This window comes from Phaseolus vulgaris, chromosome 3, assembly GCF_051622355.1.
Source record: "Phaseolus vulgaris cultivar YP4 chromosome 3, ASM5162235v1, whole genome shotgun sequence".
NCBI lineage: Eukaryota > Viridiplantae > Streptophyta > Magnoliopsida > Fabales > Fabaceae > Phaseolus > Phaseolus vulgaris.
This window is the reverse complement of record NC_143500.1, coordinates 35,329,306-35,443,818: the sequence shown is the minus strand read 5'-3', so window position 1 is coordinate 35,443,818 and position 114,513 is coordinate 35,329,306. Positions and strand designations below refer to the sequence as shown.

The 114,513-nt window shown below is 31.8% G+C and overlaps 9 protein-coding genes and 1 pseudogene across 23 annotated transcripts; 4 read left to right on the top strand and 6 right to left on the bottom strand.

The window, feature by feature from the left end:
• The first annotated feature begins 3,549 nt into the window (after positions 1-3,549).
• Positions 3,550-9,411, top strand: LOC137807224 (CRS1 / YhbY (CRM) domain-containing protein). Of its 5 annotated transcripts, none has more exons than XR_016519726.1 (10): positions 3,550-4,421; positions 4,907-5,369; positions 5,449-5,579; positions 7,081-7,431; positions 7,513-7,669; positions 7,752-8,066; positions 8,148-8,207; positions 8,299-8,391; positions 8,553-8,690; positions 8,851-9,411. XR_016519726.1 is itself a non-coding variant. In XM_068607730.2 (10 exons), exons 1-10 carry the CDS (start codon positions 3,615-3,617, stop codon positions 8,920-8,922), a joined length of 2,568 nt encoding a protein of 855 aa, XP_068463831.2. In that variant the 5' UTR covers positions 3,550-3,614; the 3' UTR covers positions 8,923-9,411. The 5 variants fall into 5 exon arrangements, 3 of the variants coding, with proteins under 3 accessions (XP_068463831.2, XP_090156850.1, XP_090156851.1); XR_016519725.1 differs by having other exon boundaries at positions 7,749-8,066; XM_068607730.2 differs by having other exon boundaries at positions 7,771-8,066.
• A 382-nt stretch (positions 9,412-9,793) lies between these two features.
• Positions 9,794-33,334, bottom strand: LOC137807225 (uncharacterized). Of its 7 annotated transcripts, none has more exons than XR_016519727.1 (8): positions 33,031-33,334; positions 32,048-32,166; positions 31,804-31,886; positions 31,487-31,608; positions 11,528-11,695; positions 10,964-11,154; positions 10,216-10,417; positions 9,794-10,094 (listed from the first exon to the last, which is right to left on the bottom strand). XR_016519727.1 is itself a non-coding variant. In XM_090300726.1 (8 exons), exons 1-7 carry the CDS (start codon positions 33,044-33,046, stop codon positions 10,216-10,218), a joined length of 804 nt encoding a protein of 267 aa, XP_090156852.1. In that variant the 5' UTR covers positions 33,047-33,334; the 3' UTR covers positions 9,794-10,094. The 7 variants fall into 7 exon arrangements, 6 of the variants coding, with proteins under 6 accessions (XP_090156852.1, XP_068463830.1, XP_090156856.1 ...); XM_090300726.1 differs by having other exon boundaries at positions 11,061-11,154; XM_068607729.2 differs by lacking the exons at positions 9,794-10,094; positions 10,216-10,417; positions 10,964-11,154; positions 11,528-11,695 and adding exons at positions 14,488-15,023; positions 15,845-15,938; positions 30,703-30,867.
• Positions 33,335-34,872: 1,538 nt separating this feature from the next.
• Positions 34,873-40,223, bottom strand: LOC137807222 (putative uncharacterized protein YDL057W). 3 transcript variants are annotated; one of them, XM_068607728.2, is made up of 7 exons: positions 39,835-40,223; positions 38,494-38,609; positions 38,262-38,344; positions 37,440-37,561; positions 37,024-37,185; positions 36,450-36,543; positions 34,873-35,548 (listed from the first exon to the last, which is right to left on the bottom strand). In XM_068607728.2, the coding sequence occupies exons 1-7, from the start codon at positions 39,992-39,994 to the stop codon at positions 35,347-35,349; spliced, it is 939 nt and encodes a 312-aa protein (XP_068463829.1). In that variant the 5' UTR covers positions 39,995-40,223; the 3' UTR covers positions 34,873-35,346. The 3 variants fall into 3 exon arrangements, with proteins under 3 accessions (XP_068463829.1, XP_090156849.1, XP_090156848.1); XM_090300723.1 differs by having other exon boundaries at positions 38,494-38,733; positions 39,761-40,007; XM_090300722.1 differs by having other exon boundaries at positions 39,761-40,007.
• A 1,409-nt stretch (positions 40,224-41,632) lies between these two features.
• On the bottom strand, positions 41,633-47,791 carry LOC137807221 (putative uncharacterized protein YDL057W). 2 transcript variants are annotated; one of them, XM_068607727.2, is made up of 8 exons: positions 47,685-47,791; positions 47,474-47,546; positions 47,258-47,376; positions 47,091-47,173; positions 45,967-46,088; positions 45,186-45,347; positions 42,204-42,297; positions 41,633-41,929 (listed from the first exon to the last, which is right to left on the bottom strand). In XM_068607727.2, exons 2-8 carry the CDS (start codon positions 47,487-47,489, stop codon positions 41,728-41,730), a joined length of 798 nt encoding a protein of 265 aa, XP_068463828.1. In that variant the 5' UTR covers positions 47,490-47,546; positions 47,685-47,791; the 3' UTR covers positions 41,633-41,727. The 2 variants fall into 2 exon arrangements, with proteins under 2 accessions (XP_068463828.1, XP_068463827.1); XM_068607726.2 differs by lacking the exon at positions 47,685-47,791 and having other exon boundaries at positions 47,474-47,671.
• Positions 47,792-54,391: 6,600 nt separating this feature from the next.
• LOC137807220 (putative transcription factor bHLH041) lies at positions 54,392-60,767 on the top strand. Its single transcript, XM_090300139.1, has 8 exons — positions 54,392-54,564; positions 54,665-54,787; positions 54,913-55,018; positions 55,191-55,205; positions 55,297-55,374; positions 55,456-56,124; positions 56,603-56,998; positions 60,640-60,767. The coding sequence occupies exons 1-8, from the start codon at positions 54,449-54,451 to the stop codon at positions 60,733-60,735; spliced, it is 1,599 nt and encodes a 532-aa protein (XP_090156265.1). The 5' UTR covers positions 54,392-54,448; the 3' UTR covers positions 60,736-60,767.
• Positions 60,768-68,146: 7,379 nt separating this feature from the next.
• Positions 68,147-77,956, bottom strand: LOC137807218 (DNA repair protein recA homolog 3, mitochondrial). Of its 2 annotated transcripts, none has more exons than XM_090300720.1 (8): positions 77,774-77,949; positions 77,313-77,361; positions 73,669-73,892; positions 73,450-73,537; positions 72,685-72,857; positions 71,501-71,647; positions 69,993-70,127; positions 68,147-68,875 (listed from the first exon to the last, which is right to left on the bottom strand). In XM_090300720.1, the coding sequence occupies exons 1-8, from the start codon at positions 77,828-77,830 to the stop codon at positions 68,507-68,509; spliced, it is 1,242 nt and encodes a 413-aa protein (XP_090156846.1). In that variant the 5' UTR covers positions 77,831-77,949; the 3' UTR covers positions 68,147-68,506. The 2 variants fall into 2 exon arrangements, with proteins under 2 accessions (XP_090156846.1, XP_090156847.1); XM_090300721.1 differs by lacking the exon at positions 68,147-68,875 and adding an exon at positions 71,119-71,207 and having other exon boundaries at positions 70,006-70,127; positions 77,774-77,956.
• A 3,033-nt stretch (positions 77,957-80,989) lies between these two features.
• LOC137807219 (nucleosome assembly protein 1;3) lies at positions 80,990-84,001 on the top strand. The gene is made up of 12 exons (XM_068607725.2): positions 80,990-81,258; positions 81,360-81,403; positions 81,566-81,661; positions 81,893-81,985; positions 82,181-82,262; positions 82,342-82,403; positions 82,504-82,688; positions 82,837-83,014; positions 83,126-83,169; positions 83,397-83,583; positions 83,697-83,711; positions 83,815-84,001. Exons 1-12 carry the CDS (start codon positions 81,213-81,215, stop codon positions 83,881-83,883), a joined length of 1,101 nt encoding a protein of 366 aa, XP_068463826.2. The 5' UTR covers positions 80,990-81,212; the 3' UTR covers positions 83,884-84,001.
• Positions 84,002-85,264: 1,263 nt separating this feature from the next.
• Positions 85,265-94,369, bottom strand: LOC150028814 (uncharacterized; annotated as a pseudogene).
• A 5,466-nt stretch (positions 94,370-99,835) lies between these two features.
• Positions 99,836-102,110, top strand: LOC137807217 (heat stress transcription factor A-2). The gene is made up of 3 exons (XM_068607719.2): positions 99,836-100,361; positions 100,839-101,694; positions 101,779-102,110. Exons 1-2 carry the CDS (start codon positions 99,969-99,971, stop codon positions 101,658-101,660), a joined length of 1,215 nt encoding a protein of 404 aa, XP_068463820.1. The 5' UTR covers positions 99,836-99,968; the 3' UTR covers positions 101,661-101,694; positions 101,779-102,110.
• A 6,223-nt stretch (positions 102,111-108,333) lies between these two features.
• Positions 108,334-109,962, bottom strand: LOC137805566 (uncharacterized). Its single transcript, XM_090300448.1, has one exon. It carries the CDS (start codon positions 109,944-109,946, stop codon positions 108,522-108,524), a length of 1,425 nt encoding a protein of 474 aa, XP_090156574.1. The 5' UTR covers positions 109,947-109,962; the 3' UTR covers positions 108,334-108,521.
• Between the last annotated feature and the right edge of the window lie 4,551 nt (positions 109,963-114,513).

The window sequence follows — 114,513 nt, the reverse complement described above, 5'->3', positions numbered from 1 at the left end:
TCTAAGATTAGTTTATATTTAATAAAATAATTTTGTATTAACTTAATCTTATTCAATGTCATTCATCTCAAAACATATTTAAATTTCCACATTATCTCTATTATATATGATTAAGGTTAATTTAGAAAATATTTATAAAATTAAGAAAATTTTATAAATAATAAAGTTGTAAGTTAGAAAACATGGTTTCTCCCTTTTAAACCTAAAGCGTGTGTTAGGAAACCTTTATTATTCATTTCATGAGATAAATTATTAAAACATAATCTTTAACAATTTTTTATTTCATTGATTAAAAATTGTTAAAACCAATAAAGTATAGGAGATTTATTAAATGAAAAGTAATATCGATATTGAAGTTGATATACTCTTTTTTTCATAAATTTCAACCAATAATATGACATATTTTTTTTTCTTTATGAAAATTAGCACTTGTTCCACATCTAACCAATCCAATTGAAAGCCAACATTTTTTTAAATTCTATTTTTTTATTCATGAAAAAAAAACTTAAAACTCACCAAATGTTTGATTAAGAATTAAATTAATAAAAATATTTCTAATTTAGTCAATATAATAATTATTTTTTTTTATAAAAAATAATTTTTCTGTAGTGTAATATTTGTTTATTGATAGAAACAATTTATAACATTTGCAAATTAAAGTGCTAGAGACAAAAGGATTACAACTTAATGACAGTATTAATGTTAAGACATTGTTATTAATTAGTTGAAGCCGATATAAAAAAATGGACTTGTAAAATTTTAAAATTAAAATGAAAGTCAACAACAATTAGAGAATTAAACTGAAACAAACAAACAAGTTACAGAAGTAAAGTTATAATTTTCCTTTTCATCTACTTAGCTTCACGCAACGTTGCTACACTCTTCAATACTTTCATTGAAAAAAAAATAGAACTTAAATGATTTTCTAACAGTGATTGAGATGATAAATGTTCTTTGATAGCTTTAACAGTGTACATATATTTCTTTGCAAAAAAAACAATGATAATTAAATATTAAAAAGAATTTATTCAAAAATGATAGTAGCATGACGAAGAAGATAATAATGACGAAAATAATAGCAAATGAATACCTAGTTAAAATAAGTTACTGGCACAAATATTACAAACAATTGTTTTAGGAAAGCTTTAGATTAAGTTTAAAAATTGATTTGTATAACATTTAATCAAACCCAATTTGGGATTGAATTAATTAAATATCACTTTTAAATTTTATATTATTTTTCTTCCATGCAATATAATTAGTTGTTATACCACATTTGAGAGGTAGTCATGGACCATTACTAAATTCTCGTATAAAAGAGTTTTAGAAAATGTCGTCTAAAAATATTAGATTGGCTATGAAAAAATGAAACTGTTGAAGCATAAGACAAGATTTTGAGTGTTGAATCAGTTTCAGGTGTGGTGAATTCTTTTTTAAAACGAAAGTGATTTTACATGTGAAAATTGAAAATGAAGCTTTATATGCTTTGAAAAGTTTCACTGAGTTAACTATGGATATGGATGATAAATAATCAACATTAGAATAAGTTTTAAGAAAAATTCTTAGAAAAACACACAAAATAATCTATCCAGAACAGAATTTTATATAAAAATCACATGAAAATAATGTTTTAATTTATAAAAAAGTTTGATGAGAAATTTTGATTATATGGTATAAATGTTTGCATAAAATAAGAATATGGGAAGTATTTAATAGATATGATTGGGATAAGTGGAGGAAGTTTTATTAGTAGAGAAAATGATTATGGAGAAGCAAGAAGCAAGATTTGGTTTTGGATGATTGAATTGCCGAACAGTGACCTAATAAGTAGGGTTTGGTGCATGGAGCAAATGAATTTGGCAGCATCAAGCATCACACACCTGAAACTGCTCATGTCACAACACAATCTTATTTGGCACCACTCCAATTTTTTGTCCCTTCTTTTTATCTCCTATCATATCATATCATTTCCCACTCAAGATTCCTTTTGCACAAATTTTAAATCAAGCCTTCGAACATTCTGTTACACTACTCAATTTCGCCCATTTCTATGTAACTCCATGTTTTTTTCTTGCATCTCCGGAAAAGAAGTGAACGCATAATTTTACCCTCTTCATCTCTTTCATTGAAATTCGTAATACATTTTTTTTTTAATTATATGTTCTAAAATACAAATTTATATTCTGAATTTTAGAATTCAAAATAAAAATACAAATGATTGTTCGATAAATTTTGTATTTAAACTTCTACAATTTGAAATTTAAATTATTCCAAATTTATTTAGAATATAAAATTTGTATTCTAAATTCTATAATTGAATGGAGAATATTTTGGTATTTAAAAAATATGGAGTGCGAGAATAAACTATGGAGTTATAGAAGAATTTCTCCTCAATTCCTTATAACTCAATAAAAATGTTGTACAACTTAAGGTGCAAAAACAGCAAAATGGAGATACCTACGGGTCACCTTCCAAACAGGCCCAGCCTCAATATCACTCGGCTTCTTCTTCTTGGACCCGTACGTTTTTCTTCCTGCACGTCTAAAATTTTCTAAATCCCGAAACTGACTTTGACCTCTTATTTAAAAGAGGACACCGTGGTTACCGGAAATCGGAATCTGGGAGTGTGCTATGGATTCATCAGTCCAAAACTGAATCATTTTTTTTTTCTGAATGAGGGGTATTCCGGAAGCAAATTTTGCATAAATTATTGATTTTTGAATTGCTGAATCTGAAAGCCTAATTCTATTACGGATTGGTGGATCTGAAATGTTTTTTTTTTGAGTTATGGATTTCTAAATCCAGAATACATATTTCTGTTACGCATTGGTGGATCTAGAATGTTTTTTTTGAATGTGAAATGCATATTTTGAATTACAGATTGGGTGGATCTCAAATTTTACCGGAAGTGTTAATCCAAAATTTTTCTGGATTTCATAATTCAGAATGTAAAAAATATAAATACAGTTCAAATGCATTTTAGAATTTTTAAAAAAATAATAACTACAATTTAGTCTTAGCATAACATTATAAGGTGCTAGAAGAAAAATGTAGGGATGCAGGAAGAAAGTATCATATCACTTTCACGAATGTGGCAAACCAAGTTATTCTTACACCCAACTTTTTTTAACCTGCACCTTATATATTTTTAAATTTTTAAAAATAATATTTATTCTGAAAATAAAAATCCAGAATTAGAAACAATACATTTTGAAAAAGCAGATATGGAAAAAATGATTGTATTTCGAAAATAAAAAATCAGAATAACATTCAAAAAACAAAATCCCATTTTGAAAAAAATTCCGCAATATAAAAATTCGTTCCGGAAAAAAAATTCAAAAATATATTCCAGAAAAAGGGATCAGAATTTATTCTTATCCGTATCCCATTTTATTTAATGGCATTTTCGTGTTTTCACACTGGGTGCAGTGATACGGTGCAGGAAGTAATTACCATGTGACAATCATGGCTACTTGTTGGACTACTTATTGGGCCTTTTCAATAGGCTTGTCGGCCCAAGTGGCTACATTTTTGAGAAGCCAGCACAAAACAAAAATCCTGGGAGTATGTTACAGTTGAAGAGGTTCTATGCTGGGTGATAGAGTAACGGTGCCATGGCGCTTCAACCAATTCCATTGAATTGTGCTTCTTCCACACTGTGTCGCTCTTCTTCTATGCATTCTCTGCTTTTCCAACACCAGGCCCACGTCGCTTTCAAATTCAGAGTTTCTTCTTCGAACCAGATACCGCAGGTTCAGACTCAACAACAAGTGAAGATAGTGAAGAAGCAAAAGAAGAACAGTCACAGACCAAGCTTCTTTCATCAAATTCAAGATAAATGGTCCCATAAATCGGGGTCCCAAAGAGAAAAATTCCCATGGCAAGAATCCCAACACGAGGAGGAACAACGACAACACCACCAACAACAACAACCACAGAAAGAAGAAAGGCGTGAGAAGTTGCAAAATATGGAAAAGCCTCGAGCATCGAATTTTCAGTTTCCGAAGCGTTTTTCGCCGTGGCCACAAGCAGTGAACCCGAGCAATGCACGGTTTGCTTCTGAATCTTATGATTCCGAGGAGGAGGACGCTGAGGGTGTCAAAGGTTCTGGTGGTTCTGTTGGTGAAGGGAGAGAGGGAACGGTGTCTAAGGTTTCAAATGTATCAGAGAGAGTGAATGGGGAGAGGAAAAAGAGAAGAAGCAACACGCTGCTGGCGGAGAGGACGATTCCTGAACATGAGTTGGGGAGGCTGAGAAAGATTGCGCTGAGGACGATGGAGAGGTTCGATGTAGGAGTGAAGGGCATCACGCAGGAGTTGGTGGCTTTAGTTCACCAAAAGTGGAGGGATAGCGAAGTCGTGAAGTTCAAGTTTGGTATTCCTCTTTCTACTCAAATGAAAAAGGCTCATCAACTCCTTGAGGTATTTCTCTCCCTTCATTCCTTTGCTTGTCTTTATCTATACTTCACTTGAACACCTGATCATCATAAGGATGCGAGGGAATGCACTCTTCATTTTCAATCCAGGTGTCATTGTGTAGAATTCTCTTTAAGCATCATATATGCATTTAACTTTTCCTAGAAACTCTTTTGACTTCTTCAAAAGCTAAAAGCGCTTAAGTTCATTTTAACTTCTAGAAGATCAATGTATTTTGTCTTCTTAATTTTTTTTTAATGAATGTTTATGGAGAAATTTATATCAGGACCTTAGTGTAATATGTTTTTTGTCAGATAAACATAGTCTCTAACACACTCTAGTCATAAATTATGAACAAGACAAAAGACTCCTTAAATAGGCTATATCATTCCATTAATAGTAAGAGTGCATTGCATTGCATTCTTTTATCTTATGAATTGTCTTTTATCTTGTATTGGTTTTAACTCAATGCTGCCTTCGTGCTTGATCAGAGTAAAATTGGGGGCATAGTGATATGGCGATCGGGCAGTTCCATAGTATTGTATCGGGGTATGACCTACAAGTTTCCCTGCGTTGAATTGTATAAGAAAGTGAATCATGTGGATAACTCACTACTTGGAAGTGGAAGTGATAGAGAAGCGAGTGTCCAAGAAACAGTTGGAACTACAGAGTCATTTATCCAAGACTCTGAAGAGTATTTGAAGGACATGAGTGAAAACGAATTGATGGAAATGTGTGACCTCAACCATTTGTTAGATGAATTGGGTCCACGTTTCATAGATTGGACAGGCCGTCAACCATTGCCAGTTGATGCGGACTTGTTGCCTGCTGTGGTTCCAGGATATAAAACCCCATTCAGACTTCTTCCCTATGGATTACGGCCTTGTTTAACCAACAAAGAAATGACCAACTTCCGTAGACTTGCAAGAACAACAGCTCCACACTTTGCCCTTGGTATGCAAAAAACTATCTAGTTAAATTCATGTCTTGCAAACCTCTCTTTCCGACCGATACTATCTGTTTACTGCTGCAGGCAGAAACAGAGATTTACAAGGTATAGCTAGTGCTATGGTCAAGCTGTGGGAAACAAGTGCTATTGCAAAAATAGCCATCAAACGAGGTGTTCCCTTTACAAATAATGACAGGATGGCGGAAGAACTCGGGGTACTTCTCGTAAACAGAGCTGGAATTATGGCAACACTACTGTTTGATTTAATTGAAGTGAATTTTTATTGTGCAAAAGAAAGTATATAAATCTACCCATCTGCTTGGCCTTTGAGTCTAATGAAATGATTCCATATCTTATAAATTGAATTGAGGAATGCTAGCTACATTTTCTTTCTGACACTTTGAAACTATCTCTTTATTATTGATTGAAATTTATTGGAAACAACCATTTAATGACTCTCGCTCATGTTTTACAAGTTGGACCGACCAAGACTGGTGCTCTCCAATAAATTTCGACCAATCATGAGGGAGAGTTTCAGAAAGAGAATGTCACTGGCATTCTTCAGAATTTGGATTCTCTACTGGTACTGCCTCCAAGTTACATTGATTTTGATAATTTAAAAGTATTTTTAATATATCAAAATCTGTGTTCTTCAACTGGAAAACATTGGGAATGAGAATATGATTCTAAACCCATTAAAAATGAGGCATGTCCTGGTGTTTTAAAGCAAGTTTGCATTTTATTATTTTCATCCTAAAATAGTAAATGTCATACAACCGTTAAATTTTCTCTTAATGTTTCTTTTGTTTTCTTCTAACCTTTGCTCTACCTACAAATGAGTTTAAAGTTTAGGGAATTGCCTGAGTGACTACTTCACCCAACTAATAATGAGTTAATTGGAAATGACAGGTGCAGGTGAGTTGACTGAATAATTCACCAAGGACCATGACTTCCTTCTGTGATAAAATAACCTTATTGTATCGTAAGACTGATAAGTTTGTTAACATTTCCTCAATTGGGATTTTTAGTTGAATGTCCATAAAACAAGAAAAGTGCTGCATGTCTTCATTTGTAGTTAATCCCTAGACATGCGTTTGCTATTTGTCCTCTTCATTTAACTTCCAAAGTCAGATGGTTGTCATCAATGGAGACTGAATGACTGGATATGTGTGATTTTCATGGCATTTACCTTTGTTTTGGATCATATACATTGAAATTATTGTTTTTTCTATACCATCATTGGGGCTAGATGCACACATATCCTTCCATCTAAATGCAGAAAACTATCCTATGGTTCAAATCCAGCTACTCAACTCCTTAAACCAAACGTTGCACGTTACTGTAAAATTCTTGTGCACCTTCAGAAAATCCCCTTTTGGATTTTGATAAATTCAAGGGGTCAAGTTGTTAAGGTTTGTACCACAAGTCTGCAATTGACCTATAGTTCTTGCCTTTTGGCCCATTCTACTTTTTCTTTAAATAGTTCCGGATTGTAGAAAAAAATTCATGCTCTTGATGGTCTAAAGACTGCCTGTATTTATTGTAATGCTCACGACTTACACTTCTTGTAGGCTTACCACCATATTTGTTTAAATCTTGTAATGTTGTGTGGATTATTAGAATTTGAAACTTACATAACTTGACAGCTGCTCTGGTTCCTAATTTTCCGTCTGGCATATATTCAAGTGAATTAATTATTCCTTATCGTGCATGCAGAAATTGACTGGGGGAACTCTACTTTCCAGAAATAAAGAATATATTGTATTTTACAGGGGCAATGACTTCTTGCCTCCTGTTGTCACAAATACACTGAATGAGAGACAGAAACAAAACCTCCTCCATCAAGAAGAGGAAGAGAAAGCACGACAAATTGCTTTGTCTATTACTGTGTCAAAAACCAAAGCATCTCAAGTGCCATTAATTGCTGGCACCCTTGCTGAGACTAGGGCTGCAACCTCCAATTGGGGACACCAACCAAATAAGCAACAAATTGAGAACATGTTGAGAGATTCTGCCTTGAGTAAACTTTCTGCTTTAATAAAAAACCATGAGAAGAGACTAGCTTTAGTAAGTGTTTTAAGGTATCATGTGAAATAGCTTACCAAAAATGATCTGTTACTAAATCTATGTAACTTTTGATGTTCATAGGCTAAAGCAAAGTTCAGGAAGGCTGAGAAGGCTTTAGCAAAAGTTCTGCGTGATATGGATCCAGCTGACATTCCTACTGATTCGGAAACATTAACTAATGAAGAGAGATTTTTATTTAGGAAGATTGGTATGAGCATGAAACCATATTTACTTTTAGGTAAGACGAATAAATTTATTATAGCTTTGTGATTGGCTGTTTTTGTATTGGGTTTAATGGCTTACACAAGAAAGGTTAGAAGCATGGAATTTTTATTTCAGGGAGGCGAGATGTTTATTCTGGCACCATAGAAAACATGCACCTACACTGGAAATATCGTGAGTTGGTAAAGCTAATTCTGAAAGGAAGAAATCCAGCCCAAGTCAAGCATATCGCTATATCTTTGGAAGCTGAGAGTGGAGGGGTGCTAGTGTCTGTAGATAAGGACAACAGAGGTCACCATATCATTATTGTGTATCGTGGGAAGAACTATTCCAGTCCATATGTTGTGAGACCCAAAAACTTGTTGACACGAAGGCAGGCAATGGCTCGATCTGTTGAGCTTCAAAGACGTGAGGTAATAAAGCAATGACTTGACTTGTGGTAAACTTGGATCTTTACTTGTACTTTTATCTCATAAAGTCTGTAATATTTTCAGGCTCTAAAACATCATATCTTAGACTTACAGGAGAGAATTGGGTTGCTGAAATCTGAGCGGGTATGATTTTGTATCACTTTTATGTGATCCTGCTGTGATTTATTTTCAGTAGTTTATAAGTTCTTTCTGAAGTTTTTGTTGCTGATTTCAGGAGGATATGAAGAATGGGAAGGAGATTGATGGTAGCAAAACTCTGCACTCAACACTGGACAATCCTGTTTCCTCTGACAATGACTTGGAAGAGGTAAATATTTTCTTTATGGAAACAAATACCAAATACTTGTATTTAAAGGGGTAGACCTGCCAATAATATATAATAGCAATTTTAGAAGTACCTATAAGAAGTGACTAACAGTACATTTTTCTTCTTATTTTTGTGCCACGTTACTTTCTTTGGAAAAATAGATCGAATGTAATGAGATTTATTTCGGGGAAGATGACAGTGATGATGAGGATATGAAGAATGGGAAGGAGATTGATGGTAGCAAAACTCTGCACTCAACACTGGACAATCCTGTTTCCTCTGACAATGACTTGGAAGAGGTAAATATTTTCTTTATGGAAAAAAATACCAAATACTTGTATTTAAAGGGGTAGACCTGCCAATAATATATAATAGCAATTTTAGAAGTACCTATAGAAGTGACTAACAGTACATTTTTCTTCTTATTTTTGTGCCACGTTACTTTCTTTGGTAAAATAGATCGAATGTAATGAGATTTATTTCGGGGAAGATGACAGTGATGATGAGGATAAGAAACATCAAAATACTTAAATAGGTATACTGGCACTGCATTGCAATAGGTGACAAAGAAGGTGAAGAAAAATGTGAAGCACCGAAGCTCAAGCTGCTCATCCCTAACAGATTATTATTGTTGTCCCCTTGTGGGCACCATTTGTGCAGGAATTCTATCTTACCTGGAAGTGGTAGGCTACCTATACATCATGTGAAATGGTTAACTCAGTTGTATGAATGCCAATTCCATTACACGAGGTTGATAATGATTAATTCAGTTAGAAAAATAGTTAATGTATGCCTTGCCATTAGGGTAGTATGACCTTTCATTGTACCATCAGAGGATTTGTTTAGAACTGTTATTACACCAAATAATATTTTTTTTGGGGTCAAAAGTATATTATGCTTTATATTTGACCACCATCTTTGACCACTTTGAGTAGTAATCCACATTTTTATTCTTTGGATTATTACCAAACTTGTATATATCATATAAGGCGGGGATTATAAGAATTAGTATTTCATAAATGGCTTATCCTTTATTCTTAACCGTGGCGATTAAGAATATATACGCACTCTACTCTCTCATCCAATACATTCTCCTTACACACACCCACCAAACATCATCAATTGTATTTTTATCCTTTATTCTTTGTCCATTTGTTAAGGAGGATTTTTTACCATGGTTAAAATAAAAAATAGAAAATTGTCTGCTGTTAACCTTTGCATCCGTTTTATTAATTGCTGCTTACCTCTGGTTATTTTTCTTTATCATTCTTACTGTTAAACTTCACATATTCATAAATTAGTAGGATAAATAATACTTAACCAGATATAGTAAAAGTATAATGAATATCCTCAACTTTATTTTCCATATGATATATATATAAAACACAAATAAGGGTAGAGGTTTAGAAATTCAAAAAATATAAAGCTTTTTTATTGTAATTCACATTGAAAATTACATCACATCAAAATTTACAATAGAAATGCATTAATTAATGATAATTTAAAATAAAAACTTTTCATTTTTTTTATTCCTTAACCAAAACTCAAGATACTAGTTAACATTTGTCTATAAATATTACTGCCACATTGTGTAATTGTTCCTTCATTGAATAAAATTAAAGCCTCTCCAACATGAGAAGAGTTCTCAAATGTACCACGCTGCAAATTGCAAGATTGCATCTTGAAGCATGTCCATCAGGGACCTGCAGAAAGCAAGTTTGTTACGGGTTGCACTTTCAAATTTCAAGTGACTAAAAGCAGCAAGATTGACTATAACCGTTATATAAAAAGTTATTATTCAGGTCAAGGTAGGTAGATAGATACCTAACTAGCAGTAAGAAGGTTTATTTGCAAGGTTTCCTTTATAACATCCACCACAAAGGACGCTAACTCAGCTTGATGATCAGTATATACATGATCAGCTCCTTCTATGATGTGTAACTTGTGATTAGGTAGAACCTTAGCAAACTCAAGTGCAGCTACAACCGGGATTGTGGTGTCTGTTCCACCATGAACTGTGAAGACCCTGTCATATTATGAATCCATGCATTATGGAAATTTCATAACCTCCTTGAAAACTGTCCATTTTCATCAAAAAAATTCTAGAATTGAAGTTGAATTTCTTTAAATTTCCTGCCTTAGTAATAACTTCATTTCGAACTTCTAGTCCGTAATCAATACAGACACAAACATGCCATAAGTTTTGGAAGGATTTGCTAAGCATCAGTTACATATAAAGATATTCACCAGAAAAGAAGATACGAGATGATCTCCTACACTAAGTTTCAAGAGTTAACACTTGTAATATTTTTATATATACCTTCAAGGGTCAACAACAAAAAAGAAACTTTTGATGTTGATTTCGAAGTATAATTTTTAAACCTGATAAGTTAATAAGGATTTTCTTTTATTTTAAAACTTAAGAGAAGCATGTTCTGGAGGGAAAAACCTTTAAAACTTAAAACTTCAAGTATCAAATTTTAATAATAGTAACAATAATAATAGTAATAAAGATATTGGATTTTAAATGGAAAATGTCATCTGCTATTTACGGTAACCAAAACATCCTCACCCTTAACGAATTCTGCTGTATAGGTCATTATAATGAAACTCTGTAACGAAGATGAAACGAAGAAAAGAGGGGAACTATTTGGCAGTTTTTTCCTGACCTGCATTCTTTGTCAATATGCAAACATTCTTCAAGCATAATTATGTTTAACCGATCCTTCAAACTTTCTTCAGTTACACGATAATCAATACCTCCTACAAAAGTAGCTATGTGATATCCTCAAGAACAGAAGAAAACACGCACACCCACACATAGGTTCATATGTTATTTGACATTCAAAAGAAGAGTTATGGCAAAGCAAGATGATAAGACTCATGCTGTTGGAGCATTGCATCAAAGATTGGATGAAAAAAAAAAGAAGCTTATCAGAGGAAAACAAATCAAGGAAAGGCTTTGGAGTAGCTAGCTCATTTCAGCAAAAGCAACTAGTAGCAAGTTTAGAGTAGAGAAACAAGTATATGAACCTGGGATTTCCCCAAATCATCTTTGAAAAAACATGCTTCTACACCAATTTGAATTTAAGCATTTGATTGTTTTAACACATGACTGATCAAGCATTTGGATTACCTGCTGACTCTGCCTTCAACTCAATGAAACCTTCCCTCCCGAGTCTTTCCATAAAATCTTTACCAAAACGATTTTCAAGGCCTACCTTCAAATCATGGCTTCCAGACAGGTTGACAATTGTTTTAGTGTCATGATATTTTGATGCATAAAGAAGCGCTGCATTAGCTCCTGCACCAATATACATAAACTATTCAGAACAATTTTAACATACATACAAACTTTCTAATCCATAGTGACTGCATTCTTTGAGTTGTCCTTTATGTGCTTGAATCCATACTTCTCATTTTTTAAAGAAAATGAGGCTAACTAAGTTTTAAATTAGGTAGTTAAAATACTGCATAAGGTGTTGAAGATCCCACATCGACTAGAGATTAGAGCCTTTCATTGTATATAAGTGAGTGCAAACCTTAACCTCATGAGCCGATTTTATGGGATTGAGTTAGGCTTAAAGTCCATTTCGTAACATGGTATCAGAGTCATTTCGAGCTTATCCTAGCGAGTGTTTGTGTTGGATCTATCGTTTTTTTCCACCCCACATAGATAAAAATAGATAAACGGGAATTAATTCTAATTCCCACATGATGAAAAAAAGTAAAATGTCTCGAGAAGAAAATGTTCCTAGTTGACCACTATACATTGCTAACATCAGAAAATAGAATAATTTAGATTCTCGAGTAAAAAGTCAAAAAAATGGATCCATTTATAATTTTCTGTCAATTGGATTAGTGGATCATCCAATTCGAAATGATAACAAAGGATTAGTGGATCATCCAATTCGAAATGATAACAAAATACATAGGCTATTAGAAGCAGATCTATGTGATAAAAATAAGATATACTTAGACGGCAAAAACCCGGGCTCAAAAAAAAAAATATGACATTTTTTCTGGTGCTTTGAAGGAGGAAACACCATGTAGGTGGAAATCCTACTTTTGATGATGCTTGTACTCAAATTTTTAATCTAACATATTTCCATTATTATAAAGAGTTCAGCGTGTGGATCTCAAGTCTAACAAAAACTCAAAAAGCACGCATCCATGGAAGATCTTATCAATTTTTTCTTAGGGATGAAATATTGTTTTAAAACCTAGCACAAATATTTTTATTTTTTATTATTAATTTTCTCCTCGAATCTTAACCATATACTTTAAAAAAATTATTTTCGTCTTAAACTGAAACTATTTTTATTATTATTTAAATTAGAATAATACTTAGATACAAGAGTTACTTGCTAATACCATACCTTAAACAAATTATTAATCTGAGCTCGTATTTGACGGTACTAGTAATTTGAATTCAAGTCCATTGAAATTACTCAAATATGTAATTGAATATGTAACACTCGGTATTTTTTTTTTCTGACAAAAAAATTGTTTTAATAAAATAATGACTTATTATAACTTTAAACATTTGGGTATACTTATTTAAAAAGTAGAAAAAGAAAAAGGTTTTCAGCTTTTTTTATAAGTAATTTGAAGTTATGTTCCATAAAAATATGCACTAAAAAGATAAAACTTTAAAAGTAATTTTTACCATAAATAAATACATATCAATTTTTACTTATATATAAGAATCACTTAAAAATAAATCACCTTTTAATAATATTTTTTAAATAAATCACCATTTAACAATACTCTTTTTTAAATAAATCATCTTTTAGCAATATTTTTTTTAATAGAAACAAACGCACCATTTAATGGAGCAAATTTATCAATCTTGTGACAAATTCTAAAGACCGTTTACTCAACCTAATGAAAAAAAAAACATTTCTTTCAAAAACATTGTGCTCAAAAGTAAATTTGACGCATTCATTTAATATAAATAAAAAATTGATATTTCAACCCACCTTTATTTTATGTTTGAAATTCCTCAATAAATATGGAAAAAATACCTCAATAAACAAGCTTCTAGATAAAAACTTCAAGAAACAAAAAAAACTAATTTATAAAATAAAATTAATCTATACGTAAATCATAAATAATTTTAAAAAAAAATTATATAAAATATTTTTTACAAATTAACTTATATTAGTTATGTATTGCTGAATACCGAATGAACATTAGTCATTTGATTTGTCAATCAATGTATTAAATTTACTAATGATCGTTTTTATTTTTCGACATGGTAAGACAAATTTATAGTGAAGATTAATTATAATCAAATGATTTATCACTTTCTAAACAATGTTAAGAGAGTATTAGGTTTTCATGTGCTTAGGAAAGTTTCTCTAACCAGAAAAAACTAATAAAAAAATTATAAATAGAAAAAGATTACAAAGATAAAGATAAAAAAAGGTAATGATTGTTCAAATAAAACAATGACCTAAACATATTCACTTCAACTAAATGCATTTGCAAGTAAACTCCTAACCTAACTGATAGAAAAAAAACAATAAAAAGACTGAAGAAGGGTGACGAAGGAGATTTTGATAAACTAGATTGATGTTGTAAGAAAATTTCATTTAAAATTTCCTTTTCTGAAAAAGGATTTCTATACATTTTTATTGAGAAAGTTATCTCACAAGTCTTTTTATGCCATCAATCAAAAGCAATTTTACTGTTAATTAATTCAAATCATATTTTCAGTTTTACTTCTATGGCACATGTTTTGTTTGAGAATAATGGTTAGGATTTCTCAAGCTTCCACATCTTCCAAGAAATCAAATTACCTAAATAGTTTCATAGTTTTTTTGAAAGGTATTGCTCACCTGTGTCTCAAAGACACTAATGAAGAAAGTAAAAATAAGAAAACTTTTTATTAAAAATTATATTTATTTTAGCACTTTAGCTAGTGTCCCTCCAAGACTAGTTATCATTACTTCAAAATGTGACAACTAAGAAGTCTTTACCATAAGGTTTTCTTACCTTTTTCTTTTATAATACCATAATTTGTTCCCACATTCTTCAAAATGTGATATTAACTCCCCACCAAAGCTTTTGCACTGTTCACAGTATGCTAACTTGAGATAACTGTTTGCATTGCCATAAATAATTGATAGTGTCAATGATTTCATACATCAGATGAGAGGCAAATATTAGTAGCACTGGCAGATATTGCACTCTCCATTATTTTAACCATGATGAGAGATTCACCAATTCAATAAGCAAAATCTAGAAAAGTTCAACACATGTTGTGGAACATCATAGGCAGGTTCATCCATAGCAGAAAATTTGTTCATCAGTGGCGGATTGAACTGGCTTGACACAACATCTACCACAACTATATCATTAGATAAACGAATGTCACAACATAAAATGTTGAGCTCAAATGCAACCAACAAAGATAGATGGACAACTAGCTAGATGCACCCCTATCCTTGTTCAAGGTTTCCTTTATGAAGTTCACAACAACAGAGGCTAATTCATCTTGGTGATCAGTATATACATGATCAGCTCCCTCTATGATATGAAACTTGTGATTGGTTAGGATCTTGTCAAACTCAAGTGCAGCTGCAGCTGGGACTTGGATGTCTGCACTACCATGAACTGTAAAGATCCTGTCATTTATTATACAACCATTCATTATGGAAATTTCATAACTTCACTGATAAAAACTATCAATTTTCCTCAACAAATTATCATAACTAATGTTTTAGTTCTTTAAATCCATTCCTAATTACTAGTCCATACTCCATACAGACATAAACACATTATCTTGCATATTGGAAGCATGGACCAAACATCAAATTACATGGATAAAGATTATCTCCTCCACTAGTTACATTCTCAACATCACTAATCTTTTTCTCAGTATCCTGATATCCTCTTCCAGGTTCATAGTAATTGAATGATTTACAATGCAAATTTCGAAACTGAAATGTCTGGAAGGTTATTATGCCTTTCACTTTTTACTGAAGCAATAAAAACTGGTACTATTGAAGAAAAGAAAAATGAGAAAACTAAGCATTAAAATAGTGCAACTTATAAATTCCATTTCCTATTTCATTTATCCTTGCAAATATGACAGACTTTGATTTTGTATCCTTAAAATATTTTGTTGTTTTAATCTTTGTAAATGTTTTTTTTAAACTGGTTTCTATTACTAATTGGTGAATCATTACCATCCTCATAAAAACTATTTCGTTATTTCTCATATTTATTCTTCAGTGTTAACTTACAAACAAAAATCTTTCAAATCAAAATTTCTAACATGAAATTTTAAAATTTGGCAGAGGCATGCTCTTGAAGGCAAAAAACTTAAAAAGTTAAAAATGACATGCCTTAAATGTCATCTGCCATATATACCATTATAACCTGCAGTGTGGATGATTAAAATAAAACTCTGTAATGAAGAAGAAAGGGTGAAGAAGAGACTCACCTGCATTCTTTGTCAATATGCAGACATTCTTGAAGCATACTTATGTTTAATCGATCCTTCAAACTTTCCTCAGTTATACGATAATTAATGCCTCCTGCCAAAGTACATGTCATGAGATGTCCTCAAGATCACAAGTGATATTATTTTCTCCAAATTTTTCCCAACAACATTACCCAAAAGAGCACAGTGTTCCAAACAATTACAGAAATAGCTTGGTATTGATTCCAAAGAACCAAATTCTGGGAGTTATTTTTACACTTGTCGCTGGAAAACCAACTAGAAACGAATTCAATACTTTGTATTTTTCACTAATAAATTTATATAATTTACCTAAATTTTCAAGTTCAATTACAAAATAATTAAATTACAAATAGATATTTAGTTCGATGATATCAACCACAAAATTTATTTGTACAAAATTGATTTACAAAAAAAAATTAACCACAGAATTCCATATTTACAAATATACTTAAACACCACAAAAATTAAAAGTATATTTTGGTTATCGTATTTGTAATCACTTAAATTTTAAAAATATTCATATTTTTATTTAAATAACCAAAATACATAACACGTTTGTAAAATGACAATTTCAATTAATACAACCAATATTCCATTAATTTCAATACAATAAAATTATTAAATAAAATTAACTAATTTCAATTTTATTTGCTTGGACATTAATTTCTTAATTTATTTAATTTTTTAAATTTCTTTCATTTTCTGTTTTATTTAATTTTTATATACATTGTCATTATTAATAAAATATTATTAAATACAAAATTATAAACACCACTTAATTTTTAATTTTATTAATTTTAAATTGATTTTTTTGTATTTTCAGGTTTTTAAAATAATTAAAAAAAAAGAAAGTTAGACCATAATTTGGTTTCGGAACCGAACTCTAACCGGCTGTTGCCTAGTAAAGTAAAAACAATTGCCAAAATTTTGTTTTCTGACGACAAAATTCTAAGTACCTACAATAAATCATGTTATTTCCGTAATTATTTAGTTGGGAAAAGATTTGGCATATATTATTTCACACTCACAAGAAGCGTTATATTAAAGCAAGATGATAAGATTGATGCATTTGGAACATTGTATCAAAGATTGGAAACTAAAAGAAGGGCTTTTTTCTTCATTAAAATACTGCAACTTGTTTCGTTTATTGCAAAAAAAGGATAAAAAAAATTATTTATGACTTTGGCGTGCTTGTGTCACGACATTGAAAAGATCGTGTTCATACCACATCACTTCAGTTTTGATCTAGACATATACTAAAGTCATGTCATGATATGATTACTTTAGTTCAAAATATTTAGAAATGAAATTGTGCATGGTTGGCAGAACGAATTTGTATCAATTTCAATATTAAATAAAAATAGTTGAAGTCATATCTAATAATTTTAATTATTTTTATTTAACATTGAAAGTCTTATCACATTGTATCACTTCAACTTTGTAATGGTTATGGAAAAGTTTATGATATCAGCTTTGTATTAATGGTTGTGGAAAAGTTTATGATATGTGAAAATTTTAAAGTATAATGTAGTTTATATTATTTTACTGGAAAAAGGTGTGATTAAATAGAATAAAATAAGAAGATCATTAAGTAAAATAAATTATATTGAAAGTAATAATAATATTGTTTTTATTATATAAAAGAAATAAATTATTTATGTACTATGTGTTACATTATGAGGTTGTTATTGTGACTCATGTTCTATATTAGGAAGTGGTGTGATGTAATCCAAGTTTTTGGTTGATGGAAGGTATGGCGTGGCAGTGAAATGATGTGAAGAGAAAGGTACCGAATGGAGGAAAAGGTGCAAGGAATCGTGAGAGTTGAAGGTGCAATGAAGGGGAAAGAGAAGGTCAACCTTCCCTTTAGAGAGAATGAGTGTTCAAATTCAGAACCACATGAGTGGATTTTAGAATATTTATAGATAAAGGTAGCTTGTTCCTTAAACTACCATTACTCTAGTTAAGAAAATTCGCCCAAGCGAACCCAATCTTGCTCAGGCGAGATCACTCTAATAACGTTAAGCCTTTTTTCGTGCAACTCGCCCAATAACGCCCAGGTGAGAAGTCAATTAAACAAAGCCCAATTAGGTTAAATAAGAGGCTTGAGGCACAACCCTAGACATCATTGAGTGAATTGAAATTCAATTGGGAGAATAAAAGGTGTTAGAAACCCTAGAGAAGAAAGTTGTCAAGGAGAAACATGTTAGATATTCTTTTCTTGCTCTCCATGCTTGTAATAGCCAAAATGAGTGGCTAATTTTACCCTTTGGGATTGAGAGTAATATGTTCAAACTTTTATGTATTGAGGTGATATTTAAATATAATATTTTGTTATTGATTAATGATTGATATTGTAATTTTATTTGTAATGCTTGTTTCTATGATCTAGATCCTTATATTTGACTGAAAAGTACTTACAAGTTTTTGACCCAAATGATAATGCTTAACATATTTGAATGCTAGGAATAAATTTGAAATGTTAATTGCTATCAACGTCTAATTGTAATGATAATAAGTTTTTATAAATATGTGATGAATCGATAGTTAGGAGAGTCACTTAATAATTTTATATGTGAGGAATCGATATAAATGATTTTTATACGAACATCAATATCAATCAAATGGTAAAATATAATGCTAATCAAAATACAAAAGAGTAAGAAGGATGAACCTCAATCTCAATTTTCCCAATTGAAGCGACAAACTCTTTGACTTATTTTCTTTTTAGTTATTACAATCATAACAAACTCCAAACAAACTTTATTATTTTTTTTTCTATTTAGTGAATCTTTTACTTGATTATTCAACAATTCCTTGTGGGTTTGATATCTCTCCTTAGGGACAAATTATTACTTCTAACAATACGGTGCGTTTGTCGTAAAATAAGTCATCAAGTTTTTGGCATCGTTGTCGAAGAACAATTGAATTTTTTAGTACAAATTCTTAAATATTGTGAATATCTTAATTGTTTTTGTTTTATTTATTTATTTATTTTATTTTTGTGTATTGTTTTATTTTTGTTATTTTATTTTAATTGCAATTTTTTCAGATTTAATTTGAATTTATTTTATTTTATTTTGTTTAATTTTCAATTTTAATTTTTTTTAAGAAAAAATTATTCTGTTACTGTGAGTGAATCCTTGTGCTAATCCTTAATTTAGATGTCTTATATGATATTAAGAGGTCAAATTCCCAAAGACTAATTATTATTTGAAGCAGAGATTTAAGGGCAACTAAAGAAACAAAAAGACAAAGAAAAAAGAGAAACAAGGCGACACTAGAAAGGAATCCTCAACCACTTCTTTTTTTCACACTAATATTATTTAGGAGGAAAGCAACATGACAAAAGGGCAAGCACCACCCTTTCGAAGAACACTTGGAGATTATGTCATGTAGTAAGGCCCTAGACATTTTTCTAGTACTTGTAGTACTTGTGTTGAAGATGGGAAGCTTTGATGTATCAAATCCTCATGGAACCTGAAGTTGTGCTGTGTTTTAGGTTTGGGTTTAGAATCTTTGTAAGATCAGTTTTGATTCCTACAGAAAGCTTGTTTCAATATGTTTTAAAGAACTAAGTGTTTTTTCCATGCAAAGGGAAAAACAACCGATTAAAGTTTCGAGACAATCGGTTGTTTGTCACTTAGCTGACAAAGGAGTTTTGAAGCTATTTTTTGAATCAGTTGTGTAACTGTTGAAACCATTCAACCGGTTATATTGTGGTTTCAACCAATTAAAAGTAAATTTTCATAACAGTATTTTGAAAACCTGTTTTAACTTATTCAGTTGTTCAAATCTGCCTTAAACGGTAGTTTTTCAAAGGTTATAAATATAGCCTTTTTTCAAAAGTTTCACGAGAGAGAAATATAGAAGTTTTACACTCTGATTTGAGATCAAAAAGAGAGATTACAATTTGTTTGTGAAAAGGAGTTTTTCAAGTTTAGCAAGATTGCTTTTGAGTTTTGCTGTGATTCAAGAGCTGATCATAGGGCTTCTGGTTTACTTATTCCATGTGTTTTCTACCCTGTCTTAGTTTCTTGTAATTGTTCATATTACATTCTATAAACGTGTTTGTAAAATCCTGTAAAGTCGGTGTGATTTTGGCTTGAGGTGTGTGCTGTGTTCAAAGAGGGTGAGTAGGTCTTGTGGTTTCAGGATCACCTCTTTGTGGGTGTTTGTAATCTGTGTTTGGTTACATAGTGAAACACTCAGTGGTTTGACTGAGAACTGGATGTAGCTCAGGGATTGAGTGAACCAATATAAACATTGTGTGTAAATCTCTCTTTCTCGTCTCTCTAACTGTTTGATATTTTTGTTGCCATAAACAACCGATTAAATCGTGTTTTAACCAATTGAAATTCTGATATTTGTTTCTGTTATACTATTTGATTGACTTGTTGGAATGCTTATCTGAGTTGATTGATAAAGGTTCATTCTAAAGTAAAGTAATTTTGAAAATCTTTTAAAAACAATTCACCCCCCCCCCCCTTTTGTTTAAGCCATCAATTATAACACCTTGGAGATGAAACATGTTTTCCTTAGTCTCATTAGTACCCATCAATTTACAGGGATCATGATGATCCATATACACATTTGTCTACATTTTATGAATTGGTGGGAACAATGGGCTCTCAATCAAGTGATATTAAAATTGTTTATATGCGCTTGTTTCCTTTTTCATTGGTAGGAAAGCTAAAGAATGGCTTAAATCACATCCAAATCAAAGTCTCACTAGCTGGAAGAATGTAGAAGAAAAATTTCTACAATTTTTTTTCCAATATCTTGCTTCATCAAAGCAAAGTCTGATATTTCTATGTTCAGACAAGAAGCAAATGAAGCCCTTTGTGAGACAAGAGAGAGATTCAAAATGATGCTGAGAAAATGCTCAAATAATGGGTTTGAAGACATTGCTCAACTGAGCATATTTCATAATGGTCTAAAATCTAATACTAAGATGCTCCTAAATGTTGCAGCTGGCAACACAATGATGACCGTTGATGTGGAACAAGCGACAAAAAATATTGATGCATTTACATCAACAAATTATTAAGCCTAACATGATAGACAAGGTATTCAAAAGATAAGGTTGTTAGAGTTGAATACTTTAGATGCATTATTGGCTCAGAATAAAATTTTGACACAACAAATTAAGACATTAATTGCACAAATGGCTAAATTGCCCCCAACAATTACAAGTTGTGCAATCATCTCAAAGCCAGAGTCAACTAATCAGGTGTGATTTTTTGTGGAGGTGATCATCCCAGTGGTCATTGTTCTTATCAAAACAATTCATCTGAAGCATAAGTAAATTACATGGGTAATAACGGAAGGCAAGGTGGTTTCTCTAACAATAATAATTACTCTCAAGGTTGGAGAAGCAATCAAAATCAAAATTTTGGGTGGAAACAAGATAATGGTTCATCCAATAAGCAAGGTCCTTTCCAACAACAACAACAACCCAATTATCCTTCGATTCCTGAAAGGATGAATTAACTTGAAGATACCTTGGAGAAATTCATGAAGGCTAATATGGTCAGTCACGAAAATAATATGACGACAATCAGAAATATAGAAACTCATGTGGGACAAATTGTAAAACGGTTAGCAAAGCGACAAAGTGACAAATTTTCAACCAACACCAAGATCAACCCAAAGGAGCATTGCAATACAATTGTCGCGGAACATGGTAAAATAGCAGGAGAGAGGGATGGTGATAATGTAGTAACTGAAAAAGAAGAAAAAAATGAGATTGAGGGAGAGAGATATGAGAAAGAGAGAAAAAAAAGGTGAGGAAGAAAAGATAGAGAAAGATGTTCTTGAAAAAAAGATATATAATATCCTCATGCTCCTTCAAAAAAGGAGAGAATTTTTTGATAACTTGCTCCCTAAAAATTATTTTGCAGCAATGCCGAAGCAAAAGTCAACATGTGAGGGAGTTATAAGGAAGAAGTGTTATTTTGAAGAAAGAAGTGTAGAGTTGGAAGTTGGATGCAATGCCATTATTCATAAAGGCTTGCCTAAAAAATCCAAGGACCCAAGAAGTTTTAAACTTCATGTGTCTATAGCTTTATCTGTGGACAAGGCCTTATTGGATTTGGAGACAAACATAAATTTAATTCCTTTCGCAATGCTGAAAAAAAATAGGTGAAGTGGAGATTAAACCCATCAAGATGCAACTACATTTAGCAGACAAATCAATCAAATACCCTTATGGTGTGGTTGAAGATATTCTTGTTAAGGTGGATAAATTCATATTTCCTATGGATTTTATTGTGATGGACATGAAAGGAGACGAGGAAGTTCCCTTGATACTTGACAGACCTTTTATAAAAACTTCTTATCATTACGATTAAATGTTGATAGCAATTAGCATTTCAAATTTATTTTTTGCATTCAAATATGTTAAGCATTATCATTTGGATAAAAAACTTAGAAGTATTTTCCAGTCAAATCTAATGATTTAGATCATAGAAACAATCATTACAAATAAAATGACAATATCAATCATCAATCAAGAACATAATTTTATATTTAAATATCACCTCAATACATAAGAGTTTGAACAAATTACCCTTAATCCCATAGGGTAGAATTAGTCACTCATGTTGGCTATTACAAACATGGAGAGCAAGAAAAGAAGATTCAACATGTTTCCTTTGACAATGCTGGAAAAAAAAATAGGTGAAGTGGAGATTAAACCCACTAAGATGCAACTACAGTTAGCAAACAAATCAATCAAATACCCTTATGGTGTGGTTGAAGATGTTTTTGTTAAGGTGGATAAATTTATATTTCCTATGGATTTTGTTGTGATGGACATGAAAGAAGATAAGGAGGTTCCCTTATTACTTGGTAGACCTTTTAGGAAGACTGTTAGACTCGTAATTGATGTTGATAAAGGAGTTCAAGTTAAAGCTAAAAATGATGGGGTAACTTTTAATTTTTTTAAATGGTTTAAAAAATTCTAATGCATGGAAGGAATGCTCACAAAGAGATGCAACAAATGAAGTCTTTCCTACTAAAGAGCAATTGACCTGTCAAAGCCAATTGAGGAAGTTATACATCACTAAAGTTCCAAGACAAAAGAGGAAAATAAAGTCTAACAGGAGATTATTGTAGAAAAAGATGAATATAGACCAGGGCAACCCATAATGTGTTAGAATTAGTGACCTAAACAAAAGGGGGTGAATTGTTTTCACAAGATTTTCGCAAAGTTTGGAAGTAGAATAAAAAGTTCTGAAAAATCAACCAATTGATTTTCTGTTCAACTCAATAAAATTTCTGATTCAAGGTTATTTATGAAAAATCAACCTGTTGTTTTCTCAAAACAACCGGTTGCTTATACCAGCAAAATATAAAACCAAGTTAAAACAGTTTATAAGAGAAGAGATAGAGAGAATCACAAAGAGGTTTATACTAGTTCACTCTTAACCAAAAGCTACATCCAGTTCTCAGCTAACCACTGAGAATTCACTATGTAATCTAACCTATATTACAAAACACACACCAAGAGTGATGATCTTGAACCCCTCAAGAACACACACCACTCTTTGGCAACACCACAGTTTCCAAAAACACTTTTCTGAAACTGCCTTACACAAGAACACACATACATTAATTTCACTCATGAGAATATGTATCTAAACCCAACTAATTCAATATAATGTTCAAAGAAGCATTTTATCAGACACCTCATGTGCATTTCCAAAATTGAGTTTAATGAGTGATTTGAACCTTATTAACCATCCAAAATCAGAATCAGGCTACCAAAAACATCCACCAATGTTATGCAATCACAATTATAACATAAATCCAAGATAATCATCACAAACCCTAAAATCCCAAAAATTGAAATAAAAAACATTAATCCATGGGTTGAAAGAGAAATTAAGGCATAAAATAGATGTAGAAATACTTACACAACACAATTTGAGCAAGGGATTGAACTTGGAAGATAAAAAATTGATAATGAGGGCAATTTTAAGCTAGCAAAATCGCAAGGTAATTCTCACCAAGGGTTTCTGAAATTGGGGGCAAATGAACCTTTTCGTGTGTTTTTAAAAAACATTGTAAGTGGGATCTCGCTTGGGCGTGATATATCTCGCCTTGGCGTGACATATTTCACCTGGGCAAGATTTCTTTTGAGAGCCCCCAACTTTTCGTGCTCATCTTGCCTGAGCGCGATGGATCTCGCCTGGGCGAGATTGCTCTAGAGAGCATCCAATTTCTCAAGCTTAACTCGCTTGGGAGTGGAGTATTAGACTTGGGCGAGATTCCCTGAAGGAAATTTTGCAATTATTTTATGAAAAATAAATCTTATCCTAACAACAAAATAAAATAATAAAAATGAAAATAAGAATATTGGATTGTCTCCCAGCAAGCGCTTTATTTAACGTCGTATAGCTTGACGTCTGTTTTTATCAAGGTGGATGACCTTTTTGTTGCTACAATTTCCTGGTTACAACTTTTGTTTGTCTTGAACATGGGTCTCCAAGTTCAATTGTTCCACCAATCTTGAGTTTCTTGATAACCCATAATTTTGACCCCTTCTTTTTCAACCCTCGTTTCGCCTCTCTAAACATTATGGGTTGCCCTGGTCTATATTCATATTTTTCTACAATAATCTCTTGTTGAACTTTATCTTCCACTTCTGTCTTTGAACTTTGATGATGTATAACCTCCTCAATTGACTTTGACATATCCAATTGCTCTTTAGTAGGAAATACTTCCTTTGTTGCATCTATTTGTGAACATTCCTTCCATGCATTAGAATTTTTTAGATCATTAAAAAGATTAAAAAGTTACTACATCATCTTGAGCTCTAACTTGAAGTTCTCCTTTATCAACATCAATTAAGAGTCTAACAATCTTCATAAAAGGTCTGTCAAGTATCAATGGAACCTTCTCATCTTCTTTAATGTCCATCACAACAAAATCCATAAGAAATATGAATTTATCCACCTTAACAATAACATCTTCAACCACACCATAAGGATATTTGATTGATCTCTCTGCTAACTGTAGCTGCATCTTGGTGGGTTTAATCTCCACTTCACCTATTTTTTTCAGCATTTCCAAAGGAAACGTGTTAGATCTTCTTTTCTTGCTCTCCATGCTTGTAATAGCCAACATGAATGACTAGTTCTACCCTTTGTGATTTGGAGTAATTTTTTCAAACTCTTATGTTTGATGTGATATTTAAATATAAAATTATGTTCTTGATTGATGATTGGTATTGCCATTTTATTTGTAATGATTGTTTATATGATCTAGATCCTTAGATTTGCTTGGAAATTTCTTTCTAAGTTTTTGACCTAAATGATAATGTTTAACATATTTGAATGTTAGGAATAGATTTGAAATGTTAATTGTTATCAACGTCTAATCATAATGATAAGAAGTTTTTATAAATATGCGAGGAATCAATATTTAGGAGACTCTCTTAATAATTTTATATGCGAGGAATTGATATAAATGATTTTATATGGGCATCAATATCAATCAAAAGATGGAATATTACCATGTTAATCAAAATACAAAAGAGTAAGAAGGATAAATCTCAATCTCAATTTTCCCAATTGAAGCAACAAACTCTTTGACTTGTTTTCTTTTTAATTATTACAATCATAACAAACTTTGAACAAATTTTATTATTTTATTTTCTATTTAGTGAATCTTTTACTTGTTTATTCAACTGTTTCTTGTGGGTTTGATATCTATTATTATGAACAAATTATTACTTCTAACAACACGGTGCACTTGTTGTAAAATAAGTAATAAGTCATTCCACATTGTTAGCCAACTTGCGTGATATTGTGGTCAATATGGATCAGTTCCTCCTCTCATGTCCTCTTTGTTCAACTAATCTAAGTTTAATGGGTCGGTTGGAATACTTTGGCAAAACCTAAACTGCTGCATAACCTGGTCAACTTAATGTATTTCAACTGTTGCAAAGCATGTAAGAAGAACAATCGTCTGACTTACAAGAGAAATATGAATGGTAATCAAATGAATAAGTTGATTGTGATGATAATAAGTCCACAAGAACATTCAAGAAATTTGTTGTTAGCACGAGTATGTGGTAAATTATGACAAAATGTATAATAGTAACATGGATAGTTAAAGTCGAGAATTTGTTTGGGTTGTAAGTGATCAAACGTATCACATAATTGAGTAAATGTAGTGGTGGACGTGTTGGTCCTTTGCACAATATTTATGTTAGACTTAAACACCACAATGGTTGAAGTGTATGGTAACGTCAAAGTTTATAAAGGACAACAAAAATTAAAATAACCTTTTTGCAATTGAGAAACCAAGACTTGCAACAATATCTTCATCACTTAATGACCAAAGAGGTAGACAAATTCATGTAATGCGGTCCCAAGTCTAACATTGTAGAAGTAACATCCAACCTCTGATATTGTCTTAATTGAAATTTATTTTGTGATCTAGAGCACGATACAAACATGTGAAAACACCTAACCCCAAGTGTAATGATGCAATCCTAGCCTAGGATTATATCATGTAATTTGATATGTTATTAAGATTAGTTAATAATAAAAGATACATAAGATAAACTATGTGCATTAATAAACTTCCAATCAATGTTAATATGTGTGCTCGTACATGTTTGTGTTGGAGACGCAACAGAGACTTATCGACCGAAAGTCTTTGATTATATGTCACTAATGTTTAAACCTATACTTTGAATGTAGTAAACACAAGTTCCATAAAGTAAAAACAAATTACATATAATAAACATAGGTTAGATATAGTAGACAACAATTGCATATAGTAGAAACAAGTTGCATATAGTAGAAATAAGTTGCATATAGTAAACATAGGTTACATACAGCAAAACCAAGTGGCATAAAGTTGACATAGGTTGCATATAGTATAAATATATTATATACAACCTATTTTTACTATATAGAACCTATATTTACTACATTCAAAATATAGGTTAGAGCATCAATTGCCTATAATCAACGAATTTCAGTCGATAAGTCTCGATTGTGTCTCCAACATAAACATGTCACTAAGGCAATATGGAAGGGTAATGAAAGACTACTTCAACCTAGACGACATGCTATTTAGGTTGTCAACCATCATAACAGACTTGACGAACAAGTAAAAAAAATTGTATTCATCATGTCGAATTTGACCAGTTACTGATAAGTGTCATATTTCTGTAATATTTCATATTAAAAGACAAACACTTATGAATATTTATTGATAAAATAACTATAATTTAACCATTTTTTACACATTTTGTGATTATAATATGAATAAGAACGATTTATTCCCAAATTTGTGTTAATTTCAAGATTCTAGGGGAAAATAAAGATGAAAGAGCTAAAGGAGAATAGGCAAGCTGAAAAGGAAAAGCTAGAATGCTTAAAAGCTCTCCCAAACTCGCCTAAGCCATAAGCACTCCAGAGGAACTCACCCAAGCGAGATCACTCCAGCGAAGTTAGGCTTTTTCTCGTCCAACTCGCTTAAGCAAGTTGTAGCTTGCCTAAGCGAGAAGTCACTTAGCCCTAGCATAACTAGGTTAAATATGATACACGAGGCATAACTCTAGACATAATTGGGAGAATAGAAGGTGATAGAAAACCCTAGAGGAGGTAACCGTCAATAAGAAACATCCTGAATCTTCTTTTCTTGTTATCCATGCTTGTAATGACCAACATGAGTGGCTAATTCTACGATTTGAGATTGAAAGTAATATGTTCAAATTCTTATGTATTGAGGTAATATTTAAATATAATATTATGTTCTTGATTGATTATTGGTATTGTCATTTTATTCTTAAAGCTTGTTTTATATGATTTTAATCCTTAGATTTGGCTGAAAAGTACTTCTAAGCATCTAACATAAATGATAATGCTTAACATATTTGAATGTTAGGAATATATTTGAAATGTTAATTACTATCAACATCTGCTTGTAACGATAAGAAGTTTTTCTAAATATGCGAGGAATCGATATTTAGAAGACTATCTTAATAATGTTATATGCGAGTAATCAATATAAATGAATTTTATATGAGCATCAATATCAATCAGAGGTAGAATATTATCATGCTTTTCAAAATACAAAATAGTAAGAAGGATGAACTCAATCTAAATTTTCTCAATTGAATCAACAACTTTTTACTTTGTTTTATTTACATTCTTGCAATCATACACAACAAACTTCCAACAAACTTTATTATATTATTTTCTATTTAGTGAATCTTGTACTTGAAAATTCAACTGTTATTTATGTACACTTACGGTAAAATAGTCATCAGTTATTGACTTTGGCACATATCAAGATCAACCATCACTTGGTCATAACTTAAGTGAAGAGGTGGAAAACAGAAACTCACACCTTTCATCTCCCACTAGGAGAGCCAACAGTGACACTAGAAGACGTGGCAATGCAACTTGGTGTTCAATTAATTGAGAATTAATCACTGGTGTGAGTAATGTTGACCTGGTTTCCCGATGCTAACAATTGTTAGTTTCGGTGTCATCTGCAACTATAGTAAAGGGAAATTCAATAAAATCATTTGGTTCAACAAATTTTTTCAGGAAGTTTCAAATGATGTAGGTTATGTTGTCAAAACACAACATACACGAGCACACATTAATGTTGATTGGAAGTTCATTAATGCTTGATACATCAATCAAAAGACTCCATCTTATGTATATTTTATTATTGATTAACCTCAATAAACGTGTCAAATTATAGTTGGGGCTCAATTGTTTATCGTGCTCTGAACCACAAAATAGATTTCAAGCAAGACAATATCAGAAATTGCATGTTACTTCTGCAATGTTGAATTTGGGACCGCATTACATGCATTTGTCTTCCTCTTGAGCCATTAATTGATGAAGATATAGTTGCAGACCTTGCTTTTCCACTTGTAAAAAAAATATTATTTTAATTTTTGTTTGTTCCCATATAACAAACTTTAATGTAACCATACTTTGACCATTGTTGTGTTTAAGTCTAACATAATTATTGTTGATGTAAGATGGTTTCGGATGATGCAAAGGACCAACACATCCACCACTACAGTTACTCAATTACGTGATAAATTTGATCACCTACAATCCTAATAGGTTATCCGACTTTAACTATTATACATTTTGCCATAATTTACCACGTCCTCATGTTAACGAAAAATTTCTTGACAATTCTTATGGACTCCTTATTACCACAATGAATTTAGTCGTTCAATTACCATTGATATTTCTCCAAATCAGATGATTGTTCCTCTTATATGTTTTGCAAAAATTGAAGTACATCAAGCTGATCAGGTTATGCAACAGTTTAGATTTTGCCAAAGTATTCCAACTGACCCATTAAACCTAAATCAGATGCACAAAGAAAACATGAGAGGAATAATTGATCCACATTGGCCACAATATCACACAAGTTGACTAAAAATGTGGAATGACTAACATAACCGTGTAATTTAAGTAATTTAGTTCACGAAAATGGTCACTTGCGTGGTAATACACTACACATGCAATGGTACATTGGACATACTATCTAGTGCATAATGCATTTACAACTTACGGTTGATGATGATGATGATGTAAGTTCATTTAACAATTCATCCTTGTTATTGTAATTTTATTCAAACTAAACTAACACATTCTTTTCCATCGGCACGACACCTACAGCAACCTGAACTTTAGAGCCCCCACAACTATCATGTTGGGTCTTCTTCAAATGTTCAACAACAACCTTTTGGTCAACCAAGCGAAATGTTAAGATATATGAACTATCAAATTTTTGTACCAACAGATTTCGTCCAATTTCACCAATTTTCCATCGCAACAAAACATGTTTTCTAGTCCATCAAACATTTTTTGTACTTTCACAATGACACCACCATCAACATTCCATCCAGTATCATCAATGCATTGTTAGCATTGTTATCGATCTACAATGCCTTCACACGGGTTTGATAATCCACCCAACGATAACCAACCACAACACAATGATAACGGTCCAGAACCACCACCTCCTATTACTGAACATAAGCCACAATGACAGCCTCAAAGTTAGAGAAGAAGACCCCATGTGGCACATCGTCTCATAAATAGTTTGTTTCTTTTTGTGTAATAAAAACAATGTTATTGTTACTTTCAATATAATTTATTTTACCTAATGTTCTTCTTATTTTATTATATTTAATCATACTCTTTTTTCTCGGAAAAATAATATAAACCACAATATACTTCAAAAATTCCACACATCATAAATTTTTCCACAACCACTAAATTAATACAAAGTTGGAGTTGTACAAGGTTGTGACACTACTTCATTTAATCCTAATCAATTTTTTTATCAAAGTTGCCCCAATCATGCACAATTTCAACCCTAAATTAAACCACAGTCGTCCTACCATGACATGAATTTGCTGTACATTCAAATTGAAACTGAAGTTACTGAAGTTGTATGGCACGAGCACGACTTCTTTCAAACGAAGTCGTGTGCCATCGAGACACAACTTACCCAAAGTCGTAAATAAAAAAATTTCTACCCATCCTCGCAATAAACGGAACAAATTGCACTATTTTGGTACAAAAGACCCTAGAAGAAAGATCTCCAATTGGTTTGAAGAGTAAAGGAAGTTTTGTTTTGAAAAAGAGTGAAGAGGGAAACAAATCAATGAAAGGCTCTGAACCTGCTCACTCTAGAAAATGCAACAAATAGCAAGTTAAAAGTAGAGAAACAAATATATGAAGCCCAGATATTTCAAAATTATCTCTTAAAAGCACATCTCTACATCAATATAAGCATTGGAAGAAATGGCTGATTAAGTAGCCAGTTACCTGGTGCTGCCTTCAACTCAATGAAACCTTCCTTCCTGATTCTTTCCAGAAATTCTTTTCCATGACGACTTACAAGGCCTACCTTCAAATCATGACTACCAGAGAGGTTCACAATTGTTTTAACATCATGATATTTTGATGCATAAAGAATAGCCGCATTAGCTCTTGCACCAATATACATAAACCATTCAGAACAATTTCAACATGCATACAAACTTTCTAATTCAGAGTGACAGAATTTGTTGACTTCTTTATATTGATAGAAGTTGGCAAGGTTTGCTAAGGGATGTGTTTTAAGCCCTATCACAAATATGCAGCAACTTTACTAGTATTATTCCTTTCTGGTGGATACAGATTAACACAGCCATCACAGACATTACTTTACAGTTTAAGGCAAGTAATAAAATTTCTCATAAATCCTCTTTAAACATACCAAGATAAAAACTACTCAAGTTTCATTTTAGTACTTCTGTTGACTAGCTCAGTAGATTAAGAAACAGTTTTTTTATTCAGAGTATGAACTATAAACACATGCAGACGTGCTTTAATTTTCAGTCAGTAACAATCTACAGATAGGCAAAATTATTATTTATGTAAGAAACTGTGCTGTTCTTATCCTATTGTTTCATTCGAGATTTCTGTCCCAGCCAAATCATTGTTGCCCATAAATTACTTATATCATTGGTAATTAGAAAAATACTGACACAAATCAATTGCCTTAGTGTATCTGGTGGCTTCTTTCTACACATCTTGTCATTCGTAGAATTTCATCAATACAACAAACCTTTACTGTGCCCAACAATAGCAATAACTGTCCTGTTTGCTTTGAGAAAATGTTGGGCTACAGCATGTATATCATCAGCTTCCCTCCAGTAACCACCAATCTCAAATGAACCTTCACTTTCCCTGGAAGGAAAACTCAATAGCTAAATCAAAGTAAACAGTTAAACAGAAACACTAGTAGTCAGGATTAGATAGCAGAAGATTAATATAAACATAGCAGAAATGGAGGAAGGAACAAGTGGCTGAATATCTTGAATTGAACACCAAGATTACAGAATAATATGCTCTAGGTTTTTATCTGTAAAACAGGAAATTTACCCATTTCCAGTGAAGTCAAACCGGAAAGAACTGATTCCTGCATTCTCTAGAGCAGCTGCGAGATTTGTCATGATAAAGTTTTCCTGGAGATAGGAAAAATAATTAAACAATGAGAGTAACTGAATCAAGGCATTTATATGTACATCCATGGGTTATGGAATCAGATGTCACATTAATTTCTGACAACATTTGCATCATAATAAAAAAATTGTGGGTTCATAATTTACAAAACAGAAAAAGTAACCTTCGAAGCTTGACCCCCATGGCATAGGATAACAATCTCTTTGGTTCCAGATTCATGTAAGATACCTGCTAGTTTATAGCCATACTTGTTTTGTATTATGACTTTCTGCTGCAGAAATGCTGACAAAATAATTCAACAGTTGTAAGTCAATTTCTCTGATATTGATTGAATATTCAATATGCTACTGTTTTTAACCATTATAATTAATTTCCAATACCACACAAAACGATTATTGGCAGCTCATTCTCTAACACAATCTTTCCAACATCTACTAAAAGTTTAAATTTATTAAAAGTTATAAAATTATTAATGATAGCCAACAATAAAGAATGTGTTCAAATTTTTTTAATTTCAAATATTTTTTTCTAACAACAGAACATGTTAAAAAAATTATTTTGGTATGCCAAAAGTACTAATCATTTAAGTCGAGATCTGTAGTTTATAAAACTTCTCTTGAAACGCCTAGTTGTCTGAAACACAGCATAGACAGAGTGGTTGTGAATATTTCCATTCCATTGCATGTTATTTCTTTTGGCATGTGAAGGCTATTTGGCTTAAAATTAGCTGAAATCCTGGAATGAAACTGCTACAGTGAGGTGAAAAGGGGAGAAGTCCCTTTACTGTGAACATAAAATAAATTTGGTTTGTATGGTATGCAGTGTGATAAAAATTGAGAGACAATCTTCAATAAACTGGAGACTGAACATGCAATCAAGAATATTCAAACTTGGAATTAGAAGGTTCGCTGTGAGAAAGAATTGGCAAGAATGCAATTGATAAGAAAAGAAGACAGGAACAAGATCAGATGCTTAGCAATTTGGGTAAGATGATGCGATGCTTCCACCATCTCACAGGCAATTTGCTTGCATGCACTGTATTTTCTTCGTAAATTAAGAAAAAAAAAGTGTTCGAAAAGTTAAAGAACACCCACAAACTCTTGACATCAAGCTCTTATCAAATCAACTTCAAAACAAATAACTTACATGGGTTTTGTGCCATCTTCAAGTTCTGGGAATGCAAAATTGCTTTCAGGCTGCTTGCGAAAACCTCTCTTGAATTTGAGTTACAGTGCCGCAAAGGCTGTTTTTTTATAACTCAACCTCTGACCCTGTGTGTAATGCCAGAAGGGAAAACATTATTGTCTGATGTAATGGTCCCAATTCATCTAAGAGGACAAATAGTCAAATATTACTCCCTCCTGTGTTAACTTTTGTAAAAATTAATTAAGATTCCCTCTTATTGGTTTAAATTTATGAAGAGTTACAACATAGATATTAAACTCAGAACACCAAAACTAATGATTTTTAATCAATTTGGCATATAAACAGAATCAGTTACATATAATATTGGCAGATTATTTATAACAGGGTTCATGTACTTCACTTAACTATTCTAACGGTTCAATCAGTCACTACTTTGAACATTGATTACTGATCCATTTGTATAACATTAATTTCATCAAATAAAAGAGGATGTTTGAAAAATATTGCTCTAGTATTTTTCATTAACAAAATTAATGCACACAGATAACATAATAAAAAAATCAAAATAGAATTTTTTTTTCCATTGCATAATGGGCTAGTTTGTTTAAATTTAAAATAAATATTTCTGAAAGTATTTTATAAGAATTGCTTATTAAAAAACTAGAAAACTGTTTACTAATAAGACAACTACATAAATAAACATAAGTTTATTTATTTTATTAAAAAATATAAACACAAGAAAACTCTCAATAAATTGTACATAATTAATTTTATAAGTAATTAGTTCTCTAAGTAGACCAATTGACACTAAGAAAATTTTCTTTCTAACTTTTTGCTATCCTTAAATTAGTTATGGAAATTATTGTCTATAAAAAATAAAAAGTAGCTTTAAAAAAGGCTAAGACGACTTTTAAAAAAGTTGAATATGTTAACATAATTTAATTTAATCCCTTACAAGTATAATATACAGGTTGAATGGTCGAAACTTTTTAAAATTAAAGAGCAAACCTGAACTAAAAATTCAGATAAGATGCAACTTTAGCCAAAAAAAAATATAATGAACTTATTATTACTAACAAGTCAGTGAATTCAAATTGGTTCCGTGAACAAGAACTAATCCTACAAATATTTTCAACATTTTTAAGATGTGTAAAACTGATGATGACCAAATAGGATGACAAAACATATCAAATCAATCTATTTTGATCCGACTTATTATTGGTCCATATTTTTGTATTTTTTTTTTAATAATACTTGTTTCATGTGATAACAGATAATTGTTGTTACTTGAAGTGTCAGCCTGAGATGTCAAGTTGTATAGTGATACTAACATGAAAGCATTTTTATAAAAAAAAAAAAGCTAGTCCACCACTTTTCAAAAAATTTAAGTTTTTTTTTTTTGGACCTATATACTTTGTTTTAGTCATTAATATCAAATCAATCAATTTTGATCCGACTTATTATTGGTCCATATTTTTGTATTTTTTTTTTAATAATACTTGTTTCATGTGATAACAGATAATTGTTGTTACTTGAAGTGTCAGCCTGAGATGTCAAGTTGTATAATGATACTAACATGAAAGCATTTTTATAAAAAAAAAGCTAGTCCACCACTTTTCAAAAAAATTTAAGTTTTTTTTTTGGACCTATATACTTTGTTTTAGTCATTAATAAAAATGTAAGAAAGAACAATAAAATTCAATCAAGTTTTAATATTTTAATCAAAGAAAGTTTAATACCTATCAAAATAAAATAAATATTAACAATACTCAAATAAATCAAATGATATATAAAAAAAATTAATATAAATAAAATTCTATTTAAAATATTGACAACCACCGATTTTGATTTCAAAAACATGATATTAAAAGTACCAAAAATTAAGGAGGGTAGACCAGCGGGTTAGACAAGTCGAACTAATACACGCTAGGTTCAAAAAATTCACCCACCCCGAAGTGACTCACTTTGCCACCCGTAATTATGCCATGAGTTGTCTCCAAACCCTTCAAATGTTGGACTAACCCCCACTAAGGCTACAATATGCTACCATGACATAACTGTTTGCATATTGCATTGTCATAATTTATAATGTCAAAATGACTTTTGTACATCTGATCAGAGACAAATAACAGTAGCAGATATTTCTCTCCCATTATTTTCACCATGATGCAATATTCGCTAATTTAATAAGCAAAAACTAGAAGAACTCAAGCATGTTGTAGAACATCATAGGCAGGTTCATCCATAGCAGAAATGTTGTCACCTTAAGCAATTTCAGTTGGCTCAAAACTGCAAGTTCAACCACAATTACACATCCTAGTTAGATGTACCCCTATCCTGGAGCAAGGTTTCCTTTATGCAGTTCACAACAACAGAGGCCAATTCATCTTGATGATTAGTGTATGAATGATCAGCTCCCTCTATGATATGTAGCTTATGGTTTGATACAATCTTGGCAAACTCAGATGCATCTTCAACGGGGATAACTGGGTCCGAAGAACCATGAACTGTGAGGACCCTGTCATCCATTATGTGATTTCAGATTAGCAATTATATGGATGCATGTGATGGTTTTGTAGCTTTATTCAGATTATTGTTCACAAGACCACCCTACTCATCATCTCTCACCAGTAATAAACTCCCTTTGCTCAAAATAACTACTCTAAGCACTTTTAAATAAGAACTCCTAAATTAAATACTAAAGAATTCATAAATTTGTAAACTGCAATGGTTTCCCGTAATTGACTAGGAAGTAAATCAAAACTGAAATTAAACAATTCTATTTAAAATATCAAGAGTATATATTCAATCTTGTAAATTTCCTTCTCTAATTTCATAATTTTCAGCAGTTGTGAAATAATTAGGGACACCTCTCGTAAAATCAAAGTTTAGAGAAGGGAAAACAAGGGACATTTGATGAAATTAATGTGTTAAAACAGCATAATGGAGCCAAGTTATAAAGACAAAAAACAATAAATACAAAGAATCGAAGATCACATGATACGGTTAGTCTTGAAATGAGTCTACACTTTATTACATACTTCCCAACAATTGTAAAGTAGAAAACCTACTCATATAAGTAAAAAACTTGAAGGTACGACTAAGATTTGATCTTCTCAACTTCATATGAAAATGACTTTATACGCCCCTTATATAACCCTTACACAAGATAAGAACTCTTGGTTATTGTGATAAATAAAAGCACATAAATACAACCACTAGGTTAAAAAGAACGGTTCAAATAGTTCTACAAGTTCTACATGATTTTCAATTAAAAAGAGAAAAATCACATTCTTTAAAAAATTATCATTGGTTTTAACTTCTTTTTTACAGAAACTCTGTAAACTCAACACACATTCTTCATAAACAAAAGGATGAAAAGGGTGACGCAAAAGAGATCAGACAAAAATTGTCCTCACCTGCAGTCTTTATCAATCTGAAGGCATGCTTCATGCATGTTTGTATCTAAGCGATCCATCAAACTTTCCAAAGTCACACGGTAATCAAAACTTCCTGCAATGGGAGATGTTCTCAAATGGCAGTAAAATAATGTAAAAAAGTGTGTGCCTGTGTTAGACAAATAGAAACAGAGAATGTCATGTGATGTGCTGATTTCGTATGATGGCAGCCAACAAATTTTCAAGTGTAATTATTGCCTAAATTTTTCAAGTTTCCCTTTTCTTTTGCTTTTTGGGGTTTCTTTTGTTATCAGACATTTAAGAGAATGAACTGTGGCAAAATAAAAGTATTGCAGCAAGAACTAAGTGCTTAAAATGAAAGACAGAATATTCCCCAGTTCCAATTTTGGTATAAAATGTATAGCAAAAGCAAAAAAGCAGTGGTTTTGGGCTTACTGGTTTTAGCAAATACGTTTAATAAATTCAAAGTAGGGAAACAAGTAATTAATGGAAACTGAATTTGTTCAAACTACCTCTTACAATACAACGTGCTGTAAGAGGCATGTAAATTTTGTGTGATTAAATGAAAGGTTACCTGACCGCATCACATCAATGAAACCATCCTTCCTAATTCTTTCCAAATAATCTTTTCCAAGGCGTTCTTCAATTCCAGCCTTCAGATCATAGCGTCCAGAGAGGTTGACAACTGTTTTGATGTCGTGATACTTAGACGCATAAAGAAGCACCACGCCACCTCCTGCATCAGGATACAAGTAATAAAATTTCACATAAACTCTCTTTACATTTATTGAGTTTTATCATTAAGACTGTTCACAGGCTGACAGATGAGATAAAAATTACTACAGTTCCATTTTAGTACTTCCACTGGCTAACTCAGTAGATTAAAAATAAAAGTTTTATATTCAGAGTATGGATTAAACACATGATTGAAATTTAAGTCTTTGATCATCAGTAAAATTATATTTGCGAGTAAGAATGTAAATAACAAACCTTTACTGTGTCCAATAATTGCAGTAACTATACGGTTTGCTCTATGAAAGTGTTGAATGACGTCATGTAGATCATCAACCTCCCTCCAATAGTGACCAAATTCAAATGAACCTTCACTTTCCCTAGAAGGAAAACTCAACAGCTAGATAAAAAATGAAATGGCTAACAATACTAGTGATCAGGAATAGGTAGAGGAAGTTTCATAGAACATGGTGGAGAAGCTAGTGCTGATTCATTACGAAATGGTTTTAACTTTTCTATTGTCTAAGGAAATAATTACTTTGTTGAAAGCTAGAAAAAGTATAAAGTATGTGTCTGCATTCCCTTGTAACGAGAAACTGCTGTTTTTACTCATGTTTTTGCATAAAATGTTAAATATCTATTATCAATGACCTCTAATGTGTTATTTTTTGGTAAAACAGATCATTTAATGTATCTTGATAGTTGAGAAATTTATATTCCAAGAATAAGTAAAATAACTAAGTCACAATTAACATAACGTTAAGTGGCGTTTGCGGCGTTTGCATAATAGACTATACTAATGCATATGTGAATATATAAATATCCAGCATCTGTTTCCTTAAAGTGAAAATCATATGCTTCACAATTGTTACTAATGTATGCCAACAACTGCATAAAATAAATAAAATCTTTGAACATTTTGCAGTGCAGAATCTCTGAAGATTTTTAGCTTCGCACTTTTAGAATAGTTTTGAATCTAGTAACGTTGATATTCACAACAAAAAGTGAAGGGTTGATTGCATATTTTGAATGCAAAAAACAAATAGGTTCACAATTTGTCCTGTAATACAAGATATCTACCCATTTCCAGTGAAGTCAAAGCGAAAAGAACTGACTCCAGCATTCTCTAGAGCAGCAGCAAGATTTGTCATGACATCATCTTCCTGGAGATAGACAAATTTAATTAAACAATGAAAATAATTGAATCAAGATAATGTGTATGGATAATGAAATGAGATGTCATATTAATTTTTAATAGCATTTACATAATAATAAAAAGTGAGCTCATAATTTATTAAAAGGGGAAATTAACCTTGGTGGATCCAAGACCATGGCATAGGATGACAATCTCTTCAGTTCCAGATTCATGAAGAATGCCTACTAGTTTATTGTCATTCTTTTTAGTTATTATGACTTTCTGCTGCCGAGCTGAAAAAAGTAACTCAAAAGTGGGAAATCAAATTCTTTGTAATTGATCGAATACTCAACACGCAACTTAGATTAATCATTGTCATTCTTTATTTCAAATACTAAGTATCACCATACCATACACCTGAAATATGAGAAAAAGATTAATGTTTTTCACAAATCTGTAATAGAGGCTGATTACAAATATTCTAAGTGACTAATTACTCTCGACCTAGTATTTACATGAAATAATCTTGCTAACTTAATTACTAGAAATAAATAGAAACTAGTTACAGGAAAACAAATCTCTACAAATAAAAACAGAAACAGAGAAATTAAAAGGCTAAAGTTAACAGATGCTCTAACACATACTTAACCACTTCGGATACTTTCTTTGCATGATATTTTGATTGGCATAGCAAAAAATTATAAATCATGGAATGTATGAAATCCTGTTTCCAAGGACAGCAGACCTCTACGATGAGGTGAACCCTGGGTGTGGTACAGTTAAAGGGCGAAGGCCCTTGACAATGAACATAAAATCAATTTGATTTATACATATGGTAAGCATTATGAGAAAAATTAAGAAACATTCTTCAACACGTCTGAAACTGAGGAAGATGTACAAGCAAATTTTGACACAAAAGGAAAAGGGTTGAATTAGAAGCTTGATTTTAAGCTAGATTTGGTAACACTATCTAATTGGTAGGACTAGGAAGAAAATGAAGAATCAGATGGGGTTCGGTAGCTCATCAATTTGTGTAAGCATGCAGAGTGTTGTTGTTCCATCAATCCACAACTAAGATACATAAATTGTGTTTTCTTGTAAAATATGTAAACAAAATAGCATTTGAAGAGGAAGACAACCCAAAAAACTTTGAACATAAAATTATGGAACCCATTAAAAACTGTTAGCTTAACAAGTAAATTTACATTGTAATTCCAGGTAACATGCAAACAAACGCACGATCTCAGTGCCAAACAAATATACAGAACATGTAAACAACGTAAAAGCACTCAGCCAACATTTAGTTCAAGATGGTGCTAATAAGTCAAATTTTTGCTACCCCACAAACCATTTCTGGATTGTTGTAACAATGGATTAAATCAGTAGCTTCAAAATAAACCACATGGAAGCTGTTTCGAGTACTTAAAGGTGAAGCCTTTGCTACCTAATGATTGTGGGCAGAGTCACTCAAGTCATCGATTCTCATATCAAGTGTCAAACACCAGAAAATGAACTCACAAGGGTTTTGGGAAGATTGGGCCATCTTCAAGCTCAGGGTTTTTCTTGAAATGCGAATCGGCTTGCGAGAAATACCAGAAAAGATTAGCTGTGAAAGCTTCCTGAATTCAAAAAACTGAGGAGACAAATTTACGACAGGACCCGTGCAGACAGTAATCATATGATGTGATCATGAATTAGAATGATCCAAGTTACTTTAAAATAATGAGTGAAAAATATATTATATTATACTGGAATTTACGAATAAACGTTGTACGAATTCGACGAAAACTGTGTTGCAAAGCCAACACGTGATTTCCCTGAAATGATTTTATTTTATAATTTTATTTAATATTTATCCAATAAAACATGAATACATACTTTCGTCCAGCCAAATTTTCTTTTGAAACATACAAAAAATAATAATCTACACAATATATAACAAGGATTTTACTCGTGATCGTTTTTCTGTCCACACAATTATTTCTCAATTTTGTTTTTAAAGAAATAACAATTAATTTCTCTATGTTTTGATTAATTTTGAAAAATACTATTCATTTACTAAATTTAAATTAATTTTTACTGATTTTATTTTAGTTCTTCCATCTTCTTTACGTATATTATATTTTTATATATAGATTAGAATATTATAGTACAAATTTATAATAAAAAAGAATATATATTATAATAAAATTAAAAAATGATATAGAGTGGCATGCTTATGTTTCCGTTAGGAATAATAATAGTAATAGGTGGCGATGATTGGATTTTTTTATTACTACAAAAACCAATTCAAAATCTAATTTTAGTTAAACTGCCCTTTACATCTGTGACACGTAATAAGGATTTTAGATTCATTTTTATCATCAAAGGGTGTAAAACAACTAACAGTAAACAACCATGTCAATTGTTCTTTTTCGTAAAAAATCTCATTAACTATATGCAAGTCCAAGTAAGTTTCTATCTTGAGTCAACGTTTGCATTGAATTAAACCTCATATTTTAAGATAGGATTAGAATCTGTATTGTTACTGAATCAATTATCACAGTAAAAATATTCCCAAATATCTAATCTTACATACCTCATTTAAAATGTGCAACTTTTAATGTAAATATAATATATAATAGATTAAATATGTTTTTTTTTTCTCTATATTATAACACAAAATTAGTTTTCATTCCTTATTTAAACTTTAACCTTTCAAATACTTATATTAAGAAAATAATTGAAATGAATCATTTTAAATGTGAAATGATTATTATTTTTTCAAAAATTATTAGTTTTCTTTTTAAATTGTTTTAATTGCAGAATGATACCTACTATAACTACTTCCAATGAATTGATGAATTAAAATCTCAAATTAAATTAATTTCACATAAAAAAAACAATCTATTTCAATTATTTCCATACAATGGTTTAAGATTTGGAACACATTATAACATAGTTAACATTTAACAGTATAATATATTAAAAGCTACACATTTGCTAATAACCAAAATAATGTGTATAAAAAAGAGCAACTCTTACATAATGTTAAATTAAGTTAAAAACTCAATTTCTAATATATCAAAAACCCATTCTAATAGCTGTTATTAAATTAATTAAGGCGTATTTCAACCATCCGCAGATATCGAAATCCTCGATAGGGAGAAGATATTGAAAACCACACTTTGACTAAAATTATAAAACAATTTATATAAAGGATAATTTCCATACCATGAGCTGATTTTGAGATTAAATTAAGTCCAAATCCAAATTCTAGGATAGATAGGAGGAAAAAGGCTGCAGATCACAACCTCACACCAATTTAGCAACTAACTTCAGAAGAAAAAAAACTTTCATTATTTTTTTTAAAAAAAAAGCACAAACAGGTGACAACAACTAAGAAGTTCCAAGCAAAAAAAAAAAAAAAACCTAGTTAGCAGTACCCCTATCCTTGTGCAAGGTTTCCTTTATGAAGTTCACAACAACAGAGGATAATTCATCTTGATGATCAGTGAATGAATGATTAGCTTTTTCTATTATATGTAGCTTGTGGTTTGGTATAATCTTGGCAAATTTAGATGCATCTTCAGCAGGGACAACTTTGTCTGAAGAACCATGAACAGTTAGGACCCTGTAATACATTATATGACTTTAGATTAGCACTTCTGCCCATGGAAAACTCATAGCTTAGTATAAACCCCATCTACTCCAAATAATTACTCTGTGCACTTTCGAGTTTTGAATCATATGTTCTTAAATTTAATGCCATCAGAATTTTCTTATGTTTTATTGCTTCCCAATTATATTTTCTTTATATAAACTCCTTAATTTCTACATACATATTTTACCATCAAAAAGATGCAAAAGAGTCAATCAAAAGGGACCAGACAAAAAAATTTCCTCACCTGCATTCTTCATCAATCTGAAGACAAGCTTCATGCATATTTGTATCTAAGCGATCCATCAAACTTTCCAAAGTCACACGGTACTCAAAATTCCCTGCAGCAGTAGTACCCAACCCCAAATAGTCATTAATTAAAATAACTCAATATTTATTGTGTCTGTGTTAAGCAAACTAAAACAGAAAATTCCATGCCATCGGTCAGATTACCTATGATGGCTGTCAGGCTGCCAATCAATCTTCATTAGTCCAAGTATTAAAAACAGTTGTTGATAATTATTGCCCATATTTTTCATTTTTGTCCTTTATCTTTCCTTTTCCCTGATTCTTTTTTGGTTTGTTTCATTATCAATTTAAGAGAATGAAATGCAACAAAAAAGAAGTACTGCAGCACGAACTTTGTGCTTATAGGATAGAATAATACAATAAGACCCAGTTTATTTAGGTTCAGAGATATGATTTTAAAAGTTAATGGAGAATGAAGGTGTCTATCAAAATATGTTTGTAAATAAATTCAAAACAATTCATTCTTCACTTATTCTAAATTTCATCTTTCTAAATTCTTAAATAGTTTACCTTCTCTCTAAGATTCTTTGTTAATCATCCATCTTTACCACAATTATATTACATCACTAAGGAAGCAGCAGTGAGCAACTCCAGATAAACCGATCAAAATCTTTTTATGAAGGTAAGTTCTTAGTTTCCCTACCATTGGTCCTATCCCTTCCTCCTTTTCTTGAGTCCTTCTCTTGAGTCGATGGAAATTCATACTCCATCTATTAGAATCAACTGAGGAATACGATTGTAATAATAATTTGAACAAAGTGAAGATGTTGATTGTACAGGTTGAAACTTTGGAGATTCTATGATGCAATTTGACCTTGCATCTTGCTTTGCTTTGTAGTTTTGCGTTTTTTATGGACTGAGTGGAAATGGAACTTCAATGGATGATGAATTCAGATTTGGAAAGATGTATTCGGTGTGTGGAAGTAGAAGTTTAGAAGAGGTGAGAACAACTTCTAGAAGAGCCTAAGCATAGCATTTGGGTATTGGGCCTTGGGCCTTGCATCAAAAGTCATAATGGACGTCCACATAAGAAGCTTGCAAGACTCCAAGAGAGAGAAACATAAGCATAAGGCACCACATGGAGGAGCCACATAAGGTGCCACTTTTGCCTTGTTCACCAAGTCACTTTGCCACTTGTCCATTTCTTATTGGGGAGTATTTTGCAGCTCGGGCTGCAAGCTATCCTTGTCACATGTCACTGTATGAATGGAGAGGATTATGAAGCTAGCTCAACAAGTTACTAGTGCCACATGTCACTATCTAATTCTAAAGAACTATAAATAAGAGTGTTTGCCTATGTAATTTTCAGCTTGGAATAAGAATTGTTAAGCTGCCAAAAATTTTGGTGCTTCTTGTTTTTGAGCTCTCTCTAGAGTAGTCTTCTTGCAAGACACATTCTAGACTCCTCCTAAGTGTTGCCTAACCTCACTTTAGGAATTCTAACTCAAATTTTCATCTCTCACAATGTCATAAACTGCACCTTCTTCATGTACTCCGATGAATCTCCTTCTCCATTCAAGAAAATCAAATCCAAAAAAACTTGAAGAACCTACTAGGAGCATGCAATTGAAACTAGAATTGCATCATTCTACAAGATTTCTTTGAAAACTTTTCGATTTTTTAAGTTGTTTTTCTTGCAAGGCTAGCTACCTCCACGAAAAGGGAGCTAATAACCTACATCGATTCATTAATTTGATTTAGCTGTGTTAAAATGTGATAATGTTGTTGATTGGAGGCTTTTCTTTGAATTGTAAAAATATGAGTAATGGTTTGATTGGTGTATACTTATGTTGAATTGAATTGGAGTTTGGATTAGTCAATTTTAGTTTGAGTTAGCTTATTGGAAGTTTTGGATGCAATATAGGTGTATTTTGATGATTGAATTGTGTGAGGATGTGTTAGGATTGCTTAAGTTGGGTTGTTGTATCTATCATAAAATTTCTTATGTGTTGGGTATTCTACCTATCTCGCTTGAGCGACGATCAAGTGGTGGTAATCATTGAATACACCAAGTTTTTTTTGGCAACATACACCAAATATTGTTGCTCAAGCACCACAGTGGTGAGAAGCTAATGAAAGTTCTTGCACCAGACTTTGTATAATAGGGGTGCGGAACCACCCTAACATAGGACTAAGGTTGAATTAACAATATTACAAGTTTTTAGGAAAGTGTCAAATGTGAGAAACTACCCTAATATCATAGGGAATACAATTAAGGATTTATGCATTCTTAAATTGTGAATCAGGTGTAATTTGTTGCTTTTATGGTTCTCCAGAATAAGATATATGTGATTAAGTTGTTCTCGGGATTGAAATTGTTGTGATGATGTGGATGATACATGCATACATACATACATATATAGATATATACATATATATTATATATATATATGGACACACATATATATATATATATGATATGATATCATGAGAAATGTGAATGTTCAAAAAATTAGCTCACCTTGGTGTTGTGTATTGTGCTACTGGTATCATCGTACTTTGCACAAAAACAAATGTTCTTATAGTTAGGGAAATGATTCCAAGCAGAGCTAGGAGTATGGTTTATTATATTCCTAGAATGTTACAACTTTATATATGTATTTTGAGAGCTTAAAGTTCCAAGATAATGTATAAAGACTTCATGTGTATAGTGTTTTGAGTTTAAATATCTACACGACTAGTATAGATGTGTATATTTAGGAGCGTTACAACTACCAAATCCAAATTATTAGAGTATGGAAAAAGCCTGATAAACCCTAGTCCCAGGCTTGCTAATTTCAGCAAGTACACTTGCAGCATAACTTCAAAATGGAAAAACAAGTAATTGATAGTCACTCAGATCGTTCAAACTATCTCTTACGACATGCTCTAAAGTCTGACACTATATCACTGAAACTAGTGTCCTTAAATTACAAGTTACCTGATCTCTCCACATCAATGAAACCATCCTTCTTAATTCTTTCTAAGTGATCTTTTCCAAGGCGCTCCTCAATTCCAGCCTTCAGATCATAGCGTCCAGATAGGTTGACAACTGTTTTAATGTCATGATATTTTGAAGCATAAAGAAGCACCACGTCACCTCCTGCATCAAGAAACATCAATGACTAATTATAGTCCAATTAGCATGCAATTTCAGAGAAGCAATTTGGGAAGATGTATGAGGCAAAGCTGCACTAATAAGTTAAGTTTCACTGAGTACAAAGGAAAAAAAATGACCGTCAATAAAGAGTAGAAGTCAAGGAATTTTCATCAATTTTACCTATTCATATAATATATATAGTTTAAGAACTATATAACCCACGATACCTATAGTTCTATAATCCTAATTCACAAACACCATATTTAAATAAAAGATACTTCTCAATTTCCTCTGTAGCAGGTTTTTGGCAAGCAGCTCAGAAATTACATTTTAATATGCTGCCTTAGCTCATAATAGAAGACTAGCCAGTTATTAAGTACCAAGTAACAGTGAGCTGATCCTGGTTCTATGCCAGAAATAACAGAAGTATCTTCATGCGGCATCATTCATGTTTGCTATCTTTACAGCCAAGGCAGTAGGAAATTAAATGACAAGAACAATGTCATAACATTATCAATTATCAGTCCTTACAACCTAAATGTTATCTGACTTATCTTTCATGACCTTTTCTTGTTGGTAGAGATACTTGCAAGATGGGATCGAGGAAAATAATTTAAAATACCTTTACTGTGCCCGACAATGGCACTAACTCCACGGTTTGATTCATGAAAATGTTGAATTACAGCACGTAAATCTTCAGCCTCCCTCCGATAGTAACCATACTGAAAGGAGCCATCACTTTCCCTAGAAGGAAAATCCAACAATAAATTAAAGGAAACATAGAATGAAGCAAGACTATGATAAAGACCAGATGGCAGAAATTACAGTTCACGTAGCACAGTAAATCGAGAGAGTAACTACCATCGAGTTTTCAACCTATCATTCCATGTGATGAGGCCAAAGTGTCAGGGACATATATGCTTAAAAAGTATTGAATTGAAGATTGTTTAATTGTTAGCTCAACCCAAAAAAACTAATCAATCAGGTGGAGGCTTAAGTATCTCATCCTACTCATCCAACTTAATGTGGGACTCCACACATTAATCCAACAGGCAGTGAAGATAGCAATCACTTTACTGACAAGCCTCTTCATTGGAAAATTCAAATCCCATATTATATTAGAAATCCCCAAGTTTACTGTTGTTAAGAAGCTTGGTTCACTGGTGTCTTCGGAGCTATTATTACTAAGGACTTGTAATGAAATAAACTTCTCTACAAGTTAAAATTAATTTATGGATAAACAAATTCATAAAATCTTTCTCATATAGTTTCTCTATATTTTTGTTTTTTAACTTGAACATAAGTTAATTTTAACAAGAAACTAGTTTCATTGTTTCTTGTTTTTCTCTTTCGGAAATCCTCGCGCAGAAGTTTGTTAAAACAGGTCCTAAGACTGTCTTTACATTACTCAAGCGCCCCAAGATGATTCTAATGGTTGTATTGCCTTGAATTATATCATCTAGATATACCAACTTATGCTGTTCCAATCTCCAGCTCATAAAATGTTGCAGTAATTACCCTTACCTATTATTCATCTAATCTAATTCATTCTTTTTTTTACAATTGGAAACCAAGTTTAAAGCTTTCAAATATTGATAAGTTTAACACACATATCCTTCAAGCAATCCAAACCTTAACAAGGTCACTTCTTTTTTTAACACAGCAATGCTCATAAGGCTAATACAGTAACAAGTAACTTGAATCTTTAGGATTTATGCCTTTGTATGGTACTACTTTTGGACTTACCCATTTCCAGAAAAGTCAAAGCGGAAAGAACTCAATCTGGCATTTTCCAAAGAAGCAGCAAGATTCACTATTACATTGGCTTCCTGAACATTAGGAAACTAGAGCGATGAAACTTATCGGGTAAAACGGGTTAACATGTAAAAGTTTAAAATATGAACGAAGCTAACTTTCGAAGAGCGAAAACCGTGGCACAAGATTACAATCTCCCTGCTTCCAGATTCATGTAATATGCCGACTAGTTTCTCACCGTGCTTGTTGGGTATTGTCACTCTGTGTTGCTCAACAGCTAAAAAAGGGTAGTTAACACATCAACTGCATCAGTTTTCTTTCTCTGCACTTCTTTAAAGATTCAATTTTGCAATGAAAAGTAGAGCAAATATCACCTGGGGTGGGTGCCATGCTCAAGATGAAGGTTTTCCTCGTTGATTTGTGATTACAAGGGATGGAAAAGCGAACCTGGTAATGGGAGATTTTAGGCGTTGTAGAAAGTGATGAATTGAAGAAAAGTGAAGAAGCATTTTGCAAAAAGGTTTCCATTGGGAGTGAGTGACCAATGACATGCACGGGCATTTCATTTGAACACGATACATTTACCTATTTCCTCACTCGCTCCTTGTCTGTTTCTCGTCTTCACTCTCCGGCTGCTGAATGTGTCAGAATTTAAGGAAAAGAATTAGGAATAATATGTGAAGAAAGTGAGGTTAAAAAGATTTGGGATGTCCAGATTTGCGGGAAAAATATATTAAAGTTTAGTTATGAATGAATTTTTAATTTTTTTTAAAATGAAAATTTTTAAATTTATTTTTATTTTATTAAATATTTAAATAATGAAATATAAATTATTTTTTATAATTAATTAAAATATTATAAATTATTTTTAGTACTATTAAATAATTATTTTTTTAAAAATACGAGTTATTTATAACATTATAAAATTATTCATTTACTTAAAAAATGTTAAAGGAAATAATATAATTGATTTATTATGGATTATAATTATTTTTAATTTAAATAAGAATAATTGATTATTATTATTTTTCGTACTATATAAGAATTTATTTTAGAAAAAACAAAAATTATGTAAAAAAATTCAAACATATTTATGATTGTGAGATAAAATATTTAAAGTTTTATTTAAATAAAAATTTTAAATTTTTAAAATTTTTAAAATATTTAACATGGTAAATGTACTAGACAAGAGTGCTCGAGGGTTCCGGACTTTGGCTATTGGACCCAAAGGGTGGGTCACGAGGTTGGCCTAGATGTTGGCCAACCAAAAAAGGTAATTAAGATAAAATATATAATTATTATTATCATATTATTGTGAAGATAAAAGATAGAGAGATTGTTTTATATTATGTTTTATCTATTGCAATATTTGTTGGAGATCTCACATCAGAATATTTCGTTGTATATAAGTGGGTGCAAATCTCACCCCATGAGCTGGTTTTATGGGGTTGACTCATGGGGTTGAGTTAGGCTTAAAGTCTACTTTATAATATGGTATCAGAGTCATTTATAGTCTATCCTAGCGAGTGTTTGTGTACATAGTACCGTCATTCTCAGTGACAATCATTGAATTTCATTTCAATCCATATTACTTTGATTTCATTTCAATCACACTAACTACACATGAATTCATCGTCTTCCGGAAGACTCATTAAGTATGCCCCTACCAAAGACTAACATTTATTCCATACATCAAGGATCAGGGTAAGTTCAAACATCCAATACTGAGTGTCTACAGCAGGACACTGTGTGTATGAACTCTCTCATAAGCTTCTCACCACTTGATATCTTAGTCTATATGACTTAGATCATCAGTGAAGTTATATGATCTCCGTTAAACATAGGCTTTTCATACTTAATGTACCATCAAACAACAACTCATACATTATCCCAAATGTATGACATCAATTTCATACAATTTTCATCATTCATATATAATACATATCATTCAATCACGTAACATTGAAAAATTCATAACATTCAAGAACTTTTCCAACATTAAAAAAAATATTTAACTTCCAAATTATCAAAATTTAATATTTATATTTGTTCACACAACATAAAATCAAACAATTTTATCAAATAACATCCCTGCAAGAGAAATTGAAACTTGGGACCACGTCTCCTCCATATTCAGATCTTCTAGCTTATGGTACTATTGAAAATTAAAGTTGGTTTTCCTACCTGAAATTCCTTATTCTGATGGAAAATCTACCTTAAACAGGGGAACCACATCAAAATTTAAGAACCTAGAGCAAGTTATCCAAACATGGAGAGAAAATTAAGAGAGAAAGTGTGGGGTGAAAAATGAAGGGGGGGGGGGGGGGGGGGGACTATTTTCATGTTTTCAGGTCTTACATGATTGTCTCATTAACAGGACCTAACAGATCAATATGTCCTAATAACAATCTCAACACGATATTTTTTTTCCTAAAAATACTATGTTTTTATCACACTTTCACATCATTGCACACTTCATTTAACACATCAATACACCATTCAATCACAACATATTTTAAACTTTTTAAACAATCCAAATATATCTCAAATTTCACTTAAACACATAACTAAGTTCCTTTAATCATATTTTTAAATAAAATTTAGAATTTTCACTTAAACATAATAAGCAACAAGAAACTAGGTTTCAAAAGCAAAAATAAAAATTTTAAGTTCTTTTTTACAAAGTCTAGCTTAAGCGAAAACTTACTCGCTTGGACGAGAATGGGTCTTGCTCAAGCGAAAATTCTCTTGCTTGAGTGAGATTGAACCCGAGAGAACACATAATTTCATCACAGGTCTCGCCTGAGCGAGATTCCTTCTCATTTGAGCGAGAATGGACCCGAGAGCACCCCATCTTTCAATTCTATTCTCACTTGAGCGAGAATTAGCTCGCCTGAGCGAGATTTGCAGAGAAAACTGCATAATTATGCCTAATTTCATCATTCATAGTCAAATAAAAATAATTTACATAACTCGTTTCTCTTCAAAAGTAACGTACAATATATCAACTATACAAATCAACCAATTTTTCAGATTCAAACAGAAGCATCTACCATAAATCATCCATATCAAAATCAACATATTCACATTTTATTTCAAACAATATTTTGCATTACTCATAAACAATCAATCATGCAAACAAAATTTGGATTTGGTGACCACGTCACCCCCACATCCAAATCTTCTAGCCTAGGGTTGTATTGAAAATTTAAACTAATTTCCCTTACCTGAACTTGAGCATATGTTCGCTAAGAGCTCCAAACCTACCAAAAGCTCAAGGGTAGCTTAACCTGCACCACAAAGTTCTGATAAAAAGATCTAACTATATCACCATGATCTTGAGCTAACAAAGATTAATCCTAAAGTTAAAAGAGTCTCACACAAAGCCTATGTTGAGACAAACCTGACAAGTTTAAAATTTAACTCAAAAGAGAATAGCAAAAATGAACTTACTCTATTAAAGATTTTGATCGGGAAGTCTTGTAGTATTCACTGTCAAGAGTCTGATGGCGATCTCCAATTGTCAAACTAATGAGTGAGGATAACAGAATCTTAGAGAGAAGGCAGAGGAAATGAAAAATGAGCTTTTAAAGAAATGATGATTCTTTTAAAATGAAACCTGAATAAATGAATTTCTATTTATATACTCTTTTAACTTTAATAATAAATATTCATGTGCTATTTTTTAATTGTATTACTTATACTCAAAGACTATTTTTCTCGGTCCTTACAAATTTAGCAAAAATGTAACCAAAAACTATATTCTATACGTCATTATTCCTAAATAAAGGGGAATATACTAATAGTTTATTATGCTGTTACAAATTCTTAAAGAAGGATCTACCAGTGCTATAAAAGGGCCATGAGACCCTGAACAAAGACAAGTATTATTCCATGCAATACATACTATACTAATATTTTAATATTCTCACTGACTTGATCGTCGGAGTCTTGTCAAAAGACATAACTCTCCTCATATCACTATGATCTTCAAGCATTTCAAATCATATCATTGTGATCTTCAAGTATTTCAAAGTTGTAGTCGTGAAGGATTGACTCGGATACCACCTCTAAGATCTGACCCAGAATTATTGGCAAGAACAATAATATTAATAACATTAATAATATTATTATAATAATTAATAATAATATTAATAAATAATAATATAAATTATATTAAATATATGAATATTATTAATAATATTAATATTAATAATCATACTAATAAGTATAATAATAATCCTAATATGATAACAAAACTTATTGTGTAATGTTAAAGTTTCTTTAGTCACTCAAAGAACTTTCATATGGTGATAAAAGTTTTTACTTTCTTCAACCCTTATTTTTTTAACCTGCACCCCTGTAATTTTGAAAATGACTCTAAATTATTTGTTTTAAACACACTTTCCAGAATTAATGAAATATATTACAGAACATATTTTTTGAAGATTTTTGGAATAAAAGTTCTAAACACATGAAATACATTATGGAACAAGATTTTTGAAACAAAATTTTCAAAAAGCATAAAATACATCTGTAATGCATTTTCCAAAATAAATTTTCTAGAAGAAGCTTTTTGGAACACATCCGGAATGAACTCCTGAAATGAGATTTCTGTTACTCTTTTTCTAACTACATTGTTCACATTTTCTTTTGATGTTTTGATGCTGCAAAAGTGACGGTAACAGTGCGCAGGATAATCCGGTCATTCCACCCAATTGTGGAGGGGAAAAGAAAACGGGGTGTAGAAAGTAAAAACCCTATATAAAACATATATATTACACACAATCTAAATATTTACAAAATCTAATTATTATTTTTAATTAATTCACACTCTTGTTTTAATACACCGAAAACGCAAGTGTTTGAAAAAAATGTATAAAATACAAGATATTTTTACCAAGTCTTATATTATATTTTTAAAATCACATCATCTCAATTTTCAAGTTAAGTAACAAAATTGATTAGCTTAAAATTAGTTTTAAAATACAATTTATAATTCAAAAAATATTTTACCAAAATAAATGTTCTGTAAATGAAATCTAAATGGAAAAGACAAGTTTATAAAATATAATAAATAAAACGTTATAAATTTAAAAATTATATAATTTAATCTTATTTATTTATTATATTTGTCACATTTAAGTTTAAATGGCCGAACATTTGATTAAAAATTGAGTAAACAGGGTAAAATACCATATTTTAATGTTTTTTTTTTATAACAACATTCTCATGACATGAAAAATTCATAAGCATTTAAGGCGTATCCTTTTATCTTTCATAATTTTACTAAAAGTTCATTTGACTAGTCTTTTTGAAATAGCATATGTACAAACTCATAAACAAAGGGTGATAGCAGCATGGCTAGGTTGACTTAGAACTTTCTAAATGCTCCGAGGAAAAACTCATTTTGGAGTTGACCAAATTTCAATAGTATTCATGCTTTGTTCAAATAAGAGGGAAATGGAAGAGAAAAAAAAAATAGAAAATCAGATGAGAGTGAGAAATTAATAGTAAATATAATTGATGTAGTAGAATAAAGTTTTTTATACATTTAAAATATAAATTAGAGTTAAAATAAATTTTACATTAATATTTTTATTTATTTTATTATAATATAAAAACATATATATATATATTAATAAAATATTAAATTAAATTATTTTATTTATTACTTCAATGTTTAATTATTACTTTTTTATAAAATAGAAAAATGTATTTCTAAAATATTAAATTATTTTATTTTATGATAATCTAAAAATATTTTATTGTCTTAATTACTATTGAAAAATCAGGTTTAGAGTTACTCATATTTTTTGTGAAGGGAATGTATGTTCTGATAAGTTGACTAATGTAAAATTTATTCATAAAGAACCATTTCATTAGTATAATAGGCTTCTATCTACTTTGTTCTTAGAATTCTTTATGAATAGGTATAGTCTACATATATATCGTTTTTGTTAATATATAAGTTTTGGTCTAGTCCGAGAGATGATTTTAAGCTAAAAATTTCGAAAATAAACAGATGGGGTTAGAAAGAAAGAAATTGTAGTTGGAGAAGAGAAGTTTTTTTTTTTTTTTTTATCAGCAATGAATAAATTAAATTTAAAGGGGATACTTCAGGGTATCCCAATCCTTATACAAAAGAGATTTCTCCTCCCTATAAGTTGGAGAAGAGAAGTGATGTGAAGGTTTTGAAGATTTGGAGCGAAGAAATTTTTAAGATGGCTTTCAATGGATGAGTGGTTGGAGAAGAACAAGCTTCCTGGAAACAAACAAACACAGCGCCTTCTTCCCTTCCTCCCATTTTCAAATCTTTTCAAATCAACTTTACTCCCCTTCCTTCTACACCAATCAATTCCAGCCCCACTAATTACAATCTTTAATTTTTATTTTTATAAAAAAATCAATAAATACAAACTAGTTAATCATTATAAACTAAATTAAATACCATTTTATAAATTAAAAAATTATTAATAAATAAAATATTTTACTATTAATAAAAAATTATAAATTAAATTAAATTTTAACTATCAATTATCTTAGATTTTAAAGATAATCTGACTAATTTATAAATTTTTATAATAAAAATTACTTTAAATATCAATAATTTTTTTACCTCTCGAATAATATCTAATTTAGTCCATGCTTAATTATATTTTATTTCTAAAATTAGTTTTTATTTAATAATTTTCTTGATATAAACTGTATTAAAAAATTACTATGACAACTTAATATATTATTATTTTAATTATTTTAATTATATTTTTTATATTTTTTATATTTTAATATAAATTATTAATATATATTATTATATGGGTGGTAGAAGATTTTTGTTTTCGCTATCAAAGTATTATTTTTCATTTGATTTTCAAACATATATTTCTTCTAATCAAAGACCTATCTCAGTTGTACATCTTATAACTTAACATGTGGATGCATCTGGTTGGTTAACACTTTGAAGGAGACAATTCTCTATTTTAAGCAAGAGGGACATTTAATTATTCATTGCCCACGTTTTCCTTAATTGGATTTCACAAATGCATACATTTCTTCCACCCAAAGACTTTTCTCAATAGCTTCATCACCATATACTTTTCAAAACCCTTTCTTCCTTTTTCTCTACGAGTCATTGCCCTCGTTTGTGTGTACCCTCCTTTTCCCTTCACACTTACAAATCAGTATTTCATTATCAATCCAAATGTATATAAATACACACATCGAGTAGGTTAACAAGTATATTCATTAAGATGATGCATAATATATGTATACCAACATACACATCCTCCTCTCATCCATCATCATGCAAAACCCTTAGTTAGCAATTTTGATTGCTTGCACCCCATGCCATGGATGATGTGTATGCTCTCCCTCAAGCCCCCAGAACTGATTTTCTTCGCACTCTGCTCCAATCTTTTGGCTGCACTTATGTTTGTATGTGGCAACATCACTCCAATTCATCCAAGTATATATCATTCTCTCATTACTAACTAATTAACACACAACATCATTATAGTTAACACACTTTGTCTCTCATTTCTTTGGATTTATTTGTCTTTCTATAGTCGTTTGTTCTTCTTTGATGGTTTATACAATCTACCAAACAACCAACCAAGCTCTTCTTTAGGGTCTGAAGCTGAAAGGCTTTTTCAACAGTATCGAGCTTTAACGTTTGATGTCAGTCAGGAGTAAGACTAAGAACTTTATCATGTTCTCTAATTACAATTTTTTTATCAACATGATTCGCATGTTTGCATTTAGTTTCGCATTATTTGTGGAAAATTGTTTTACTTTTCAGTTTTTGCTGTTTTAGATGTGTTCCTGGAGTTGCTTTCAGGAATCAACTTCCCTACGTACAGCTCAAACTGTTGGATCTCCTACCACTCGCATCCACCCAACTACAAAAACAATTCTTTCTGGTAATAATGATTTTTCAAATGGTACAAATGTTGTATTGACTAAAATTTAAATAAGAAATTATAAAAATTACAAATATGAAAAATAATTAGAGGATATATATCACTGTCATTTAGTATATTAAGAGAACAAGTTAACAAATAATGGAACTAAATGTTATATATGTTTTTACAGGAAGCAAGGATTGAGGTAGGTTCATAGGAAAAATCTCGAAACTTTAATCAGTAGTGATTTCCTAAATTGCAATGAATTGGGGAAAAAAGTTCAAATTTATTACTGATGCTGTTCATCGCAGATGGCTGTTTTCATGGGGTGCAAAATGGGAGAAATTGAGCTTGGCTTCTCCAACATTTCTCAAGTAAGAAAACTATACTGTCATGATATCCATCGTCAATGGTTAATTGTTGTTTCATCATTTGTCATCACTGTAAATTTTCAGGCTGACATTGAGACATCACTTAAGAATTTATTCCCAGAAGATTTCTATTTACGTTCCCAATCAATTGATCAGAATCCATATTCATCATCATCATCTTCTTTCATATCAATTTCTACAGATACCTCTAATCAACATTCATCTCTATCACTCGATATTCCAGGAATTTCCCACTCCAACTTTCCTGAAGCCCTTGGTGTGGCTCCCACACAACCTACTCCTCACCAACAAACTATTCAACCATTATCTCAACTCATTCCATTTCCAAACTATTTACGCACACCAGAGGGTGAACATGAACAAATAATAAGAACACTAATCCAAGTCATGTCTTCAACTTCCCAGCACCATCAACCCCAACCAATTTTGCCTCATAATTCTGCAATACACCCTGCAGCTTCCGATTTCTCGAGACATAGACCAGATATGATAAACTCAAATATAAAACCCCACATGGAGTCCAATTCTAGCAGGCAAAACCTGCAGAATACATCATTTCCATTGTTTAAAAACTTCAATTCAATGAGGATGAGAGAATGCAATTCTATTGAAGCAACTCATCCCATTAGTTCCCAGAAGAAGTACTATCACACGATATCGGAAAGAAAACGTCGTGAAAAACTCAGTGAGTGTTTTCAGGAACTCAGTGCACTTCTTTATCCGGAAACTAAGGTATGTTATGATTTAGCAATGCCAGGCATATAGCTTTTTCATGCATGCAAAGCCAAATTTTTTTTTTCCAAACTATGGATTAAACACCAATCTCACAAGATAGTGATATTTATAAATAAGGAACTGATTTTTTCCAAAGGATACAAAGAGATCAAACATTTAAGCTCATATTTAAGGGGCATGGTTATGGTTTATGTTAAAATATGTCATATTTATAACAGTTATGAATTAGGTTTCTCTCTGGTATGGGATATTTCTTACTATTAATTTTGAATATACTATTGATAATAGTTAATAGTATAATACATTATATTAGCAGATAACATTTTTTACTATATATAAACTCGATGCCTTTAATTACATAAAGAATATATATGGATGAAAATAAGTTTGAAACCAAACATTTCTTGTCCATGATATGAGATTTTTTGTTGTAATTCCAAAAAGAAACTGAGAGGTTTGAACTTGGGTGGTTCAGAAAAGTAAGGCGACGATCCTTAAAGCAGCACAGGAGACAATAATATCATTGATGGCTGATATTGAAAAGCTTAATAACAAGAGAAAACAGCAGCTGATGACAGATTTGTCAAGGGAAGGTAGCAGTAGTAGGGATGAAAACAAGGGTAGGTTCTCTGATGGAAGATTGAATGTTCGGGTTTGGCATGTATCAGAATCAAGTTCATCGGAGGAGCAAATGGTGGAGTTGCGAGTGACTGTGAGAGAACAAAGCTGTCACATTGATGTATTGATTAGCATATTGGAGTTCTTAGAAAGGGTTCAGAACGTAACCTTGATTTCCACGAACACAAACCTCCATATTACAGAAGGAGGGACAACCATTGACGAATTAACCTTCAGGCTGAGGATTATTGAGGTATGTATCCCAAACACATTCCAGTAATTATAAAAATTCTGTCTTTTTTAATATGTTTGTGTAACTTAATGTACACATATCAGTGTCATGGGGATTAGGTATTGGACCCTTATAGCTTACACTGCACACAGTGAAAATACACTCTTAACATACAAATAAAATAATATTTTAACTATTTCATTTAGTTTTTAATTTAAAATATTATAATATTATTATAAAGAGTTATTGAATAGGGTTATTTACTGTGTGCAGTATTTGATTTATCAGAAAAAAAAAACACACACACACACTATATATATATGTAGATAATAAATAAAAAAACTCAACGTTTAGTATTTTTAAATTAATATATTGTCTTTTTTAATTATAATATATGTGGGAAAGAATTTTTATTTTTGAATAAAATGTATGGAAATTTTCAAAATTCTAATATTTTTATACGTTATCTAGCCAATTTTTTAAATAATATATTATGCGTTAAATTAAAACTGGGATGCAGTAACATGCAACTAGCTTTTAATTTGTATGAAATTTTATAAAGTATATTTTTGTATTATTATTGGTTTGGTTTGGTCAACCAACAATTAATTAGAATCCGTGTCAAGCGTTCATATCATCACTATTTTATATGCAATTTATGAAATTTCTCTCTGATGATGACAGGATAGTTTAAAAATTTTATGCATTTTAAGAAATTTCCTATACTTGTCAAAATGCTAAACTTATTGTTACACAATAAAATAGGTATAATCTTCATTTGTAAGAACACAAACATTTCTATTTTTTTTTAATAAAAGTTTTCTTAGGTATTATTATACAACTTTACATCTCGGTTACACTAAGTAACAACAATCATCTCTCAACATATGAAAAAAAATATTATTATTAAAAAAAATACAAAAATATGGGAAAACTAGACCAAAACTCATATATTAAAAAAATGATACATAGGTAGACTATACCTATTCATAAAGAATTATAAGAACAAACTAGATGGAAACCTTTATACCAATGAAATGATTATCTATGAATAAATCTTAAATTAGCCAACTTATCAACACAAGCATTCCCTTCACGAAAAATATGAGTAACCATAAACTTAAATTTGATGATTTTCCCACAGTAATTAAGACAAGTATTTCATCAATTACGAAGCATCCACAGAACATTAGTTCTAGCAGTAAACGTAACATAAACCAAGGCAAAATCACATTCAAGCCAGACATTATTAGTAAGCCTCATCTTTTAAGTTTTCTCAATAACATGTATAACTCCATAAAACTCAACAACCATAGCAGTTTGAACTTTAAGAAACACAGAGAAAGCACCAATAAACTCCTCCATACTCTAACGGAAAATACCTCCACAACTAGCAAAATCAGGATATCTTAGCAGCCCCAGCCATTAGTGTTAATTTTAATCGTGAAGAAAACTTCCATCTAACAGGAAGAGAACGAAAAATTTTCCCACTAGACAAGTTAAATCTTTAATTACCGAAATATTCTTAGAAACCTCAATATTATCCTGAAATCTAGCATAATTCCTCATACGTCATATCATCCAAATAGAAAAAGTTATAACAACAAGTTTAATCAATTTAACCAAATGACTATCATCACTCTTAATAAAAAGAAATAAGATAATCCTTATTAAACAAATGAGAAGAAAGAAAAATTTGCTTACCCAACTCCAAATATGCAAGCAATACAAACATTTCTATTACTATTTTAAAATTTTCTTTTTTTTTTCTCAAATATAAGTTACTAGCTTTTAAAAAAATATCTTTCCAATTATATCAATTACTTTTTAATTTTTGTAATCATTTAAATTAATTTATATTTTAACATTTGAATTAAATTAAAAGAGTATATACACATTATGTGATATAAAGTTATCGTCTGCAAAACTCCTTTAACAATAACCTTGTTAATTTTTTTTATAAATAATTAACTTTCAGACTGTTTAAATTCTGGGAATGGAAAAAAATAGATGAAAAAAAATTATATAGGTCTATTTAATAAGATTAGTTGATAAATTGGTAAGTAATAAGCTAACTTCTAATTTTAGTTCTGAACTCGTAAAATAGCCTATCAAATTAGTGAGCTCATTAGATACCTTATTAAATTATAAGTATTTAGTTAACTAATTGATAAACTATTCACTAATCTAAAATGACATAAAAAATAATTATTATTCAAGTTTTGTTATATAAATGAAATTTGAGTTTCTAAACAGAAATAATTATAATTTTAGATTGTTTTTAAATAATTAAATTCTTATTAATTTTTTAGTATTTTTATTTATTTTTTAAAAGTTGTATATATCTTTTTATGTGAACAGATAGTTTTATTTAAATGAATCTATCTAATAAATATTAATCAATTTTTTAGATTTTTTATTTTTTATTTTTTTATTTTTTTATTTTAGGCTACAAGTTATCACTTATAAACTAGTAAAAATATTTTTTTTAAGCTACAAGTTGTCACTTATAAATAAGTTGAAGTAATTTATAACTTATAAACTATTTTTTTTTAATTACTTTAAAATACTTATTAAACAGTTTTGTATTGATTAAATTAGTTTACAAGTAAATAATTTATAGAAAATTTGTATCATTTAATACACTTCGCTTGTTTTCAATTTACCAAATTTTTAAATATGACTTGGTGATAGTGAGAGTATAAATTTCTCACACCCACCCTTAATAAAAAACTCAAGTACGAGTTTTCTATATTAAAAGAAAATCCCTTCGAAGAACATATTGCTAAACAGAATTTTAAATCATTCTAATAAATGCAATATATAACTTCATAAAAAAAGCAAGTATATTTCCATTTTTTATTAAAAAAATATCGTTATGGTGAGATTTTTTTTAATATTAAATTATCGAACTATATATATATACATAAGTTTTTAAATAATCATATGATAACTAATTGATTTTTAATCATGATATCCATTTTTTATTAAAAAAATATTGTTATGGTGAGATTTGTTTAATATTAAATTATCAAACTAAATATATATATATATATATATATATGTATGTGTGTATTTTTAAATAATCATATGATAACTGATTGATTTTTCATGATAATCACATATATATGATATAAATTTATACATAAAATACAATCTAGCGAAAAGAGAAGAAGAATAGTTCTTAATCATCAAATCTTCGTAGAAATAGTTAAAATTAAAACACTATTTTAGATTTTTTTTTCTTACAATCACCTACTTTAAAATCTTTTAATCTTGAGCATTAAGCTGTGTATTCTAAATTTACTCACCTTTTTTTATGAAAAAAATAAATAAGGTTAGAATGAATCAATTATCATTATTTGTCTTCAGTAAAAGAATAATGCTTTTGGTTTTAAAAAATGTAAATAGATGTTAATTTAGTTTTTTTTTTGTTTACTCTTGAAATGTGTCAAATGTATAATAATTATATTATATATATTTTGTAAATATTACAAAACTAGTTTATCAGTGTAATATTTAAGGACTAATAATAAATTAATTATGAGTTTAATATTAAATTATAAAGTTAACATATGAATTTATAATTTTTTTCATATTTAAAAAGACATATCTATTATTAAAAAAGACGAAGAATAATGGTCTCTATTACTTGTTTGTAGGACAATGAATGGGACGAACGTGCTTTCGAGGAAGCAATCAGAAGATTGGTACCTGACCTAATACAATGCCAAGTCCACCAAAATAAATCCACATAATCACTTCATCTTTAATCTATCACGTTTTAATAAAAAAATTATAGAAGACAAAACTATAAAAAAAATATGAAATTAATTGCTTTAGATTTATGCACAAGTTAACTTTAATTATGAAGAAGTTGATTTCATATATTTTTTAAAATATCTATAAAATGATTTATTCGAATAAATTTTAAGTGTTATGCTTATCATTAGTTAAATGTTTGAATTATTAGAGTTGAGAGAATTTAAGAATATCTGTTGGAGATCCCACGTCGACTAGAGATGAGAGCCTTTCATAGTATATAAGTGGGTGCAAACCTCAACCCTATGAGCCGATTTTATGGGGTTGAGTTAGACTTAAAGTCCACTTCGTAATATGGTATCAGAGCCATTTTGAGCCTATCCTAGCGAGTGTTTGGGCCTATCGTGCCACCCGCTATCGGGCCGCTATCGGACCACCCATAATATATAGTCTCACGCACGAGCTTCTATATAAAGTCCACTTCGTTATAATATCCTTATTTAAAAATATGAAATGCTTTGTTTTTAATCTATGTATTCAAACTTGTAATTTTGTATCGAAATTCGAATAAATATTTTTATAACTTTGGTAGTTGGTAGTAATAGTCTAGTGGTAGATTATTTTGAGGTAAGTAAGAGAATTTAATTGTTTGCAAGTTAACGATTTTTCTTTGTGGAAAATGTGTAGGTGCTGATGGATCTCAAGTTAACAAGGTCAAACTATTAAATGGTATAAGAAAATCAGGTTGATTAACTCAAAGTCACGTTAAAATAAGTAAAAAAAAAAATAAAATTAATTTCATATTTAACGATTAATTTTAAGCTTAAAAGTTAAATAATTTTGGGAAAATTTTTTTCATTAATTTTTTTTAAAATAAATTTTTTTATGTTAGATATCACTATACAACTTATCTCAATTATGCTGACACCTATAATATTTTTATTTTACTTGAAGTTAAGATTAAGGACCAACTACATAGTATCAACTTAACCACTATCATTTCTTCATAATTAGTATTAATATTGGAAGGTAGGACTCGAAATCAAGATTTTTGAGTTTTTTCTTTTAATTATTATTTAAATATTTTTTATTTTCTATGTGAATTATTAAATTTTATGTGAATTATTATTTCATTTGCTTTTAGAACAAAAATATTTAAAACAAATCAGTTTATTTTAAAATCAATTTCTAAGTAAGTTAAAGACCATGTTTGTTTTTATTTTGGAAATTTGGAAATTAACTTTTTTTTAATAAATTTTACAAAAATGTTTATTTCAAAATGTCATTATTTTTCTAAATTTTAATATGGACACAATAATTTTAAGGAATCATTTTAAAAATAAGTTTCGAAACTATTCATTGATGGGATTTGTAACGATTTAAAAAAAAAAAAAAGATTACTTTTACAATAAATTACATTCAAGTTTCGTAATTCTATATTCGCTATGTGTAATAATACTACGCTGTATGTCATTTTTTTAGCAAATATTTATTTTGATTCAATGTTTTGTGATATGAGAGAAGTGGTCATAATGTTAAATTGAAGAGAATATTAATTAATAGTAATGTTGTGATATGAGAGAATATTTAAGGAGGTATAATTTTAGGGATAGATATTCGAAATGGTTTCGTGATAATTCAATTTTTTACGAGATATTTATTAATTTGACAATTAAGTATTAATTAATGGTTCAGGTTATCTCGGATATATAGTTAATATATAAGAAAAGTATAAACAGGTGTGAAGTTATATACTATTGATTACTTATTTTATTACTTTAATTATACATCACCACCTATTTAAGGTCACAATGTATCTCATCATCAAGTTTCTAGAAGATAATCTTGATACAATAAAAGAAAACAGGTCCACAACTAGAAGGAGACATATTGACACATTTGTACAAAATCATTTTGAATTGTATATTTATGGCATGCTTTTTCCTTTTTCTATAATTTAAATTTATGACTTTTCTTTAATTTTGACGTTCTTGCATAAAAAAAAAATTGAAAATTTATTTGGTATTTTTTTATTGACAAAAAATTAATAAATAAATTTAGAGTGTTTAGGGATGTTTAACTTTTATAGAAAGATATTGTTACATATGCATGATGTATTCATTTCTCTACATATTTTCTGTTATTACATTTTCTCACTCACCAAGAGTCTCCAAAACAACTACATCCTCTGCGTAACTTTTTTAGCATCCCTTTACTGCATGAGAATTCTCCTTCTTCATTGTCTTCCCAATTCTTCCAATCTTGTGTTTATAGATCATAGCATTTTGCTTGTCCAAGCTCAACGATTTGATTAGCACTCAAGATCTCTATGGAACTAGGCAGCCCCTCGTTCCATTTTCCTTCTTAAACCCTCATTCCATAGCAAGTCATGTATACTTATTTTCTCACCTCCAAAACATGATAAGAAATAACTTTCCCAACATTGATGCATACATTAGTAGCCATTAAAATCATTCTTAACCAAGATACATAGATAAATCACACACAAAATACCTTCCCCAATCAACACGAAAAATATTAACTTTAGCAAAATACCTTAAAACTAGCAGGGAAAAACATAATATCCTAAAGAGACAAGTCATTCAAGATATTTCACTACAAGAAATTGCCCATTTACATACCGATTATTACACATGGATCCGAATCTGTATGTAAAGTGAGTATTACATACGGATATTTACATATAGATTTAATTCAGTATGTAAATATGTAAATAGACATTACATACGAATTTTTCCACATGTAAAAATAAAAGTGATTACATACGAATTTTTTCGCATGTAAAAATAAAAGTGACTATATACGATTTTTTTGGTATATAAAAATAAAAATGATTACATATGAATTTTTTCAAATTACATACGAATTTTTCTGAATCTAAGCCAAAAGTAATTCAATATGTAAATAGACATTACACACAAATTTTTTAGTAAGTAAAGTATTACATACAGAATAATTTTAATAACTGTAATAATAATAATATTGATATTAGTGATAATATTAATAATTATTATAATAATATTAACAATAGTTAATAATATAATATTTATATTATCAATAATTTTTATATTATCAATAATAATAATAATAAGTATATTAAAAATCATAATATGATAAAAGAACTTATTTGGTGTAGTGGTTAAAGTTTTTTTTTTAACATTCCAAGAACTTGGCTTCGAATTTGAAGTTTTTTTTAATTTAATTTGTTGAATACATTTTTATTTCTAATTATAATTTTTAAATTATATATATTTATATTTAATATTATATTTATTTTCTAATTTTAATTTAAATCTATAAAATATGTGAAAGTTGTTTATTTTTAAACAAAAATAACTCATTTCATTATTAAAAGAATTTAATAGGCAAGGATAAATTTGTAAAGTAACATTTAACAATTTAAAAAAAAAAAATTCCCTCACAACCATCACATTACTCACAAACTCTCATAAACTTTCCTCACACATTCATTCTAACATAATTCAATCCAAACGCTCTCACTTTCTTCACACTTTCCTCTAACATCTTCACACATCCATTCCCTCAAATCTCCACACATTCACTCCCTCAAATCTCCACACATTCACTCCCTCAAATCTCCACACATTCCCTCCCCAATCAAAACACACAGAAAAAATTCCATCTTTCATATTTCTTTAAAGTTATGGTTGGCTACCATTATTGACTTTTGAATTTGGTTTGTTGAGTTGCTAAATATATCTTATTTTGTTTCCTACATCCAAATTTTTTTGCTATCACTGTTACAACGAGGATGACGAGTATTTTTAAAAAAAAAACAAAGGAGTGACCATAGTTTATTAAGAAACACGAGGGGACGTTGAGTTCAGAGTCAAAGGCTAGATACGTTGGGTCAATAATGACAAGTAACTAAATTACAAATTGAAAAAAAAATGCAAAGAGAAAAAGTGAAATGCAACATACAAAAAGAAAGCGAAATAAAAAAAATCAAACTTTTAAAGATGGTGAAAAAACAATCATCATTGTTTTAAACACTTTTTTTTATCAGAAAAATTAAAATGAATTAAAAGAATATTTCAGGAGTATTCTAAACATAAATTTGGGATGGAAAAACATTCAAAAGGAAAGGGGTATGTTATTTAATCACATGCCAAATATTTGGCTTTTTACTTTTCGCAAATTGTCACAAATGCTTCTTCAAGTCATCAATCACATTGCACTTTGACTTTTTTTAAAAAAAATAAGAATATTCTCTTTACAGATTCTTCTAAAATTTGATCCACCCAAAATTTTTATGAATAAAAATATAAAACACAACTTAGTTTATTTTATAGCATGTCACTCTCCTTAAAAATAAGTTCAAATACAAGTTAAAAAGGTTTTCTTAAAAAAATATTGAAAATATAATTTCTATGAAAAAAAATCTCAAAAGCATTTATAACATGTATTCGAGCAAACATAATTAGAAAGTTTATAACTTCTTTTTTACACAAGAAGGTGTATAACTTAATTATAAAGTTTATGACTTCCATTTCTTGACAAAAGTAGCCAATGTCATTAAAACAAGAAACGAAGTTTTTCATTGCACGTGTTAGCATCATGAAAGATAGTCAACGGAGTAGTATTGTTATAAATAAATAAACAATTAAAAGAGAATTGTTATTCCTTGTGGTCCCATTTACTTCATTATATTAGTCAACTCTCTAAAAATAGATTTAAGAGGAGGAACTTTTTAAAGTATGATTCCGAGACTGGGAAACGATAAAGACTTTTTTTTTTCTTCTGGGTTTCTTATATTTATACATCCATTATTTAATAGTAACACATTTTAATAATAAGAGAGCATTTTATATTTTATTAACTAAGGATGGAAAAGGTAAAAAAAATATAAAATTAAAAACTAAGTCTACCAAAAGGCGTTAATGAAATATTTTTTATACCAAAGTTTATTGGGAAATACGTAAATAAAAATTGAAAAATACTTTGAGTAGTATGAAAATATGCAAAACAGCAAACAAGCAATAAAAAAATTAATGTTATTTTCGAGAAAATTATACTTTTCAAAGGTAGATAGCCGCTGTACAAGGGGGTCCATCAAAAGATAATTAGAAAATTCTTATACCCATTTTTTTTAAGAAAAAGGAACTAGAGAATCCTTGTACAAATTTCAAGCTGTTGAATTCATGCTGTCACTGACAATTCCTAGAATAGAAAAAAAAAAACATTTCAACAATAATCATTATAATACAACATTTTAATAATTTTTCACATAATTTAATTATATATTTAAAACTGTTATACAGGGTTATAGTATATTTTTTTGTTTCAAAAACACAGTTATAAATGGAAGAAAGATCTCGTGGCTCTATTCCCTATCTAGCACCATTTACATTTTTATTTTCCTATCTAACACCCTTTTGTTTTTATTTCCCTATCTAGCACCATTTTATTTTTATTTCCCTATCTAGCACCCTTTTGTTTTTATTTCCCTATCTAGCACTCTTTTATTTTTTATTTTCCTATCTAGCACCATTTTAAAAATAAATAAATAAATAATAAATTATTATTTTTTTAATAATTTTAATTTTGAATGCATTAAAAAATAAATATTTTTAATGTTTAAAATAATTAGAAATATAATTAATGAATAAATAAATGAGTTTTTACAAAATAAAAATAAAAAAGTAATAAATTAAAAATATTTAGTTTAAAATTATTTTTTTACAAATGTTACACTTATTTTATTTGTTGTTGTTTTTATTTTCTAGACTTATTTATTTTTGCATTTTTTTCTTCTCATTTTTAAGCATTAAGTGTAATATTTGTATTAGTTTTTTTTAGAATTTTGCATTTAGGTAAACATTTCAATATTATTTATGTGTCCACTATTAATTAATACTAATTGACTTTGATTTTTTTTATAAATATGTCCTGTATTTTTTACTTGAAATTAACATGATTACATCATCAATAATAATCAAAATAAATAGTAATTTATGTTTATAGATTTAACTTTTATGTTGTTGTAAAGTTTAATTTTTTATTTTCTTCATTTAAAAAAAATAATTTTAAACTAAACATTTTTAATTTATTACTTTTTTTATTTTTATTTTGTAAAAACTCATTTATTTATTCATTAATTATATTTCTAATTATTTTAAACATTAAAAATATTTATTTTTTAATGCATTCAGTGTAGCATTAAGTGTAGCATTTGCATTAGTTTTTTTTTTAGACTTTTGCATTTAGGGTAGACACTTCAATATTATTTATGTGTTCACTATTAATTAATACTAATTGACTTTGGTTTTTTTATAATTATGTCCTGTATTTTTTACTTGAAATTAACATGATTATATCATTAATAATAATAAAAATAAATACTAATTTATGTTTATAGATTCAACTTTTATGTTGTTGTATAGTTTAATTTTTTATTTTCTTCATTTAAAAAAAAAATTAAACTAAACATTTTTAATTTATTACTTTTTTATTTTTATTTTGTAAAAACTCATTAATTATATTTCTAATTATTTTAAACATTAAAAATATTTATTTTTTAATGCATTCAAAATTAAAATTATTAAAAATAATAATAATTTATTATTTATTTATTTATTTTTAAAATGGTGCTAGATAGGGAAATAAAAAATAAAAGAGTGCTAGATAGGAAAATAAAAACAAAAGGGTGCTGGATAGGGAAATAAAAACAAAAGGGTGCTAGATAGGGAAATAAACATGTAAATGGTGCTAGATAGGGAATTGAGCCAGATCTCGTGGGTGTTTCTACATTTTTTAAGAAAATAAAATTAATAATTATAATTACATAAAAGTAATAAATAATTTGTTATATGGTTAAAATATAGCACAATTTTAGTATTTGTACTGGTATACCGAACAGTCAATGTCGCGGCTCGATTTTCACAACGAACCGACCGAATGATACATGTCCATGCAGGACGATCGACACCCTCGGTCCATTAACGCTCAATCAGGGTCCGTAAAAGTAAACCAGAATTAGGTAATATACTTCTAAGCATGACCCATCTCACTAATCTGATCCAAAACCTATTAAAATAATATAAATAGCGCATATTTCAAGAAAAATGTATGTCATTAAATACGGTACTCCGACATCCGAATGTCGAACACTCTTTGCTGCAAGTATCCCCTTTCAACATTCTCTAGAAGACTGAGCAACCGAGACCTAAAGGAGCATTAAGAAGACAAAAAGAGTAAGTTGAAGCGTGAGTCGACTGACCGGTAGGAAAGAGGAAGACAAAGTCATTCAATAGTTCTCTAGGTCTCATTTTCCTAACAGGAACAATATTTAAACAATTTATTTTTATATTTTAATTTTAAAATATAAGTAAAAGACGGGGTTTAAAATGGAAGAAAAACGATGGATATCATGAGAAAGATATGTATTAATAATTTGTTGGAGGCCGGTAAACTCTTTAGTAATTAATGACTTTGCTTCATAAGCAGTTATTCCGTTACATTCTCAATTTACATGAGCTATATAAAATGACATTAAAATTCAATTTACAGGTAAGTACACTGAAATTCAAATTGAACTTCAAACTTTGACCACTAACAAGAATGATATTCCAAACTAGAAGTATAAGCATTTGGGTCATGCATAGCTTCTCAGGACCTTCTTCATCTGAGAGTGACCATTTTAGGACCAATTCACCAAGCTACATGCATAAATGACAGGGTACAGATTGAACTAACTGATGTTTCTTGTTACATTCATTCACAAAATCATGCTTCTACAACAGGTGTTTCTTCCAGAGTAGAACTAACTGATGCAATTCCTTCGGTAACATCTGATTCTTGTGTCTGTTCTGTCTCAACATTAAGAACCTTTTCTCTGAGCTTCGTTTCAAGTTCTTCTAATGCACTATATTTCTCAGCTAGGAAACTCTTTAGGGCATCCTTACCGCGGAAATTCTGTTCGTTATAGTAATACATTGCACCAGCCTTTAAGATTAGTTTGTGTTGTACACTTAAATCTATAATCTCTGTTTCTTTACATATCCCCTTGCCAAATTCAAGCTCAAATTCAGCAGTTTTAAACGGAGGGGCAAGCTTGTTCTTCACAACCTTGACAAGAATCTGGCTTCCTAAAATCTGCACAAATAAAATTAACAGTTGTGGTTTACAAAAACAAAAATAATTCTAATAATTTAAATAAAATTATATATTAATACCAATAAAAAGGGACGTCGATGACTCCCAAACCAAAATCAAAATTAAAAAAAAAATATATGAAGAGATCTAATTCGTCCTTTCTAAGTGAAATTTGAAATTCTTCATTTTTAAGAGATCTAATTACTCATAAAATCCTTAAGTTTCAATTTCTTTTAAATCCGTTATCGAAACAACATAATTTGTTGTAAAGTATTTCAAATTCTTCATACAAATAAACTACCCTCTTAAAATTCTCCGTTCAAACACACTATAAATGTAGGTACTGCATAGATGATTAAAATACCAAAAATGGTAATGTCGTCAACAAATAGCATGCTTACTCAAAACAAAACAAAAACAGTATGTGTCACAACCAGTTTTGCCAAAAGAACTGGATTGATGATGACAAATGACTTCACCACAAAATTTACAACCGTCTCGACCTAATAATGCTAATATATTTTCTCTTGAGGAGTGCTGGCAACACACTCCCTAGTACATTCTTTATAATACACCCTAACACGTTCCTTTTAACACAATCTCTTTACTATTAGTTAAAATTTATTGGAAATTACGAAATCATGAGTGGAATTCATTAGCTATGAAGTGGGTCTCATAAAATTATGTAATTTTCAATCAATTTCAATTAATAAGAGTGTGTTAGAGCATTTCTGTTTTTCTTTTTAAATTTAACTTCATACTAAACACCAACATCTACTTTGCTGCAGGATGTGGAAACATTCACTATTAACCATAAATAAGCAAGCAACTTCAATTAATTTACATCTCCTGTTTTATAGGGCATGGACAGAACTGCTATTTATCAAGATTGCAATAAGTTCACTGAATTCAAAAGCTTTACACCTACACCACTCACGTCCAAAGTATATCAAGAAATGAAAGTAACTTGGAACATAAATTTAAAGAGAAAGCCTATTTCAGAACAGAATATTGTTGATTCCATCAAACTGAACCAGATTTTATTTTTTTGAAACAAACACTTGAACAGGATACTACAGCAGGAAGTACGGCAGAAAAAAAATCAGTATATGATTACCTCTTCACCCTTCTTGACAAAACCTGTTCTCTTGATATTTAGACGCACAGAAGCATAGAATTTCAATGCATTACCACCACAAGTAACTTCCGTAGGCCCACTAAATCCCCCAAAAGTTGAAATCTTTGACCTCACCTGGGGGAACATACACAACAGAATTCCTGTTACTAAAAGACAGACACATCCCCAAGGTAATTTGTTGAACAAAGTACTTCCACTTCCACCCAAAAGAAAATGTATACATTACACACACAGAAGATAATATTCCTACAGAATACACAAACAGTAAAAGATAACACCAACCAAGTCATTTAACATTCCTTTGGATAAAAAACCATATAAAAAAACACATCGAATATAGCAAGCAACACTCCATCATAAGTTTAAAAATAGGTCCATTGGTATATGTCTGACCGATGTATGACCAGTACATAATTAATATTTCAATAAATTCAAATAATTTGGAAAGCCAAAGAACATACATAGCTAGATAATCTTTTTGAGAGCTCCTCTACTCGAAAATAAAACTCCATATTTACTCACAGAAGCTATGGCTCTGATATTTACCCCAGCAATGAACCCTAACTATGCTGTTCCTTGATATAATTTATAACAGTGCTAGTAACATACACTCTACCATACTCTCCTATTGTCAAAATTCATTGAAAACAACTAAATAATGAGTGAATTAATCAAAATAAGGATGGAGGGAGACCCAAACGTTTTGTGATTTCTAACAAATTTCAATTAATAATAGGGGCATGCTGCTAGCACATCTACATTTATTATTATTTTCTTTGTAATCTGAAAAAAATAGACTGATGAAGTTCCAGCAATTAATAGCTTTTGGTATTTAAGATTCAGGTGAATTTATACACTAATTTTTACACGCATGCAGCTTTTACATGCATAAAAAAAGACAGTGAATTGACTCTGAACATTACACTAAGCAGAAGACAGAAGCAGGACAAAGTCAGAGAGGTTGAAAAGTTTAATAAAGTCAACAACAATAGAATATATGAATTATGATAGTGGAACATTGCTCAGCATAAGTCAAGAAAATAAATCATAGACCAAACATCAAATTAGGACCGGACAGGCTAACCCAAACAGAAGTTTCACGTACACACTAACTTGCTCAGGTTCAAACTGAAACATATTCATAATCTGACCAAAGTAAAATTGACAACATAGCTGCCGTTTTGGTTGTTGGTTCTGCAAAAATAGGTGTTAGATTAGATACACAAGTAACTAAGTTTTACGTAGCAATTTGGGGTGCAATACTAATTTTACGGAGTTATTGAAGTTATAAAGTATTTTAAGAGTCAGGGGAGCATACATACTTAATAACCAACTGGTAAGAGGTTTTGTTATGAGGAGTTTTACAATCCTGGTCAAAGGCTTTGTTGTACATGTTTTATGGTATCATTGGTACCTTAGTAATGAAAGCTCTGGGTTGCCTATCAAAAACAAATTGACAACATAGCTGATAACAATTTAGCCGATACCTGATTTATAAAAATTAATATACTTTGAGAAAGTGTCAAGGCATGGCTCAATTTTCGAAGTGCCTGACTCATTAACCTAGCCTGCATTGCCATGTGAGCATCACCCATTTCACCATCAAGCTCACCTTTAGGAACAAGTGCAGCCACCTATCATATAAAAACTGCAAAAAGTTAGTTGACACTGGATGTGCATTTAAACAAATAAAACAAGATTTGAATGACGTAGTATGAACCATATGGAAGAAAAAACTATACAAGAGGGAGAAATACAGAGAAAGTTCAAAGAGGAACACTAAATTTTGCTCATTCTTTCCATTGGAAAATCAAACTCAACTAGTCTACAAATGAGGGTTTAAGAGGACAAAATCCAAAATATTAAAAATAACAATTTTATTTAAGAGCTTCTAAAATTTGGCTGAGTCAATGTGATAAATACCCAAGCACGTGTGAAACTTACTCTCAAAAGCTAGCTATTAAGGGGGAAAACAAAACCCTTAAATAATCCACTTCACTCAACTCTCTTAGTTGGTTAGAATCATTCACAGGTAGCCCTTTCTGAGACATTGACAACCAGCTCTAATATCAATTTGTAAGTACCCAAGAACTTGGAGAACCCACCCTCAGAAGCTAACTACTAAGAGAGGAGAATCAAACACTTATATACTCCACCGAACATCCCATACTACTCGAAGTAGGACTTAGGCACCCCACAATACCCAAGTTCCTATCACAATGCTAAAAAATGCTTCCATTCCAGAACAATTCCAGTTTCCACATCAAATATCTCACCCTCCCCTGAACTTATATTATAACCAATCACACTGATTTCTACATAATACAAGAAGCCGGAGATATCTCTAGGTGACAAGCATCACCAAAAGCAAGATTTATGTACAGGGATCTACCTACACAGAAAATAGAATACTTACACCAATAAATAAGTTTTATAGGATGAGTAGTTTACAATGACTAGATCTAATTCAAGGGTGATTGGATACAATCAGTTTCCTACAATAAGTTATTAGATGGTGGTGAAAGTATGCCACTTGATACACTGGTTTAGTGAATCTAATAACAGATTAATATAATAGTAGAATCAACACTTACCATATAATCGTAAGCAAGTTACAACGGAAACAGGGAAAGTATTGACAGAAACAAAAGAAAATGTGCTTCAAACTTACACTGTCGACAACAATTACATCAACTGAACCACTACGGATTAAGGTATCCACAAGACTAAGTGCCTGTTCACCACAATCGGGTTGGGAGAACAGCAAATTCGCTGTGTTCACACCAATAGACTCTGCAAGTGTCTTATCAAGGGCATGCTCAGCATCAACAAAGACACAATAACCTGTATGAAACAACCATATCAATTTCCAGATAAACCAGCTACAAAATTCTAAACAAGTAAATCATAAAATTGTGTGGGTAGGCCTCCTCAACTTCATTATTAATTTATTGAAATTATAGTTACAATTAAACTAATGGAATGGAAGAACACATCTGAAACCGGGAAAACTACTAGCACCAAATTTAGACTGTGAGAAACCAAATTAGATTTACAGCTGGGAAACTGCTAGCACTAGCAGTGTAGCACCTAAAATTTGTAGGCAGGGTATTGATATTGAAGCAGGGATTTTAGACAACAAGAAATCATGTATAGAATCAGACATCAAATTTGCCGTTTCCAAAAAGTAATAGTCAAAGGGTGTTCTAAGAACCAAAGTTAGACATTCTTTAAGAAATCACAAGGAAAAAAACAGCACAATTATCACTATCAAACATAAAGAGCAGGGCCCGGAGATTAAATCATCTGAGTCTGTAGCAACCATAATTATGATTAAGTCATGGTAACATCTATAGAAGTTAGAAGTCTAAATCCATTACAACCAAAAGACATAGACATTTCAATTATAAGTGCTGAAGTATTATATGAAGATAACCTCCGAGCTTCTGTGCTTCTGCAATCACATGTAAAGCAAGAGTTGTTTTTCCAGAAGCCTCTGGACCATATATTTCCACAACACGTCCCTATGGACACAAATTGGGGGAAAACGGAAAACTGTCATCAGTATCCAGCAGTTAGTGTATTAAAAACGGTTCAGTCTATTCACATAAAACAAATAAGCAAGAAACCTCTTCATGCAAGGATCAAAGCATACCTTCGGAAGACCACCAATTCCTAGTGCTATATCAAGACCAAAAGAACCTGTAGACACAACAGGCACATTTTTTGGTGAGACAGAACGACCAAGCCACATGATGGATCCCTTTCCAAATGCAGAAGTGATTTGATCAAGAGCTTGTTGAAGTGCCAGCTCTTTCTTGGACATGTTTTCTTCACCAGAGTCACTTCCATCAGATTTAGAGCGCCTTCTACCTTTAGGTATATAGAAATGGAAAATGTTGTCAACTTCAAATCTGTTCAAACTTCAAACATTAGAGATAATAGGAAACTAGAGGAGAATGATCTGAAACACTACATTATTTTCTATAAATTGCAACTTATATCAGTATGACATTAATGGATGAGATAGACATGAACAGACTCTGGTACGATATGAACTCTCCAAATAAGAAAACAGAGATACTGCCACCATTCAGGAGTCCTAGTTCGCTTTCTTTTCAAACTTGCTTCTTTCCTCCACCCCTCTTCCCTCTTTTTAATACTCCAATTTTCTGTTTAACCATCCAATCAATCCCCTTCTTGCTTACCTTCTCATCCTGTCCTGTTACTTTTCATGCAACCTTCCTCAAACCCAAGTTACTCAACTATCATATAGTGCATTTTCATGTTGTACCTTAGTCACAGTAGTAGGACGCCTAACATAAAGGCTAAATGAAATAAATACTGCTCCAAGAAAAAGTAGAGACTCCTAAATGATCCATGCTTACTATTACACGAATCCATAAAAAAAAAAACGCAACGAACAAGTATAAACTTTTGTTTTGGTTTGATTCCGCACATGAATACAAAAACTTAGATGTATAAACTATAAAGAACATAAACAATTCCTTGTCAAGCATCATTCTGAGGATTCACCAAAAGCACAATGAGCTTAACTGGACTTACCAAGCCCAACGCATATCATGATTATTATAATTTATTTACCCTATAAGCCTTGTAAGAAGATTACCCCAACAATAAAGACTAAGTTTCAACAATTACATGCAATTATTAGCCTTATCTCTATTGTTAGTTAAAATAAATCTTACTATATAGTCTTATCTATAAATCAGTTAGTATTAGTCTTATCTCTATGGCTACTTAAAATAAATTTTATTATAAATCAATTAGTCTGTTGTAACTGATTCTTATATATAACCTATAACCAATGCTACGCCATGAGAATGAATAATAATATTTGAAACAGTATTTTTTTTCATCTATGTATCTTTTGTTTCTTTCTTGGTCTTTGAATATGGCATGCCATGAATTTTACATGATATCAAAGATCTTGAATTGAAGATTTCTATTGCACTCTTATTGTCTTCCCCTAATACTACCATTGTTTCCATTCTTCCATGGCTTTGACAATTCTTCAACCCTAGATGAATCGCTCAATCCCCACAGTCCATATTATGTACATCCAAACCAAATGAGAATCCATCGATCTCTCTTGTTTCTCCTCTTCTTGATCCCACAAATTACAAATCGTGGTCTAGATCAATGACCACTGCATTCAATGCAAAGAATAAGTTGGAATTTGTTGATGATTCTTTGCTGCAACCAATACCTAATCATGCTCTTCATGCAGCATGGAAATGTTCCAATAATATGGTGGTCTTGTGGTTGATACACTCAGTATCACCTTCAATCAGAGAAAGTATAATGAGGTTGGATAAAGTTGTTGATATTTGGAAAGGCCTGAAATCAAGATATTCACAAAGAGGTCTATTGAGAATCTCAAAATTACAGCAAGTTATTTCTGTCAAATATGGTGATGTTACAGAGTATCATACAAAATTAAGGGTGATATGGGATGAATTAGAATCATATAGACCAGATACAATATGTAGTTGTGTTAAAAAATGTTCATGTAATGCTCTTGCAACTGTGAAACAAAGGAAGGTACAAGACCAAGTTACACAATTCTTGAGAAGATTGAATTATCAGTATAATAATGTAAGGTCTGCTATACTAATGATGGACCCTCTTCCCTCAATTAACAAAGTTTTTTCATACGCTACTTAAAAAGAAAGACAATTCAATGGAACTACAGCCACATCTCAGGAAGCACAGAATTCATAATTGAAATTAACTTCACAACAATATCAAACTCTAATGAATTTACTGCAACAGACATCTACAGGATCTTCTTCCTCTACGCAAAGTGCTCATATTAATCAACTTGGTATTCTTCCTAAAACAAATTATGTTCTAGGAATATTTTACCTGTTGTTTGCACCATAAACAATGATTCTAATCCCAATACTTGGCTTCTTGAATTGGGGGCTACTGACCATATTGCATATTTTCTTGACTTATATAGTGAATATAGACAAATTTCACCCATTATTGTTAGCCTCCCTCCCCAATGGAGAACAATAGATTGCTAAATATTCTAGCATACGTTTCAGAGTTTCTAGTTCTGACTGATGTGTTATATCTACCAAATTTCAAATTCAATTTGATCTTTATTTCCAAATTAATTAATTCCATATATTACATGATCATAAATATTTTCTTACTACTGTTGATGATCATACTAGATTTGTTTGGGTTTTCCCAATGTCTTCTAAAGCTGAAACACAATCTCTTTTACAAGGATTTGTTAATTCTGTTGAAAGACAATTTGATACAAAAAAAGTCAAAACAATTCGATCAGATAATGGTGTGGAATTTATCATGAGTTATTTTTTTTCAATCTACTGATACTATACGTCAAACCACTTGTGTTGAAACCCCTCAACAGAATGGCATTGTTGAAAGGAAACATAAACATTTACTCAATGTAACTTGAGCTCTCTTATTTCAGTCTAACATTCCCAACCTTTTTTGGTTGTGTGCTTTACTTCATGCAACTAACTTAATAAACCTTATTCCCACACCTTTTCTAAAAAATGTGTCCCCATATCAAAAGCTCTATTCTTAATTATACGATGTTACTTTACTTTGAGTGTTTGGGTACCTTTTTTAAACTAGCACTCTTAGTACTCGCAGGAGGAAGTTGGATCATAGAACTTTACCATGCGTGTTTCTAGGGTTCAGGTCTCACAAGAAAAGTTATATTGTGTACAATCTTCACACACAAACCATTGAAGTCTCTCGAAATGTTATTTTTTATGAGAATTGTTTTCCCTTTTCCACTATCAACGTTAATGGTCTAACCACCCTTGCTTACCCTTTCAGCACTACTCACAACCCACGGGCTTTCTCTTCACTTACGGACTCTCCTCCCCTTATTTCTTCTAAACATTCCCTCAGAAAATCTAACAGAATCCGAACTAGACCTCTTAAATACAATGATAATCAAACTACTTTCGCTTCAGCTACCATGATTAATCCTCTAGATACCAAATATCCTATTTCTTCTATGATTTCGTATAACAAAGTTTCTTCACATTATCACAACTTTATTCTTAATGTTTTGAAACTGTATTCTTTTCTCTGTATATCTTTTGTTTCTTTATCGATCTTTGAATGTGGTATTCCATGAATTTTACACCAATGACAGTTAATACTAAAATTTGAAAAAGAATGTGATAATCTATTTTCAGTATAAATAAACTCCTGCAACTGATTAACTTCTGGATTCAGATAAAGGGAAGGGAAGAAAGCAAGAGAGCTTCGGCAAACCTTTAGATGAAAAGCTCAAAATATGAGAAGTGCTAAATAATCCCAGCTCAAAGCCCTGCAAATGAAAGCAAGAACTGATTATGCAGGAAAATCAGCATCAATCAGAAACGTACGAAGAAGATGCAAAAAGTGAGGGAAACGATTGGTTAAATGCATATTCATGACCATGACTGACAAAACGGCCAATGCTTTTTCCTTTTCCTTACCTTTTGTTAGAGGGCAAATATTCCTCTGACTTCGGTCCCCATGAATGCACGTATTACTTTAAAAGTACATAATTAACTAAAGAAATTAAAACGTGACAGACAAGGTCATCAGAATCATAAAATGATAATAATGCATAAAACAGAAGAGAGCACCGTAATATGCCTTTGGTGACAAAAATTATGAAAAACAACTGATCAAAGTGCATAAACAAAACCATGTGACAGCATACAAAAGAGGAAAAAAAACGCGTAGAAACGAACCTTAGGGACGAATAGCGAGCGTGTGAGAAAGGAAATGTTACGAAGCAGACTCGCCATAGAAGCAACTTTCGGAGGTTCAAAGAAAGAGAAGAATTCCAATGAAAGTGTAATGGGACATCATGAACACGACACTGATACTAACACTAAGACTAATACTAATGTTTTCTTTTCCATAAATAATGGGGTGCGGAAAGATATTTGTTGGGATGGAGGAAGTACCACTCCTTCTAATTTTCCTAGATGTATGTGAATGGACTTTAAAAAGTTGAGATGAGCCAATTACTTTTTGCATCTCATGCTTATTCCTGCACCTCTTCAGAGAATTGGAAATATGTTATTAATTATCTAATTTAGAAAAAAATTGCATTATGTAAAATATATTTGAATTATGTATTCTATAATATATTTTTATTTTAAAATTATGTGATTTGAAATGCCAGTAGTTCTATAATTTAAACCTTTTATATAATCTATAATATATTGTTAGATTTTGAAATTTATTTTAAATCGTATAATTCATAAAAGTATACGGAATACATTTTTTAGTTCTAATTTACAAAATTAAAAAATAAATTTTCTGTTATTAACTATGGACAATTTAAACTTTTCCTGTACCTGTAAGAAAAAGACATGAAAGCGATAAAAGAAACCGACAAAATAAAATGAAAAATTTATATAGTTAATCGTGAAAATTCTTGACTAGTTTTGCTTCCAATAAAAAGAAGAATTTCACACCTATACTTTTTTAACAAAATTAAAAATTTATTGATCATGTAATAAAAAAATTATGTTGGATGGTTTTAAATAAATAGTAGTAATAAGTACATTAAAAATACTAATAATTATGTTATCTCCTAATTTTAGGTATTTTGTTGCTTTACATGTTGTTCTTCTAATTAATTGTATTTTCACTCCCTTTTTAAATAACAGATCTCCGTATGAAAAACTGCATGACACTTTATATCATTGGTCTATTTTACGTGTTTTTGACTGTCTTTGTTTCTCTAGCAGTATCACTTCTCACGTAACACAAACTTGATGAACGTTCTATTTCTGGTATTTTTCTTGGTTTTCAACCTAATACTAAAGGTTACATTTTTCTCGATCTTAAAAATCATAAAATAGAGGTCTCAAGACACACTATCTTTTATGAAACTCACTTTCCTTACAAATTGAAAGATGAAGTTAACAAGAACCCTAACAATTTATCTTTACTCATCCCTTCTTCTTATGCATCCACTTTCCCTATGATAATTACACTGCTGAACCGATATCTGTCACTGTTGAACCGGTATTTGTCACGGTTGAACCGGTATCTATGGCACCTACGGATCAACTCATCCCCAATTCAACTCGTCCAAGATGAACCCTACCTATCTTTATGAATTTCACATTGATCTACCATCTACACAGACTGTAAGTACAAGATATCTTATCTTTATTTTTTTGTCTTATAATGCTCTGTCTTCTAATTTTAAACATGTTTTTTCCTCCTTTACATCACACACTAGGCCTAAAAGTTATGAAGAAGCTTCACAACATCCATGCTGGAAAGAAGCTATGGAAGCCGAACTTGAAGCTCTCTCCACAAAAAATACATGGCAACATGTTCCCCTTCCACGGGGTAAGAAACCCATTGGTTGCCATTGGGTCTACAAAATCAAACACAACAGCGATGGCACCATTGATGGCTACAAAACACGCCTGGTTGCCAAGGGCTACACACAGCTGGAAGGACTTGACTTCTTGGATCAAAAGTCTGGGTGACCTCATGTGTTTTTCTTGGTCTTGAAGTTGCTCGCAACAGTAATGACATCCACCTCTCCCAAAGGAAATACACTCTTAACCTCCTACATGAAACATGAATGTTGGATTGTGCTCCTGTTTCTACACAATGGTTCACTCCTTACGCCTCTCCAGTGAACAAGAATTGTTGTTGAATGAAGAAGACTCCTCCTCCTACCGGTGCCTAATTGGGAGGCTCATCTATCTTACCAATATAAGACCCAATATTGCCTTAAGTGTCAACAAGCTGAGTCAGTTTGTTTCCGTCCCTACCTCTACTCATCAATAAGCAGCCTTTCGAATCCTAATAATCCTACGATATCTCAAGAATGCTCTTGTTTACGATATCTTTTTTTCCTCACCAAAACTCTATCTAGTGAAAAGCGTACAATGACTCTGATTAGGCCACCTGCCGTGAGACAAAAAAAAATTGTTACTGGTTTCCCCATATATATAGGGAAATCTCTTATCTCCTGAAAATCAAAGAAACAACAAACCATTTCCAAGAGTTCCTCTGAGGCTAAGTACATGGCCATGGCTGCCACAACCTGTGGACTCCAATGGCTCACCTATCTGCTACAAGATCTTGGTGTCTCCTACACACAACCGCCAACCATGTATTGTGATAATCAATCTGCCATCCAGATTGCATCCAATCAGGTTTTCCAAGAACGTACCAAACACATCGAGATCGATTGTCATATTGTTCGAAAAAAGATTACTGTTGGACTCCTAAAGTTGCTTTCAATCTCATCTTCCATGGAGAATGCTGATATTTTCATAAAATCATTACCTCCATCCACTTTTCAGCTTATGCATCCCAAACTGGGAATGAAAAACATCTATTCTCTGTTTCTCACCACAAAGCTTTTCTTTAAGGTTCCACTTTTATTTTGTTTTTGTTGTTTAGCTTCTTCTCACGCGCAATCTTGTTTTTTTTTTCTTCACTGCCGTTCTTGTGCATTATTGTGCAATCTTAGAAATTGCTGTTTATTGTGATAAGGGAACTAACCCTGCTATAGATTATAGTTTCATTTTATATCTTAAAATAGTAATATGATACTGAGGCACAAATGTCTATTATTTATTAATTAAGACCAGTTAAATTATATAGATACATTTACTTTTACAAAAAATCATTTAAATTGTGAAAAATTTAAGTATTAATTCTATTTTTTTATTTCCTCCTTTCTCTTATTAGGAATAACAATAGTTGCCTAAACAGCCTAACTGTTTATCAAACATGTATATATAAAATTATTCAGACAGCAAGAATGGTCATCCATAATTTTATTGTATAAATAACAGAATTAAAAAAGAGATATTGTATACATCTTTTTTGGGTCCAGAAAAAAAATAAAAAAATGCGTATATTGATTTGATTTTGTAAGCTGGGCCTAAAATAAAGGACTTTTGGAAGCAGAGTGAGGTGGTTGGGCCCCCATATTTGGTGAAAGCGAAAAAAGAATAAAAAAGGAAGCCCTAGGCAATAAATAGAGAGTGTATTCAAGTTCAGAAAAGAAGGAAGAGGAAAAGAGGATTGGAGAGTGGCCACGTTTAGCAACAACCAAACCCTCTCTGTTCTTCTTCATCTTTTTCTTCTTTAGGGTTTTAGCTTCATCTCATTCAACTAAGCTTTTCTTTCACCTCTGCAATGAGTAACGACAAGGACACCTTCAACGTCGCCGATCTCTCCTCCGGTACTCCTTCCATTTCTCTCTTCTCTTTTTTTATTTTTTTTATTTTATTTTTTCGTGCTTCACACGTTTGATGTTCTATTGTTCTTAATTTCTCCCCGAAGTACTCAACGAGGAAAATAGAGCGGACCTAGTCAATGCTCTTAAGGTTAGTATCATCTTTTTCTTACCACTGCTGCTACTATTACTTCTACTAATGTTGTTATTTATATATGAAGCTGAGATTAAGATTTGAATTTATCGGGATTTACATGTTAAATCTGGCTATTTTTATTGTTTCTGAGATTTTTCAATGTTTAATTTTGCGCAGAGCAAGATACAGAGTTTGGCCGGGCAACACTCCGATATTCTTGAGTCGTTGTCACCTATTGTCAGGAAGCGTGTTGAGGTTCTTAGAGAGATCCAGGTATAATAGTTAGCCCGTCACCTGGGTTGTTTAAATTTCTTGTTCGTGATTTTTTAAGTGTTAATTGTAGTTGTTGTTTGGAATGTCCTTGGTTGGGGTAGGTGTGAAGTGTTGTTATTCCCTTGCATATAAGGTTTTGTATTGATTGATGAGATGCTTCGAGATAACATTTTGGTGTTTTGGAGCTTCCTCCTTTTAAATTGATATTATTATTTTGTCATAATTTTGCAGGGCCAACACGATGAATTAGAGGCTAAATTTTTTGAGGAGAGAGCAGCACTCGAAGCCAAATACCAAAAAATGTATCAACCACTGTACACGAAGGTGAAACTAACTAAGTAGCATTTGCCGTTTTATTCTTTGCCTGGACGTGTAGCTTAAATGAGTTTCATTATCTGCTACTTAAGCTGTGCAATTGTCTTTTAATCAAATTTATAATTGAAATCGTGATTCTTAGCTCTAGGGATGTTGATGTAATAATAAAAATATTATTTTTTTCCTTGTCATGGTTGACTGCAGCGGTATGACATAGTAAATGGTGTTACCGAAGTCGAAGAAGCGGCAGTGAACGAAAAAACACCCGATAGTGGGGAGGATGAAGGTAATAATACAAATACATGAGTTTTTCTTTTAACAGTGTTTCAATTACTTAATATTTGATAGAAGTATTTGCTTAACAGAGAAGGGAGTGCCTGCGTTTTGGCTTACTGCAATGAAAAACAATGAAGTGTTAGCCGAGGAGGTTAGTTCATTTGGTTCAGCAGTTGACTTTTTTTATAATGTACATTTTGCAACGTATTTTCATTTTATTAGTTTTCTCATTGTTCCCTTGCGAAAACTAGATTTCAGAGCGTGATGAAGGTGCTCTCAAGTTTCTCAAAGATATCAAGTGGAGCAGGATAGAAAATCCTAAAGGATTCAAGCTTGAGTTTTTCTTTGATACCAATCCTTATTTTACTAATACTGTCTTGACTAAAACATATCATATGATTGATGAGGATGAACCAATTTTGGAGAAAGCAATTGGGTAAGATTCATTAATTGTTTTTATTATACTACTATAAATTATGATGCCACATCACTGTTACCTAACCAGTATACTATCATGTTAAATTGGTTGGTGGTGTGTATTCTTTAATAAATTTGCTTGCTGAATTTTGTTTTTTAATTTCTAGGACTGAAATTCAATGGCACTCAGGAAAATGCCTGACACAGAAGATTCTTAAGAAAAAGCCCAAGAAGGGTTCAAAGAATGCTAAACCAATTACCAAAACTGAAAGTTGTGAAAGTTTCTTCAATTTCTTCAATCCACCACAAGTTCCTGAAGATGATGAAGACATTGATGAAGAAGCGGTACTGGTGTTGAATTAAACAACCAATCAATTTGAACTTTATTAACGTTGCTATGTGCAACACTGTTTATTTTTTTTTTTGTGCTTTGATTAATACTTTTTTTGTTCATAGGCTGAGGAGCTCCAGAATCAGATGGAACAAGACTATGACATTGGGTGAGCTTGATTATCGTTTACCAGTGTTTGTAGTTGCATGTATCAGGTTTCCAACATGTTACTCATCTTCCAATATAAAGTATTTGTTGACTTTTGTTGCAAACCGTGCATCTTTGTATTTATTGTAATCTTGATGGAACAAGACTACGCAATCCTTTTGTTTATCGAAATCTTGATTTTTAAATTTTCATTGTCTTGAATCTTGTTATATTGTCATGCATGTTTAGGTCAACAATAAGAGACAAGATTATTCCCCATGCTGTGTCCTGGTTTACTGGAGAGGCCATCCAGGGGGATGAATTTGGAGAACTAGAGGAAGATGAGGACGATGAAGATGTTGAAGAAGACGATGATGAAGAGGATGACGAAGATGATGACGAAGAGGATGAGGAAGAGAACAAGATTAAAAAGAGGGTATAATTTGTAATTTCTTTAAAATGTTAGTACTGGGTTTGTTTTCTGTCTCAGTTTTGAATCTTACACACTCTTTTTTGTGGGATCTCCCCCATTGTGTTATGTCGCTGCAGTCATCAGCACCCAAGGTACGGAACTTGTGATATAAGTTGAGATATAGATTGTTTTTTCCTTTCGTGCTCCTGCAACTCACATGACTTGGTTCCTTTTTTTTACTGTGTAAATCTTCAGAAGAGTGGAAGAGCACAGCTTGGTGAAGGTCAGCAGGGTGAGCGACCTCCAGAGTGCAAGCAGCAGTAGAAGTATATTTCTGTGGAGATTTATTTAAGAAGTTGAGTTTTATTGGTATTGGAGAATATCTGATGTGAAAGTGGGTTTAATACTGTTTTAATGTTTCTTAATTAATTTCCTCCCTAAATTTTGGTTGTCTGGATTTTTACTTAGTCCCTTATATTATTTTGCGCTACGTACAGAGAATGTGGTTATATAGCATAAAATTGTTACAGCAATTATCCGTGCCAACACTTGTCATGCGTGCAGGTGATGACCGACAACAGTGACGCATTAACTGAACCGCACGGATCTTAACCGTAACCGTTACAATTATCTATATGCATTCTTTAGGTATTTCTGTTCTCTTGTTTAATAAATAAGCACGTGCAGTACAAGTAAAAAAAAAAATTCTAACAGAAATAGAAAAGGAAAAATACAAATCTATTTCTTCCGGCATAGGCACGGTTATGCGAATTTAATTTGTTAAAAATAGTAAGATTTAAATTTAAGGAAAGAACATAATTTTAATAATGTATTGTATGATACTATATATATTTTTTGAATTGGGATGAGATGAAAGAATTGTGTTTATTAAATATTCTTCTGTTCCTTAAGTGTGAAATATAGTTTTAACATTTTACTAATATATTATCATCCAACTAAGTACATAATTGTATAGGGTTGAAATGTACTAGAATATTAAGTAGGATTGAGATCTTCAATTCTATTTGGAAATTATCTCAAGACATAAAAAGTCTACAAAAAGGAAAAGAATAGTGTGAATTAAGATGTTATTAGTAGGGTTGTGTGTTGTTGTAATAAACATTGTCTTGTTGATTGTTTTCTTGAAATTTTCATGAGTGAAGTATCAATGTATATTTTGGTTGGGATTATAATTGAATGAGTTAATGTAATATGTATTGTTTTCTTAAATTTTTCATTAGTGATGTATCAATGTATATTTTGATTGGGATTATAATTGAATGAGTTAATGTAATATTTTTCATAAAGTTGCAAGCAAACACCAATTTTGCAAAACTCATTACTAAGTTTGACATTAGCTAAGTAGAAAGGAGAACAATACATCTTCAATCCAACTTTTCTCATCTTAGAGTAAATCAGGAGTCCACTATTCACAGGTGTAGCTATATCAATAGAAATATAAAGTGTAACAAGCACAAACACACTTAATTATCATACATTTAGAATGAAGCAAACTTAATTATCATAGGACCTAATAACATTAATGTACTTCAAAAATTATCAAATACATTTAGTACATGATAAATTAACAAATTATGATTCTAAAATACATTAGCAGGAGCCTACAATAATAGCGGTCTCTCATGGACGGTAACTTAAGTCTGATGTAGGGTCTTGAAAATTTTACACTTAATCTTGTTGTCCTTCAAGTTCCCTGAGATGGTTGTGAAACTTTTGGTTGAGTAGGGAGAGATGGTGGAGGGGGTGCGGTTGGAGCTGCCTGACTTGGAGCTTCCTGAGATGGGCCTGGTGCACTTGGAGTTGCCTGACTTGGACCTTGGTCAGATGGGCTTGGGTGAGATGTCTGTGGGTTAGATGAGCTTATGTGGGGTGGCCTTGGGCGAGATGACCTTGGGTGAGATGGTCGTCTCAAAGTCTTGCATTGAAAAATCATCTGTACAAGCACACTATTAAAGCCTTCAGAAATATTTTTCACAAGTGAGTCACATTTTGGAGTGAATGTGAACCTCGATCTGGACCAAAACCTAGTATAGGAAAATAAATGATTTCAGAACCTAGGAATTGGTGTGCGTAAATGATTTCAGAACTTAGTCAACTCAAATAAATGATTTTAGAACCTAAAAATGGTGAGCATAAATGATTTCAGAACTTATGAATGATGTGCAGAAATGATTTCAAAACTTAGTCAACTTAAAATAAACGATTTCAGAACCTAAGAATGATGTGCATAAATGATTTTAGAACCTAAGTGATGGAAGAGGCCCCAACACCAATCCATTGAAAGGTCACCAAAATGTCAAATTGAGGCAACCACTAAAGTTATGGTCAAAGAGGGGTCAAGATGACGCATTTAGCCTAAGTGGAGTGTAAGGTTCTAGAACTCCTAACACATGAAGAATTTTAGAACCTACCTCACATGTGTTGAATTTAGGAGCCACCTTCCCATGTGCCAACATTTGAATTTCCCTCCAATTCTCTTTTCATATTCAATCCACTCTTGCTATATATAGAGGAGCTTGGGTCATGTAAATTCAAGATTAATTGAATAGTGAAATGCTGTCAAAATCGTGCCATTCTCACTCCTTGCCTAAACTCTCTTAGGAATAGACTTTTAATCTTCAACCGTCACCTACAAAGGGAGTTGGCCGAACCACTCTTACTCTTCATACTTTTCATGCACCTCCAAGGCTAACATCACTCTTAGGATAGCCTTGTTCCACCATCAATCCATGAAGCTTCAACATTCATCAACAAAAACCGCAAGAAAGGAGACACAAATTCATCATTTGATATCATGAGCATAGGTTCTACAAGAGCTAAATGTCTTCTCTCATTTTTGTGTTTGTGTTCTTCTTATTTCTGTGTTGTTCATCACTTGTTCATGTTATCTTGCTGTTTTTTGCTTTTTAATTTGATTTAGTTGTTGTTTTAAGCAATTCAATCGGTGCAAAATGTTCAAATTGTTCTTGAGCTTCTTAGTTTCATATTTTGTGTAGGAATCTATATGAAATTGTGTTGCTGTTTTGATTTTAGGTTGTTTGAGTCTTGTTTGAATTTTGTTCGGTTCATATGATTTGTCTTGAGTCATTTTATTTTCTGAATCCTTTGATGTTTTATCTAGTCATGTATTTCCTAAATTTGTCATCAAATCCTTGTTGTGCTGAATTTGTTGATAATTTTGGTTTCTTGATTTAATTTGAGTCCAGATTTATTTTTCTGTGTTTATTGATCATTTGATGCATTTTTCTTTTAGTTTGAGTTCATATTTGTATGCTAGTTCTATACAAATTCATATACATCTACTTCATTGTGTTTTTGAAGTTTCTTATTTTTGTTTTTAAATTCCAGAATTAGGACTCCTCTGTTTTTCAAATTCTGCTTGTTTTTTGTTATGAAATTTTAATACGTTGAAGAAAAATTCTGAAAATCTGGATTAATACAGTTTGTTGCGTTAGAAAATCAAGAAAAAAAGAATTGGATGAAAAGACAAAATAGAAAAAAATGATAAATAAAAAAAGAAAAGACAAAATAGAAAAAAATGATAAATAAAAAAAGAAAAGAGTGTATTCTGGCACCAAAATATACGGTAGTTGAACAATGGTTTTGAAAAATTTATCACAATTATTTGGTGCATGTTTTTGGTGTGATTCCAACGCCAAAATCTTACTAAGACATTGAATCGTTTGTGGTTAAATTTTCAGAAGCAAATTCAAAATAGCCAGCTCATCATAAATATTTTAAGTCACGCTTTCTGAACCTAAAATTTTCCAATAGTGCTGTTTTGGTTTTTCAAATCAATTCTAGTGCCTTTCTTTAGGTTCCTTTTGTGTGCCACCCTTTATTGAGTGTTTATTTTTATTTGCTTGTCCAATATCATTCTAAACTCTTTCTAAGTTGTGTCACATAATTCAAATCCATTTGTTGTGGTACTGTTTTAAAATTTAATTTGTTTCTTGCTTTCTTTTCTTGACCTCTAAATTGTTGGTGGATAAATTCAATTGGTGCTTGTTAAGTAGAATTGTTTTTGTGGTAAGACTACCTCTACTTAGTAGGTATTGTTTTTGCCTATTCATAAGAGGCTAAGGCAAGGAGTAACAACAAACACAAATACAAATACCAAACACATACACTTTGAAGGACACAACAAAGAAGAGCAACTACAAGCCAAAGGAGTGCATAGTATAGAAAGCTGAAATTTAATTTGAGTTGTAATTACATTTAACCTTTGTTTAATTAGTGGATTAATCACGTGTAGACGGTGAGTATGTCTTCAAAGACTCAAAGTGTCTAGAAGCCTCACCTAGGAAACGTCTAGTTTAAAGCTTTGTAGATTAGCAATCTTTAATTGTGCTTAGCTAGTTTGCTTTACGTTAATTACTTGTATAGCTTTGTTTAATTGTTTACGGTAGTTACTTGTTTAACTTTGATTAATTGCTTCGTTTGTTAATTGCTTTGCATTGTTTTCCTTTGCATAAAATTTGACTTTTCATTCCTCATTGTGGTCTAAGTAAATTACTTAGAAAAAGATTTGTGTGAAGTTTTTGAGGGATAGGTTTTGGCAAGGAAAGACTTGGTACTTAAGAAGTCCTAGTGACTCACCCCTCTTTCCTGGAAAGCTACCTTACTTTCCTTTTCTTTCTTGAAGTAAAATACTTTTAAACACAAAGCTTTAGTCATGTCAACTCACTCTTATAAATCTAATGAAAGTGATATAAAGTCCATCAAATCTCTTTTAAAACAATTAGCCAATGACTTTCAATCATTCTCATATAGACAATTGGAAAACGAGGTACAAATCAAAGAGTTGAAAATGACTAAAGAAAAGGGTGAAAACTCTCAAAAATCTAAAAAAATATGTTCACATGCATCTAGTTCTTAAAATCATGATTCTTTTGGGGAAGAAAGCCTTAGGATAAATGAATATTATCAACCACCCCCTAGGAGAACTAGAAGAGATATAAGAGAATAAGAGAGCCTAAGAGAGGTTAGGGTAGATCTACCTCATTTTCATGGAAAAGAAAACGTAGAAGTCTATTTAGATTGGGAAATGAAGGTAGAACAATTATTTGCTTGCCATAGAGTAAGTGAAGAGAGGAAAGTACCCTTAACCACTCTAAGTTTTTAAGAAGATGCTAGGTCTTGGTGGACACAAAGAGAAAGGGAAACTAATGTTAGAATTGGCTGAAAATCAGAAATACTCAATTGGGATGAACTGAAGATGTGTATGAGAAGAAAGTTTGTTCCGCTTCTATATGTGAAAAAGAATAAGCTTAGAGAAGAAATGAAAGAGCTTATAGAAAAAGGAAGAAACTTTATAAATTGAGAAAAAGAATATATTAGAAGAGAAAAAGAGGTTAAAGAAAAATCTCAAGCTCTTGTAAGAAGGAAAGTTAGAGAAGAGAAAGAAAAGAGAGAAAAAGTGATGATAAAAAAGGACACTACAAAAACCTCTTTTTTTGAAGTTGAATCAGATATCGATGACATTTTATCTTCTCTAGAAAACCCTTGTGAGGATGTGCTTGTAGAGAAATATATGTTTGGAGCTGAGCCAAATATAGATATAAATGTTTCCTCCATAGAAAATACCAAAGAATGTTTAACTAAAAAGGAAGAAGAGGAAACCAACAAAGAAGAAGAGTCTTTTATGACACCCCTTGAAAGCATAGCTGAAAAAGAATCCTTAAAGGGGGATTGCAATACTTTGAACTCTTTTTTTCAATTATATAATGATCACTCTTCTTTACAAAAATCTCAAAAACCAAACTTTGTGATGTTGTTGCCTAGCTTGGGCAATATACAATACAAAGTGAACAAAAATATTTTTGAAAGAGGTCTTATGTTATTCTTTAAAAAGAATTTCAAAGATAAAAGGCCTTATTTTTGTTTAGTTTTCTCTTATTTTAATTTTCTTTTAAAAAAGAAATTTATCTTATGTTTGTTTGATGTTTACTGTAGATGGACATTTGATCTAGGAGGACGAGTATAGTTGTCAACTCAAGAATAAGGTTGCTATTCGAGATCGACCATGTAGATCTGAGGATAGATCCTCTCGAGAAGGAGGAGATGATGGACACCATCCAGCCACATACATCCCCCTACTAATGACTGTTGAACCAAGTAGTGTTCAAGATTTGAAGAATCCAAACCCTTTGAAGGATGTTGAAGGCTTGGTTGTGCTTGCTGTTGCTGAGCTGTCTTAGTTAGGATCTGGGGTAGATTGTGTTTGTAATCCTCTCTTTGATTGAATCCAAAGCATAGGCATTCTCAATCTTTTTAAAAGAAAAGTGTTTTTCAAACTAAGTGAAAAACAACCGATTGTTTTATACTTAGATGTTTTTAGAAAAGATTGAAAACTATTTTTCAAATGGTTGAGTTGTTAAAACCAAAACAACCGATTGATTCGAGAAAACAACCGATTGTTTGTTTTGGTACCATAATAGAAAAACTGTTTTATCTTTGACTGAGCTTTAAATGTTTTAATTGTTTACGCTCCAGTCTTTAATGCTTTGACCAATCTTTTAAATGCAATGAATAAGTTTGTTAAGATTTGATAACAAACAATATCTTTGAATATATTCAGAAAAACAGATTTGAGTAACAAGATTTTGAACACAAGTTTTTGAGTTTTCAAAGAATTGAGATTGCTTAGAGATTGAGATTAATCATAGTGTGTGATATAGGATTTCTGCTTGTATTGATTTCAGATTTAATTCTGTAACAAGTGTAATCCTTGTATTCTGTTGAACAAGTTTCTTCTGTGTGTTTGTTGAGAATTGTTGTGTGTTCTTGAGGGGATCAAGATCAACATTCTTAATGTTGGTGTGTTGGCCAAGAGAAGTGTGTGTCTTGAAGGGATCAAGGTCACTTTCTTGGTTGTGGTGTAAGTGATCTAGGTGTGATTGCTTAGTGGAATTCCTCAGTGGTTTTTGAGAAGACTGGATGTAGCTCTGGGTTTAGAGTGAACCAGTATAAACATCTGTGTACATTTTCTCTATCCCTAACTCTTTAAATTCAGTTTTGATATTCGTTTACTGGTATAAACAACCGATTGTTTTACTGGTGCTGTGCTTTTAGCTTTGTGTTTTGAAAAACTAATTTCTTAATCAAGGTTTTCTCGAAGTAATTTCATTCAAGGCTTAACAGTTTGTGAAAACTCCCTTTAAACAATTCACCCCCCTCTAGTTTAAAGCCATATATTCTAACAATGACGAGGACGAAGCCTTGGATTTGAGGACAAATCCTTTTCAAGAGGGAGGGGATGATGGAAGAGGCCCCAACACCAATCCATTGAAAGGCCACCAAAATGTCAAATTGAGGCAACCACTAGAGTTATGGTCAAAGAGGGATCAAGATGACGCATTCTACATATCATAAACTTTAGTGTAGAATAGTTTTTTACATTTTTTGTCAAAAGTAGCATAGTTTAATTCTTTTGTATTTTTGTTGAAACATGTAAAGTGGTACCTAAAATGCTAACCTAAGTTTAATTAGAGTTTCCTATTCCTCATTGAACTTAGGTCCAACCCACATTTAGCCTAAGTGGAGTGTAAGGTTCTAGAACTCCTAGCACATGGAAGAATTCTAGAACCTACCTCACGTGCTGAATTTAGGAGCCACCTTCCCATGTGCCAACATTTGAATTTCCCTCCAATTCTCTTTTCATATTCAGCCCACTCTTGCTATATATAGAGGAGCTTGGGTCATGTAAATTCAAGATTAATTGAATAGTGAAATGCTGCCAAAATTGTGTCATTCTCACTCCTTGCCTAAACTCTCTTAGGAATAGACTTTTAGTCTTCAACCGTCACCTACAAAGGGAGTTGGCCGAACCACTCCTACTCTTCATACTTTTCATGCACCTCCAAGGCTAACATCACTCTTAGGAAAGCCTTGTTCCACCATCAATCCATGGAGCTTTCACATTCATCAACAAAAACCGCACGAAAGGAGACACAAATCCATCACTAAGAATGGTGTGCAGAAATGATTTCAGAACCTAGGAATGGTGTGCAGAAATTATTTCAGAACCTAGGAATGGTGTGCATAAATGATTTCAGAACCTAGGAATGGTGTGCATAAATGATACCAGAAGAACTTAGGAATGATGTGCATAAATGATTTCAGAACCTAAGAATGGTGTGTAGAAATGATTTCAGAACCTAAGAGTGGTGTGTAAAAATGATTTCAAAACCTAGGAATAGTGCGCATAAATGATTTCAAAACCTAGGAATAGTGTGCATAAATGATTTCAGAACCTAGGAATAATGTGCATAAATGATTTCAAAAACTAAGAATGGTGTGCAAAAATGTTTTCAGAACCTAGGAATGGTGTGCATAAATGATTTCAGAACTTCGTCAACTTAAAATAAATTATTTTAGAACCTAGACATGGTGTGCATAAATGATTTTAGAACTTAGTCAACTTAAAATAAATGATTTCAGAACTTAAACAATGTTTTTGGGCACATTTTACTTGTATATCATATCAACACTGCACCTAAAAAGTTGACTATGCTCTCTAAAATGTAAGCATCAATAGGCAATGTTGTGAAGTTGTATAAGGTTAGGAATTAAGCGATCAACCAAGTACAAACATTTAGGATTGAACAATAGGGAGCAAAACCCGAAATTACATGATATAAGGAAACTGCATTACATCTGAATCTTACATTTTTTTACCTTATCAATCAAACTGCATTACAAACTTAATTTTCAAATGTAACAGTGGTATTCCATGGACTTTTTAAATATGCCATGAGTAAAAGAACAAGTATGAATGCTTGCCTGGGAGGTAATGCAATCAAATGTTTGAATGCGACATCATTGACTTTCTTTATAGTCCTCATCTCCCTCTCTCATGCTTGGGGATATGTCATTTCGGCTGCCCTTCACATTAAGGTTTTCAATTTTTTTCCCGGGAATTTCTTTTTGAAGTTCGCGTACAAGTGTCGAACACAAAACCGCTGCACTGCCCCAGGTATGAGTTCTTGAATGGCAGGCAACAAACACCGTCAAAAGACATATACAATAGTTAAATGAAAATTATACACAAACAAAATCAACAATTAACAGCAAAGAATATACCTTTTGTTGGTCAGACATGAAAGTGATGCCTTCACGTACATCTACACCCCCAACATCTTCAATTAAAAGTTGCAAAAACTAGGTCCAAGAATCTTTGCATTCAACCTCAACTACAGCATATGCTAGTGGTAGCATCTGATCATTTGTGTCCCTCCCAACTATTGTTGACAGTTCACCACCATAAAAGCCTTTCAAGAAGCACCCATCCAAAGCAATTATGGGCCTACAAGACATAAACCTATCCTTGTGGCCTTTTAAGCACACATAAGATCTGCTAAAAACTTTTAACCCATTCATGTCTTCAACTTTCACTTTCACTGTAGACCCCAGATTTGCACGCATGACCTCATGTGCATAGTCATAAATTCGTTTGTACTGCTCTTGAAATGAACCATGGACAGTCTTCAACACCATGGCCATTGCCCGTTGAGCTTTTGACTTACTTATACTTGTGTTCCAATTTTTAACAACTTTATTCCTTACATCATTACTTCTCAAATTTGGATTTTGACTTAAAAGAAGTCTCTAACCTCCCACTCAACCATTTAGTGCTCAACAAATCAACCTTAAACTGCCTAGCACATGTATGTACATCATTTAGTTTTGTTAATTGCCAACAACTTGTTGAGGGTAAGAACCCACAATATGCAAACCATTTACATTGTCCTTGTTCTCCAATACAACACACACGAACTCTCGAATTATCATTTTTTACTAATTTCAAGTTCCTCCCTGAATGGACAACATAAGTTCTAATGATATCTTTAAATGCTTCCTTGTCTGTAAAATAGGTACCCAAATCCCAAGAAAAATCTGTCATGTTTTTTGGCATTTCAAAGGATGGAAATTTACCACCTGTACAAATATCCTGCTCACCATCTTCAAATTCGTCCATGCTGTCTAACTCTTCTGATTCCCACTCTGTATCTAACAACCCTCTATCATGCACAAATGTTCCTTCACTTTCATCATCATCACAACCCAAATCCTGCAAATCATTTGTACAATTTGGTTCTAAACCTTCAATAGGATTACTGACCTGCCTTTTACTTCTGCGCCTATGCCTAACCTAAGGATTAAACCCTAAACCCTGACCCTGACCCTGACCATCACCCTGACCCTTATCTCTAAAACCCTCACTCTGAACTTCAATTTCACCTTCAATAAATTGAACTTCCCTTAACTAAGAAGAATCTTCTGACACATGTCCACCATCATCATCACATTCCATATCTTCATGAATAAGTGTACCAATACCCTGACCACCATGACCTTCTTCCTCCTCACCCACACCTTCTTACTCAACATTACCTTCAAGACCTTCGGGTTCGACACCACCATCATCCTCAACATCACCTTCAACACCCTTGGGTTCCACACCACCACCATCCTCAACATCACCTTCAACACCTGTAGGTTCCATACCACCATCATTCTCAACATCAGTTTCAAAACCTGTGGGTTCGACCACACCACCATCCTCAACATCAGCTTCAACACCTGTGGGTTCCACACCACCTAAAACCAACATCACTTCTGCCTCCGCAACAACATGCACTAAAAATAAATGAACCTCACCATGTGTATTTGCAATTTTCAGCATTTCTATTGCACCACCATCATCAACCAATACCTCAAATCTATTTTCCAACTCTTCACAACCTCCACGTGAATACCACATCTTTTGTCCTGTTAAAAACCCCATGTTCTTTAGGATGCCAACTATTTCAAAGTAACTTTATCTATCACCGTCACATGACCATGTTGATGTATCACCACCAACATATCTCGCATCACAAAATGTCCCACAATGATGGACCACAAGCTAAAAATAACCTATTCCATGATATGAACTTTATAAAAGGTATTCCTGTGAAATATAAATATACACATGGCAACAAATAACAAACAACTTACAAAGCAATCCTTCAGTTAATTATGTCAGAGACCAAATGTTGGACCACACATAGAAAAATCTTGCACATGGTGGACCCTACATCATAAACTACTATGCATATGTTCTTTAAAAGTAATCACAAATAGAACCAAATGTCCTAACCTTATAAACGACGAACCACGAAATGGCACCACGATTGACAATGCCTTCGGGTTCCTCAATCGTTGCCCCTTCACGAGCTCTGGATCGCACCACTGGATCACACCTCACAATCGTAGCTCACGATCGCACCTCACAATCACACCACACAATCGAACCACAAGATCACACTTCAAGATCGTTGTTCACAATCGCACCTCGTTTCTCAGAAACCCTAACCTTATAATTAAAAATGCCTAATCCCCAAATCAAATTACTAAACCCTAAACCCCCAATTTATTTTGGACTAAACTAATGTAACCATCCACGTCAGTTGACACGTCTCTGCCACATAAGCACCCCTTAAGGCCATTTGGTGCAACTTAACAGAAATGACCATTTTGAATACATTTTAAAAAACATAGGGATCAAATTGATTTTTAAAAATCACTGTACTTAATTGAATATTGGCCCAAAATGTTGGAACCAATAAGGTAGTAAAACCAATAATAAATAACTATTAGCATCACTCTTATCTCGGAAGACACCATTGTTCATTCCTTTTACTTACAAAAGTTTCAAACTCATCTTTTAAGGTTTTAATTGTTAGTTTCTTTTTTATGAACGTGACTCGTTAAAGTTTTCATTTTACTCTATATGAATCTAGTAGGGTAATGTTCCAAGTTTAATATGACCCTAAAAGATATCAAGATGATTGTTTATGATTGTTAGTTTTTTATGAACGTGACTCGTTAAAGTTTTTCTTTTACTCCATGAGTCTAGTAGGATAATGTTCCAAGTTTAACATAATCCTAAAAGATATCAAGATGATTGTTTATTGTTTATGATGACGACTCATTGTAGTAAATATAAGGAGTCTAGTAGGTATAATATTTAGGCCAATTTTAACATGATCCTAAAAGATATCATGGATATGTTTGACAAGTTAACACTTCACTTAATTATTTACCAATTTTTCAATATTTTTCTTATCATTATGACAATGACCATATTTGGATGGGATGGTATATTTTGATCACTGATTATTGATAATTCTTTATGGTTTTAACCTGACTGAGTTTTTTTCTTAATTACAGAAGTTGTGAATCATAAGATCAAGAAAATTTTCAAGCAACTAAAGATGATGTCTGTTGTTGTAGCCAAACAAGAAAAATTGACTAGTGAGAATTTAGTATGACATAACATTTTGCATGTATACTTGTGTCCACCAGAAACGAACCCTAAGTAAGTAGAAATATATAAGAAGGTAAAAGAAGTTTTCTTGGAAGCATCATATCAGAGGTTCTCTTCCAACCATTCAACTAAGAGGTTGTATTAGCAAGCGTTTGATGTAAGTACTAGTTTGTCTTTGTTGCGAGTCTTCTTATTCAAAATCTTTAAGTGGCTTCTAAAATAAATCTTGCTCTAGCTCCTCACAAAAACGTGTCCACCTTGTTAACATTTATTGGCCTCCTTCTCACAAAAAAGTGTCCACCTCGACATCTTACGAGCTCTATTACTACGACAACAAATGATTCAAAGTTTGTCAATGGTAGCACATCAACCGAGGTCGAGAAGTTAAATGACATATGCAAGGAGGTGTTGGAGCTAAGTTGTTGTTGGACAATAAAAGAAGGAGTTAGAAAACATATGCAAGGAGGACAATCATTATTTGAAGCTAATTTTGGGAAACATGAATTTGTTTCATAATGTCGACAACTTATGAAGTTGAAGGTTAAAACGAAAGTATTTGAGAGCAATTTGTTGGATTAGAATGAGAAAAGTTTTTAAAAAGTATTTCATTAAGTTGTGCTTTGAAGGAGAAATATCATGGCTTAGATCAAATTTTTTTTCCAACATGGCGTTTCACCATGTTTAGAGTTTGCAAAAATTGAAGGTTAAAAAGAAAGTGTTTCACGACAGTTTGTTGAACTAACATTTGAAAAGTTTAACAATGTATTTAATCAAGTTGTGTTGATACACTTACATTATGAGTCTTTTCCAACTTGACGAGATAGTATCCTTTATCAATAATGGGATTTTGAAAAGGTTCTCCTATATTCAAGGCAGTGTAAGTAGAGGTGTTGTATTACATCTCTATTTTTTTCATCATAGCCAACTTCTTATCTTTTTCTTTTTCATGTGGACAAATTGCGAATGACCTGGGGCTTCTTTCATGCTGTTTTATGTTTAGCTTGTAAAATGCATGATAAGAGTTGGATTTAAGTTCAACAAACTCTTTTGTTTTTTATTATGTGCTTAAACAATAGTGTAAACATAATTTTTTATGTGTATAAGATCATGTTAGAGACAAAGTATCCAATCTACCCCTAAACACAAGTTGTGTGGATGCATATATACAAGTGTTGTTTATATTGTGTTTTGTTTGACAAACACAAAGTTTGTGCACATACTTCGTCTAATAAAATTTTACTTAAATAAACAATTAGTATATTTCTAACATACACAAGTCTGAAGCATTTCATAGTACATATCAAACTTTAATAAATATTTATTTTATTATTCTTACAAGATTTACATGCTTTTTCATTCATTGGAAAAAAATAAGTTGAAAGCTTCTTCTTTCAAAGAACTTTTCCATAAAATGTGAATATTAGTTTGTGAAGTTAGTCACTTGTGTCAATTGTGTACTTTGTTCAAAGATGAAGAGAAGTTACTTGTCTTGACCTGTGAAACTCTACTTTGTTTTGGTGTGTTTACAAAGAAGTCACATAATAAATACTATGTAAAGAACATTTAATATGTATTGAAGCTTTAAAGTAAGCTCAAATGCAAGAAGAAGCAATAACAAAAGATGACTCTCGAAACAATTATGCACAACGACTCTTTCTTCTCAAGCTTTATATATAACAAATCTCTTTGAAGAGGGAAGAATGATGATAATCATACAATTAGAACGAGATCAAGTCTTCAAACTATCCTTAACCTTAAGGAAGAACATTGTTCGTGTTCAAGAGTAACCTAAAAGAGTGAACATGTCTTCTATTTGTCATAAGATGCAACCTTTCTTAGTGATTAATCTAATGATCTTGTATATCACTTTCTTTGTAACCTTTTGTTTTTAGTCAAGACTGACTTTGTTTCTAAATAATACTCGTGTTTAGCCATAGAGGGTTTTGTTCCAAAGAATACTCAGTCCTAGCTACGAGTTGTTGTGTTTCAAATAATACTCATTTAGTTTTATAGAAGTGACTTAGTTCCAAATAATAGTCAAAGCTTTTAGCTAGAAATGACTATAGTCCAAATAATACTTGAGATTTTTAGCTAAAAGTGATTATATTCTAAATAATACTTATTTGTATCTTTGCAACATCAATCTGTTTAGTGGAACTCAATCAATTATTTAAGAACTAGACATAGTGGTATGCTATTTACAAATGAACCAATATAAAAACATTCATCGTAAATCTTTATTTCCTTTATCTTGTGTTCATTGCATTTTATCACACGATACATTGTGAAATTTTTTAAAAGTTTAAATACACAATTTAATCATTTCTTCTTGTGTATTGTACCTGTTATTTTCACAATAAGAATAATATATGTATTGGAAGCTTAAGTTAATAAGAAGCAAATATTTTTGTGTGTGCATATATATAAGACAAGAAGTTTGTATCACTGATTATATTTAAAAAATGAGTTCAACTCATATGATAATAACAATTGAATTTGACAAGAAAAAGAAAATTAAAAAGGTGAAGAATACTTAGGACATGAGAAAAAGATATGAGCTCCTTGAAAATATGATCTTCATATTCATGATAAATTTCCTTTAGAATCCAACTTGACTCTTAAAAGCTTAAGCTATGACTCAAAATACAATACCACTAAGTGTTTTACAATTGCTTAAATATTATAAATCTAAAGTAATTTACAATAAAATGATTACAACTACTTATAATCCAATCATTTGAAATTAACACCACAAATGAAACTCAAATGCACTAAAAATAAAAAGAAATTCCCTTTCTTCATAGGTTGGTCGAAAATCTTACTAAGGGTGTGGAAAAATTGCATTTCAAAATTCAAAATAAAATCTAAGAATACCTTTGAATGATTGGATTTCAAAGAGGTGTTTTCCATGCCATGTTAATGTTTTTTGGTCATCTTAAGAATTAGAAGTCTCTAACTGGATTCGGAAATAGGTTCCATTAAGGTTTTGACTTCTCATCTTCACATACTCCTTTCCATTAAGAACATGTCTTCTATTTGTCATAAGATGCAACCTTTCTTCACATCTCCTAATCACAAGCACAAGACAAATAAAATAAACTAAATAATATATTATTTTTAAAACATTAATAGTTTGTCTTCTGCCCCTTAGTTGTTTTCTTCTTCTTCATTTATCTACTTATTAATGGTTCCTTATTCTTTCTCAACATTTAGTATATTTGGACACATTTTCAGATTTGGTAACGTATATTACCTTTACATTTCTCTTTTTGGTATTACTAAAAAATAGAATTGAATTTAGATTTTATGGATAAACTATGAAAGTAAGAAAAAGAAGAATTTAGTTTACAATTAACTACATAAACATTCTTTAGGTATACATATTTTCTAATAATTTATTTTTCTGTAAAATAATATGTAATTGTTTAATTATGATTTTTTTCCAGCTTTTAGTATACTTGCACATTCTTACATTTAAAAGCGTAGATTTCCTTTATATTCACATTACTACAAATTGATTTGAATTTAAATTTTAGCAATAAAATTATAGATTTGAGTTTTATTGATAACCTATGAAAATGAGAAAAATAGAAACTAAGTTGACAATTAACTACATAAACTTTTTTTAGGTATTATAAAAAAAATTCCCTATAAAATATAACATGTATCTGCTTAATTATGAATTGTTTTGGTGGATGTATTGTTTATGTTGTTACTAAGAAAACAGTGAGAGAGACGTAAGAAGATAAGGCGATGAGATGACTTTGGTGTTCCAAAAGTAGATTTGTTTTGGACCAAAGCAAGACTATTTTCTTACAAGTGGCACCAAAGGAAGAGTCATGAAAACGTGGCTCTCCAATGGAGTTTCCTAAAATAGACACTCACAAAGATACGCCACTCCATCACCTTCTTCTCTTTTTTCTCATTAAAATATTCTCTTCATTTTTTTCCACCCTCTATAAATACCAGACCCAGACACTCGTGTGGAAACACAACACTTTAATTCCTCACACTCCTTTGCAACTCTTCAACGCTTGCCAAACCAAACACACACTTCAAACTTCAAATCATTGCCATGGGAGAAGAAGTGGCAAGAGTGAAAGCAGAGATGTTCGACGACGGCGAAAGGGATCGCCACGACGACGTTTTCAGCGAGAGCAAGGCCTCCGGGGTGACGGAAGAGCCAACGGCGGTTCACGTCAAGGAAGAGGCGGATGACGGCTCCGTTAACGGTTTCATGGATAAGACGCCGAAGCCGATGGAAGGGCTGCACGAGATGGGTCCCCCACCGTTCCTGAAGAAAACCTTCGAAATGGTGGAGGACTCCCACACTGACCCCGTTGTGTCCTGGAGTCAAACTCGCGATAGTTTCGTCGTTTGGGACTCCCACGAATTCTCCAAAACCCTTCTTCCCAAATACTTCAAGCACAACAATTTCTCCAGCTTCGTTCGCCAGCTCAACACCTATGTCAGTCCAATTTTCCACAGTCTTAAGCTTTCTTCTGTCTCCTTAAATTTATCTGACCTTAACCCTCTATTCTCCCTCTTTCTCAAAAATACTGCTCACATCACAAGACATCAAAATATTTTATTTTTTCTTATAATTTTATAGATTAAGATCAAATATTCAAATCTATAAAGGAACCTCTTGATTTAGATCAACTGGCGCGACGCGATTCATTCTTCCTAGTTATAATTTTTGAGTTGTAAGTTTTACCAAGCATCTGTGAAACGAAAGTTTTGTAAACTGTATAAATTAAACCTTTGTTTAATAAAGAATTTTAGTAATTAGTTCTGTGAATTTATTGTAACATTTAATATATTACAGTTTTTAGTCTGATTGCGTCATGTTGAAGGGTTGTCTGTGAAGTGATTTGATTAATCTGTATTTATATAATATAATTATTGTGATGTAAATGAAGGATTTATGGTTGAACGGGTACAGGGCTTCAGGAAGGTTGATTCAGACCGTTGGGAGTTTGCGAATGAAGGATTCCAAGGAGGGAAGAAGTATTTGCTAAAGAACATAAGGAGGAGGAGTAAGTACAACAGACTGCATCAGGGAGCTTTCACTATGGTGAAGCCCGGCGTGGAGGCTGAAATGGAGAAACTGAAGAAGGACCAGAACATTTTGAAGGTGGAAATTCTGAAACTGAGGCAGCAGCAGGAGAATTCGCATGTTCAGCTCACAAATGTTCAGGAGAGAGTACGGTGTGCAGAGATGAAGCAGTATCAGATGATGTTTTTCCTCACTAGAATGGCTAGAAGGCCCGCGTTTGTTGAGCAGTTAATCCAAAAGATTAGGAGAAAAAGAGAGGTTGATGGTAACGACATGGTTAAGAGGCCTAGATTGATAGGAAACCCCTGCTCTGTACCCTTCCCCAAGACCATGGGCACAACCCCTAATGTTGATTATAGACACCAATCTCATAAACAATTCCCCTCAATGCAATCCGAGCTTGATGGATTTCTGTCTGAAACTGTGAACATCAGCAAGTTGGAGCACCCAACTCCCTCTCCTTTGGAAGATGAATTATGTAACTCTGTGCAAGGGTTAAGTTCCCATGGTTGTTCTAGTGCAAATGCGCCAGATGCTTCTTCTGCCTATCATGTTATGTCAGAAAAACTAATGCGGGAAAATTCTCTAGTTGATGGAGAACTAGATGTGAATGACTCGAATATCTATCTTGAATTAGAGGATTTGATCACTAAGCCAACGGATTGGTCTCTTGGATCTGCATTTGGATTGGTGGAGCAAACTAGTTAAAATGATCTCACTAGTGTTGTTGTCCCTTGTAGTGGTAATCTTCCTCTCTAACTCTGTGAATGTTTAGTTCTGAACAATGTGGTCCATAGTGTTGTGTTGCATTTGGCATTGTATGCAGGGTGCAATTTCAGGTTGCAGGAGTGTTTGTGTGTGAAGATGCTCTGCTGCTACATAAGATGAAGAGCTTACTATTACAGGGCTCTTCAATTACCAGCTTTGAAAGTGCAGGACCTAGTTGCTCGCCCCAGCTTTTTATATGATGGAGCGAGACTTTCGTGTTTCTGTTCGGTGGGGTCCAAATTGTTCATATGTTGTATAGTCCTTCCCTTCATGTTCCTTTCCTTAACATAGGATCTTAAGACTTTTGGTTTACAGATCATGGTTTATGAACTATGTAGGATGTAAATTTGTATTACAGATCATGGTTTATAGTTCAATACTTTTGGTTTATATTTACGTCCCCGTTCCGTTTGAGGCTTTATCTAATGTACCTGTTTTTTCCTTTTTCTCCTAGAATTTGTGATCATCAGCTTCGTGAATCACTTTAATGTTTAGGCTTTGAAGATAATTTTTGAGGCATCTTTGTTTTCAGAGTTGCTGCTATAATCTGTCTTTTTCCTTGCCTCAGATTTTTGTGAATCACTTCTCTCAACTGAGAAATGTTGTTTTAATATTTTGAAAATTATAACGCTCAGGTTATTCAGTTACTGTCAATACATGATTATAACAGGAACTTACACAGATCTTTCAAAATGTTTATAATTGTACAATCCTTAAAAACATTTAGAATGTAACAGTGAATAGGGGCAATGCAAAAGTGACGTGGTTCTTGCAAAAGTGACGTGATTCTTAGAAGGATAGAAGGAGTTAATCAACTGAAGAAATCTTAGAGAAGAACTCCATTTAGAGAAGCACTCCATAAAAAGTGAGACGAAGCTTGATGAAGCATGTTCATGACATTTAAAATTCGAAATTTACCTAAAACTTAAGTTAAAAGCAAATAGAAAAAATAGATTAAGAAAATAAATGAAATTAAAATGTATATTTGTCATAAACTTTAACGCCATTCTACTCGTTTACTGTGCACGAAGATTAATTTGTGGAGCTGATAGGCAAAAAAAAGCGAACGACGATTTCCGAAAGAAGTATCATTGTTCTTCGCTACTGTGAAAAGAAAGACCAGAAAAATCACGTCAACCATGTTGAAAGAGTTAAAATACCATTGATTTTTTACATGAAATTTGGTGATAAAAAAATACCGTTGAATTTTTACATGAAATTTGATGATAAAAAAAACTGAATAATCTATTACAAAATATATTTAAAAATAAAATACATAATCGATTATGTTAAACACATAATCGATTATGTAAATTAGTTTTTATGTAAATTATGTAAACACATATGTACTTTTTATGTTTTATAATGTATTAATTAAAATTAACTATATATTTATAATAATAAAATAATTCAATAATAAATAAAGGTTATGAAATAAATAATTTATTAATTTCGTTTTATAAAATTAAAAAAAAATTAAAAAAAATCAACATTTAACGACTATACTTTTATATATTGAAAAAACTGGTCTCATTTTAATTTATAAATCAGGATAAAAAAAAAATACAATGTAAAATTAATAAACTACTCTAATAGATAAATAATATAACACTCGTAGAGCATTTCCTCCCACAATGCTAGTTTGGGTAGTTATATCCACGACAGTGGTAGTTTCCATCGGTGGAAGTTCCCATGTTCAGGCTCAGACCCATGATAAATTATCATGCACATTATCAGGCTCAGTCATTGTTATCATTTGGTTTGGTTATATTCACCGGGTACATGGGGTGTGAGTTTGTCCAACACGACAAATTGCTTGGCGGCAACATTGTGCTGATGTGCTTGATGCTTCTTCATCTCAGTCTCATTTATCTTCTCTTGTTTCTTTTGGTTGTCAAGTTCTTTCCTTTTCATCATGTGCACTCATATGCTCACTATCAAGAAAAATTGTGGTTGATTGAAGATGAACAGAAATGTATAAGAGACTAAACTTCTCATGGAGAGTGACTTTGGTCTTCTCCAACCCAGATAAAAGAACCAATGCTTGTTGCGCTTTCCTTCACGGTTTTCACGACTTTCTTCACTCCCTGTATATTTCAATCTTTTCTTCTTTCTCTTCCAACCCACCCTTTATATAGATTCAACTAACCTTTCTTTTTTCACACCTGTAACATCTCACACATGCCAAAGAAACCAACTTCACCAATGAAACCAACTTCACCAATAATGTTTTTAATAACTTCTTTTTCAAAAAAAAATAAAAATCACAAACCTCTACACGTTTCCTTAATCAATTATTTTTCAAATCTAATATTAAGAATTTTTTTTTCTTAATTTTCAATTAGTAACATTTTCCAATTTTGTCATTTCAAAACTGTTATAACTGTTGTTGAAGTAGTTACAAAATGATTAAATAACATAATAAAATAATAAAAGCTTGTCTGAATTCTTGATCGAAAAGCTTTCGTAATTTTAGACTGATTACAGACAACAACTGAAGCACATGCACAAACAGATGTCACTATCAGATCTGATCACTCACATCATAATTGAAGACACAAACAAGAAGGAGTGTGCTGCTGCAAAGGCCAAAACTTTGTCTGTCAAAGCAAACGTGGTAGAAGACAAACTAGTTTAAAAAGGTACGAGAAAAATCAGATCACAAAAAAAATATAATAATAAATTCTCTCGTCCCAATGGGACTAACTCCACTTTCAAGAAACTGATTTGTTTGTGGAATGTTAGGTCATCATGCACCTCAGTGTAAACATAGGGCCAAAAACGACTATCCTCCTAAGGCAAATCTAGTCGAAGGGGAAGATACAATTGTGACAGTCATTTCACAAGTAAATCTTGTGACAAATGTGAGAAAATGGGTGGTAGACTCTGGGGCTACCAGATATATCTGTGCAAATAGAAATGTGTTTACCTCTTACACAAGTGTGGGGGATGGAGAAGAACAAGTTTATCTCGGTAACTCCAGGACAACTCATGTCCTAGGAAAAGAAAAGGTTCTTCTGAATGTCACATATGGTAAAACTCTGGCTTTGAGTGATGTGCTACATGTGCCATCGATTAGAGTTAATTTGATCTCTGTGGCATTGTTAAGCAAAGTTGGGGTTAAAGTGTCATTTGAATCTGACAAGATTGTTATGACAAAAAAACAATGTTTTTGTGAAGAAGGGATATTGTGATCAAGGTCTTTTTGTATTGAACATTTTTGAAGTTATTAATGAATCTGAATCTTTTGCTTATATTGTTGATTCATATGATATATGGCATGCTAGATTAGGACATGTGAATTATTCGTATGTTATGAAATTGCAACAATTAGGATTAATCAACATGCATGACAAATAAAATAGTAAATGTGATATAAGTGTAGAATCTAAAATAACGAAGAAAACATGTCATTCCGTAAAACGTCAAGCTGAACTTCTTGGTTTAATTCATATCAATCTTGGAGATTTAAAACAAACCATGTCTAGAGGTGGTAAAAATTATTTTGTAACATTTATAGATTATTTTTATAGATACACCAAAGTGTATTTAATTAAACATAAGGATGAAGCTTTTGACATGTTCTTAACTTATAAAGCGGAAGTAGAAAATCAATTGAATAAGAAAATTAAAAGAATTAGATTAGATAGAGGTGGTGAATATGTTTTATTTAATGATTATCGTGTTAAAGAAGGTATTATTCATGAAGTAACCACACCGTATTCACCTGAATCTAATGGAGTAGTTGAAAGGAAAAATATGACTCTTAAAGAAATGATAAATGACATGCTTATTAGTTCTAATGCTCTTGATAATCTGTGGGGTAAATCTCTGTTTACCGTGTGTTTTTTGCAAAATAGGATACCATATAAGAAAACTGGTAAAACACTCAATGAGTTGTGGAAAGGTTATCAACCTAATATGAACCTAAGAGTGTGGGGGTGTTTAGCTAAAGTGATGTTACCTGATCCTAAGAAAAGCAAAATAAGCTTTAAAACATCTAGTTGCATGTTCTTAGGATATGCGAAACTTAATGTTGCCTATAGTTTCTAGTTCTTAATATAATTGAACATAACACTATTGTAGAGACAAAAAATGTTGAGTTCTTTGAACATATCTTTCCTCTAAAGAGTACTGGTACATCTGAACAACCTATAGATAGTGTTAGTGATGCCATGAGTGAGGATATTAGAAGAAGTAAAAGACAGAGAAAGGAAACCTCATTTAAAGATGACTTTTACACTTATCTAGTTGAAAATGATCCAATAAGTTTTTTAGAAACTACTAGTGCGCTTGATGCTAAACATTGGGATAAGGCAATTGAAACTAAGCTTGATTCAATTAAGAAAAATAATACGTGGACCTTAGTAGATCTTCCTAAAGGAGAAAAACCCATTGGTTGTAAGTGGATTTTTAAAAAGAAGTACCATCCTGATGGATCCATAGAGAAATATAAGGCAAGATTAGTTGATAAAGGTTTTACTCAAAAACATAACATAGATTTCTTTGATACTTTTGCCCCTGTTACTAGGATTTCCTCAATCTGTGTGTTGCTAGCCCTAGCATCTATCCATAAGTTAGTAATTCACCAAATGAATGTTAAAACAACCTTTTTGAATGGTGAACTAGAAGATAAAATTTATATTACTAAACCTGAAGGATGTGTAGTTCCAGGTCAAAAGGGAAAAGTATGCAAACTTTTAAAATCTTTGTATGGTTTGAAACAAGCACCAAAACAGTGGCATGAAAAAACTTGATAATGTTTTACTTTGTGAAGATTTTTCTACCAATGATGCTGATAAATGAGTATATTCTATATCTGAAAATGGTTAATGTGTCATTATATGTTTGTATGTAGATGACATGCTAATTTTTGGTACATGTAATGATATTGTTTTTAAAACAAATTTATTTCTTGGATCCAAGTTTGGGATGAAAGACATATGGGTGAAGCAAGTGTGATTCTAGGAGTTAAAATTATAAGGAAGGGACATAGTATATTAGTATTCCAAGAAAAATATATTGAGAAACTTCTTAAGAAGTTTGGTTACTATGACAATTCAGTGTGCACCCCTTATGATGCTAACTCTAAATTAAAGAAGAACATAGGAGAATCTATTTCTCAAACTCAGTATGCCCAGATAATTGGGAGCCTATTGGATTTAATGAGTTTTTCTAGACCAAATATTGCTTATGCAGTAGGTAGACTGAGTAGATGCACTCAATGTCTAGGATCATTGGGATGCACTTGTGAGACTCATGAAATACTTGAGAGGTACAATGAATTATGCCAATGAATATAGTGGATTTCCCGTTGTGCTAGAAGGTACAATGATGCTAACTAGATCTCTGATTCAGATGAGACAAAACCCACTAGCGGTTATGTATTTACACTTGGGAGTAGTGCAGTTACATGGAGATCAACAATGCAAACTATTATTGCAAGATCAACAATGAAATTTGAGTTTGTTGCTCTCGAAATGGCTAGTAGTGAAGTTGAGTGGTTGAAAAACTTCTTAGCAAACATTCTGTTAGGAATGAAACCAACCCCATCTGTATCAATACATTGTGATTGCCAATGACAATAGTTATAGCTAAAATTAAAACTTACAATGGAAAGAACAAACATATACAATTGAGACATAATTTGGCGAAACAGTTGTTAAAGAGTGGAACGATTTCTAATGACCAATGTAGTCAAACTCGTAACTCGTACGAGGATCGGGAAGGAGCTAAAAGATCGTAACTCGACTCGTAAGAGTTACTAACATATGAAAAATAATATTCAATACATAACACAACTGGAAACAGTTTCATAAATCATAAATTGTTCATACAGAAAACAACTAAGTTCACAAATATCTAATACAATTAAACTATCCAAGGAAATCCTTCATATTAATTGAAGGATAATCATCATTCTCTTTTATAAGATCTTCATTTTCATTAATGTTATCTATGCCATGACCTTCATCATCCGCAGCAATTGGAGGAACCTCCAAATCATCCATAGGTTCAACTTCTCCAACTTCATCCAAATCATCCATAAGTTCAACATCATTTGCTTCATTATCTTCCACTGTCCATTCTTCATCAGAGGCAAGGTCATCAATGTTGTAGTTTTTTGTGTTCCTAATATCCTTCCTCTTCATCAATCTTGAATTAGCCATCACAAAGACTACATCATTCATGGTCTTCTGGTGTAAACGATTTCTTTTTTTCGTGTGGACCTAAATAATTATAACATCATAAATTTATCCTTTCATAAATTTTAATTATAAAATGAACTCATAAATTTAAATGCTTACCCTTTCAAATGCACTCTAATTGCGCTCACACCCGGATGAACTACAAGTCAAACCCAAAACTCTAACTGCAAATCTTTGTAGTTCCGGAAGCGCATCACCATATTGTTCCCACCATTGTGCTGGAGTTTTTGTTTTGAGTGCACGTTGAGCTATTTCACTACCCAAAAATCCAGATTTGCTCTTGAAACCCTCAATTTGGGCATCAATCTTAGTTATCTCATCAATGTCTCCTCCCATCCTCTCTAAACATTCATACATCCCCCGTTTCACCTCATAATTAGCTTTAAAATCCGGATGATAATGCAAAATGGGATTTAGATAATGGCCTGCAGCATGTAATGGCCTATGCAATTGGTTGTCCCATCTTTGATCAATGATTTCCCAAAGTGGAGTGTAACTATGTAAGATAAAAGTAAATAAATAAATATAGAAACAAAGTTTATATTTCTAAAAGAGATTAGGAATGAAATAAAAGTGAAAGGTAATTAGTTATTTACCTTTTACTAACTCCATTGAAGAGACTTTGTATCTTCTCTTTAGCAAGGTCCATCTCTTCATAAATAAAACCCATGGCTGGTTTTTCATCAGAATCCACCATGCACAACACCTTAATTAGGGGAAGAGCACCCCTCAAACAATTCAAAATATTTGACCAGAATCCCTTATTCAATACCAAATTTTCAACAAGCCTTCCATCTCTAGTCTTTACACACTGACTAGATTGCCACTCCTTAGATGTAAACATCCTAATAAGTGATTTTTTATTCTCATTTAAACATCCCAAAGTTAAATAAGAAGTGGCAAAACGAGTATTAACCGGTCTTATTAAATCTATCCCTTCAGTATGTTTGTGCAACAAGCAAATAAGACTAGTTCTAGAATAGATGTAGGCTGTGATTTTCTTACCATTTGATATAGTCTCCTGATGGAGTGGTATTTTTTTCCCAAAATCTTCCAACATTAAATCAATGCAATGTGCTGCGGATGGTGTCAAATACAATTTTCTTCTCTTTTGCATTAAGAGATCTCCAGCTGCTTTGTAATTTGCTGCATTATCAGTTACAATCTGCATCACATTATCTTCCCCAACCTCTTCAACAACATCATCCATCATCTTGAAAATTTTGTCAGTTGTCTTAGATATGTCAGAAGCATCAATTGACTTCAAAAAAACAGTCCCCTTTGGACTATTTACAAGAAAATTAAGTATGGTTCTTCTCTTCCTGTCAGTCCACCCATCTGTCATTATTGTGCAACCATAGTTTTTCCAACATAATCTATGTTCTTCCAATATTTGATTGGTTTTTTCAACCTTTTGCTTCAAGTATTTCACCCTGATTTCATGGTATGATGGTGGCTTAATTCCAGGACCATGTTTGGCAATCATTTCAACCATTTTAGTGAACTCTTCACTCCTTGCTACATTAAAGGGAATAACATTGTTGTAGAAAAATAAAGCAATTTGTTGACATGTATCTTCCCTCTCACTTTTCTTGAAGATGGAATTGATAGTAGTTTGACTTCCTCTTCTCTTGAAAATACTTGATGATGACTCACCCCCCACACTCTCTTCTTGAGAAGGTCTTTTTCTAAAATTTCCAGAATCACTAACATTGCTTTCCAAGTCTACTCCGAACATAGATTTTTTGATTAAATTTTGCTGTAGCATAGAGACAGTACCCAATATTAAATTTTTAACTTCTTCTGGGACAACAAGACATGCTCCAACATCTTTTGAAGTGCATGCAAGATGATGCTTTAGCCTATAGGTACCCCCAGCTAAAACCTTCTCACAATATTTACACTTCACGTTTCTTGATTTCCCATCAATAGAAATACAGTGATTCCATGCAGGGTCTTTTTTGACACTTCCTTTTTTTGTACTGTCCCCACCTCCTGAATCCATAGTAGAAGACATTGTTTTGTAGAATAAAAAAATAACACGAGGCGGGACTGTGATGGAAAATGAGAGAGAACAAATGAGGAGAACATTCGCGGAGGAGGCGAGGCGAGCAGAGCGACGGCGAGGCGAGCGGAGGAGGAGCTGCGGCGTCGCGAGCAGAGGCGGAGGCGGTAGGTTCTGTTCTGAATTGCTTAGGGTTTCTAATTTTTTTAGGATTTTTATTTTTTTTTAGGGTTTTACTTAAAAAAAACATACATTGGACCTCTCTAGCCTCATTGGGCCGCACTGGCCGCATTGGGCCGCACCAGACTAAAATAAATTAGGGTTTTTTTAGGGTTTTTTAAGGGTTAGGCTGTACCGCGCCACAGTGCGAGGCGACTTGGAGACGGCCTCCGAGGCAGCGAGCTCCGCGGCGACGCAGTGCGATCCGCTCCGGCACCGATCCGCCGTGCGAGTCAACTCGGTTTTGGCTCCAAGATCGTTGACTCATACGTTTTTGCGAGTTTACTCGCGATTTTGACTACCTTGCTAATGACTATGTCAAGTTAGAACGGAATTTGGCAGATCCTCTCACAAAACTCGTAGGGAGGAAACTGATTTTAGAAACATCAAGGAGGATGGGACTTAAGCCACTTGCAAACAAACAAGTGATGCAAACTCAACCTTTGTGATTGGAGACCCCATGAATAAGGTTCATATGGGTAAAAACAAGTCACTTGTTAGTTATGCTAGCACTAATATTGATTTAAGATCAACTTTGTTCATTCCTATGGTGTGTGTGAAAGTGCTAGACACTGCATTATCGAGAGGATAAACTTTGTGGTTAAAGTTCTGAGGTAAAATAGTTTTAACGATTTACAAAGTTTTAATGATTTTCATATTCCTTATCGGTGGTGTATGATTTGCAGCATACACTTGATGAAATCACCTATATGAGTGTTAAGTGGTGATGGAGATCAAGAAGAAGAAGAGAATGAAGTTGAAGTTGAAGATGTTCAAAGGCACATTAGCTCATCATCCTTTTTACCTCAAAGGATTACAAGGAGCAAAGCTAAAGAGTTACGAAGTAGGCTTCAAATGTTTTCTCCTTTTGTAGTTTCTTTTGTATAAAATTTAAAACACATAGAGTAGTGTTTAGAAAGGTGCTAAAGAGGGAAACCTAAGACACCTCTTTTGTATAACATTTATAGGCGTTAGTTTTAGGAAGAATCTAGAAGGTGCCTCTTCATTCTCCATTTAGGCGCTAGAATTGGAAGAGTTTAGAAGGCTACCTTGTAAAGCTTCTCTTGTAAGCTTCTTTTGTAGGTGGCCGGTCTTCCTCCATATAAAAGGAAGGCTTGGGTCTTTGAAATAATAGAATTGATTTTGTGAGTAAAGAACCTCTCCCAAATTGGTGAGTGAATTGAGAGAGACTTGTGTCTTCTTCTCTTCTAGTCTTATCTTGAGTGCATTCTTGGATTCTCAAGTGGCGGCAACTACACTCATCTTGAAGCCTTTCATCCTTCAAGTGGCGTGCACATCTCCAAGAGCTCCAACCACATAAGTTTCCTTGTTCTTTTCATCTCCTTCCATTTCCATTCCAAAACAAACTCTAAAACATGTCTTTGATGTTTCTTGTCTTTTCAATCGGTAGAACTAGTTTGTTTTATGTTTTTATTCGGTAGTTTCTCCTAGTTTTCTGCTCTTGTGGTTTTGGTTGTGTTTCCTTGTGTTTTAATCGGTTCATTTGTGTTCTCTCTTGTTTTAATCGGTTCATATGCCATATTATGGGTTTCTATATGAGTTTGGCTTGGTTACTTGAGTTTTGGTGAGTTCTTGATTGTTAAGAACATTGATCCAATTCTTAAAAAGTGCCTAATCATATTCCAACTCTTGTTGAATCCATAACATGTTCATATTATATCTCTATCATGTTATTGGAATCATATCATGTGGTATCATGAGTCTTAGGTTTGTTCTTATGTGTGTTTGAGTTGTTTTGGCACTTTTAATTCAAGAACTTTACATTCTTGTTGTTACTTTTCTGTTTTAGATTTATTTTTTAGTTTTCTTGCTGTTTTCTTTTTTTATTACATTGCTTTTGTGTCATTTTGATTTTTGAATCCTTATAAGTTTTGTTCAAGTCATGTTTCTCCAAAAATGTTATCAATTTTATGTAGTCCTTTTGTTGATAATTTTTGTTTCTTGATTTTGTTTTGAGTACAGTTTTATGTGTTTGTTTTCTTGATCCTTTGGTGCTTTTTCTTTTTAGTTTTGAGTTCATACTTGTGTAATAGATCTATACAAGTTCTTAAACATCACTTCAATTATGTCTTTTGAAGTTCTTAATTCTGTTTTTCATTCCAGTTAGGTTTCCTCTGTTTTCTTGAAAACGTGTTGACTGTTTCGATTTATTGCAATTTCTTTGCTTACTGGAAATTTTGGAAATTCTGGATTTGAGTTCTTGAAAGTGTTATAAAAAAGTAGAAAAAAGAAGTACATCAAAATTCCAAGTACAAAAAATATGATAAATGAAATACGTCCAATGTGTAATTCTAGCACAAAAAATACAGTAATCTGGCAGTAATTTTGCAAAATTTATCACAATTAATTGGCTTACTGTTTTTATGTAATTCCAGTGCCATTTTTGAGATAAGATCTTGAAATTTATGTGGTTTAAATTTCAAAATCCAGTTTGCATTTTACAGTTCCAGATAAATCTGTAAAGTCACGCACAATTTATAACAAAAAAAAAATTCCAATAATTCTGTTTTTGTTTTCTTCATCTATTCTAGAGCTTTTATTTAGGTTTCTTTTGTGTGTCATCCTTTAATTGAGTACCTTATTTTTCTTGCTTGTCTTTTCTTCACTATTCTTTGAGTTTGTCATATATCTTGTATTCCTTTTGATATAGCCTTTCTTGTTTGCCTTTTATTGTTCTTTAAATTTTGTGGTGTATTGGCTTTGAGAAAGAGTGTTTTTGCTTTGACATATTTCATTTGAGAGTTACAAGACCTCAAGAACAGATTGGTTGAGGGAAGTACTCTTTCTTGGAGTGACTTTTAATTTTCAGTACATCCCTATAATTGTTCCATTTGCTAACATTGTTTTTCTTAATATTGTTTGCTATTGTGTTTGCTTTTTTCTTTGTCCAATGGATACATATTCAAGTGTTGAATCTTCCAAACCACATTCTACTCATAAAGCTTATGTTCTTAATGAGTTAAAAGAGGCAAAACGAGCCCTTGCTCTCAAAGATGAAGCTATGCAAAAGTTGGAAGAAAGATTAGAAATCAAAGATGAAGCTATGCAAAAGTTGAATTGAAGCAAGAAAGATCCTCACATTCCATCCATGGAAGACATCATTCTCCTAGACATTCTTCCAAAGGTTCTTCCAATGCTCACAACCATGGAGAAGAACATAGAAGAAAGAGGCATCACCATCATTCTCATGGAGAAAGCCATCACCGTGAACAAAGACATCACCAAGAAGCAAAGCCTCAATGTCCTTTTGTAAAAGTCCCTAGCTTTAGTGGTGATAGTGATCCTAATGTGTATTTAGATTGGGAGGTTAAATGTGAACAAATTTTCCTAGCCTATGAGGTCAATGATGACCAAAAGGTGAAAATAGCCTCTTTAGAATTCATAGATTATGCCATGCAATGGTGGCATAGACTTGTAATGGACATTATATACAACAAGAGACCTCCCGTGGTTTCTTGGAACGATTTGAAAGAGTGTATGCGCCTTAGATTCGTTCCACCACACTTTAGGAAAGACCTAATGTTGAAGCTCCAACGGTTTCAACAAGGCACGCTAAGTGTGGATGCTTACTTTAAGGAGTTAGAAACGCTTTTACTTAAAGTAGACATGGATGAGAGTGAGGAAGCTAAGATAGCTAGCTTTGTGAGTGGTCTAAGAAGGGATATTCAAGATGTTGTTGAACTTCAAGAGTATTCATCTTTGGGATCTTTGGTTCACCTTGCAATAAAGGTTGAATCCCAACTTGCAAAGAAAAATGCTTTCAAAAACTCTCCCAATGATGGTTACTACAACAACTCTTGGAAAAATAAAAAAAGCTTTTTCAAAACTTCCTTCTAAGGATTCTTCTTTCAAACCTAAGGAGTCTAAGCCTTCTACTTCTACTCCTAAATCACCAATCAAATCATCTAGTAAGAAATGCTTTAAATGTTTGGGATATGGTCACATTGCTTCTAATTGTCCTTCTAAAAGGAATATGTATGTGCATAATGGCATAGTAGTTAGTGAGCATGATTCTGATTCATCTAGGCATTCTTCACCTTCTAGGCCATCAAGTGAGCATGAGAGCGAAAGTCCACTTGAAGGAGATTTGTTGGTTGTGAGATGTCTTCTTGGTCAAGTTTTACAACCCTTTGATGAAAGTCAAAGAGAAAATATTTTTCATACAAGATGTCTCATTCAAAACAACATTTGTTCTTTGATAGTGGATGTGGGTAGTTGTGCCAATGTGGCTAGTACAAGAGTAGTAGATAAGCTTGGATTGTCTACTATCTCTCATACAAAGCCCTACAAATTACAATGGTTAAGTGAGGTGAGCGAAATCATTGTTAACAAACAAGTC

Coding starts and splice junctions, on each gene's coding strand:
- LOC137807221 (XM_068607726.2), bottom strand. CDS start 47,660: ATGCCCGTGCATGTCATTGGTCACTCACTCCCAATGGAAACCTTTTTG. Junction 47,174..47,257: donor ACGGTTTTCGCTCTTCGAAA/GTTAGCTTCGTT, acceptor CCTAATGTTCAG/GAAGCCAATGTAATAGTGAA. Junction 45,348..45,966: donor CATTGTCGGGCACAGTAAAG/GTATTTTAAATT, acceptor TTCTTGATGCAG/GAGGTGACGTGGTGCTTCTT.
- LOC137807217 (XM_068607719.2), top strand. CDS start 99,969: ATGGGAGAAGAAGTGGCAAGAGTGAAAGCAGAGATGTTCGACGACGGC. Junction 100,362..100,838: donor TTCGCCAGCTCAACACCTAT/GTCAGTCCAATT, acceptor GAACGGGTACAG/GGCTTCAGGAAGGTTGATTC.
- LOC137807225 (XM_090300726.1), bottom strand. Junction 31,609..31,803: donor TTTGACTTCACTGGAAATGG/GTAAATTTCCTG, acceptor TTTTCCTTCCAG/GGAAAGTGAAGGTTCATTTG. Junction 11,696..31,486: donor TATTGTTGGGCACAGTAAAG/GTTTGTTGTATT, acceptor ATATTGGTGCAG/GAGCTAATGCAGCGCTTCTT.
- LOC137807220 (XM_090300139.1), top strand. CDS start 54,449: ATGGATGATGTGTATGCTCTCCCTCAAGCCCCCAGAACTGATTTTCTT. Junction 54,565..54,664: donor CATCACTCCAATTCATCCAA/GTATATATCATT, acceptor GTCTTTCTATAG/TCGTTTGTTCTTCTTTGATG. Junction 56,999..60,639: donor TCAGGCTGAGGATTATTGAG/GTATGTATCCCA, acceptor ACTTGTTTGTAG/GACAATGAATGGGACGAACG.
- LOC137807218 (XM_090300720.1), bottom strand. CDS start 77,830: ATGGCGAGTCTGCTTCGTAACATTTCCTTTCTCACACGCTCGCTATTC. Junction 73,538..73,668: donor GAATTGGTGGTCTTCCGAAG/GTATGCTTTGAT, acceptor TTGTGTCCATAG/GGACGTGTTGTGGAAATATA. Junction 71,648..72,684: donor ATGTAATTGTTGTCGACAGT/GTAAGTTTGAAG, acceptor TTTATATGATAG/GTGGCTGCACTTGTTCCTAA.
- LOC137807222 (XM_068607728.2), bottom strand. CDS start 39,994: ATGATTACTGTCTGCACGGGTCCTGTCGTAAATTTGTCTCCTCAGTTT. Junction 37,562..38,261: donor TTTGACTTCACTGGAAATGG/GTAGATATCTTG, acceptor TTTTCCTTCTAG/GGAAAGTGAAGGTTCATTTG. Junction 37,186..37,439: donor AATTATTGGACACAGTAAAG/GTTTGTTATTTA, acceptor ATCCTGATGCAG/GAGGTGGCGTGGTGCTTCTT.
- LOC137807219 (XM_068607725.2), top strand. CDS start 81,213: ATGAGTAACGACAAGGACACCTTCAACGTCGCCGATCTCTCCTCCG. Junction 81,986..82,180: donor ATCAACCACTGTACACGAAG/GTGAAACTAACT, acceptor GGTTGACTGCAG/CGGTATGACATAGTAAATGG. Junction 82,689..82,836: donor ATTTTGGAGAAAGCAATTGG/GTAAGATTCATT, acceptor TTTAATTTCTAG/GACTGAAATTCAATGGCACT.
- LOC137805566 (XM_090300448.1), bottom strand. CDS start 109,946: ATGTCTTCTACTATGGATTCAGGAGGTGGGGACAGTACAAAAAAAGGA.
- LOC137807224 (XM_068607730.2), top strand. CDS start 3,615: ATGGCGCTTCAACCAATTCCATTGAATTGTGCTTCTTCCACACTGTGT. Junction 7,432..7,512: donor ATGAGAAGAGACTAGCTTTA/GTAAGTGTTTTA, acceptor TGATGTTCATAG/GCTAAAGCAAAGTTCAGGAA. Junction 8,392..8,552: donor CTGACAATGACTTGGAAGAG/GTAAATATTTTC, acceptor TTGGAAAAATAG/ATCGAATGTAATGAGATTTA.